Here is a 140,697-nt window from a genome sequence, read left to right on the forward strand (position 1 = left end):
TCTCTGGAGGTGGCTTCGGGAGGGGTTGGCAGCACTTGCAGCCAAAAACTTTGTCCTAACCTGGCTTTGGGAATTTATGAATTTATTTCCCTTGTCCTGAGCTGTGCTGACCAGCTGCTGTCCCTGCCACAGGGCTGGTGGAGCTCAGTGAAGGGAGGGAGGGTCCCATGAAAAGTGGAACAAGAATTTTGCTGGGATTTGGTTCCTGCAATCTCAGCTGAGCTCTCCACACTCCTCCTCTCTCATTGCTGGCCTCAGCTCACATCTGATCCCTGCTGAGTGTCAGAAATGCATGTCCAGCTAGGCAAAACCCCAGTGCTGGCTCCAAGAGGATGGCAAGGGGTGTGCAGAGGGCACCAACCCCAGGGCTGCCTGGCATGGCCAGGCCCCTGTGCAGCAGGGGAGGTGCTGCTGGCACCCCTGGGGACGGAGCTGCTGCTCCTGATCCCTGCCAGCAGCCTGGGATGTCAGAGCCAGCGTTTCCCTGGGCAGGCTGGGGCTCTCAGCAGAACAGAAGGGCCAAGCCCAGGGTGCCAGCACAGAGAGGGGTTTTCTCATTCCATGGTGTGGCAGTGGAATGGAGAGGATCCCCTGCAGACCTGGCTGGCTCCAAGCCCATGTGCCCTCCCAGCAAAGCCTGCTCCTGTGCTGGGTGTGGGAGCTGGCTGTTTGCTGCACAAACTGACTCCTGGGCTCTGTTTAGGGGTGATTTGCTCTCAGCAACACCCAGCGGTGCCAATGACTCCGGGGTGAGCTCCTTTCCTTCCCAGTCCTGCTCTCTGTTGGAAAAGCAGCCCTGGAGGTCCTGCAGCCAGCTGCCAGCAGGGACACTCACAGCGCAGTTCCAGCACAAAAGGAGCTGGAGCTGTGGTACTTCAGCAATGAGTGCCTCTGGCTACCTTTGGTCTGGACTCACAACAGGGAAGCCAATATTCTCTTTTTCTCATAATGATTTTCATGTCCCCATTTGGAGGTTGTGAGAAATCTGGGGAAGCATCAGCCCAGCGTGTGCTGATCCCACAGCCGTGTCCCAGCTTCAGAATCCTGCCTTTTTCAATTTTCCCTTGCTGCCTCTCCAGCCAGTGACTCAGTCCCTATTTCTATTCTCTTCCCACTTCTGTTCCTGCTCCTCCAAAGTTTTGGTCAGTGGCAGCAGCTTCTGCTGATGTCTTGTGGCCGCTGCTCTCGGAGTTATTATTGGAGATGCCTGTGCAATAACAGTGCTGCTCTGTGAGATGCTGCTGCAGCTCTGCAGAAAATATTTACAGAGCTGTGCTAAGCAGCTCTGTGCTGGAGTGACTGGCGTCTGCTCTGAGGCTGCCCAGACGCCACTCACTCCAGCAAAGAGCTGCTGCAACAGAACAAATTGCCCAGGGCAGCAGATCTTGGGCAGGGAGAAAAGCCAGCAGCCCAGTCTGTCTGTCTTTGTGTTTTCTAAGGGAGAAAAATTATCTTTTTACAAGCCTGCCCTAGTTGGCTCTGGCCAGCTCTTCCCAGAAAATGCCATCATAAATAGGAGAGCAAACTACTGCAGAAATGGACAGGTTGCCATTTAGGGCTGACCTTTCTCAGATCTGCTTTGGTGTCCTCCTCAACCTTCTTCTCCTCCAGCCCTGCTGTGTTTTTAGCTGCTGCTGCTAGCAGAGCACCACTGTTCACAACAAACCTCAGTTAAAACCCATTTTGGACATAAACATATACATTTATATATACTCCCTTTGCTTTCTGGACCAGCTCCAAATAGAATAATCCTTTTTTTAATCCTATCCCCCTGGGGAACTTCCAGTTTTGTGTTTGCAAATTGTATGGGTAAACATGGAGAGGGGTAGATTTATTTTTTTTAAGGACACTGGGCTTGGCATGTTACACAGTTTGTTGCTGGATCAGCGTGGTGGCAGCACACAGAGCTGTTTTTCTTACTCAAATAGTCCCTTTCCAGCTCAAAAATGACAATTCACCACAGCCAAGCCAACAAGAACGTCAAGGGCAGTTTCAGAACTGGGTGTTATCTGCCTGGAAAGGGCTCCAGAAAGGCAGACTGTCTCCACAAGCTGCTGAATAAGAGCTGATAGAAGGACAAACTGCTGGTGTTTGTTAGGGGGTGTGATTTCTGGATGTCCTCTGCTTGTAATTCCCTTCCCCTCCGAGCAGAGCAGCTGGTTCATGTGACAGAGCTGGGCTCCTGCAGCCAGGGCAGGACAGGAGGGGTTTGGGGGCTGCTGGTGCTTCCGAGGTGGGGAGGGAAGGATTGAGGCTGGGGCAGATGGGCCAAACTGCCAAAGAGCCCTGCAGGCAGGGGCTGCACTCAGCATGGGCCTCTCTGGCCCCCTCAGCAGCATTTTCAGAGGTGCTCAAGGTGACTTTTCCTCCCATCCCCTTCTTCATCTGACAGAACCCCAGAATGGTTTGTGTTGGAAGGGATCTTAAATCTTATCTTGTCTGGGCAGGGACACCTTCCCTTGTCCCAGGCTGCTCCCAGCCCCATCCAGCCTGGCCCTGGGCACTGCCAGGGATCCAGGGGCAGCCCTGCTGCTCTGGGCACCTGTGCCAGGGCCTGCCCACCCTCACAGGGAGGAACTTCCGCCTAATATCCAACCCAACACTTCTCTCCAGCAGTTTTAATCAGTTCCTCGCTGTCCTGTCACTCCAGGCCCTGGTGCAAAGTCCCTCTCCCTCTTTCCTGTGGGCTCCCTTCAGTCCTGGCAGGACCTGGCACTGTCCCCTCCTCGTGCTCCCACCCCTGTGGGACCCACTGCAGCTCCCAGGGCACCCCCAGGGGGGAAGAGCTCCTGGATGAAGCCCAGATGGGCTCAGCAATCGATGCCTTCACCCTCTCCTACCCTGGGCCTCCTTTTCTCAGCTCAGTGCAAAGGCCAGGGGGGATCCCAGTCAGTGGCAGCAGAGGGCACAGATGGCAGCCCTGTGCTCACAGGGCACCTTCCCCTGGCACTGCCAAGGGCAAGCCTGGGCACACTGAGGAGCCCCTGGCCCTTCTCTGCTCTGCTGGGCTGACTCTGCATTTTCTGAAGGCATCCAAGGCTGCCCAGAGAGGATTGCACTTCCCAGAGGGGATTTTCAGCACCTCTGGGAATGACAAGAGATGCTTCTCCTGCTTTGTGTTTCACCCTGTGACTGACCAAGAGCCACGGGGTGCCTCTGGCTCCTTCTGCCATGGGAAAAATGAAATGAATGTTTTATTCAGGAGAAAAGCCCCACTTTTCTGTCTGTGGAGGCTGGCATTGTGCTTGGATGGAGGCACTCTTCCTGTGCTACAGAACCGGAGACACCAATGCTTTCCTTGGACTGCAGCAGGGCTTTTCTGGGATGCCTCGAGTTTGTTTTCCTAAAAATGAAAGCAGCAGCACAGGGGATAATCCTGTACTCGTGGCACTGGCCTGACTTGTGGTTCAGTCCTTGTTTGTCATGAGCCAAAGCAGGGAACTGAACCCAGCACTCCCTATCTCAGATCAGGGCTCTCATCTCCAGTGCTAAAGTCAGACTCTGTCTCCCTCAGTAACTGCTTAATTAGTTTGTACAATTTGGCCCAGGGCCACCTAGAAGGGATTTAAAGAATCCACGTCCCTGCTCCAAGCAAGGGACGTTTCTTGGAATGGGCACCACCACGGATGGATGCCATCACCCACCCCGAGGACCTCTGGGGAGATGATTTTACCTCTGTGGCTTTGACTAGAAATCCAGGCTTGCTCCCAGAAAACCCTTCCAAGCAGCATTTCGTGGAAACTGGTACTTTGCTACCAAAAAGGAAAAAAAAAATTTCTGGTTTTGCCAAAGTGACATTTTCTGACCCAAGAAAACATTTTGTCAAAAAGCTTCCCAACCACTCTGCTGGGAATGTGCTCTTTGCCATCAGTCCCCAAGGCTGGAGCGCCGGGGTGTTGAAATGTTACTACAGCCCTGGAAACTGTGAGTCAGCTTGTCCCCACCCACAGCAGATACTCGTGGGAAGGGCCTTGGAAAGCCTGGAAATTCAGCAGCTCCTGCCTGGTGCAGCTCCCATTAACCCATCACATGGATCCCTGCTGAAACGCAGCCTTTGGCCAAGCCCTCATGGATTTTGCCTTTTTTTTCTCCCTCCTGATGGTGAGGAATTTTGGAGGATATTTAGTTTCAGTCCATCCCTAAGCAATTTGGCTGATTTGGTCCCAATGGATGATGGATGGATGGATGGATGGATGGATGGATGGATGGATGATGGATGGATGGATGGATGGATGGATGGATGGATGGATGGATGGATGGATGATGGATGGATGGATGGATGGATGGATGGATGGATGAGGGATGGATGGATGGATGGATGATGGATGGATGGATGGATGGATGGATGGATGGATGGATGGATGGATGATGGAGGGATGGATGGATGGACGGATGGATGGATGGATGATGGATGGATGGATGTGGGATGGATGGATGTGGGATGGGATGGATGGATGGATGGATGGATGGATGGATGGATGGATGATGGATGGATGATGGATAGGGGATGGATGGATGATGGATGAGGGATGGATGGATGGATGATGGATGGATGGATGGATGGATGGATGGATGATGGATGAGGGATGGATGGGTGGATGATGGATGGATGGATGGATGGATGGATGGATGGATGGATGGATGGATGGATGGATGTGGGATGGATGGATGGATGGATGGATGGATGGATGGATGATGGATGGATGGATGTGGGATGGATGGATGTGGGATGGATGGATGGATGGATGGATGGATGGATGGATGGATGGATGGATGGATGGATGGATGGATGATGGGTGTGGGATGGATGGATGGATGGATGGATGGATGGATGGATGGATGGATGAGGGGTGGATGGATGGATGGATGGATGGATGGATGATGGATGGATGGATGGATGGATGGATGGATGGATGGATGGATGGATGGAGAAACTTGGATCCCACTTGGAGGAAAGGTGCCACAGCAGAGCTGGCCCTGGGGCTGGGATGTCAGTGCACCCACCTGGGCATTCCCTGGCCTGACAGAGGCTCCTGCACTGATGTCCCCACACATCAGGACAGGGCTGAGGGTGATGCTCCAGAGCCAGGCTGGGAGAGCTGGGAATGCTCACCTGGAGAGGAGAAGGCTCCAGGGAAATCTTAGAGCCCCTTGCAGGGCCTGAAGGGGCTCCAGGAGAGCTGGAGAGGGACTGGGACAAGGGATGGAGGGACAGGACACAGGGAATGGCTCCCACTGCCAGAGGGCAGGGATGGATGGGAGATTGGGAATTGGGAATTGTTCCCTGTGAGGGTGGGCAGGCCCTGGCACAGGTGCCCAGAGCAGCTGGGGCTGCCCCTGGATCCCTGGCAGTGCCCAAGGCCAGGCTGGGCAGGGCTGGGAGCAGCCTGGGATTGCCATGGCAGGGATGACACTGGATGGGCTTTAATGTCCCTTCCAAACCAAACCATTGCAGGATTTTATGCCCCAGAAGAGTTGGGAAGGTGTGGTTACATCCCATGGGAAGGGTTTTGCCAAGGCTGCAGCTCCTCCAGGATGGGGGCACAGCCTGAGGTGCTGAGGTGAGATCACATCTCTGCACAGAGGGTTTCAAGATGCCAAGGAGCTCTGGGAGTGTGGAGTCCAGCAGCTGGGAAATTCTCCATGGAGGAAAAATTTTCAAACATAATTTTTTTTTATACTTTGGATTTATCAAAATGTCTCGTTCTGATTTTAGCTTTTTCCATTTTGAAGAGGGGCCAAGGTCCTATCACAGTGTGCTACCACGCAGGGTATAACATTTGCAAGAGCAAAATGAAAAGTCAGTTTGAACTGGAAAATCATGGCAATGTCATGAAAACAAAGGAAATGGGACATTCTGATGTTGTCAAAACCTTTTTTCTCTGGTTCCTTTCAAAATCAGCTTCCAGCAAAACCAGCAGGATTTTATGAGGCATTTTAGTTTTTGGCAGAGCCCCTGGCTCTGGCACAGCAGGTTTGTGGTGCTTTCTCTGCTCGGGCTCAGACACTCTGAGCCCCCATTCCTGGGGGAAAAGGGGGTGCAATGTGTCCCCCAGCCCTCCCCATCCCTTGGGGGGCCCCATCCGCCCCCCATTTTCAAGGCATTAAAATAACCTGCAAGTAGAGCTCCTACAACATCATTTAAGTGTCAATTCTTCATTTTGTGTTTTAACCCCTGCATTCTTCTTTTTGATCAGGAATGTATCGAATACTGAGGGTTTTTTTAAAGCAGAAATTGCTGATATTAATTTTCCTTACTGAACACCTGGGCTGCCACAGTCGGGGTTTGGGCTCTGCTGATGCTTTTGAGGGTGCTGGCAATGGCAGGGCTGGTCCCTGTCCCCCTTTTTCCCCCATCCCAGCTGCAGTTTGGCTTTGGGAAGAGGTTGGTGCCCTCCTGGCCACCCACGGTCCTCTTGGACCCAGGAGGATTTGGCTTTGTGTCATACCTGGGAGATCCATGTCAGATAACACTGGCAGGCTTTCAAAAGCTTCTCTCCAGCTTCCCTGCCAAGACCTATAGGATGTGTTCCAGAGCATCTCCCAGGAATGTTTGTTATTATGACAGGCAAAAAAAAAAAGAAAAGTGGTTTAAAAAAAAAGCCAGTGAAAGAGGACATTGCTGTTAATCACCAGCAATCCTTTAATAAGCACCATTACTATAAATTGTACGTGCATTGTGGGGGCACAATCGAGGGCTCTGTTGAGGCTGCCCACGTTGGGGCAGGAGCAGGAACAATGTGAACAATGTGCTGTTGTTGCTGCAGGGGCTGGGATGGATGGCATTCCGGGTGCAGTGGGGCTGCTCCTGCATACCTGGGCCCGTGGAGATGCTGGGCTGCTCCAGAGCCCATGAAAGCCCCATTGTTCTTGCTGCCATATTGCACACTCCGTGATTACAGAGCCTTGGATGAGTCCTGCTTGCAATAATAACCTATTCTTGGCTCTAGCACTGCTATATTTAACATTTATATATATTTAAATGCTGGTAATTGCACATTTGGGACATATTGTAATTTGGGTGACAGCTTGGAAGGACAGTGGTGGGAAGAAAAGCATCAGCTGCGTTTAGGGAGGAGAATCCTGGGGTCACACAGGGCAGGGTGATCCATGGGGATTTCAAACAAGGGTTGGAACCTCTCTGGAGCAGCCTCAGGATGGGCAGGGATCCCACCAGGGTTGGAGATCCATCCCTGGAGGTGTCCAAGGCCAGGCTGGAGCAGCCTGGAACAGTGGAAGGTGTCCTGCCATGGTAAGGGGTGAAGCCAAATGGGCTTTAAAGTCCCTTCCAACCCAAACCATGATTCCATGAGATCCAGGCAATGCCAGTTTCTACCTCCATGACTAAAGATGATTTTTTTTGTTTGTTTTTTTTACCTCTTTTGTGCCTTTTCACTGTAAAAAAAAGGCATTTCCCTCCCACAGTGGGGTGTTGGGTGACTTCAGCCCAAACCATGGTTCAGGTGTGAAATGTGGCTGCAGCATCAGGGGCAGCAAGTCCCCCACAGGTTTTGTGGGATTCTTTATATCCTTAACCAGGCAAGCTGCACATTTCCTAAACCCCACCCCAAAATGGCAGGGGAAAATGAGCTTTGCCCCTGGTCCCAGAGGTCAGAAGGGGGCAGAAGTGACCCCAAAATCAAAATACCTATTTACATTCTGTGTTTATGTTGGGGCAAACATTGGTGGCACACACCTGTGGATTTTACCTGGAGTATTTGATGCTGCACTGATTAGGTTTGCTGTAAAAAAAAAAAGGTAGTCTTCATCCAGTAGATAAAAATTGTGTTCTTGGGTGGATTAGGGCAGATTTGGGGAAATGTGGACAGAAATTTGGACAGAAGCCTTCAGGTATGGAAAAAGCCACCCAAAAGATTCCAAGAGAAAAACTACGAACATTCAGGTTGCCTAGGTTCTGTTGGTAGAAACAATTTCATTTATTTGGGTTTGGGTGTTTTTCCCTTAACTGATCAACTGCTGGGGGATTAATTGCCCAGATTAATTTTTGCTCATTAGCGAAGCCTTCAGGCTGGCCCCAAGCCTTTCCTGCAGCAGGTTCCCACCGATCCATGCAGGGTGGGGGAACTTCCCCGCATCCCTGGGATGGAGCGAGGATGGGCAAAGCCGTCCTGCTCCCAACCCGGGGCTCGCCTCCCGGTGCGTGCGGGAATGGCTGTTTTACAGGGATTTATTTATTCATTCTGTATTCGGGGAAGGGTTACTGGGATGGCTCCCATCCCCGGGGTGCCGCTCCCCACGGGCACTGTGCCGCCGTGGGGCGGGACACGCGGCCGCGGCTCCCCCCGCTCCCGGCGGCGCTGCTGGTGGCCCGGGCCGGTCCGCGTCCCCCCGTTCGTTCCCGTTCGTTCCCGGTTCGCTCCCAGCCCGCGGTGCCGCCGCGGTCCCGGGGCCGCCGTTCATTCACGGCCGCGCCGGGCTGGGAGCGGGGCGGGGCCCGCGCCGCGCGCCGGCCAATGGGAGGCGGTGCCACCGCGCGTCACGCGGCCGCGGGCCAATGGGAGCGCGCCGGGCCTGAACTTTTGCCACGGCGGACAAGTTGATACATCGCGGGGGTGTGTCCGGCGCGCGGCCCGCGGGGGGGCCGTTAACCCCCTCGCTGCCGTGACCCACTTTCACCGCGCCGCGCTCGTCCCCCCCCGCCCCGCGCCGCCGCTCCCCGCGGGGCGACCCCCCCCTCACCCCGGCCCGCGGCAGCGCGGGGCCGCGCGGGGCCGGCGGCGGGCGGGCGCGGGGCGGCGCGGGGCGCGGGGCGCTTTAAGCGGTCGGAAACCCGAGCCGGTGTTTGCGCAAGGGCCGGTGCCGCGCGGAGCCGCCGGAGTGTCTAGACTGGCACATGATGGGCGGCAGCCAATGGCGGCGCCGCTCGCGAGGGGCCCCGCGCGCGCGCCCCGGCCACACAAAAGCCGGCGAGGGGCGGGCGGGCGCGAGCGGGCGGCGGCGGCGGCCCCGGGAGCCGCGCACGGAGCGCGGGGACCCGCCGGACCGGGGCCGCGCCCTGCGATGCGGACAAGGGACGCGCTGACAACCGGCCTGCGCTGCGGGCTCTGCTGCTGCTGCTTCTTCGCCTTTCTGATTTAATTTTTTTTCCCTTCTTTTTTTTTTATAATTTTTTTACTTTTTTTTTTTTTAATACTATTTTTGGCTGAAGGGATCCGACGCCTCCGAGCGGCCCCCGGCGCCGGTTCCCCGCCGGGCGGCACCCCCGCGCCGGGCGCGCTTCCCCGCTCCTCCCCACCTTGTATGGTGGAGCGGCCGCGGGGCGCAGCCGAGCGCTGCCCCGGGCTCCCCCCGGCCCTCGCCCCCGCCGCTCCCCGCCCGGCCCCGCGTTGGCAGCCGATGTAGGGCACGGCGCGGCGCGCCCGAGCCCCAGCGCCGCCACGGGAGCGGCCCCCGCGGCGCCGTCTATGCCCGCGCCGCCCCGCCGCCCCCCCCATGGTGCGGCCCCGCCGCGGGCCGTCGGAGATCCGCTGGGCAGCAGCGCCGCGGGGAGTCCGGGCTGCTCCGGGGCTGCGATGAGATAGAGCCGGCGGCGGAGCGAGGAGCCCCGCGGAGGAGGGCGGGGGGCGGCGGAGAGCGACGCGACCCCCGGCCGCCCGCGGGTCGTATGTTCAGGTCCAAACGCTCAGGGCTGGTGCGGCGACTTTGGAGGAGCCGCGTCATTCCGGACAGGGACGGCGGAGATGGGAGCGCCAGGAGCGGCCACGACCTCGGAGCCACCGGCAGCTGCAAGATCGCGGAGAAAAGCCCCTCGGTGGAGCTCCGCGCGGTAGCGCGCAGCCTGCTGCTGCGGGAGCCGGAGGAGCGGCGCGGGGCGGCGGGCGAGGCGGCGGCGGCGCCGCGCGGGGACCCCATGGCGGAGCGGCGCGGGGCCCGGCTCCGCGCCCCCGGCTCCGCGCCGGAGAGCGACGGCCGGACCGTGACCTGCTGCCTCTTCTCGGAGCGGGAGCCGGGCGGCCCCCAACCTCCCCCCGCCGCCGCCCCCGGCCCCGACGGCGCGGCCGACGGCGGCTCCCCGGAGCGGCGGGGCCGGGAGGCGCGGGCGCGGCTGCTGCTGCTGGAGCAGGAGCTGAAGGCCGTCACCTACTCGCTGCTGAAGCGGCTGAAGGAGCGCTCGCTGGACAGCCTGCTGGAGGCGGTGGAGTCCCGCGGGGGGATGCCCGGCGGCTGCGTCCTGGTGGCCCGCACCGAGGTGCGTCTGGGGGGCCTGGCGGCGCCCCCGCACCTCCTCCTGGGCAAGCTGTTCCGCTGGCCCGACCTGCAGCACCCCGCCGAGCTGAAGCCCCTCTGCGAGTGCCAGAGCTTCGGCGTGGCCGACGGACCCACGGTCTGCTGCAACCCCTACCACTTCAGCCGCCTCTGTGGGCCAGGTGAGCAGCGGCGAGTTGGGTCCCCCCACCCCCGGTACAAACACGCACGGATTTGGGGGTTCGGGGTTTCTGACCCCTCGCTGGGTTTATCGGAGCCCTGGTGGGCAGCGCTGCCCCGGCCCCGCGGTGTTGCGGGGATGCCCGGGGGGACGCGCCCGCCCCGGGGTCCCCGCCGGGCATCCCCCCTCTCTGGGAACCAGCGCTTCCAGTTGTGCGTAAAAAGCCCTTTCCCTTTATTGGTTTTTTCCCCTTCCCGCGGAGTTTCCCCGCTCTCCGGGAGCCGGACGGGCGATAATCGGCGGCTCCATCCCGCTGGCGCCAGCCTGGCTCGCTCCTATCGGAGCCGGGCGGTCACCGCCGCCGGCTTAAAGCCGCAGGCGCATCGGGGGGGCCGCGGGGATGTCCCCGCCGCGGGGATCCCCGCACCCGCGGGGGCTCCTGCAAGTCTCGAGGATTTGTCTTTTTTTTTTTCTTTTTTTACCGTGGGCATAGATAAGCGTTTTCCAGGCGTGGGTTTGGGCTCGTTGAGGGTTTTTTGTTTTTTTCAGCAACGCTCGATCGTGTGTCCATGTCAGCAGGGAATGGTTAGATGGAGCAGAGACATGTTGGAGTTTGAGGTGCAGAAATGGAAATAATATTTAATAGGCTGTACAAAAACTGTAATGAGACTGGACTGCTGGATTCCCACTGCCAGAGGGCAGGGTTAGATGGGATATTGGGAAGGAATTGTTCCCTGGCAGGGTGGGCAGGCCCTGGCACAGGATGCCCAGAGAAGCTGGGGCTGCCCCTGGATCCCTGGCAGTGTCCCAGGCCAGGTTGGATGGGGCTTGGAGCAGCCTGGCACAGTGGAAGATGTCCCTGCCATGGCAGGGGTGGAACGAGATGATTTTTTATGTCCTTTCCAACCCAAACCATCCTATGATTCTGTGCTGACTGTCCCTTTTTTTGGCAAGAGCTTTGATTTTATTATTTCTGTTGCAATCTGGGCTCCTGCCTCGCTTTGCATCACTTCTTTCAAAGAAACTTCTCTTCTGGGCGTGCTTCTCCCGAAGGTCGCTAGAGGCTGGAGGCAGCTCTTTTGCTCCCGCTGGAGCTGAGCTGCGTTTTTAGGAACGGGGCATTTCTTGCAGAAACGGGAGAGGTTTCCCAGTGTCTGTCCTGCAGCCGGGGTGGTTTTCCCAGCGGTGAGCGGCTGCCAGCCCTGTGCTGGGAGTAGTAGAAAGCAGAGCTGTTATCGAGTGGCTCCTTATCACCTTGATAACGGGTGGCTGTGCCAGGACCCCACCCGCGCCGGCTGGGCGCTGGTAACCGGAGCCAGGAGAAGGCCTTGATGCCCTTTTTCCACAAGCGGCTCCCTGCAGGGATCATCCTGCTGCTGCTTCCCACCCATTGGGGTGTGAAAGTCCTGAGGGGCTTCCAACGAGTCCCTGGTGACAGCAGGATGGAGTGGCACCAACACAGCCGGGTCTGCCTGTTACCTCCACATGGGGACACCAGCACCTTTATTTTTCTGTATTTTGGGATTTATAAGCACCCTGCGAGAAGAGCACCCTGCTCCCTTGGGGGGAATGGGGAAGCTTTTGTGAGAAGCAGTGGATGACCCCAGAGCCGTCTCACGGGGGATGCTGAGGTGCTTTTTGGGGAGCACCACTCCGGGTGGGTGCTGAGGGCACTGCCGCGTTTCCCTGCTCTGGGGTCGCTTTGGTGCCACTCAGGGACTTCACAGAGCGATTTCTCACTGGAGCCGGTGCCTGCTCAATGCTGGTACAGCCCAGCTGGCTGCACGCTCAGTTTTGGCAAGTTACAGTTCAAGAAACATCACTGCCATACTATGGAAGGGGGAAAGAAACCCCTGTAATCAGGGCTTGGACCCTTCCAAGAACAGTGAGAGTGGTTGAATGACCTGGTCTAGCAAAGCACCTCTGAGGGCTTGCTGGGCTTGGAGCACATGGCTGCTCAGTGCTGCTGCATAAAGCCGAGCTCAGGAGCTTTGTGGGATGGATTCAGGGTGAGGGTGTCATGGTGGCCTCTGCTCCTGAGCCACTCTAGTGCCAAGGCCTTTTGGGATGGACTGAGGTTATGGGGTGGCTTGGTGGCCAACCAGCCGGCTCTGGTGCCAGCCCTGTGTGCCAGGAGGAGCCTCCTCACCACCCAATCCTTCTTTCCAGTGCTTGGGAAGTGTTTGGGGAGCTCTTGTCGAGCCCTGTGTGTTGGAGTCACCCATGGAAGGTTGTCTCCCAGTGCAGATGATGGAAGTGGGGTTCTTGGAGAGCAATTTGATGTTTTGTGTGACTCAATCTGTCAGTGTCCAGACACAGATATGGGGCAGAGGGGTGCAGCACTTTCAGTAGCAAAGCCCACTTTGAAAGTTCAAGGTGGGACTCCCATTGTTCAAAAATTAGGGAAACCTTGGTCTCCAGTTGCTTCCAAGTGTTTTGTTTTCCACTGGGTGTTTATAACCTTGGAAGAGTTCCTCCTACCCCAAAAGAGAAAGCGAGAGGGTTTGTTGATAAACCGAGCACAGCACTAACCTGAAGTTTTGTTTTTCCAGAGTCTCCACCACCTCCCTACTCTCGGCTGTCTCCTAATGATGAGCAAAAGCCACTGGGTACGTGTTTTGTGTTTTGTGTCTTTTGATCTCGGGGAACTCTTTCATGGTGCAGCCCCGGTGCTGGTTCTGAGACAGCCCTGCCTGGCACGCCAGGCAAAAGCCAACAAGTCGGGGTTTTATGGCTGCTCATTATTTCTGAGCAAGCATCAGCTGACAAGTTTTAAGAAGTAAATGGATGCCAGTTTATCCTACCAAATTACCGTGCAGACACATGCATATTTTCCAAAATAATATGAAGCTCTATTTTTAATGAAGGCGTAATGAAAGGTTACCAGACGTCATGTTTTGTCTGCGTGTGTAATCTGCGGGAGTGGGAGCTCCTGGTGCCATTTCCATAAAGGCCTGGCTGGGCTGCTCCATGCAGGAACCAGCTATTACCCTTCCTCTGCTCCTAACAAAGAGATGGAAACCCTTTGAAACTCGGCCCTGTGTCTTTTCTGAGCGGGGTGTCGCTTCTCCTGGGGAATTATGGAAGGTTTTCCAGGCAGAGTTGGTGAGAGCAGCTTTGGGGTGGCCAGGCTGGGTGCTGGGTTGGCAGCCCTGGATCCTGGTCCTGTGTGCTGCATGCTGGCCTGGAGATGTTTTGAGCTGCCATTGCTGCATCCTCACCATCCTCTCCAGCCCTGCTTCTTCATTATGCAATTAATTGGGAAGCAAAGACCTGGGAGCATGGGAGGGAAGGGAGGAATCCCACATCCCTCTTGGATTTCTTGCTGGGATCAGTGCAGCTGAGACCTTGGTCAGTGATTTCTTGGGGTTAATGCCCGGGGGAGCTGCTTTTGCTGCCATGGGGCAGGGACGGGGAGGAGACAGATGGGGTTTGGCAGGGCTAGGAGGGGACAGCCCCGGGGGAAGGCACTGCTGCCCCTGCCCTGCCAGCCTGGGAGCAGCTCAGCCGTGTGTGCACCCCGTGCCCGGCGCCTCCATCGCCACAGGGCTGTGACCTGAGCTGCCTGCAAGGCCAACTTGGCTGCTGGTGGCTTTTTTTCTTTTTTCTGTTAGGTGTGGAGGCAAAAAAAAAGGAGTTGTCCCTCCCTGCACTCCCCCTTCCAAGTTAATTCCTTTTAGAAACTGCTTGTGCTGCAGGGAGAGATGATAGTGAGCGACACGTGACTTTATTAAAACAACAGCCAGGGGTTGAAATTTGCTTCACTGGCTTGTTTGATTGGAAAAATAATAGTTAATCTGTGAGCAAACATTTGAGCACTTAATTAGAGGGGTGTAAGCAAGAGAGAATAACAAAGACTCTTAACTTGTTAAAACAAAGTTTCCTTCGCTTCAGCAAAGAGGAAGGAAGGAAGCAAGAATAAACAGCTTCAAGAATTTTAATGGTGATAATTAAGTATAGTAACTCTGACTTGTTTAGAGGCTTAATGTAACTTTATCCAGTAAGCACCAAGTTCCTACTTGTTTGATCAACCTAACTGGAGTTATTTTTGTGGTCGAGGCAATTCAAACTTTGCATTTGCGTGGTGGAGCTCCAAAGTTAATGGCTGCTCTCTGGCTCTGTGCAGAGTTTCTCTCCTGGGGAGGAGCTGGGAAGCCCAGCAGCCCCGGGTGCTCACGTAGCACTGGCAAACGCAGCAGGGCTAAAAGTGCTTTTCTTTCTTTGGTTTTCTCCCCCAGATCTATCAGATTCCACGTTGTCTTACACTGAAACAGAGGCTACAAACTCTCCCAACGTCACGCCCGGAGATTTCTCAGGTTGGTTGGCAGCTCTTGGTGCTTTCACCCCTCCATGGGGGCTGGTGGTGGGGCAGGAGGGGATGGGGGTCCTGGTCCTGCTCTGGGTTTGTGCTCTGGGTGTGCAGAGAAGGACAAAGAGCTTGAGTTGTTTTTCAAAGACATCCATGCTGTGCGCGTTGTGATAAGATGCTGTTTGTGGGGCGAGCAGGGATGTTTGGAGGTGGCCACAGGGCCACTCGTGTCCTGTGTGGAAGCCACCAGGATGGGTCCCGGGCTGTGGGGCTGGGTTGTGGGCCCTCCCCATTTCCATGGCAGGGCTGGGCTGTGGGCCCTCCCCATTTCCATGGCTGGGCTGTGGGCCCTCCCCATTTCCATGGCAGGGCTGGGCTGTGGGCCCTCCCCATTTCCATGGCTGGGCTGTGGGGCTGGGCCGTGGGCCCTCCCCATTTCCATGGCAGGGCTGTGGGGCAGGGCCGTGGGCCCTCCCCATTTCCATGGCAGGCATTGGGGCCCCTGCAGAGCTGCTGCTGTGGGGAGGTTCTGGTTCTCTGGTTCCTGCCGGGACCGTCGGGCTGGTGTTACCTGTTGGGCCCTGGCCCCAGGCTGCACTCCCTGCTTTCATGAGCAGGCTCCCAGCTACGGAGCCATTGAAGATCCCGAACAAAGCTTGGCTTAATTAGGTCCTGGTTTTTGCTCTGCCCCACCCTGCAACCTTTCATTCACTTAATGGGGCTCTGCAAGGCCTGGGGTGGTTTTCCCTGACAGCAGGGAGAGCTGGGGCTGTCCTTGGCTCAGCACATCTCTGTCCCTGCTGGGGGCTCGCTGTGTGACAGGAGAGGCCTGCCTGTAGGACCAGGCTGAATTCCTTTGCCTGGTTCATGGTCTGAGAGCTGAGATGAAGGCAGACTAACATGGATTTTGGTGGAGCCCCTTCTGCCTCTTCAGCAGCTGGGGTGGGGCTGGGGCACCTCGGGGGCTCCTGGCTGGATATCTGAGCACATGGATGGGATGTGCTGCTCCTTGGGGATGCTGTGGGTCAGGGAGGTGCTGCAGGGGACCTTTGGGGTCCTGGTCTCTTGGCTGTGGCATTTCTCTTCATTTTCTTTCCTTGCAAGAGTTCATGGTCAGTGTGGTGAGAAGTTTGGTGAGGCTTGGGCATTCCTGGAGATGTTCAGGCTGATCTCAGCTCCAAAGGGAGTTCAGACAGCACAGGGTCTGTGTCATGGCACAGTGGCTCATTTCCCTCTGGGGATTTTCCCTTCCCCTTGTCCTTTCAGGCGTCCCTGTGCTTGGGCCCACATTGCTGTGCTGCCAAGTGTCCAGAGCAGGGGAACAGTTGATAGCAGGACTGGGATCATTGAGCCTTGTGCTCTAATAAATGTGTGTTTGCAGTTCCTAACAAACATTCCTAGGGCTGGATGCACATCCCTAAAGCTCCCCGCGCCTGTGGCTTTTGTTGTAACTTGATAATTGGCATTAATTACAGCAGCCAGGTTGGAAAAGTGGGGTTCCTGAAGATGTAATGGTTTAGCTTCCCTCGTGGCTCAGTCTTTATGGGACATCTGGTGGCTTTGCTGGAGAGAAGAGAGATTTTAACTTTTCCTTGAACAATATAATGATAACATGTGACCGAGATTGTGCTGAAACCAGATCCCTCCTCTCCCCCTGTGCTGTTTCCAATGGTGTAACTTTTAATAAGAGTCTGGGGCTGGGTGATTTATTTTTCCCCAGTGCTCAGGATTGCTGAAAGAGGATAAGAGCCCTGCCGAAGTTAACCCATACATGTCATCACGGGGAAGTACAAGGGAAAAACCCACTTAGGCTGCAGTCTACCTGCCTCATTTCAGTTTGTTTTTTCTCCATTTCAACTCATTTAATAGCTCTGCTTGAAGTGTACGTCTGTGGGAGGGATACACAAAGCACGTGGTCCTCCCTGCCTCCTCTTGTGTACTCAGTGTGCATTTAGCTTGTCTTCCAAAAATAAGTACATTTTGGATCTAGCGTCAAGCCACTGCTGTTATTGGTCCAGCTTTGATCCTCAAAAAGGCTTTTCCTACTAAAGCCACAAAATTCAATTTTGTGTAAGAAAGAGAACCATTCTTCTCCTGTTTCTCCTTTACTTGATGAACTTCCAAACAGGAGGTTTTAGAGTGAAGGCAAAAGATGATCTCTGTCATGTGTGTTAATTTAAAAAAATAACAAACTCTCTTTTTGAAGTGGAGCCTTCCATGGCTAAAATATTACCCTTAAAAGGGGGAAACAGAGAAGTGTCAGGCTCAGTGTAAGGTTCAGAGGAGCAGTCAGTGCTGACTGAAGCACAGGCTGTGGGTGGGTGTGACCTGGATCCATGGATGATTCCCCAGAGCCCTCTTCATCTCCTCTTCAAACATTTGGGTCTTGGAGCAGAGTTGTTTGTGCAAGGGTCAGTGTCCAGCCACAGCTTCTCCTTTGGAATGGGGGTGCTGCTGTTCTCCCAGGAGGTGCAGTGGCCTGGGAAGGTCTGGGTTGGTGGCCAAAGGCACTTGGGGGTGTCTGAGCCTGAGCTCAGGCAGTGCCACACTCAGCACAGAGAGAGCTCCATGCTTTCCTCCTCAGGTTCATTCCTGCCTGGGCAGCAGGGCTGAGCACAACCTGCTGTTTGGGGTTGTGTTTGAAGCCCAGGTGGTTCCCTGGGCTGGGCTGAGCCTCTGTGTCCCCCTGGGAGCCAGCAGAGCCTTGGCCAGCCCTGGTGTCCCAGCAGGGCTGGGGAAATACCAGGGAAAGGGCAAAGCCCAGCAAGGCAGGAGCAAAGCTCAGCCTCGTGACTCATAATTGGTGGAACATTTGTAGTAATTTTTTTTCCCTTCCCCTCAGACTTGGCTCCTCCAGCACTTGCCAAGAAGCTGCTGCACCCGTTGGACTTGCCAGGCGTGGGGAGGGCTGAGCCTCTGCAGGGATGGGATGGGATGGAGCACTGCTGTGGGCTTTGGGATTCCTGCCTTCCTCTGAGTCCCACAGGGCTCTCCCTCACTGGCCCTGGGAAGGATTTTTTCTTGAATCCCATGGAATCGCCCCATTCCTGTTGGAAAAGCCCCACTATGAACATTGGGCAAAGTTCTTGTTAGTGCTGACTTTAAATAGGGGAGGGCAGGTGGGAGAGCTAAAGGTGACCTTGCATCTGTAGGTCTCTGCGCTGGCTTGACCATCCCCAGGGAAGATGCTGATTAATTTTTTCCAAAAATAGTTGTTTTGGGTGTTTTTAAACTTTGAAATCACTTCCTATGTGCTAAAACTCTCCAAGAGTTTCAGCTCTGGTGAGTCCGAGCTGAAAATGGGCATCCTAAAGAAGAAATGTTGCATTGGTGGTTTGTTGTAGGAGAGATGAATTCTGTCTGTGCTCCAAAGTGGCAGGAAGGTGTTTTCCACCTGGAAATGGAAACACAGTCATGAGTTTATTCCACCAGCTCTGCTGATGTCCAGAAGGTGCTGAGCTCCATGTGGACATGAGCTGTGCTTGGTGACTGATGGTGGTGGAGGAAAGCTGAGAATTATCAGAGAGAAAAAAACAGAGACTGAATGGGCAGGAGCTTATTTAAATTATTTCTAGTTTGATTGGTTTTTTTTCTTTTTAAAATGGGGCAGTTTTTGCAGGGCAGTGGTGGGGCTGGGGACATTGGATTATTGGATTTGGGGAGCAGGGTCCCTGTATCCCCAAAGGGAGGAAGAAGGCAGGAGCATCCATCCCAGCTGGTGACTCAGCCCTGCTGAGGTGATGCCACAGCTCCAGGCAAGAGCCAGAGGGTTTTTTCTGCTTCCAGCAATATTTAGGATGAACTTAAGGAAGCATATTTTAAAACCCACTGAATGGAGAAAGTGAACGTCTCCCTTCCTCTCCCCCCCAGAAATAACAGGCTGCAGGATTTATGCTAACAAGGAAATTTATGAAGATCCTGTGTGTTAGGAGTAGGAAAAAAAAAAAAAAAGGAGCCCATTAAATGTGTCAGACGGATGTGTGTGGCAACTGGGCAAACATTGCCCTTTCCGGGCTGGGGGAGAGGCTCTGGAATTACCTGTTCACAGAAAAAAGGGTATTTCTGTCACTAATGGGACAGCAGCTTCTTCTGGGGGAAATGTTGGGTTTTGAGGACAGACTCAGTGACAGCTCTGGGCTGGGGGCTGGGGCTGGCCCAGCACCACCCTGGAGCCTTTTCATCCCTTCTCCCCCCCTTCCTGCAGAAACAAATCCTTTTAGAAGGACACAACCTATCTGTGCATCCAGTTTAATCACAGACAGATGTTTGTTTGGGCCAGTTTGGGTTTTGGTTTCTTTTTTCCTTTCACAATTAACTGTAGGTTTGCTGGCTTGCCTTCCCCTGTGCAGTCTAGAACAATCAGGGTTTGGCTGCAGCCTCTCCTGGTCGGAGGAACGAGCCCATTGCCAAGAGCTACTTCTTTGATGCAAAAAAATACATCCTGGAGGTGCTTTGTCAGATGTTTTTATATTAAACAGCTTTCCTCCACAGTTTCACTTTGCCAACGGGAAATAAAGTGCATCTATTTTCCAGAGTGCTTCAGAGAGGAGTTCTCTGCTCGCTGTGGAGGCTTTTCCCACTTGGCCGGGGATGGCCGTGGGTGCTGGAGCCCCATGGGAGAGCCCCAGAGCCCAGCCTGCCCTCCCTGGGGCTTTGCTTGTGGGCTGGCACCAGAGGCAGCTTCTCCAGCCATGGGATGAATCATGGATTGTCCCTGAAGGGGAGCTCTGGGAGCTGCTCCCTGGGCTCTCAGGGCTGTCCCTTTCACAGGGGTGCCGGTGTGCTCCTTTAGTTTATATGTGTGTCTGGGGTGGTGATAAACCCCTGGAGCCAGAGGATTTATGGAGGGCAGGGGGTTTTCCACATCCATTTGTGCTTGCCAAGGTGGGGGGCTCAGGTGGCAGCTCCTGGAGCTCTGCCATTCCTCTGGAGCAGAAGGTGAAGGGATCGTTGACTCTGGGGCCAGCTGGGCTCCTCCTTGTGTCCAAATCCTGTTGAGAGCAGAGAGTATTCCACCTGGGAAAATCATGAACAAATGAAGTTGTTCAGGGCATTGAGCAAGCAGCAATTTAAGAAAAATTTTTTTAAGAGTTCGATGACTTGCCAGTGGAAAAGAATCACCCTAGATCAAGGCTGGAGGGAGATATTATCTGCATGTGGTTGTTTTTCTATTAAAACCCTGTGGGATAACTCAGGTTGGACCACCAAACCAAGAGCTGGAGCACTGAGCTGTGCTTTGGTGGCTTGTGGTGCCACCTGTACCCTGTGCATTGTGTGGGGAGGTGCCCGTGGCTCCATCCGTGCAGAGCAGGGAGCTCTGGCAGTGCCTGTGCAGCTCCAGAGCTGTTCCTAAAGCCAGTGAAGCTGTTTGTGTAAAATACCCCGTGGGTATTGGGCTTGGAGTGCAGGGCTCAGCCAGGCAGTGATGTGGGATGGGGAAATTCATTTCATACAGGCTGGAGGTGGGAAGGGGTGGTTTGTGCTCCAGGTCTCCTGAGGAGGGACACTGAGGTTCCTCTGAGGTTTTGCTCCTGTGCACAGGGAGCAGCAGCTGACAGGAGGGCAGGAGGTGGACAATGTCCCTTTGCTGCTAAACCCACCCAACAGCCTCCCTTTAGACACGAGGACAGTCAGAGCTGTCCCTAAAAACTCTGGGCAGCTGGAGCTGGGCCTGGTTCAGAAGAAGGAAGGGGAGAAGCCAAGCTGGCTGCCAGAGCCTGGGATCATCTGCCTGGAGAGGCACAGGCAGTACAGGGGTGGGAGAAGGTTGCTCTTACCAATATTGGTGAAACCCTGTGCCTGATGCAGAGATGAAAGCTGCCCTGCAGATGATGCCTCTGTATTTGTGTGTACACACAGCTCCAGAGCCCCAGAGGGGAATTTTCCATCAGGGATCCAGGCAGGATGATGCCCTGAAGGGAAAGTTCCATGGGCAGCGTGTGGGGAGCATGGTTCCCTTGAAGGCAGGACTCTGAAGTTCTCAGTATATTCTAGCAGAGAAGGAGAAAGTTGCTTTTTCTCCCTCGGTCACCTAGAACTGGGATGGATTTTCACAGCTAGCCTGGATGTTTTCAACCTAGAAGTTCTTGGAGAAAGTACAAGACCCAGATAAAATATGTTTTTGTCTGTGGTTCATTGAGTAGTTATGATGTTTGGCCTTGAATCACAGAATAATCACATCCCTCACTTTTCCAAGCACCTAGGCATCACTCTTTATAAAAAGAAACATCAGGAAGTAAGCAAGTTACTTAAAAGTAAATTAGTTTAATCTTTGTAGCCTAAATGTTACATTCTTGCACCCTATTAGGGGCTGGATACGACTTTCTAGGTAGTAAAAGTTCCTTTGATGTAGCTCTGGTTGTGTCCTTAAAGCAGCATGGATCCATGGATCCAGCTTTGTTTGAACTTTCCTTTTTCCCTGGGCTTGTGTTTTGCTTTTTAAAGGGATTTGCTGAATACTGGACACAGTGTATTTATGACCTTTGAAAACGGGGAATGTTTTGAAGGAGGAATTTTGGCTTCTTATAGGGGACCTGTAGAGAGAGGCTTGTGTTCACAGTCCCAGTAATAGATTTTTTTGTGGCACTTTGATGAGTGAGAGGTGTTTATAGGCTTGATTCATAACTGAGTTACCAAGGTTTTCCACGGAAATAACTTATTAAATGTGTGGCGCTCACCGGAGCCATTGAAGTCTGGAGATTTGCTCTTCATCAAAGGCACCTCCTTCCCCAGCTCCAAGGTCTAACTCAGCATTTTACCTCTGGAGGATGCTCAGACCCAGAAGGGCTGTGTGGTGTGGGAGCTCGAGCTGCTTTTAGTAAAAAAATAAAAAAAGGCAAACTGGAAGGAGGAGGAAAAAAAAAAACCTCAGGAAAAACATCCCCCCTGTCGCTGGGAGCTGCTGATGGTTAAACCTGGTTTTCTGGAACACTGCTTGTTTGTGTGGATTCTGCTTCTCTGCTCCACAGCTGAAAAGTCCATCCCTTCAGTGCTGCTGAGGGCTTTGAAGTGTCCCCAGCCCCTGAAGGCCAGGTTCAGTTTGCTGGCAAAGGAGACTCAGCTCTTTGTTCTTCCCCAGAGCCTGGGGCTGCCATTCCCAGCCCTGCCCCAGGCCCTGCTGCTGGCTGTGCTGCAGGGGGACATTGGCTCACTGAGTCCCTCCTGGGCTTGGGGTTTGTCCCAGCTCTTGCTCTGTCCCTGCTCTGTGCCTTTGGCTGGTTCATCAAATCCTGGTTTGGGCTGGGAGGGAGCTTAGAGCTCATCCTGCTCCCCCCTGCCATGGCAGGGACCCCTCCCACATCCAGGGGACTCCAAATCTCATCCAGCCTGGCCTGGGACACTGCCAGGGCTCCAGGGGCAGCCACAGCTGCCCGGGACACTGTGCCAGCTGCCCACCTTGTCAGATGTCCTTCTGCAGGGTCTGGGGATGCTCAGCACTGTTGGATTCCTGTTTGGGTGTGTTTTTTGTGAAAGAACAAAACCATTTCACATGGAAATGCCTGTCTTGGCTGACCTCTGGCAGGGCTGCTGATGCTGACTGGTAATGGCCTTTGCAGCTCCTGGGGCTGGAGCAGGGATCAGGCAGCTCTGGCATGGAAGTGCTGGGCTCTGCTGCTGTCCCAGAGAAGCTGCTCCTTCAGGGAAAAGCTGGTTCCTCATCCCAGGCTTTGGATGTGGGGAAAATATGTGGGGAAAAACCCACCAGCATCAGAGGATGTAAACAGAATTAAACCCAAAGCTCCTCTCCTGCCCCAGCACCTCCTTGATCAGCCCCACACCCCAGGTTTCCCCCTCTTTTTTTACTGTATTTTCCTAGTTTTACTCTTTAAATGGCAAAGAGTTGCCTCTGATGCCTAGGCCTGCAAACCCTCCCAAAATACAGCCTGTCCCTGGCTCCCCACAGGGAGCCAGGCATGCAGGGAGCAGGCTCAGCCTGGGATGCTGCTGCCTGCCCTCAGCATTTTGCCTTTCAGGTTATACAATCCCATGTCTGGAACCTGCCAAAGAGTCAAATCCCAGCAGTGGCAGGGAGAGGGATGTGTGGAGAGTTTGTTTTGCCCTTGACAGCAGTTCTGTGTTCTGGGGTCTCTGCTGAGGGTTCAAGGAGCCCGTGTGCTCCTGTCCTGCAGCGTCCCCACCCACTCCAAGGGCATTCCCAGAGCCAAAGCTGGACCAGAGCCATCCCTCCCTTCCCAGGGCAATTCATGGCAGTGCCCTGGTGCCACTTTTGCTGTCCCAGCTGGGCACTGCTGCTCTGCTGGCCCCACTGCAGCTTGGCCACCTCCCCTTCCTGCTCCTGTGTTTGGTTTATGGCTTTGGAGATGTTCCTCCTCCTGAGTGCTTGTGGCACAAGGATCAGGCTGCCCATTCCTCCAGGCTGGAGAAGCTGGAGCCTTCAGGAGCATCTCTGGGTGCCAGGGATGCTTGGGCAGGATTTCTCACAGTGGCTCCACGGAAGGGCGGGAGACACAACTGTGTTGGTTTTATCTGTGTATTCCATGAGCAGGAGCAGAACCTGCCAGCAGCAAGGCTATTTTTCAGCTCTTTCCATTTATTAAGCTCTCATTTGCTAAGATTTTTCCATGAGAGAAGCCAAAGAATGTTAAAGACTTGAAAAAAAAAAATAGTGCCAGCTGCTTTGTGCTTTCACAGAGTGATGCAAAGCTGTCAGTTTAATGAGGGAAGAGGCACCTCAGGAGCTGCAGCACCAGGTGCTGGGTGGTGAGAGCTGGGCAAGGCCCTGGCACAGGCTGCCCAGGGAAACTGGGGCTGCCCCATCCCTGGCAGTGTTGGAAGGGCTTGGAGCAGCCTGGTCTCGTGGAGGGTGGGATGGGATGGGATGAGCCCTCCCAACCCAGCCCAGCCCGTTCTGTTTCTCTGCTGAGATCCTCAGATTTACCCCACCTGTCTGCAGAGGCTCCTGCTGGGATGGACACACATCCCTTTGCTTCCCTTTGCTCTTTCTTTGCCCTCCTGGCTGCTCCAAGGCCTGGCCTGTGCAGTTCCTGAGCGTGGAGCTCACACAAGGCCCCGTTTGTGCGAGCCTGTGCTGGGAAAAGCCAAGTTTGTCCAGGGGGAAGAATGAGGCACTTGATTCACCCCCCCGTGTGAGGCTGTGGGGTCTGGGAGCATCCCTGTCCTCCACAGGGAAGGCAAACATGGGCTCTGCTGGCTGGGAACTCCCAGGGCTCTGCTTTCCCTCAGTCCTGAATAAATGTTGCTCCTTTGGAAGCAATGCTGCATCTTCCCCTCAGCTCTGTGGCAAACACAGGCATTGTGGCCTGATTTTTTGCCTGTTTATTTTTTATTTGTTGCTCTTTAAACCCTACAGTGAGAGCTGTAGGTGAAATGAACTATAGTTCAAAAAAGGTATCCAAGCTATAGGTTAAAAAAGTTATAGGTTTTTTCCAGTATTCTTCTTGAAATCCAGAGGAGCAGTGACACAGCCCAACAGGAGCTCTGAGCCTGGAAGTGTTTAAGGCCAGGCCTGATGGAGCTCTGAGCAGCCTGGTGTGGTGGGAGGTGTCCCTGCCCATGGAAGGGATGGAACAGGATGATCTTAAAGGTCTCTTCCAACCCAAACCATTCCGTGGTTCTGTGATCCAAAGCTTGGCCAAGTCTCACAGCAAACAGTCACTGGTGCTTACAAAAAGCTCAGGCTCCAAGGTTGGATCTGGTTGGGTTTGTCTGGTGCAGCAGCTCGGGGTGTGCAGCTGTGGAGAGAAGGGGCAGATGTGAAAATGGGCAGTTGAATGTCTCAGAGCCAGTCCTGCCCTGTAACTTGTGTGTCTGCAGCTGCCACTGGGGGCTCAGGCTGGTCACTGCAGCACTGAGCCCAGCAGGTTTGGATTGTGGCTGTTCTGGAGAGCTCTTGCTGCTGAGGTTTTGTGAAGCCCTGGGAGCAGTTCAGTGTTTCCATGGGGGCTGTGGGTGCTGCCTGGTGCAGAGCAGCCCTTGGGCAAGGCCAGGGCTCAGCTTCCCTCAAGCATCGTGGAGTTGCTTTCTGAGATCTGCAAAAAAACCCAACAAAACTTTATGAATCGACCAGGAAGCCAGTAAAAATTAGTAGTAACAAGCTGATTTCAATGGAAATGGGTTTGCTGCTCTGCTGGCTGCCAACCATTTATGAGACTGGCCGGGTGCCGGGTCCAGCGCCGCATCCCTCACCCTCCTGCTGCTGGAAATCATTTGTGACTCCAAAAAAACAAATAACACTATTGTGGAGCTCTTTTTATGGCTGGGGCCTGAGCTGGGTGGCAGCTCTGCAGTTTGCAACCCTGCCTGGGGGCTCCCTGCCCATCTCAGGTGGGTTCCTGTGGGTTTGCAGGGTGCAGGTGAGGACATGGGATGGAGTTGTATTCATGGGATGTTGGATCTGCTCCTGGATCTGATCCAGGGAAGAGCTGGGTCAGTGTGGCTGTGCCACTTCAGGGGTGTTGGATGCTGTTGGGTGTTGTGCCAGCTGAGGTTTGGGATGGATATTTGGGAAGGATTGTCCAGCCTGGCACAGCTGCTCAGGGCAGTTGTGGAGTCACCACACCTGGAGGGGTGTAAAAGCCGTGTGGCTGTGGCACATGGGGACAAGTGGAATGGTTGGAGCTGCTGATCTTAGAGGGCTTTCCAGCCTTACCCATTGTGGGACTGCTCCTGTCTCTGGTGGGGACATCCCAGCCCCCCAAGCCCCAGGGTGGTGTCCCAGGAGTCAGGATCTGGCTTGTGTGGAGGAGCAGACCCCAGAACGGGCCCATTTCTGCTTTGGCTCATCTTTAAATGCCACAGGGGCTCCCAGCATGGGAGTTCATCTGACTCTTCATTTGCACCAGGCCTGTGCAGTGCTTGCACAAAGGGATGAGTGTGACTGAGGGCACTTCCACCCCAGCAGAACAAGGAAACTCCCAGCAGAGTACAAACTGAGGTGAAGATCCTGTGAGTTCATGGAGCTGCTCTTCCCCCATTGCTGGGTCATTTGAATGGAAGGGAAATGTCAGCAGAATTATGTTTTTTTAAAAAAAAAGTCACTCACATTTCACAGGTTATAGACTAGGGGCACACTGGGCAGCTTCTTCATCACTGGAACAAGAAAATTGGAGTCCTTCTTTATTCCCCAGTAATTACAGGCACATATTTTGAAATCTCCGTGTCTTTTCCATGCTGAATCGCCAGTGCAGACCTTCAGAGCAGGATTGAATTCAGCTGTGCTTGAAAGGGTCGGTCATTTGAGACTTCCAACATTAAAAGATCTTTGCAAATTAGTTTTGCTCTTGCCATGCTGAATTTGTTTGTGTAGAAAACCTCAGTAGATTTGGTATGTGCCTGTCTTTGAAGGGCTGTGCTTCAAAGGCTGCAGCTCTGGGTGTTTTATGTGCTGAGCTCTGCAGTCCCCCGAGCTCTGCAGCCTCGCTGGGAAGTGTCAGCTCATGTTAAACCTGCAGGAAGGAAAAGCTGAGCCTGGCTTTTCAAAGCTTTCAAGGAAACTGGATGCCCAGGGCTTATTCCTGTAGGAAACGGGTGCTGGGGCTGCCTGTGCTGGTGTGTCAGTGCTGCAGCCCCAGGAATGGTTCTGTCCATGGCCCTTCCCTGTGGGCGAGGGAAAACCCCTGTGTGCTTGGAGAATTGGGGAGAGCTGGTCCCAGGAAATTCAGCTGAGATCTTGGCAGTGAGAACCAAACACAAGAGATTGGGTTGGACTAGAGCTGGTATTCAAACAAAGGTAAACAGTGAAAATAATATTGTGAAATCTCCTGATTCTTGGCTTCAAATCTGGTTGGTTGTTTTATTTTTTTTTTTTTCCCAAAGAAATTGAATTTCAGAAAGGAAAATGGGAGAGAACCTGTCTCACATCCTGGACTTGTGCATGTTTAGATCAGGTCTGTCACCAAACAGGTTTTGTTGGAGTGGGGCTGGAGCCCTTTCCCCTCCAGCCTGGTGTATCCATGCACATCCCAGCGGGCTGTATTGTGGACTGATCACTTTACAACACAAAAGAAAAAAAGCCCATAAAATGGAAGGGCTGAAGGGCTGTCCCACAGAGGGGCTGTCTGTGCCCAGACAAGCTGAGGAAGGTTTCTGTGGGTGCTTTGTCCCCTGTGGGAGCCTTGGGCTGCAGGAAGGAGCTGCCCTGGCTGGGTGCACCCAGCAGGACCAATGCAGGTTTAGCTGAGGACAAACCAGGCAGCACCAGGACATTGCTGGGAGCCAGCAGATAATCCAGCTCAGCCCCGGGCCGCATCGCTGGCACTGCTTTCCCTGCTCTTCCCCCTTTGCTCCCTCTCATTGAGATTTCGACACAATATTATTTTAATCCCCATCCTGTGGCCCCTCCTCCTCCTCGCCGTGCCCTTCCCTGCAGGCCCGGAGCTCTCAATGAGAAGCAGCTGCCTCCCAGAGCCCTCTCCCCTGGCACGGCTGGGCCGTGGCTGCCTGGCTCTCCCCCTGCTGCCTCTGTCCTCCCTCAGTGCTGGTGGTGCTCTGGGATCTGGGCTGGGTTTGGAGCCATCCCATCCTGGAGCATCCTGGGGTGGGCACAGGGAGCACCCAGGTCTGGGATGTGCCGTGGCACTGCCACCTCCAGCCATCACAGCACAGCCCTGCTTGGGTTAGAGGTTGTTAAATTTTGCCTTTATTTGTTTCTCTCTTGTTTCTGTGGGTCAGGCTGCCTCGGTGCACATCCCTGGGGCTGAGTTTTGGTGTGTATTGAGCACAGGAAGCATTCCCTGGGGTTTGGAGTGATGTTTTCCACTCTGTTCAAACCCCCAGGAAGGTTTTAGGGATTCAGGGGGTGCTGCCAAGGCAGGCAAGTGCCTGAAAGTGGTTCAGGCATTAACAGCTCACATGTGCCAGCTGCAGTAAGTACCAAGCTCCTCACATCCAGCCTTCAGTGGCCCAGGGCAGTGGTGAGGGTGGGCACAGGCTGGTTTAACAGGGAAGGAGCATTTCTGCAGTGCCTGGGTGAGTGCAGCCACCTGAGGGAAACAGCACAGGCCGATCTTGGAGCTTCTATTCCTTATTTCTCCTTTGAAGTTGTGCTTAATGCTTGTGCCATGTGAATGATCTGAAGCAGTGTGTAGGGTGTATGAGGAGCAGGCAGCCAAAGTGCTGTGTCTTTATCCTGGGTTAGTGGTGGCACAGGGGTGAGACCCTGGCTCCTGCTGTGAGTGGTGCAGTTGCACACACTGGAGGTTTGGTGGTCTCCAAACTACAAAGGCAGCAGGGAGTGTTGAATGCAGATGCACTCCCAGCCTGGGAGCATCAGCTTGGATACCTTGGATTCATTCCCTGAGCTGTGATGCAGCAGACTGTGATGCAGAAAGAAATTCTCACCAATTCAGCATTTCACAGCTTGCAGAGCAGAGTTTTTCTGACTAACTCAACCCAGCAGGTCCGTGAGAAAGGGGGGATGAGCAAACACTTCCCTACAGGTGCCAGAATTGCAGCGTGGCCCCGGCAGAGCTGTGGCCATGGCTGCCTTCCCCAGGTGCCCGCCAGGCTGGTGGCACTCCCAGAGCAGGAGCAGGGGGATCCAGGCTGGCTCTGTGCAGATGCAGCGGCTGCAGCGCTCCCAGAGCGGTGCCTCTCTGCTGGAGTGAGGGCCTGCGTGTTTATTTGAGGGAAGAGCAGCTCAGCCAAACATCCTGCTTTCAGACTCAGAAAGATGCCTGCAGCTCTGTTTGTGTGCAGCCTCCAAGCGCTGGGCTCTGGGCATGGATGGGATTTGCAGGGAGGGTTTAGGGACAGCCTCCCAGGTTTTGGGGTTTCTGCTGCAGGGATTTCCTCATCATGGCACTGGAGAGCTGCAGCACGCTTCCATCAGGATATCCAGTGTCAGGCAGGGAGCTGCATGTCCTGCAGGGCTCTGAAAATCCCCCTCCCCAAGTGAGGTGTTGGAGCCCTGAGTTTTGAGTCAAAATAAAAACCAGTGGGAAGTGCCAAGTTAGGGGGGGAGTCTTGGTTTTGGGTCAAAACCGCTGTGGTTTTGTTCCCCCCTTGTTTCAATCCCAAGCACAGCCCTGCCAGAAACTTGGCTCAGCCTCCCCAGCAGAATTAGGGATGTATTTATGTTTCGGGGTTTGTCAGGAAACCTGAAACCAGGTGAGTTTGGCCAAGGCCAGGCTCTGGCTGGGACAGGGCTGCGAGGAGGAGCGGGACAGGGATGTGCCTCAGGGAGGGCACAACCAGGACTTATTTTTGTAGACATTTCATAGCAACAGGGCTAAAATAGAGTTGTTGCTCTGCCTTCTCCATTGCATTGAAAGGAGACCCTTTTTCTGCTGAGCAGAGCCTCTGTGGTGGCTGGGATGGGGCTCTGGGTTGGTCCTTGAAGCTGCAGGAGAAGTTTGTGGCAGCTCTTAGTTTTAAGCATTGATTCTGAAATAATGGGCTCATGATCACAGCACTGTGCTTTTCCAGCCCCTGACATCCTTCAGTTATGTAGGTGTAGTTTAATGCCACCACTTATACATCAATTCTGTGTCTGCAGGTAGAACACACCAATGTATTTATTGTCACAATCCATTTCCAGCTCCATTTCCTATCCAGAGTCATCCAGGCAATGACACATTGCCCATAAGACTTGAATTCCCTTAGTGAGATGTTGCTTTTGCATGTGATTAAAGAGCTAATAATGTTTTGGACCATTTTGATGGTGTTTGGGTAGCAATTCTTGCACTTAATCTCAGAATAATACAGATGTCCATGGCTGAGATGGTTTTTTTAGATACTTAACTGCAGCCAACAGGGAGGAAGAGCCAGTTGAGGGGCACAATTCATCTTCTCTCTACAGAACAGGGTTAAAACAGGGCAAATAAGTTGTCATTCCCTGATGGGGAGTGCAGGTTGGAGGATCTGGGCTTGTTCACATGGATTTGGGGTGCTGTGATTTATCCTTGGATCAGATGAGCCAGCAGAGAGGATTTGGTGGTTGTGAGGCTCTGGAAAAGAAAAGAAAAATCACTATTTTTAAAAGAGGGAACTGTAGGATGTTGGCCACTGGAACAACCAGCAAAGTGCTCCGTGATTTCCCCCAGCACCGTCTCCGCTGCTCCGGGGCGGGTTGGGAGCGTGATGTCATGGGCAGAAAATAGCCCCTGTTGTTATCAGAGTAAAAGTTGAATTTCTTGTAATCTCTGCCTGGGCTGCCGGCCCTTGCAGCCCTCCCTCAGCAGGAACCTGTGAGCACACCCCCAGCCCCTTCCTGATTGTTTTTCCAGCCCCATTACACAACAGCGCGTTTGTTTGGATTTGCAAATTGGTCCCGAGCAGTGTCAATAGCTGGAGATACACACAGAGGGGAACGGACTTTATTTGGGTTTTAGGGCCTTGGGAGTGGAGGCAGCCAAGATAAATAGGGAGTTTTATCCTGGGCCGTGTCAGCCAAACAGCCCTGGAGCTCCTGAGGAGAAGTTCAGTGCAGAGCAGCAGGGATGGAACCATCAGGGATGGAGCCCGGGGCGCCGGGCAGGACCCGCGGCTCATCAACGTCCCCTTGAGCCTGGGCTGGTGTTTTTATTCCTTAATGATGGATTTACAAGGAAACAAGGACATCAGCAGCGTGCTGGGTGACTGAGCCCAGTTATCTTCTGGCTTTGGAAACCGCGTTTTGTTTGTCGAGCTCTGTCGTAGGAGAAATTCAGATTTTTGTTCCTGTGCTAGTGCTGTGTTGTCCTGCAGGAAAAACCTTGCCAGCATTTCCACTTTTAATTGGCTCGTGGCAGGTTTATCCCCATTTCTCCTGGATCTCTCTGCAGTTCCTCGAAGCTTTGTGGCAGAGCTGGGAGAGGCCAGGTCGGAGCTTCCTTGCATTGCTGGGCTGCAGCGTTGGGCTTGGTGGTTTCATGAGTTGTACCTTCTCAAAAAGCTCGAGGACTTCAGGTTTTCCTCTTCCTGGGGCTGTTTGAGGCACTGGTGGTGGTGCCTTGCTCCGTGTCCCCGTGGGCAATTCTAATTCCATCACTGACAGCACCCTGGAGCAGCCTGAGCGCAGCTAAAAAAGACAATTTGAACACCCAGGCCAATTTCTGTTGATTTTCAGCTGTCTAAGTACAACCACAGTGAAGTCAGTGGAGTTACTTTGAATTTCTGTTGAATATTTGGAGCAGAACCTGGCTGTGCCCATGTGCAGCATGGGAGGATTTATTTGTAAAACAAAAGAGGAAAATGTGACTGGGGTTGGAGATTAAGGCTCAGACTCCCCTGTTCTTCCTGACTTTTTACCATCCGGAAAGAACTTTCCCTTTGGAAGGCAGGTTGCCTCAAGTGGCCCTGGTGGCTTGCTGAGGGCACTGGGTTATGACAATAAATAAAAGCCAACAGCACTTCTAGAAATGTGAGGAATGTAAAAATGTTTAAATGATTTAGTACCAGAAAACTTTATTTAAACATTTAATCGCAGAACATGCTTTCATCTTTAAAACATCAGTGTTTGAACTCCCATCCAAGTTTTTTCCAGACTTTCTATGTACTTCATCATATACAACAGCAAGCTGTGCTTTGCAGAGAGAATAAACTTCCATTTCCCTGGTTCCGTTTGTTGCTGTTGCCTCAGACGCACCTAAATTACAGTAGAGAAGCTGTTCTGGGGAAAAATCCTAAACATGTTATTTCCTATGTTAAATAAGGTCTCTTTCTTTGAAGAATTGGAGCTGCTGGTGAGTGCTGTGTCCAAGCAAATCCCACAAAGCTGCAGTTTCCCTGTGGAAGCCAGCCTGGATACAGATGTGTCCGTCAGCACATGGGGGATTTTTCCCAGTGCAAGGGAATATTCACCTCTGGGAAGTTCATCTCCCCAAAAGCACCAGGAGAGAGGCTGCCTTGGGTGGGTGGCACTGGTGTGGGCTGGTGAGCGATGCAGCAGCGGGCTCTGACGAGTTGGCCTTGACCTCAAACCTTCCACAGGCAGCGAAAAAAAAATCATTTCATTCTTAAAACGGATGAGCATCAGTGGATTGTTTGTGAATTACATAATTCTGGAGTGTAAGAGCCGTGCTTTGAAGAGGAAAAACCTCAGGGCTCCCTGCACACCACCACCCAGCAGCCATCAATCCCCGATTGTTTTCAGGGGCAGCCAGGCTGGAGTCACCCGCAGCAATGACTCAGTGCACGTAAGCAGCTCCTTTTGGGGGGAGCCCAGGGGATCAGCTCAGTAATGATTTTCCTGGGATTGTGACCTCAGGGCCCCTTGGGTGCAGCATTAGCATTGGAAATGTCCCTGTTTGTGTTCCTGAGCGTGCACGGCCGGGCCCTGCCGTGCTCCGCTGGGGAGATTTATGCTTCCTAAGTACATTGTAAAAGTTTTATAAAGTAGCTTAAATATTTACACAATAAGCATTTAAGGAAACAGTTATGCCTCTAAAGGAGCTGCTGATCCTTTGGGTCCATCAGACCATGGACATGAGGGTTTTTTAACTGTCTGACCTCCAGGAATTGCTTTTTTTTTTTCCACCTAACTGGTTTTAAGCAGGCAAACAAATGGAAACTCATACACAGGAACCTATAAATAATGTTAATGACCTGGCTTGTATCCTCAAAAGCCAGGAAATTTAGGAACACGCCGGCGAGCTGGCCCTTTGCTCACTGAAGGGTGGAAGGCGTAGCTGGGAGGATTCCTCCCCAATCTCCCACCCAGCCCTGCCCTGTGGCAGTGGGAGCCATTCCCTGTGTGCTGTCCCTCCATCCTTGTCCCCAGTCCCTCTCCAGCTCTCCTGGAGCCCCTTCAGGCCCTGCAAGGGGCTCTGAGCTCTCCCTGATCCTTCCCCTCTCAGGGGAACATTCCCAGCTCTCCCAGCCTGGCTCCAGTGGAGCTCCAGCCCTGGAGCATCTCCATGGCCTCCTCTGGAATTGCTCCAGCAGCTCCAGGTCCTTCTTTGCCTTGCACTTCCCCCAGCACAACCACCTTGCTTCTGCTCCCAAATTTCCTCTTGCGAGGCTCCATCAATGCTGCATCTCCAGGGAGCTCTAAGGGGCCCGTGCAGCCCCTTTTGTTTCTGGCTCCATCCAGCACCAGGCTGTGACATTGCCTGGGATTCCCCCCACAGGAGCTGCCCCATCCCACTGCAGGGGTGGAATCCTGCACTGGTTTGGGTGGGAAGGGACCTGTGAGGATCATCCAGTCCAGCCCCCCTGGATGTGTTGAGGGAGGTGGGAGGGCCCAGAGCTGGAGCTTTGCTTGGTTTGCTCCACGCAGAGCATCCCAGACCCCTTGGGTGACCTTTCCCTCTCGTTTCAGGCCAGCAGGGAGTTGGGACCCCTTGGCTGGGTGGGTGCTGAGCCCCCTCCCCACAGCACCCACCTCCCCTTCCCCTGAGCTTCCTGAGCCTCTCGGGGCTGGGTTTTTCCTCCCGCTCGCACGGCAAACGGATGTTTAGATCCGAAAGGAAATGGGATTGCTGTTTGCTCGGCTCCTCCTGGAGCAAACAGCCCTTCAAAATAACTCCAGTGGTGTAAGTGCCAGGAAAAACAGCGAAGCCAAAACCTTGTAAGCAAATAATTGGCCTTTTTGTGAGAGGGCTCCTCTTCAGCTCCAAGTTTGCAGATCAGAGCTGCTCTTTTCACGTTTTGTTTTGAGGTTTTGCAATTCTTCTCAAAGCAAACAGATCCAGTATGTGCCAGATGGGTTTTACTGATCCCAGAGCGCTGCTTCCAGGTGATTCCCCTGGGACAGGCAGAGCTTTTGGGTGGGAAATTGGAGTTACTGGAGCTGAAATGTGGAGCCGGTGCTGGGTGTTGGCCTGGAGGAGGAGGCCCTGCACGGTGCCCTCAGGGTGTCCTGTCCCTGTCCCTGCTCCTGCAGGGATGGCTCCTGCAGGGCCTTGGCCGGGGCTGTGGGAAGAGCTCGGCTTCCCCACGCAGCCCAGCCCAGCCTGCCTGAGTCACCCCGGGCAGGGAAAGGCTCAGCAGCTTGGGAAAACCAGCTGGAAACTCCCTGCCTGCCCCAGGGCTCAGCTTTGCCCCACAGCTCAGAACGGGGCCAGGGCCACCCTAAAGCAGCAGCCCCAGAGGAGAGCCCAGGCAGCTCCCCAGGGTGAGCGCTTCAGGGGTTCCTTTGGGTTCCTGCCACTCCTGTGGCGCCCCAGAGGCTCGTGCAGGGGAGCAGGATGTGTTCAAACACTGCAAGTGATGAAGTGTCACCCAGACGGAGCTGTTTGACAGCTCTGCAGCCATCTCATGCCGGGTTTCAGCTGCTCAGCTTCCAGGGAAAGGGGAGGAAGGGGGGCTGCTCCTCCCTGGGCTGTCCCTGAGCCCTCTGGGCTCTGAGGGATTTACAGACACCAGCACCCACCAGCATCCAGGTGCTGCTGTGCTGGAAAACACTGAGGTTTTCAGGGGTGGTGGGTCTGACACAGAGGATGCAGAGGTGGCAGCGTGTCCTGCTCCCTCTTCATCTCCCTGTGGAAAAACTCATTTGAGTGACGACTGCAGACACTGAGGTGAGGTACAGGGGGAACAGGTACTTTTTTTAAACTTCATTTTATTTTTTCCTTTGGAAATGCAGCCTCTCACAGCCATGCTGTCACAGTTAAAATAAGGTTTAAATTACAGGGCTGGCTGTGGCTTTTTCCCTTTCTTTCAGAATTTTTGCCAACTTGCAATTTACTTAATGAAATCCTGCTATTTCGTTTAACGGGGATATTTTTTGCAGATGTTGATTTAACCCAGCTTTATAAAATATGTGAACTGTGCAGTTTCTTTCCTATTTTTAACAATTTAAAGATTCTAGTGCAGGACTTGACAGAGTTTATAACACCAATATCTGTTTGTACCATGTTGGAGTGGGGTTGGACCATGAGGCTTCCACATCATCCACAGCCCCATCAGAAACAGTGTGAAATGCTGCAATAATGGGCAAAAATTACCCAAAGTGGGAATTTGTGTGAGCTTGGTGAATGTATTTCTGGAAAAGTATCCTGGTTTTACACCCAGTTATTCTTCAGGGGTTTTGCAGGGGGATTCTCTACATCCATGTGGATTCTTTATATGTGTGATATATATGGAATGAGGAAAAAAAGGGGTCTGGTTCAGGCTGGTGACAAGCTGCCTTTTGAATGTGTAATGCCTGGTGTTTCCCCCAGTTTTCCTCACTTTATTTTTTAGAACGGATTTCCCCAGAGGCAGGAGAGGAATCTGCTGTTTCTCCTGCAGTGCTGAGCTGGGGGAGTGCAGTGTTGGACACATTATCCCTAAGGATGCCTTCACGTGCTCCCTTAATCTCCCTGGCCTTGATGTACAAAGAGCCCGACCTGCTCCCCTTCCTCTCCTTCCTTTCCCTCTCCATGGGAAGGTCATTTCTGTGATTTCTGTCATTTCTTTGCTGCTTCTTCTGCAGTTTCTGAGTTCAGCCTTTGCTTTCAGCCCCAAAACAGCCCGTGGAGGAGTTGCAGCCACGAGCTCTGTGCAGGATTGCACAGAGCAATCCTGAAAATGTTATTTTTTCAGCTTGAAAATGCAGTTCCACTGGCTGTGTCCTTGCTATAACTCACAGCACAGAGGGACAGGACACAGGGAATGGCTTCCCACTGCCAGAGGGCAGGGATGGATGGGATACTGGGGAGGAATTCTTCCCTGTCAGGGCGGGGAGGCCCTGGCACAGATTTTCCAGACAAGCTGGGGCTGCCCCTGGATCCCTGGAAGTGTCCAAAACCAGGCTGGACTGGGCTTGGAGCAACCTGGGATGGTGGAGGCTGTCCCTGTCATGGCAGGGAGTAGAATGGGATGAACTTAAAGCTCCCTTCCAACCCAAACCATTCTGTGATAACTCATTAATCCTTTTCTCCTAGAATATCCCAAGCAAAGCTGGAGTTGTCTGGGATTCATATTAGTGCAGCAGGACAGGATGTATTCCATGGAGTTCTCTGTGTATTTTGGCATTTTCCTATTTCCCCCCCCATCTTTTTTTTTAAGAAACTGTGGTTTGTAGAAATGAAAACAAGTCCTTCTTGGCCAGGGAGGGTAATTGGTGTGAGTCACCTCCAGTCTCCGTGGGCAAGTACAGGGTGAGGAATTTGGGAGATGACACTGGGACATGGGCACTTGCAGAGGTCTGGGCTGCAGTGATGCTCCTCAGTGGTGTGGGTTCATGCAAATACATTGATTTTCATCCCCCACCAGTTTTCTTGCTGTTTATCTGCACTTTAACAGGTTTTACAGCACCGTTCCAGGGAGTATAAAAAATGTGACAATGGGACTCAATGATTTTAGAGTTACAGCTGTGACAATTGTACAATTCTGAGCAAAGATTTGTTTGATCTTCAGGGATGGTCTTGTCCCAGGTTAGCAGAAATGGGTGCTCTGGGCATGCACGTCTCTGGGCTGCTGGTTTGTGGGTTTGGCAGGAGAAGGGCCCCTCCATGCACACAGATGGCACAGGGGCTGCAGATCCTCCTGGAGACGCCAGCCCAGCGTCCTCCCTGCTCCTCTGTGCATGTCAGGGACAGACCCTGGGGCCTAAATCCCGACTTGCTGAAGTCATTGTTTAGTCTTTGCTTGAAGTGGGACTCAGAGCCCGTGGGTGCTGGCCACGAGCAGTGGTGAGTGGACCAGCTGCCTGCTTGGAGCGGGGCTGGGGCGGCCCCAGCAGATGTTTACACACAATCCATGGAGCAGCTATCGGAAAATCTGGCCTGTGGGGGTGCCCACGCAGCCCTGGGCACGTTGTAGGAGGGCAGGAACCATCCCTGTGGTGGGATTCCTGCACCAGCCCCTTCTCATCCCTGCTCGCCCCAATCCCACCCCAGCCCTTTCAGTCCCTCCACCAGGCAGGAGCCCGAGACCTCCCCGTACAGGTTCAGCCTTTCAGCATGACCAGGTTGGCCAGCACACCAGAGGGATTTGTTTCCTTGCAGAGGCCAGGCTGGCACCCAAAATCCTTTAATTCCCTGTAAAACCCCAGCAAATCCTCCGCGAGCGAGGACTTGCAGGAGCCGTGGGCGTTGTGACACGGTGGCAGCCCTGCAGCCCTGGCTCCCTCTGAGGTGCCTGCGCAGACAGGGAGGCTGGGAGAGCTTTATCAGGAGCAGGATCTTGGCTTCTGGCCAGGCAGAGCAAAGCCTGAATTCCCATTCCTCTCACAGCCCCTGTCTGTGCTTCCCATGTATGTGAGGGCACTGGCACCAGGCTGGGGAAAAGGGCCTTTTTTTGGGGTTGCTGGGCATGAATTATCAGATGTGGGGAGGCTTCAGCTGGAGCCCTTTTGGAGAAGGACCCAGAGCCTCTCTGGGGTCTGGGATGAGCCCTCTGGCACAGGGCTGGGTTGAAAGGCAGAGTTCCCAAGCTGAGGTCTCGTGTCTGCCCAGCCCAGACTCTACACCCAGCTGGCCAAGGAGGAGCAAAGCAGCTCATTCCCAGTTTGTATGGAGAAAAGTGTTTGTTGGGTTGCTGTTTGTGCCCCGTCAGGGAGCCTCCTTGTCACAGGTTGTTTTTTCCAGGTCAGGGATGGTTTCCTAAAACTCTCAGTCCTTGATACTCCTGTGGAGCCAACACTCGGTCTGCCCTTGAAGGTGTCCCTGTGGCTGCTGAGAAATCAGGGTGGCCTTGGGTTTTTTCAGCCCATTTGCTGCTCCTCACATAAACCCTGGAAATCATTGTTCTCAGGAGTAAATCCCACAGAGGTGTGAGAGCAGGGAGAGGCTCTTGCTCCAAAGGGAATGGCTGGGGCTGGAGCAGTGCAGGCTCTCAAAATCCGTCTGGTGGTGGTGTTTTGTTTGGTATTGCTTTGGTTTTCCTCCCAGGGAGGCAGCTCCACTCATTTCTGGTTAGGACACTAAAAATCTGCTGCAGCCACAGCCTGCTCAGGGTCCTGTGTCCTGTCCAAGCTGCAAAGCCCAAAGTTCCCATTTCCCTGGTGTTTTGGGATGTAGATTTTCTGTGATCAGCTGGGACATCTGAAGGAGGCCTCATGAAAGGGAAGCTGAGCATTCCCCTCTGGAAATGGCGAGTTTGGGTTGTTCCTGGAGGGAGCTGAGCTGTAATTTGGGGTTGGGCTGTGCAAGGAGCTGGTGATGGCTGCCTGGCCTTTGCAGGACAGCCTTCCTCGTTTGGAGAGCTCAGTGCCCATGGATTATCCAACAACTGGACATAAAAAGCAGCCAGTGCTGGGTCAGTGGTCCTGCTGCTGCTGGGGACACCCTGATGTTCTTGGCAAGTGTGGGAAATGAGGAGGCTCAAGCAGCATCTCTGCAGCCTCTGCCTTCAAACCCAGCTCCAGCACTCAGAGCCCCTCCACCCTGGGAGAAACCCCTTCCTTGGGGGTCCTTGCCATCATTAGGATGGAGGATTAGTGCTGGTGTGAAGCAGCAGGGCTTGGTTTGGTGCAGCACAGCCTCTGCCCGTCCCCTGTGCTGAGGAGGTTCCCAGGCCGGGCTGCAGCGCCCAACGTGCTCAGTGCGAGCGGTGCGATGGAGGCGGGAGGAAGGGGTGTTATTCCTGTTTCTCTGCTGAGGGACCTACTAATTAGTTTCTGCTTTTAAAAGGCTTTGAAGCGCTCAGCCGAAACTTCTCTGGGAGCGAAAACTATGATTATTTATATTTATCCATTTGCCAGCGCCCCGGCCCCGCCGCGCTCCGGCCGCTGGGAGGATTATCCCGCTGCCCCGGGGGAGGCTGGCAGCACCCACAGCTGCTGTGCCAAGCCAGAACGGCTCCCAAAGGCAGGGAGAGCCCAGGAGATCCCACTGGGCCATCCCAGGCCGTGCCCATCCCACGGGATGTGGCTGGGATTGCAGCCCCCGGATTGATGAGCAGCGGGAGCGGTGTGGGGAGAGGAGCCTTGGACATCACAGCTGTGGCTGGAAGGGAATTCTGCCATCCCCTGATTTATGGGGTGATTTCTCCCAGATTCTCAGCGTTTTTCAGGCTCTGGGGGAGCAAAAAAAGGGACTGCACACATGGAGGGGTGGAGGGCCTAAAAATGTGCGAGTTCTCAAAGTGGGAAAAAAGGGGGGTTCCCCCTCATTTTTGTCCTGGCTTCCCTCACCCTGCTGCAGAGGGCACTTTTGGGAATGAACCTTCTCCCCTGTGAGTGGAGCTGGTGCCTTGCCAGGAGCAGGCAGAAGAAAAAACGAATCCCAACCAGACAACACTCGGAAGATTTTCATCAAACCTCCAGATTTTACAGAAAATCAAACAGTGGGGACCTTCCCTGGCCCAGCCTTTCCCCTGTGGTTTTCACCAGCTCGTTTTCCTCCCCATTTTCCAGCTGGTTGGGGCACAGGGGTGGATGCTCACGGAGATGCCAAGCACGACCCCAGGATTTTGCTGGGTTTGGGTTTATGCAGGGCTGGTTTCCAAGAGGGCCGAAGTGCCAGGCAGGCTGTGGCTGATGACAGCTCGGGGGCTCTCAGAAGTGGCAGCCAGCGTGGGCGGTGACGTTCGGGGCTCCTTTTGAAGCTCTGTTTACATTGTTGTGCTCCCTGGATGTGCCAGGTGTAACGCAGGTACCTGGAGCTGGAAAAGCCATGGATGTGCCTCAAAGCTCTGAGCAAGACAGGCTGAGGTTAATGGAGACTGTTGGACTCGAAAACATTTTAAAAATATCACCTAAATCTCTGAAAACTTTGGCCTTCAGAAGGAACACATAAAAATGTCAGGGAAAAATACCCGAGTTGGGTTTTTCCAGTTTTCACCCTTGGCTGAAAAGCCCTTTCTAAAACAGGGGAGCTGGGGAGAAAAACAGTGCTAAAATACCTTAAAATCATGTTCTGGACTGTGGATTTAATGGCCAGGGAAGGTCCATTAGAAGCAAACTCCTTGAGTTTAGCTTAAAAATAAGCTAACTGATGATGACTTCCAAATTTCCGGGCAGAACTAAACATGGCATGTGTTTTGCTTTGAAGGATATAAAAAAAAATTAGCATGAGCTGATGATTTTGCAGAGTGGTTTCTTTTATGCAGAGAAAATTGTTTTCATCCTCATTCTTGGCATTGGCTCCTTGTCCTGTGTTGCTTTTGTTTCTTGGGCTGCCATGGAAATGTCCCCCTTTCCCCCCAGGCCTCTCCACACACCTCTTGCACCGGCTCTGGTGCTCGTCAGACCCTTTTTTTTGAACTAATTTAATTAATTAACCCAGCGCAAGTGTTCCTCGGAGTTAATCATCTCCTGGGTTAACAAATTAGATCTGCTGGAGGAGGAGGCTGGGGAGCAGCAGAGCTCTGCTCCAAGGGAAGGCCTGGAGGAGGAGGATGGTGGACATGGTGGTGGGGAAGGCTCTTCTCAGCTGCCTTCCCATGGTTTTTTGGGATAAATGAGCTGAACTGGAGTCCATGGCTGCCCAACAGCCACATCCAGCACGAGGAATGTGCCTTGTGAGGGGGACCCTGCAGTGACACCAGCTTAATGACAACATCAAATCACATCCTTGTTTTGTGGTTGAGATGGGAGCAGGGCTGAATCCTGACATTCAGTAGAGCAAACCAGAAACCAACACCAATATCTGTTTGCACCATGTAGGAGTGGGGTTGGATGATGAGGTTCCACATCATCCACAGCCCCGTCAAAAACAGTGTGAAATGCTGTAATAATGGGCAAAAATTACCCAAAGTGGGAATTGGTGTGAGCTTTGTGAATGTATTTCTGGAAAAGCATCCAACCCTGGTTTTACACCCAGTTATTCTTCAGGGTTTTTGTGGGGGAAATCTCTAAATGCTGCAGTAATGGGCAAAAATTGCCCACCTGCCTTTTCCCCTCAGGAGCCCCTTGTCCTGGTTTAACAGCAGCTTCCCTGGAGGAACCAAGGAGCACTTAGGGAAGGGCCTGAAGTGTCCTGTCCTCACCAGGATTTTCACCTGGAGAAGCTCCTGCCCAGCCTGCTGTGTGTGTTCCCTGCTGGGGTTAGGATGTTGCCCTGAATACACACAGTGTGCCCAACACTGGGGTGCTGCCATGGTGGCACCGAGACAGGGTCCCAGCCCCTCCGAGGTGCCCTCAGGGTGCCCTCAGGGTGCCACTCACGGCTCCCCTGAGCACGGGCAGCCGGCAGGGGCTGGTGTGTGTCCCCTGAGGGGCCCCGTGCTGGGGACAGCTCCAGCCTCCCCAGCCCAAGGGGCCGTGCTGGGGTTGGTGCTGGTGCCAGGGGGGCTCTGGGGGGCACAGTGATGCATTCCAGCTGAAACTTGTAAGGCAGAGGTATTTTAATGTATTGGCTTAAAGAAAATGGTTGTGAGCTTTGCTGGGGCAGATTGACAATTAATTTTTTTTTCTTTTTTTCCTTTTTTTTCTTTCTTTTTTTTTTTTTTTTTTTTTTTTTTTTTTTTTTTTTTTCTTTGCAAGGCCATAAAAATTCCATTTCTGCTGTGGAAAGTTTTAACCCCTTCCTTACCCTGGTGCTTGTTTCCACGGATATTAATGGGGGATTATTTTAACTGATGGCTCCCCAGTGAACTGTTAATAGATTTGGGGGAAATGTGTGTGTTCTTTGTGCTGGGCTTTTTATCTGGACCATGTTCACAGTGACCTGTGTATGGCTGTAACCTTCCTGCTTCCCTGCTCCTGTGTGTTGGGCAGTGTAAATACAGATCTGTGCTGTGGCAGAGGAGAGGAAAAAGACTGAGCATGGACCTGATAGTCCAAAAGTGGAGTAAAAGTGCATGGAAAGGTGTTGAGGGAGGGTGTACCTGAGCTCCATGGCCAGTGGAGTGTGAGGCTGCCCTGTGACACAGGAGTACAGGAGGGAGGGACATGGAAATGGGGAGTGGGCTCTGTGGTGGGAGGACTTTTGAATATCCTGCTTCATTTCCAGGTTGCCCAGATGTGCATTAAGTCCCTGTCACATCTGGAGAGTGCAGTGATTTATTTTTCATGTGCGTGGTCTTCCCTATGGGCACCTCTTCAGTGTTTTGAGAAGCTCTTCCTTGCAGCCATGTATTGAGGGGCCATTTGACCTGCTGGGAGGAGGTTTGGTGGCTTTGGAAAAGCCAAGGAGTGAATCAGAGCAGTTTGTTTCATGTGCTTCGTGATCTGCCCATGTTTTCCATCCTGCTTTCAAGTGCAACATCAAGCAGTGGGACTGTGCAGTGTTTTGTTTTGGAAAAAAGCATCTTTCTTTTCTCTTTTAAAGCACTCCTTTGAACTTTACTGGCATAAAACGCTGTCAAATCACAAATAGTCTCAAACCTCAAGTTATTTTCTTTACCTCCACACTCTGCAGGGAGTGACAGCAGCAGTGCTGCTAACGCCGGGAGGATTTACAGTGTTTGCTCTCTGCATTTATTCCCAGAGCCAGATTCCTTTTGCCTGAGCCATGCAGGAGCCGTTTCCCTTTAAATCCTGGGCTGGATTCTCCTATCTTGTTCCTTTATCTCTAATTGTTTGAATTCACTTTGGGATGTGCAGGGAGGCATCGCTGGGATGCATGGAGGAGCGTGGTGGAGGAAGGAGTAAACACGAGGCAGAGTTTCAGCCCCTCCATCTGATGGATGAAGGTGGCTTTGATGGAGGAGATAGCCCTGACGCCAGCCCCTCTGGAGCTGCTACAAGTTGTAGCTGCCTACAATGATAGTTGTTAAAAACCCCTCCTGTACCACGGCGGGACTCAAATATTTTCCTTTCTTCAAAAAGAACGCTAACAAGCCCGCCTCTGTTCCAGCAGAAGTGGGAGGGGGGAAAAAACAGAACAAAAAGTGGATTTTCTTGTCTGTGCATAAAGGGCAGCATGGAAAAAAAGAGGAGGGAAAAGTGGAATATTTATTTAAAAGGCAGAGGAGGAGGAGGTGGTGTGCCGGCCGCCCCTGCTCTCTGCAGAGTGGTAGTGGCTAATAGCTGGAGGCGAAACTAATACTTGGCAGGGGATGAGACACAGCACAGGCCCCCCTGATTTGGGGGCTTGCTGAAGTGCTTGTTTTATGTCAGGGCTGCGGGATGAGTTCATCTTTGCAGGAATTGGTTGAGTGCACTGGGAGATAAAAGGAGGGAGAGGAGCCCACCGCAGCACGGGGAGCGCTGAGAGGGACCCTGCGGGCAGGGGCTGCTCAGATGAGCCCTGAGCTGGCCCCTGCCAGGGGTCACTTCCCTGTGGGCTGCTTTTTTTGGATTTTGAAGACTTTCCTCTCCCTTGGCCAGAAGAAGTGGGTTGAAAGGAAACTTCTCCTTTCTTGAGGCGCAGTTACCTGAAAGTCACATCACCACCTGCTTGAAGGAGCACAGGAGTTCTCCAGGAGGGCTGTGAGCTGGCAGAGCTGGCACTGCCAGGCAGGGGCTGTGGGATGACAGAGATGAGGAGCTCACTGGCAAGGGGCTGCATTCATGGGTAGATGGAGGGAAGTTCCTGCCTTCAGTTGCATGGAAATGCTTTTAATAAAGCTATTTCAAATGCATGTGAACATCACCCATGTTTTCATGGCTGCTTTTGCTTAGATATTTCCCAGTTCCTGGAAAGCAGAGATGGCACCAGGGCTGTTGGCACCTCCAGCAAAATATTTTTGTAGGATAGGCACTGTTTTCCTCCAGCTTTACTTTCCCCCCCTTGTATATTAATTTACACTAAACCATGAGAAACTGCTATTTAAATGTTTATTGCTGACTGTTCCCCTGATTAATGAAGCTGCTGGGGACACTGGAGGTTTGAAGTTGTCCCATCCTTAATCTGTAAGGGAAATGCAGGGGCTGAGCAGTAGTTTCTCAAAAATGTAATAACAAAACCAACATAGCTAATGGGCATGGAGGGCTTTGAGGAGGTTGGGAGGTTAAACAGATGCAGAGCTCAGTAATTGCTACCAGCCTCCAGCCCCGGCACATGAAAGGCTCTGAGCTGGTGTGTAGCCCCCAGATCACTTGAGTGGGACAGCAGCAAAGTTCAGTGTTTGGGGAGAGCTTTGGGAAAGCACTGGGAGCATCTGTAGGATGTCCCAGGGGAAGAATGACTGTGGAAACTGCATGCTGTGGAAGATGGGTGGGTCTCTTAGCACCCTGGTTTAGTGTCCCAGTTGATGACAGAGGGATGCACTGAGATGGTGTCCCCAGAAATGTGACCTGTGGTGGGTGAAGGGGAAAGGACTGAGATGGTTCCCCCAAAATGTGACCTGTGGTGGGAGAAGGGGCTGCTTCAGGCTGATGAGCACTGCCCACAGCAAAGGGCATCCTACTGCCTGCCCCGTCACCCCCTCCCCCACGGCCCTCCCCTTAAATTTGTATAGTTACAACTCCAGTTAAACTCCAACAAAGCCGCTTAATTCAAAGCTGGTTAATGGGGAGGGGAGCCCGCTCTCCTCCGGGGTAATTTGAGCCTGAAAAGAAGCGGGGCTGGAGGGCTGGGCCTGAAATCCGGTGTGTCAATGGGGGCTCTGGAGCAAAATAATGGCATCACCCCGCGGGCGAGTTAATGGGACATGATGGCACGGAGGCACCGGGGTCAGCAGGCCGCGGGCACGTGAGGGATTGTCAGGGAGCTTAATGCCGGCCACGGAGCACGGCCAGCCAGAGCACAGCTCCTGGCTGGAAATTCCACGGCGGTTTTCCCTTAACCGGTGCGGCAGGAGCAGGAATGATGTTCAGCAAGTGGTTAATTCGCCCTCTTTGGGGCTCCTTCTTTTCCTGTCTTCCTTCTGGAGACATCATAAATTCTGGAGGCATCATAGATTAAACAGATTTCTGGCAGCATGCGTCCCTCCCGTCTTCCCTGAGTGTAATTCCTAGAAAGAAGAGACGTCTCTCATTGTCTGGAGAGAGTTCCAGTGGGTTTTTAGAAGGACATGTATAGTTCATAGCAGCTACTCCCCCTTGGCATGAAACACTTCCTCAGATTTCATGTTCCCCGTGGGAACATCAGCGTGGCTGTCAGAGAATATTACACTGAGGAGACACCCAGCGGGTCACTCACCCAGGCACATCCTGGACATCCCAGGGGTCAGCTCGGCACAAGTTGGCCTTGGAAGGTGGGGTTGAAGGGGTGCTGGGGAGCCACCAGGCTCAGGATGCCGGGACACTGTTGGAACCAGATCCATTGGGAGGAATGCAAATATCCTGAGGACACACGGGCCCAGCTGTGGATGCAGGGTTGGCCATCAAATGGAGAGAGAGATGTGCTAAGCTCATGGGAGATGGTGGGCATCCTCTGAGATCTCCAGCCTGGGCTTGGGCCACCAGTCTTGGCGGCATTTGATGTAATTGGAGACAGGATTTGGGTTTGAAAGCACAAAAACTGTGGGTTAAACAGAACTTTTGAGGTGAACGCAAATTTTGGGTTAAATATAAGTTTTGGTTGAACACAAAGTTTGAAAAGGGTTGAACATGAAGTTTGTGCTGAACACAAGTTTTGGATTGAGCACACCATCTTTGGGTTGAACACAGATTTGGGAACAGTACGAAATTTGTGTTGAACATAAGTTTTGGGTTGAGCACGAACTTCGGGTTAAATACAAGTTTGGGTTGAGTATGGAGTTTGTGTTGAACACAAGTTTTAGCTTGAGCATGAACTTCGAGTTAAATTCCAGCTTTGGCTTGAACACAAGTTTTGAGTTGAGTGGGAAATTTGTGTTGAACACAAGTTTTGGGTTGAGCACCATCTTTGGGTTGAACAGCAGTTTTGGGAAGACCATAAAATTTGTGTTGAACACAAGTTTTGGGTCGAGCACCATCTTTGGGTTGAACATGAGATTTGTGTTGAACGTAAGGGCTGGGTTGAGCACAAGTTCAAGTTCTCACTGAGCAGAGCTGATGGGTGTGAGGAGCTGTTTCCCAGGCTCCACCCCTGTGGTTCCCCAGGTGATCCCAGCACTCCTGACTCCCTCTCTGTCCCCACAGACGCCAGCACGTCGCCCGATGCCGTGAAGAGGAGCCATTGGTGCAACGTGGCCTACTGGGAGCACCGGACGCGCGTGGGCCGCCTCTACACAGTGTACGAACAGTCTGTCAGTATCTTCTACGACCTACCTCAAGGAAACGGCTTCTGCCTCGGACAGCTAAACCTGGACAACAGGAGCGAGACTGTGAGAAGGACTCGAAGTAAAATCGGCTACGGGATTTTACTGAGCAAGGAACCGGACGGGGTGTGGGCCTACAACCGCAGCGAGCATCCCATCTTCGTCAACTCCCCGACACTGGACATCCCCAACTGCAGGACTCTGATCGTGCGCAAGGTGATGCCGGGCTACTCCATCAAGGTGTTTGACTACGAGAAGTCCTGCCTGCTGCAGCACACGGCCGAGCTGGATTATGCAGACGGGCCCTACGACCCCAACAGCGTCCGGATCAGCTTCGCCAAGGGCTGGGGGCCCTGTTATTCCAGACAGTTCATCACGTCGTGTCCGTGTTGGCTGGAGATCTTACTCAGCAACAACCGGTAACCCTCCGAGGAAAGGAAAACATCGACGGCGACAAAACACACACACACAAAAAGAAAAAAAAAAAAGACAAAAAAAAAAAGACACAGACTATCCCAAATATCATCTACCTAGATTTAATATAAAGTTTTATATATTATATGAAAATATATATTATACTTGTAATTATGGAGTCATTTTTACAATGTAATTATTTATGTATGGTGCAATGTGTATATGGACAAAAAACAGAAAATGCACTTTGGCTTATATAATTCTTTCAATACAGATTTTTAAAAAAAAAGAAAAAAAACAACAAAAATTATACAGCAAAAATAGGAGAAAGCCCTAATTTTGATGTATGGTTTTTTGAAATATTATTAATACCCAGACAAAAAGCTAATACCAGTCACTCATTGATAATAAAGTATTCGCATTATGGGGGGGGATTTGTCTTTTTTCTTCCCCCCCCAGCTGAAGTTGGCAGCAGTCAGGGGGGTTCCAGGGGGCAGCTGCTTTCTCCCATCTCAGCCAGGACCCTGGAAAAGCAGTAAATGAGTTGGAAGGCTGCAGCTGGCTCCAAGAGGAGGGTGAGTGAGGCCACTTGGAGAGCCAGGGAGCACTGGGAGGAGGTGAGAGGAAGATCTGTAGCTCTTCTCACCCAGGGCTGTCTGACCTCTCTGATAACACAGAATATGGTGAGGACGAGGGTGCACATCCATGCTGTGCAGATTAATCTTCATCAGTGCTAATCTGTAGGTCTTGAAGAAAAGCAGAATATTACACGGCCACAAAGCTGCCCAGCAGGACCAGTCTGGATCTCTGGCCTTACCCAGGGGTTGTCTGTGAGCCCTGCACATCCCAGATGTGTTTGATGGTTGAGAAACAAATGGAGGTTTTGGACAACTCATGGTTGGGTGGATCCTCCACTGGAGCATGGCCTTGATTTTGGGAATGTCTCCAGTGCCTCGGAGGAGCCATGAGCAGCTTTGTCCCGTAGATCTCCCAGTCTGTCATCCAGGCAATAAATGATCCAGGAGTGTTTGGGAAGAATAGATTTACTCTGAGGAGCAGCTGCAGCCAAAAAAATGTCCTGGTCAGATGTGCCTGTCTCAGCTGATTTACTCTGCCTGGAAATCCTGGATAAAATCAGCTCCTTTGCTCTGACTTGTGCTGGGCCTGGCAGGGGCAGGTTGGACACGGGCTTTGCTTGGTCAGGGAAGTTATTTATTGCCAGGGAGGAGCTCTGCCAAGTCCTGGAGTTGTGCTACAATTCCAGTGTGTGCCTTTGATTTCCATAAAATCCCAGCCTCTGGAGCCCAGTGACTGGGAAGCTTTCAAGGTTGCAGAGGATATTTTTGTCACCTTCATATTCACAGAGAAAAAGATTCAATGAGACCTTAAAGAGTTAAATATGGCCTAAATTTACCGCTCAGAAGCCTCCTGGTGCATGTCAGGGTCCTGCATTTTGGCAGCTCGCCCTGATGTTCCTGCCACAGCCACGAGTGAGGATGGGAAATGACAGAATTGTGGAATCCTGGAATGGTTTGGGGTGGAGGAGACCTGAAATGTCACCTTGTTGCACACCTTCCACCACCCCAGTGTGCTCCAAGCCCCATCCAGCCCGGCCCTGGACACTTCCAGGGATGGAGGAAGGTGGGGGCTGCATCCCACAGGGAAACACAGGAACCTGGGTGGATGCTGGAGAGATCTGAGCAGGGAATGTTGCAATGACATTCCCGCAGTCATTTTTCAAATTATAACCATATTTGATGTTTAATTGGGACCACATTGGTTGAATTCCTGCAGCATCAGTATTAATACTTGACATCATTAATTTTTGTTTGTGTTACAGCCATTCTTAGGGAACGGTGTCAAAACATGTCACTCTCATTTAAAGCAGCTTTCAAGAGCTTTGCAGGGGTTTTTTTATCCCTTTGGCTTAGGTTTGGTGGGTCCTGCCAAACCACCCACCTCCTTTGCTGTATCGCTTTCACACAGTCTATCAAGAGGCCATTTTTATGTTTTGGGGGCTTTTAAAAGAGATTTTTCTCAATACTGCCCTCTTTTACCTGGGGAGCACCAGCAAACATTGCTTTTTTTGTTTCCTTTTCTTTTCCCCAGCATTTCCCACACGACATTGACACCTTTGTTCCCTGTTCTCCTTGTGGAGCAGTGCCACCATTTTCCGCTTTCTACCCACTTAATCCATAATTTTGGACAAAACAGCACCAAGAACGGATTTGAGGGTTAACTCTGGCTTTCCCTTGTGCAATCCACTGATGGTGCTTAATTCTCTTTTTTTTCATTACTCATGCACTTCCCCAGGAATAAATCTGGAGTTTTATTTCAGTTGACAGCAGGGCTTTAAAGGGAATAAAAAAGGATTTTATGGTGAGGCAACAAAATATGACATCAAGTATCCTTTTCTGTGTCATTTTGCCCCTTTAATACCTTATAATCATTGAAACTTAGAACTCTTTACAGGAGCTTTAGGACTTCAAAGCTATAGAGCTCCACACTGGGCCCTCTCAGAGCTGAGCTGGAGCCTTCCCCGCAGTGGGGATGGACCTGGGGCTGGGAATGTCACCTGGGGTGGCCGTGGGCGGAGGGCACTGCCGTGGGGAAGGAGGAGTGAATTCCCTGCCAGGTTTGCAGGAGCAGCTGGGCACGGTTGGGGCTGATTAGGGAGCTGATGGGATCCGGCTGTGCAGCACCCACAGCTGCTGCCAATTGTCCCAGCCCTATAAAAGCAGGATGGCCACAGCACTGCTCTTTTCTGAGCTGCCTCCTGAGCTTCTCCACGTGAGATTTTACTCCTTCCTGCAGGAATTGTGCTCTCTCAGTACCTGAGGTAAGTGGAATGCTCCCTGTTGTCGGGTCTGTGTGGTGTTTAGAGTATTTTAAGGGTAGAAATTGAAGAGCTCCCTCACAGGCAGGTGCTGGCCTGTGGTTGGCCTGATCTGTGGGCTCTCTGTGGCTCCTTTTGGGCTGGCGCTGGCTCAGCTTTTGGGTCACCCTTGTGGTTACAAATCACCAGGAGCTTTTTTTTGGCAGTGCAGTGGGGAAATGAGGGGGTAGCAGTGCTGGAACACCCAGGGTTCACACTGAGCTCAGGGAGTTCTGTGCCTCTGCTGTTGTGGTGCCAAGGCCGAGAGTATGCAGCAGCCCTCGGGCCCGGGGCAGGGACCCCTCAGGGCCGGGGCAAGGATCCTTCAGAGCCCTCAGGGCCCGGGGCAGGGATCCCTCAGTGCCCTCAGGGCCCAGGGCAGGGATCCCTCAGAGCCCTCAGGGCCCGGGGCAGGGATCCCTCAGCAAACACAGCTCTGTCCTGGTGCTGAGGGCCCGGCTGGGCACTGACCCGGAGCCGCTCTGCTGTATGGGTGGGAGGGGATGGTTTCATTGCAGGCCAAGGCTGTTGGGTGGGTTTGTGACTGTCACCCCTCCCAGGCAGTGACTCCTCAGGTGGAGCTGCCCCAGGGCACGGCCTTGGCAGCTCTCTCCATGCTGCAGCACAGCCTGGGGTGGGTGGAATGGCTCACCTGGCTCCCCATGGGTCACCGGAGGGGTGGTGGGACAGGGAGATCTTCTGAGCTGGTGTTTGAGCAGTGAAACTCATGGACGGTTTTTCTGTGAGTGCCAAGGCTTGGCTGGAGGCATGAGTTGGGTTCTCCTGGTGTTGTGGGTGTACCCCAAGTGCACTCCAGTGGAAGTCCCGAATCAGTAATTCTCCTATTGGACCTGAGTCCTTGCAGGCTTTGGTGTGTGGGCTGTGTTTATTTGATAAGATCCTCTTAATTTAGCAATAATGGGGTTTAAGTCCGTGCACTGGGCTGGGGAGGAGCAGCCAGTTGCTGCTGGTGGGTCCCAGAGGCTGCTGCTCCCCCTGTGAGCAGACATTCATCATCCTAGTCCTAGACTTCATTGCTGCTATGACTGAGAAATGCTTTTCAGCAGCCAGAATGGAAAAGAAATTATTGCTAAATTCATCTACTCTCAGCTCTTCTTTTAAAGAGAGGCTGAGAGCCCTTTGTGGCACAGGTGTGGCCACAGTTTTATGGGGGCTGCCAGTCTTTGGGCCATAATCCTCCTTCTCAGGGCTTTATCTCCACAGTGGAAGGGCTTGTTCAATATATAATTCAGAGCTGGAATTCAAATTCAGGGCTCTGTGTGGGCTACCAAGGCACAGGACAAAAATCCCTGTTGGTGTAGAGAAGGGAGCTGAGGTTTGGTTTGGGGTGTGATGCTGCTTGGCTTCATGGCTGTGAGTGGTGGAAGGTCTCCAGCTCTTTGGGATGTGTATTAATGCTTCTAGCAGAGCTGCTCACACACCAGCCTGTGCTTCCCAAAGCCCTGGGTGCTCCAGGCTGGGGCTCTGCCTGCTCTGGGGTGGGATTGAGCTGGAGGAGGAGCTTTAACAGTGCCCAGGGCGGTGCTGCCTCAGAGGATGGAGGTGCTGGTGCCTCTCAGGGTGTGGGGTGTGCCTCAGGAGCCAGAGGGGGGTTCTGGGGTTTTCCTTGACAAACACCATGACAAAATAATCAGATGTCTCTCTCATCCATCCCAATGCCTTGAGAGAGCTGGTGAGGGCACAGGGCTGTGGGGAACTGGTGCTGGTGCAGGGCATGGCTTGGGGCTCCACTGTCTGCTGCTCCCTGACTGGTTTAAGCTCAGCTTTGGAGGAAATGGGAGCTGGGTGCTGCAGAGCTGTGCTGGGGAGGGGAGAGCCTGTACCTCCCCCCAGTGTGTCCTGAGCTCTTTGGGAGCGGGAGCTGTCTGCTGGGAGAACAGGATCTGCTCTTGTCCAGCAGGGACCACGACCTTCCTAGAAAGCAAAAATAAGGATTCCCCTCCATCTCCCCTCCCCTGGGGTGGGCTGGGGGCTCTGCAAGGGGGCCCATGGCATCACTGGCTGCTGGGTGACACCTGGGGCTGCTCCAGCACCCCAAAACTGCATCCAGGAGCCTGGCTGAGTGCAGAGCATCCCGAGCTATTTCCTGTGAATAACTCCTTTTGCTCCCCTCAAAGGCCTTATTTTCTGTCTGGGGCGTGATGAAGCATTACTTGCTGCTTTGTGGATAATCCTTCCTATATTCCTGATTTATGGATGTGCTGGTGTGATGCACAAAGTGGCATCTGTGCTCTGCACACTGTGGGAACAACCCAAAATTGCTCTGAAACTCAACTGGCTTACAATTATATTGGATTCTATTAAATTAAAACACATAGCACATATATTACACAATAAACCACAGCTATTTCATGGATCAAATTAAGTTTTATTTGGGCAAATTACAACCTTTCTTACAGTTGGGCCTTTGTGAAACCATTCCTTTTTAATAAAAACAGGCATTTTTGGCAAATGCTCTTAAAGTGTGCATTCCCAATAATTGCGTATACTGTTGCTATTCTTTCTGGGATATATGTGGCTAATTATCTTCTGCTTAGGATAGGTTTAAATGAGTGGGATCTTCCCTTTGCTCCTCCCCCACACCTCCCTTCTGCTGGAATTTCTTAGTGCTTTCCATTTTTATTAGCTTGGCTATGGAAGAGAGCAGAGGGGGAAAAAAAGCCTTCTCATTAAAAGCAGGAGTGCTTTTCCCGGAATTTCTTGGGGAAATGTGACTCTCCCAGCCTTCCTCCAGCCCTGCCACGGGGCTGAGGGGGACAAAGCTGCAAATGGGGCTCTGGGAGGGTGGTGGGATGTGCACCCCACTTGTGGGGGCTGGGGGAGAGGCAGAGCTTAGGAGAAAATAAAGGAGTTTGTTGAGGAGGGGCTTGGGGGGCTCCAGCTGCTGTGGAATTGCATTTGGGGGTTGGATTTTCAGGATGCAGCTCTGGTTGTGGCTTGGAGGCTGGGACATCTCTGGTGGCTCCTCACTGAAGCAGGGTTTGGTGCTGCTTCCCTGCAGGGACAGGAGGGGCTGTGGGGTGGCATTCAGACCCCAGGGAATGGCTTTGGCAGGGGCTCACCCCCACAGTTTTGGTTGAAAGCAAGTCAGTGGTTCAGGGATTGTGGGGATGGGCTGGCAGAGTGGCTCATTCCTGTGTTTCCTTAGGAAATTGTTAAAAATGATCCCCTCAGGTCCCCTCTGGGTTTGGGAAGTGCTGCTCCTCTGCTTTTCCTGCCTCTCACGTTCTGCTCACTGCCAGGCTTGGAGATCCCAAATTTCTCCCTGGGAATAATTTTTCCCACAGTATTTTCAGCCTGGAGAGGGAAGCAGAGGAAGTGTCCCAAGTGCTGCTTTCCTTGGGTGATGCCAGAGTGGTTTCCAGACCCCAGGGTGGAGATGAAGGGTGGGGCAGCCTCCAGGCTCCCCAATTCCTGAATCCAGCCACTGTCAGGTTTGTGTTTCCTGCCCCAGCAGCACCTGGGGATGTGGGAAGGGAGCTCAGCCCGGTGGGAAGGGGACATGGAGCAGTTGCTGTGGATGTCCAAAGCACATCACATAAAACTTCAAAGCGTTCTGTCAGCTTTCCAAGTCCTTCTGGGCACCATTGTCAGGAGATCAAGAAGGTTTATGAAGCCTCCCAAAGCACATCTGGATGCTGTTTATGGGATTGTGCTTGCTATGATCACATCTGTGGGAGGGGTTGGCACTGGGAGCTGCTCTGGGAATGCCAGGGCCATGGGCTGGTGGCATCTCCCTGTGCTGTGGTCAGGAGAAACCCCAGAGCTCAGGGTTTCCCTGCTGCTCCCAAAGTGCTGCCAGCAGTTTGCTCAGAGGCTGGTGCTTCCCAGCTCCTTCCCTGGCAGTGCTGGGAGCCTCAGCCTGGGTGACAAGCTGGTGGCCTTGTGCCAGGCGTGGTGGGACTGTCTGGGGGCTCCACTGTGCTGACAGAGAGTGGGCACCAACCTGTGCCACAGGGAAGAGGAAAGGAGATTGTTCTCTTCTATGAAACACTCACAGAAGTTTCTTTATTGATTAATTTTAATTGTTTTTTAATAATGAAGTGTCTCGTTTTCCATTGCCATGGAATGTGTGATAGTGGGGCAGGAGACAGTGGCTCCTGCTGGGACCCCCAGTGTCTCTGCACCCCAAGGTGGGGCAGGAACCAAATGAAGTGGCCACAAAACACTTTTGATGACCTGCCAGTGTGATTCAGTCACAGTGGCAGCAGGTCACAGCCTGGCTCTGTCCCCAGAGTGTGCCCTCCAGCCTGGCATCCCAGGGACAAGCACGGGCAGTGGGGGAGAACAGGGATGGGAGCAAAGGGAAGGGTCCCCAGGGCTTCCCTGACAGGTTTTGGAGGGAGAAGATTCTGCCTGGTCCCTGCTGGTCTTGTCCATCCCCATGCTCTGTCCTTGTCCATCCCTGATGGTCCCAGCACTGGGCGAGTCGGGTTGTGGGTGGCATTTGGGACACCAACCCCTCCAGGAAGGGAACTGAGTCACCGCCACCCCCGAGGCTGTGTGTGGAGCAGGGCTGGGCCTCCTCTTTGCCTGGCAGCAGGGATCTGTGTTCTCTTTGGGATGCAGGATTGAAACCACAGCCCACTGCTGGGGAAGCTCCGTGGTGGGCGTGAAGCGCCTTCTCCCGAAGGATGCCGGGGGGAAGGGTGAGAAGAGAACCCCCACACGTCTCTGGAAATTGCTTTCCTTCCTCTCCTCCTTCCAAAACAGTGTAATTAACAGAAATAAACTCCTCGGTGCTGTTAATTTGGAAGGCCTGTCAGGGTGCCAAGCTGGAGCTGTGCTGGGAACAGTTAATTATTACCCAAACGGGGTCTGAGCGGGGCTGAGAGCGTTGAGGAATTATGAAACTGGAACGAGGGAGGCCCATTCTTGGCAAACACTTCCGTGATTCAAATGCTGGGGAATTCAGCATGTTTTTCTCTTTCTTCTGAGGACTCTGAGCCAGCCCTTGGTGCAGCTCTCATGGTGGGGATGGATGGGACCATCAGCCCAGGGAAGCTGGTGCTGGAGCAGCTTCTGCAGCTCTTCTGTCACAGCAGCAGTTTAAAATAGCTTTGGCAAGTCCATGATTAACCCATTATTGGTTCTTGGAACTGCCCAAGGTGTGGATTTCTGGGTGTGAGGTTTGCTGCTGGATCTGAAGGTGCAGCTACATGAGGATGGTCACAGAGGCTGTTCTGCTTTTCTGAGCCTCCCGCAGGAAAGTCCCTGCTGAGTTGTGTTTCTGCTGCATGAGATCCCCTCTGCTTGGGGGCAAATCCTCCCCTCCTCCAGCTGGTTGTGTTGGCAGAGAAATCCCTGGTAGGATCCAAGCTCTGCTCTCCAGAAAGGCTGGAGGGAACGTCTGACATCGCCCTCCATCTGTGGCAGTGTGATGGCAGAACTTTCTTCCTCTCCCCTTCCCAGATTTATCAATCCCTGAAATTGGAGTTACGGCCCAGCTGGGGTTAAATGAGCGGGAGTTTTGCTGCTGCTGGGATCAGTAACCTGTGGGATTGCAGTGTGGCTGTAGGAACTCGGGCAGGAGCCTCCCAGTGCCTGAGGTGGCTTCATGTGAGGTGCCCTGATGGGAACTGAGCTCAGCTTTGCTTTTCCTTTAAAAAAAACCCTTGATAGCCTTGAATTCCTGCTTAGGAAACCTCTCACAAAAATGTGCACGAGCTGGGATCCAGCAAGATGAAAGGGGGTTTGTGGTGATTTTTGGAGTTAACCAACGTGGTTGGAGCTTTTCAGCCTGAAATTAGACAAGCTGAGATGAGATTTCCAGAAGGTTTTTGATAGCAGCTTAATGGTCATAAACTTTGGTTTATTAAATGTAAAAGAATTTTTTTAATGTGATGTTGTGAAATGTTTCCTCCAAGATAAGTAAGTGTGGTGTGTGGAGGGAGGGAGGGAGGGAGGTCAGAGCTGCTCCTTGAGTAAGACTTGGGCAATCCTTCCTGTCTCACCAGCCTACAGCCCCCCTCTGAGACCCCTCCTGTGCCTTTGGCTGCTCTGGTGCCACACACCTGAGAGGGGACACCAAGCCAAGGCTCGTGAGCCCCTGGGCATCACCTCTTGGAGCAGCAGCCCCTGAGTCAGGGGCAAATCAGAAAACAGCCCTGAATCCTCCATGTGGGCAGGAGAATGCCACAGATGGGCTTGGGAAGCTCAGCCTGCTTCATATGTGGCCATGAATGAGCTTCAGCAGCAACACTGGGCATTTTCTTTATGTATTTTACAAACACCTCTGGGGCTGTTGTTTGGAGAAGGGCTGGGAAATGCTCTGTGCACCCCCAGGATGAGTTGGCTTGGAAGGGACCTTGAGGGTTCTGTAGTTTCCATCCCTCCTTTAGACCTGCTTTTGGTATCAGGAGAAGGAAGGATTTGGGGCTGGGCTTTATTTAGGGCTCTGAGGCTTTGTGTGTACACAGGTTCAGTACAACAGCAGCCCTGTGGTGGGATGTGGGCTGGGGCTGAGCTTTGGGGTGTTACTGACCCTTTTCACTTGGCTGTGCAGCCTCACCTTGCCCATCCTGCCTGGGTGATGTCCCCAGGCACGGTGGGGGTGACACCACCACACTGGGAGCACCCTGAGCTCGCCCTGGGGCTGTGACCCCGCTGTCCCTGTGTGGCCCTGGCCCCACAGGGGACGTTTCCAAGGGCAGGTCCAAGGCCAGCATCCCCCCCAGGGCTCTCCCACTCCTCAGAGGTCACTCGTGCCGAAGCAGAAAAACAGTACAGCAAAGCAGAATTGCTGCTTGAGTTGCTTTTTTTCATTAAAAAAGGAGGCAGGGAGAAACATCAAAATCAACCCCCTGCCCCCACAAATCCTTCCCTTGTCTCGGAGTATTAAAAACATCCTGGAGCTGGGGCCATGCCTGTGTTCCTCGGCGCTGGAGGAGGATTTCTGCCAAGACACTGACCCCTTGTGGATTTTGCAAATGTCTTTGAATCTCTTTTCCTCTTCGAAAGGCTAGGGGGAAAAAAAAGACAAACAAAAAACCCCAAACCCTTTCAAACCTTTGCTTGGTCCTTTGCAAGGCAGAGCCATCAGAAGATTTATTCTTAAACGGAGGCTGCGGGGTGATTTATGGAATTACAGCTGAGCCGCATTGTGTGCTGGTTACAAATTGCACAGATATTCCATGGGACGTGAGCTCCAACGAGCACGGGATATATTACACTGCAGGGAAAAGGGGAGCTCAGAACCAGCTGGCCGACTGTAACAACTACAGCCACTTCTCTTTGAAGAGGAGATGATCTCCATCTGGCTTTAATACAAACCATGATGGACTGACACCGGCTCTCGGAATATCTTATACAAACGGGATCATTGCTGCTTGCTTTTTTCCAGAGCTGTCACACCGCTTCATTCTGGGTTTTATTCCTTTTTCCTCCCCCCTGCTCTGTTGTTGCTTCATGTTGGCCACTCCTTGTCGAGCTTTAGGAGCTGCTGGGGGTTGTTTCTCAGCAGAGGAAGGGTTTTCTCTGAGTGGGGAGGGCGATGCTGCGGTGCCATGTGTGGAACCACGGAGCTAAATTGGCTACCTAGAAATACAGCCCAGATGTGAACAGGGAAAAGGAAGCTGGAACACATTATCAGGAAGGATGTGTCTCCTTTGGAGTAAATCCCTCCCAAGGAGCCCCTCCTCGGGCTGTTGGTGGCTCCAGGAGCAGCCAGCTGTGAGCCCTGCTCTGGTGGGTGTGCTCTGGGGCTGCTGTGGGCTGGGGACACCCCTGGAACCTTCCGGGCAGCACCAAGTCCTGGCGAACCAGGCTCTGAGGGGCTCTCCAACATCTGCTGTAAAATCTTCATCTCTCCACAAAGGAATGTCCTGGCCAGGTTTGGTAGCCCATGAGTGGGAGGAATTGGTGAATGGATGAGATTCCTTTTAAGCACTTGTTGTCCTCCAGGATCAAAGGTTTCTGTGTGAGCAGTCTCATATTTTGGCTTGTTAGGAAGTCACGGTGGTTTTATTTAACTCCCTTGGCTGGATAATGGATCATTCAGCACTGATTTTGTTCCCTGGCCTGGTTGTGCTCTTAGGCTTGACTTCTGTTGTGGATATCTAATGGCAAGTCTGGGATTTTTGGTGTGAATTCGCTGTTATGAATGAATATTCCTGACACACCCAGTGCCAGGAAACAGCCCTTAAAATCCAACTTCAGCCTTCCCTGAGCTTTCCAGGCAGTGTCCACATTTCCCTGCCTCAGAGCTCCTGGGAAGCACCCATAAATACCCACTGGGGTGAGAAATCCTGAGTTTTGGTAGTTGATATTTGCATCCCCTGAGAGAGCTGCTGGTCCTGGGGTTTGGGATGGGGAGGGGGTTGTATCCTTCCCACTCCATCTCAGTCTCCTGCCATTGAAGGAGCTCTGCCTGGGGTGATGCAGCTTCCAAAGCTGAGCTCCTCAAATTTGAGATTAAATGGATAAAATGTGGGGAGCTGCAGGCTGCAGTTACATCTTTTATGGGCCAGTCTTTGGATGGTGAGGTCCTTATCCCTCCTGCCTGGTCCAATCCAGCATGCTCCCAGTGCTGGCTGCAGGCCAGGGAGCTCCAGCCTCCAGACATTCCAATTTTGGTCACCCTTTGAGGACGTTTTGGGCCAGAGGGTGTTGTGATGTCTGGCAGTTTGGTCCCTGGCACACCCCATGGTCTGGCCTGGGAAAAGTGCTGGGAGGACAGAGCAAAAACTCTGAATTTCTGCAACCCCAGGCAGTCCTGGCCGAGCCTCCCAGCTCTGGTGGGGTTACACAACTCCAACATGGCTTTCTCTGAGATACTAATTAGGGATGGACAAACCAGAGGGAAGAAAATAAGAAATCCCTTTGCACTCGTTGTGGGGTTAAACAAAGTTCAGCTGACTTTCTTCTTCCCCCTGTGTTATTTTTCCCTTCAGTGCAGGCTCTGCTCATCCAGGTTCCAGAAGCAGGATTGGGATGCAGGGCTGCCTGAGTGCTGCAGGATTTCCAGACAAGTCTAAATCCCTAAATCTGGGAGTCTGTGGCACTTAGAGCAATCCCGATATGCTCCTGGCCCTCCAAACAGGATAATTTGGTGTGCTGTGTATCCTGCAAAGTCTGGGTGTTGCTCTGGGTAGCAGATCTTTATCCCTCCTTTTTCAGGTGGGGCTGAGCTTGGTGCTGGAGGCAGCAGCCCTTGAGACCCCCATCCCAGCTTGGCTGGCTCCTCCTGCAGCCAGGCTGCTTTTGGTGCTGTTTGTTAATGGTTGGACTTGACCTTAGGGGCCTTTTCCAGCCTAAAGGATTCCATAATTCCATAAATCCTCCACTCAGAAATGCTCTCCGTGCTGCTGCTGGCCTCTCTCTGAATTTATCTCAATGAACACGAACCCGTGAGCTTTCTAAGCAAATCATGAGGAGCAGGGAGTGAATTTACACGGCCCGGTGGCCCTGGCTGGGCTCTGCTCCTCTCCTTGCATCAGGAGCCTCCTCCCGCAGACCTCCCTGCCTCGGTGGAAGCCACGCCACCACAATGGGCCTGTCTCTGGCTAATGAAGCTCTGCATCCCACTGCAGCATTCCTCTGGTGCATTAGGAAATAGTAATCATTCTTCTCTGGCACTGGCTTTGATAAGCAATTGCCTTTGGCCAAAAGCCGTGCCAAGATTTTGCTGCTTGTTATGGAGCTAAAGATGTGACATTGCAGCACTCGTAATTGGGATCATTTAACACCCCGTTAGCAGGGAGCTGGAGTGGCCCTGTCTCTTACCTAGGTTTGGGACAGTCTTTTAGGAATCCAGCCACCATTTGGGAGAATCATTTTTTAAATGGAAATATGGATGCATTATTCATTACATTAATTCATTTTCAAGTGTGGAGGAGAAGCTTTTTGGCAGCACAGAATGGGGGGAGCTGCTGTGATAGGAAATCTGGAGTGAGCCATGCCCCAGTTTGGTAAACTGGGAAACAATGGACTATGGTCCAAATCCTAAATCTGGTTTCAGGCAAGTCCCTTCCTTTTAAGGAGTTGTAAAATGAAGGTGATATTTAGAATTTCATGGTCTTGTAGGGTGGTGCCATTAGTGATCATTCCCCTGATTGATCATCACTCTTTGGGCTTGATGAGCAAGGAGGAAGTTGGGAGTTGTGTTCTGTAGGGCCTCCTGCAGTGCCCACAGCCCTGCCTTGCCCCTGCTGTGGTGGATCCCGGGATGTGGCTCCTGGAACATCCCACCCTTGGGAGGGTCCTGGGTCTTCCTCCCGTGGGTTCTGTCCCAGCCTGGAGCCTGTCAGAGAGCTCCTGTGCCCCTGGGGAGCCAGTGCCACCTGTGCCCCTGCCATGGGCAGCTCTGGAAGGAGCTGAGCTCATCCAGAGCAGCTCCAGCTCCTCCTGTCCTCCTCAGGAGCATCCCACCATGCCAGGAGCCCTCTGCAGCTCCTGTGAGCTTCAGGGCTGCTCTGCCTCCTCAGCTCCCCCCTGCTCAGGACCACGGGCTCTCCTGATCCACAGCCCAGCCAAGGTTTCCTCTCCCTGCTGTGGAAAACCTTTCCAGCAGCTCCCGAGGTCTCTGAGGGCTTCTCCTCTCCTCCAGGCTGCATTGCCTGTTGGTTTTGGAGGCTGTGTTCCCCTGGCAGCCTTCCAGGTGTATATTTAGAAAGGGAGATCATACCTTCCATCTCAGGAATAAACCAATGATGACTTAATTTAGAGCATGAAAATTAAAAACTCCCTCTCTGACTGAGGAGCATTCAGGCCCTGCAGCCTCCTCCTTGTCAGCTCTGCTTTCCCCTCTTGGCTGGGGGTTCCTCTTGCTCAGCTCTGGCCATCCTGGCCTTATCTGGGAGCAGGAATGTGTGGAAGGAGCCATGGGGACCAGGGTCTCCTCTGCTGGCACTGCTGCTGGTGTCCAGCTGCGTCACTGGGCATCAGTGCTGGAGCTGAATTCCATGGGGGACTCTTGGCCATTTTTAGGAGACAAATGGTTCTAAAAAAAATTACTTTTAAAATCTCTTTGGATCATTAATCCAACTTTACACTTCCTGGAGGCTTTTCTGGGGCACCTTCAGAGAGCTCTGTGGGTACATTGCAAACAAATGGGCTGGAAAGTTGGGTGTAGCCTCCATCCTGGCAGGGAAAACCCATTTCTGGTGTCTGCAGTTTGGTGCCTTGCTCACACAAAGGGCTGTGGCTCCTTTGGCAGTTTCTGCTCCTGTGGAATAGGAGAACTGTGGGCTGTGCTGGGCACAGGATCCCTGATTCAGCAGCTGGGGCAGTGGGAGTGTCCCTGCCATGGCAGGGAGTGCAAGGAGCTGATTCCTGAGGTGCTCTGCCCCCCAAACCAGGCTGTGATTCTGGGACTCTGGGCAAGCCTAGCACAGCTCCTTTGCACCCAGCTTTATTGGTAAATCTGGGATTAGCACCAACACTGGGCTCCTGAATCCCTTTCCTGCAGCTTGGGGCTCATCTCTTGTATTTAATAACAGCGTGGAGGGGTTGGAAATGGGTTAGAGATTGATAAAGCCCTGGAGACCTGCAGGACAAAAAATTCTGTGTGCTGCCAGGAGAAAGGCTTTCATTCTGCTCCTGGAAGCTCAGCTTTCCCCACTGCTGCTGATCAGACCACTTTTTTCACCTCCTCTATCAGCTGTGTTATCTGAAGGGTGCTCTGAGGGAGTGCAATGTTGAGAGGCCCCAGAGTTAATTGACATTAAGGACGGTGTAGTATTATTAGGTGTGCCTTAATGTAACAATCTCCATTTTGGTCTATTTACTCTGTACTACTGAGTAAATGTGGAGATAAAAGAAGGTGGAATTAGCGCTTCTCTTGCTTGCACTAAAGCCAAACTGCATTATTTTCTTTTCAGTGGGTTTAGGCCTAAAAGTAGCTCAGGTATGTGCAAGTTTAAACAAGAAGAACCAGGGCCCCATTAAAAATTACTCTCTCCTGGATAATATTCAACACAGGATTAATAGTAAAGAGGCTGATGTCATCCCAGAGTTCCCGTGACCCTTTGCACTTCTTAGCACGCTGCTGAAAGAAAACGTTCCTGCCACACAGGGCTTGTCCTGCTGGAAAATCTGATGCTGCCTTTTTCCCAAGAGCAGAGGGAGAGGTGTTCTGAGCAGTGCAAGAGAAATTAATTGGGAGTGAGGAACTTCACCTGAGCAACCACCTTCCCCTCAAAATCACCTGGCTGCTGCTGTGTCCATCCCATGTTCCCAGAGCATGGAGAAGGTTGGGAGCCCACCTGTGATGTTCCTGTGCAGGATTCTGCTCACTGCCCTCCTCCCTTGGCAGCTGCAGCAGATGCCAGGCAGGGATGGGCTCTGTCCCTGCTGGGACCCTGGAGCTGCCCCAGGCTCTGCTGGAACAGCTGGGGTTGGAGCTGGGCAGCTTCTCCAGGGATGCCAGGGCAGACAGCACCATGGAGCTGCTGCCAGTCCCACCAGGCTGGGGACAAAAGGGCTGTGCAGGAGTTTGGTGGCTTTAGATGGGATCAGTGGTCCCAGTGCTCTTCATGGAGAGCATACATTGCATTTTGAATTTGGTTTTACCTTCCTGCCTAGGCTGGGCTCTAAACCCCTGATTTGTTCTTCAAGGGCTTGGCTTGGAGAAGAAATGTTCTGCACTGCGCCAGGCTGGGCACTCCCAAACTGGGCTGGAAAAGGGCTGGATGAAAGCAGAGCAGCGTTCTGGGCTGTGGGGTTATGAGCAGGTCCCTTGATAAGGAACTGGGTGTGCTGTGAAATAATTAGGGACTCTCATCTCAGACTCATCACAAACATTAATTAGCAGATTTCATAAGATCAGTCACCTCCTTTTCCCCGTGCCTGTAGGGACAGGTAAATGTTCCAGCTCTGTCCTGGTGTGCAGCCTGTGGCACTGGAGGGGCAAAGTGCCCTTTTTCAGACCCACCCCTGCCAGGATGGAGGCTACACCCAACTTTCCAGCCCATTTGTTTGCAATGTACCCACAGAGCTCTCTGAAGGTGCCCCAGAAAAGCCTCCAGGAAGTGTAGGGTTGTATTAATGATCCAAAGAGATTTTAAAAAGATTTTTTTTAAGAATCATTTGTCTGCTAAAAGTGGCCAAGAGTCTCCCATGGAATTCAGCTCCAGCACTGATGGAGCTTTATCATGAGAAATAATCCACTGAGATGCTCTTGCACCTCCAGGGATGCTGAAGGTCCCCCTTGGAGCCAAGGTTTGTACTTGGAGGCCAGGAATGTCCTTGGTAACAATATCAATACAAACAAGACAATAACAATACCAAAAAAGATATTTCCCAGCATTCGAAAATATCAATTGTAAAATTGATAATACCAATTTGACAATATCATTTATTGTTATTGATACTATATATATTACTATATATAACAATATCATATATTGTTATTGATAGCAATAATATTTCCTAGCAATTGATAGCAACATCAATACAAAAAAAGATATTTCCCAGCATTTTTCTGCAGAAATCACCGTGAGAATCCATCTGCAAAGTCCCTGTGGAGCAAACAGCCTTGTGCTGCAAGGTGCATTATCTCAGCTGAACTTTGCTGCACCTGAGGTGGCCCTGCAGGGAGTTTAATCCGTTTAAATTTTCCCAAAAAAGCTCCTTTTGCACTTGTGATGTTTCACTATTTAAAGCACCACAAAGGCTCTTAGAGCAGCTGCTTGGGTGTGAATGGTTTTTTTAATAATGCTGAGGGAACTGCTAATGATTAATCAGCACCAAAGCCTCTGTCTTAACCTCATCAGGTGTGTGAGCAGCAAATATGTTAACCCTTGAGTGGCAGGAGTGCCTGAAGGTGTTTGATTGCAGACTGGGTATGGAATAAACAGGCAGGAGATTGATGTGGTTCAGGGCAGGGCTGGTGAAAAGCCCCGTGGTTATTGCCCATCACCCATCAGCTCTGCTTTGATGGAGCTCTGGGGTGTGGGCAGGAGAGCTGGGATCACACCTCCTGAGCTGTGGCAGTGCTGGGCTTGAAATCCTGATTTTTAATTATTTTTTTTCCTTTACAAACCTGTTTAGCTCAGTAGGTGAGCAGGGACAGCTTGGAAACTGGAAACTTTCTTACTTCTCACACTGAAACCAGCCAGAATAAATCTGGGGAGTTCTTGGCCTGTTTCACTTGTGGTCAGCACTGAAAAACCTTTTGGAAATGAACTTGAGGAAACCCTGCTGTCTTTGGGGAGGCTTGGATGAAGGCATGGAGAGCACGAGAGGGACTCTGGCACCAGGACAGTGCTCCTGTGCTGGGGGCACAGACATCCTGTGCTGAAGCACTGAGGGATGATGGAAGTGGCATTTGGGAAGTGTCTGATGTGGCTTCCCCTGACAGAGTGGGCTCAGCTCCCCCAGGTTCTGGGTCCTGAACGTTTCCTCCTGCTGAGCAGCCTCAGCCAGCAGCTTCAAAGGCTGCTCAGCCCAAACCAGAAACCTCAAGAAAGGATTCAGCCACGGGAAAACCCAGAGGCCACGTGCCGTGCATATGTCTGATAAACCACTCCCAAATTCGTTCCTATCAAGCTTCAAAAAAAAGGCATCTCATGGTTTGCATTTCCCTTTTCCTGTCAGAAAGCCAAAAATGCCATTTTCAGGCCACGCCTCCCTGTGCAAGTTGCAATAACTTATTTAAATCAGTTTAGGCTGATGTCATCAGTTGTCCTTCAGGGCCTGGAGGGATTTGAGGCTGGGATTGGATTTTGGGGAGATCAGAAGGGGAAGCAGTGAGGGTCTGATGCTTCCAAACATCTCCCTGTGGAGGGGCAGAGCAAAGCCTGGCTGGGGGATGTGCAGAGGAGGGGCTGGGCCGCCTTTTTGGTGGGAAAAGCTTTTCTGTGCAGTGACAGGCAGTGCAGGAAACCTGGTGGGAAGCTCTGGTGATGGATCCAACACTCACATTGAGACCAGAAGCCTCTGAGATAAAACAGGAACGTGTTCTGCCAGTTGCCATTAGCACTCAGCCAGTGACTGTGCAGATGGTTTGAATTCTTGCTGATCAGATGGGGAGGGTGAGATGGGAGCCCTGGCTGGAGCTGTGCTGCAGAGCCTGGAGCTGGTGGGATTCCTCACAGATGTTGGTCACCAGCCTTTGGGGATGCTGGGGGGGAAAATAATCTCAATTTCAAGAAGCTGGTGCTTTTCCCTTTGGGAGAGGGACATTCCTGGGCTCTGGGATCAGGAGCTTTGCTGGGGCTCTGCCCATCATCAGGAGAAGCCTGGCTGATGAAGGTCATGGAGTTACCTGCAGCTCTTACCTCCCAAAAGATGGGAGTGAAGAGAAGAGGGGATGGATGCAGCAGGAAAAGCTTCCCTGTGCTGCCCTCAGGGAGGGAGAGCCCTGGGAATGGGGCAGCAGCTCCTGCTGCCTCACATGAACCCCAGGGATGGAGAACTGGGAATGGAGGGATCTGCAGCTGGCAGTAGAGGAGCTGTTTCCAGGGATATCCTGGCCTGTTTGCTCCCAAACCTCTGGCAGCTGTGGATTTCCATGAGGAAGTGTCACTTCACTTCAGCTGCAGGGCTGCTCTGGGGCAGATTTGCTGGGCAGGGTTTTATTGCATCTGTCAGAATCATTGGCAGAGAGCTTTGTCCCGTGGAAGGGTGAAAGATGTGGGTGAAGCACAGGGCATGCCTGCAGTTGGGATTTTGGGGTTTGATCTGGCACCCTGAGCAGGGGAGAGGCTTTGGAGGCACCCCAGAAGTGTGGGGAGCTCTGGGTGAGCCTCGGGGTCACAGGGTGGTTTTGGGGTGGTTGCACAGAGCAACTTCTTCCAAAGATGGGGAAAGGAGGAGGGAAATTCTGGCACTCAGTTTGGCAGGTGGGAGGAATGTCAAATGTGGGTGTGTGAGTGGATTCCTAGAGGCATTTTGGGGTTTGTGGGGTGATGCTGAGGCTTGGGGTGGGAGAGCTGCCTGTGTGGCCAATGCTGAGGAATGGGAAGGGCCCATCTGGACCAGTTTGGACTGGGCCACCTGCTGCTGTCAGGCTGGGAGAGACTTCTTGTCCCGCTTGTCCAGCACTGGAGTGTCCCTGGGGCAGGCTAATGGATTTAAATATCAGAACTGTTAGGTCCTGGCTACCCCCTGTATTTCCTGCAGGATTTGTCCCATGGAATCTTCACAGCCCAGTGAGGTGCTGGTGGTAAATGGGCAGGTGGCTGGAGCTTTACCTTTACTTTTTTGTTTAAAAAATACAGCCCCAAAAGGATGCTCTGTCAGTCCCTTCCATGCCCTTGAGGGAAGGTGCCTGACCCTGTGGGGTTTTGGCTCCTAAAAGAGCAAAGATTTGACTCCAAGAGCACCCTCTTAAAAATATTATTGCCTGATCTTCAGGCAACTTCTTATCTCATACTTTGCCTTGATCTAGGAGGGAAATCCTTTGTCTGTGTGTCACTGAGCACAATCAGTTCCAGTGTTCTGAGCACCAGACACGCTCTGGTTCCAGCCTTTGGCCCTGAGACCTGAGATTTGCCTGTGTTTACAAGCCCAGTAATTGCTGTCCTGAACCTGTTATCAACACAGATACATGCAAGGGAAATTGCAAGGTTATGGTTGAAGCTTGCAGGGTTTTAGACTAACAAATATTTTAGCCTGAAGATATATTCAGCTTGATTTTGCTTTTAAGTGGCTCTGGGTAACATGAGAAGTTGCCTGTCAAATTTGATGGGGTCAGTAAAATTCAAGCATGTTGGACTGTAATTAACATTTGAAAAGAATTTGCTTAGGAATTAGCTGTTGGCAGTGCAGAGCAGCTCCTTGGGTGGAAGCAGAGCTGCCCATCAGGGTCCACCCTGTCCTGGGCAGTGCAGGGAGGGAAATCCAGCCAGTTACTGCAGGATTGCTCATGGGATGCTGCCTGCATCAACCACCAGTGATTCCATTCAGGAATGTCATCATCATCCCAGCACTGGCTGAGGGGGAAAGGCAATTCTGCCCTGGTGGGGTGGGAGAAATTTATAACTGAAAGTGTTCAAAGAAGCTGAATTGTTCCATTTATCAAAGCTTTGGCAGTTTGGCTCAATTTGCCAAATCCTCCCCTAATAAATAACTCGACAGGCTTTGTCAGGGAACAATGGTGTTACTTAACCGTGCTCTGTAATTAAGGCTGAAATTTACTGATAGACACCTAGAGGATATTTCTGGTCGGTGTGGATTAGACCTGCAGGGATAGGAGCTGCTTTGGGGAGCAGAGATGACTTCTGAGAGCTCAAGGTGCCATCCCTAAAATGTTAAACCAAGCTGTGCCTCAGAGCTATTTTTGTACTTGCAATAAGTCACTTTGTGCTTGGTGTATGGGGTTGGGAGGGGGTTTTAAATATGCTCTAAAATCCAAACATCAATGAGGACTTACATGTAGAGCCGAGTAGTGGTGGATGGGCAGCATTTCTGTTAATTAGACTCATTAATGTGCCAGCAGCTGTTAATGCTGGGGACAGATGATGATATTGAAGAGCATCTGTTTTGTTTTCTTCTTTGTGGGAGTTGGTGGGGCTTGGAACAACCTGGGCTTATGGAAGGTGTCCCTGCCCCTGGCAGAGGTTGGAATGAGAAGAGTTTTAAGGTCCCTTCCAACCCAATTGATTCTTCCCTTCTGAATATTTTCAAAAAATTCAGTGTAGGAAAAAAAAGAAAAAAACCAACAAACTGTATGGAGTGTTTTCCATTTAAATAGGGATTTATGGGCTTTTCCCCCAAATTCCCTTTCTGGTTTTTGGAAAGAGTGTTGTGCCCTCTCTCTGTGCTTGCCTGAGCCCTGCAGGGTCCTGAGGCTCTGAGCAGAGCTGCCTGGCACATTTGCTGTGCTCACAACCAGAGCAGCTGGTGCAGCCCCAAAGCAGTGTCTGGGCACCTCTTAGCTCTGCCAGACATCAGCCTGGATAGGGAAAACCCTTATGGGATTTATTCCCTAACCAGGGCTCTGTGGGGCCAGAACAAATCTGAAACGCTTGCAGGGGTTGTGCGGTTCCTTTGCCACCAGGGCTGTCAGAGCTTTACAGACACAACGTTGCTCATTGCACCCATGCCAGGTGGGCACTGCAGCTCCTCTGCCAGCACCAGCTGTGGGCAGTGTGATGCTCTTTTTTAACCAGAATCCTAAAATTCTTCTTCCCTGAGGGTCTGTGTGTCACCTCCTGCCCTTTCTGGTGGCACTGGCTGTGTGTGGGTGCCAAGCCTTTTGTGAAGGACTCTTCCAGCTCCTGGAGGATGAGATATACCAAATATATCTGTCCTGTTTTATCTGATGGAGGAGATTTATCTCTTGTACCTTGTCTGCTGAGGCCACCCCGTGTGTGTGAACGTGCTCTGGGTGGGGATGAGGATGAGCTGGCCCTGAGCAGGCTCTGGGAAGGGAATTTGGGTTGTGCTGCTGTGCAGAGGCTGCTGAGCCCTGCTCTGGTGCAGTGTGCCTGCCCTGCAGAGCTGATTTCCACTGCTGACACTCAGCCCCACGTGGCTGAGGCCATCTTTAGGGTATCCTTGGAACATTTTCTTGGGCAAACAGGCTTTGCTTCTTCACCAGCTCGGAGCTATTTGGGCTTTCTGATGTTATCTCCGAGTTAGTTTACCTTCCTTATCGCCTCGGGGGTTTGGCAGGGAGGGATTTCTGTGTCTGGCTGCTGTCTTGCAAGGCTGATGTTGGGAAAGCCCACCTTGGATTTACAGCTATGCTCTCCCATGGTAAAATGGCAAAAAGTCTCCATCTCCTCAAGGACTTGGGTTGGATTTATCAGAGTGGCACTGACAAAGCAAACAGAGGGTTTGGCTGAAGAGGACATGGGAGAAGGCCTGGGAGTGAAAGGTCCTTCAGGGTGGAGGTCAAGGATAAGCCAGGCTGGACATGTGGGAGTTGTGCACAATAGACACCCATTTGGAAACTTAATCCTTTAATTTCCCCTCATCAAGCAGGTCAAAATAATGTAATAAAAGCTTTCTCATGGAGATGCAAGCTGTAATTCAGGGCAGCCTTTTTTCATTTTGCATTTCCCCCTGTCTCCTGTTCCAGAAGCAGCAGCAGCGCTTGAGAGCAGAAATGAGAGGCCCTGGCAGGACTACAAAGGGCTCCGGAGGAGCAGGTACGCCGGGGATGAGGTAAGTGCTGTCGTTTGGGTGAAATAGGTGTGGAAAGTGCACTCTGCACACGTTAGGCTTCAAAGCCAGCAATAATTACTGCGTTTGAGACTGTATCAGCACCCGGGGCTGCCGTTCAAGTCGGGCAGGAATTCTTTGTGCAGGGCTTTTGTTCTGCAGACATCCAAGCTCCCCGTGGTTCACCCCGGGAACCCAGGGAAGTGTCGTGGCTTTGAGCTGGGCTTGTGTGGAGCCCCGGCTTTGATGAATTCATCGGGTGCTCTGTGAATATGACTGGGCTGTAATTGCTTTTAATGGCAAAACCATGAAAGGAGAAAATAAGTGCTGGGGTGGGTGGCAGCAAGAAGGATCTTGCAGGCTCCTGGCAGGGCTCTGCTCTCTGGACTTGCTGCTCTTGGTCTCATCTCGTGTCCTTCTGCCTCTGTGGGCCCTGCAAGGGCTTGGAGTTGAACTGGTGATGTGGGGCTGGTGTCTCCCAGATGATGTGTGCTCTATTCCATCAGTGTGTGCTAAATACAGGGTCATTTGGGGAGTAGAGCCAAAAAATATCTTCCAAGAGGGTTTTATGGTGGATCTCCATGGAGGAGATCAGTGATGTGCTTCTTTTACAGAAGAAATGGTTGAAATTTAAGTTTATCACTGGCTTGTTAGTGACCCATGACAAGGAAAAAGGTTGATATGCTGAGTAGGAGCTACCCAGCTCCACCACCCCTGTGACTGCTCCAAAGTAACTGAACCCTGATGTTCCTGAGCAATCCCCTCTGGAATCACCATCCCCATGAGCAGCAGGGTGGGCTGCAGCATTCTCCCAGCAGCTCCTGTCCCCTCTCCCGGGGGGATTCCCAGATGGTTCAGATGTCACACTGCTGTCACCCTTGCTCTAACTGACCCACGACTGCTTGGTGCCACCCCGGAGCCGCAGCCTGGCTGTCACCCATGGGGAGAATGTCCCTTTTTGCAAACTGTGGGCTCGTTTTCCCTGCTGTGGGGGCCGGAGCACACAAAAGCGGCGCCAGGGGCAGTTTTATCTCAGAGCAGAGCAGGGAACAGATCTAATCTCTCCGCAGAGGCCTCCCCGGAGCTCCTCTCCCCAAAGAGCCCTTGTGCTGGAACAATAAATGCCAGGGACACGCCGCCAGCCCGCGGCTGGGATTCCATTCAGACCCGTGGGCATTTCTTTCCCAGGCACGGCGGGGTCTCGGCTCCCTCATGGCCGCTGCCCACGCGGGGCCTGGCGGGGCCGTGCCGTGGCGGCAACAACCGGGCTGCTGGCACGGGCTCTGGGCCGTGGGCACGGCCAGGCTGTGGGCACGGCCTGCTCAGGCCCGCCGCGGTGTCCGGCCCGTGACAAAGCGCCACTATGGCCGGGGACGGGCGGAATGCGGCCCCGGGGCGGCCTGGCACCAGGGGCTCCTGGAAAGGCCGGGCAGAGCCCACACAGCGTGGCTTGTCCGGCACACAATGAGGGATGTGTTGTGGTGGCATGAATGGGCTGAGCCAGGGATGGCAAATGTTTACTCTGGGCTCCCACAGCACGGGCAGAGGAGGGCCAAGGCCTCCGCTCCTCCTCCAGGCAGTGAGGGCTGCTCTGGGAGCTTGGGCATCCAGCTTGGAGAACCTGGGCCTTTTGTGCCACCTTTGGGGCCTTTCGTGCCACCTTTGTGACCTCAACCAGGTGTCACACAAAGCCAGCAGGAATAGGATCCTGGAATGGTATGGTTTGGTTTGGGAGGGACCTTAATCATCCAGTTCCAGCCCCTTGCTATGGACCAGTGACAGATGTCATTTTAGTTGGTGCTTTGAGGGTCCTGTTATCCTGCTCAAACCCTCTCTCAGGCTTCACTTAAGCAGTGCAGCCATCCATCATTAATGCCATTGTGCATCCTAATGCCTTTCAACGTTCCCAGGGTCCCCATTCCCAGTGGTGAGATTGGAGAGGCGTCCATGCAGTTTCCATGTTGTTCATGGTCCAAGCTGCTCCTGTGACCCTGTGGATGGAGGATGTGGTGAAATCCCTGCTCTGAGATGGATCAGAGTGGTGCAGAGACATCATTAACATTCTCTAACGTGTTCCTGGGGCAAGTCAGGCAGTTTCAGGTGAGGCCAGGTGCCAATGCCACCAGCTTGGTGGCCCTTGTGCCAGCTGCCCAGAGCGAGGGGGTTTGCAGCCCCCAGACTGTGACTTGTACATTGTATCTGCTCCCCCTGCCAATGCTAAATCCCATTTATTACAGAGAACTTCACAGGCTTTTAATGAACCTTCCTGAGCTTAATTTACAACTTGGGGAAAGATAGACAAGGTGACAAAGTGAACTGAAATATGAAATTACTTTAATTGCAGAGGAGGACAGTTTATAGGCTTCAGAATCCAAGTCATTTATTTTAATGATCTCCTCTGCCCTCAACACATAATTACCATTCCCATTCCGAGCTGGTTTCAGGAGAGGTATGCAGGGAAAGCTGGTTGGACCTGTTCAGGCAGCAGAACTTTTGGCAACTCATAATCTGAGACGAAAAACGAATTAAAAGCAAAATATATTGTCATGTCAGAAACACTTTTCATTTAAGACATGCTGGGTTTTGCCTCGTTTCCTGGAGACAGCTGTGGTCCATCTGAAAGCAGCAATCCGAGGCACACGGCACTGGTTGAGTGCCTTTCCAACCCTACATGGTAAAACACTTGGAAAATCCCCAGGAGTCAACATGGGGGCCAAGGGGTAACGCAGCCTTTGGGGAGGAGATGGAAATGTTTCATTTCCCTGCTGCTCCTTGCATTGGTGGGTTGGGTGTTAGGGTGGTAATAAAAAAATATGGACTTTGAGAAATGGATGCTGCTTTTCCCCCATGGATATCTGATTTTGGCTGGTCCTACTCTAAACCAGCTGGAGGTTTTCAACCCCTGTGGAAAGAGGGGCTGTCTGTGAGCAGCTCCAAGCTGTTTTCATGGAGTTCAGGTCCCTCAGTGTGAAAATCAGGATGTTGCTGGAGCCTCTTGTGGCTGTTTGGGCACATGGACATTTTGGTACATCCTGACTTTTCTGATGTGGTGCTTTGGGGGGTGATTTGGAGGAGGTTGTGTTGTAATTGCCCAGCTTGGCTTAGCTCTGCCTCTGCTTCTCCAGTGTCCAGGAGCTCTCCAGCTGAGCTTGGCCTGGCTTCCTCGGAGTTAAAACTCTGATGTCCCTCAGAAACCTGAGCACCAGGCCCAGCTTCTCCTCTGGCAAGGGTGGGAAAGTGGGAGGAAATTGGGTGTAACCTGAGGAAGCTGGAAAGCAAAGATGAGCCCAGGCTGGTGGGACTCGTGCCAAGGAGTGGGTTCTGAGCCAGGCTGATGCACCTTCCTGCAGGGAAAGGAGGTGAAAATATATTTTTCTTACAGGGATCATTAAGTTCCTTGGATTGGACAGTTGTGGTACAGTGTTTCTTGATTTTCAGATTTTTTTTTTTTTTACCACAAGGATGGGTTGTGGACCAAGTGATCATGGAGTTGTTAAAGTCTGTTAGCTCTCTCTATGTAAAGTGGTCATGAATATGAGGCAAAATGGGACAAAATCCAAAGGCACGTGGACTCCCCATCCACCTGCTGGAATAGGCTGGCTGGGATTTCATGTGGCCCTGGCTGAAGTCATGCAGCACCAGAATATGGGGTTTTAGGGGGTCTGTGGGACTTGAGGCCATAAATCCCCTGCAGGGGTCAGTGAACTGTGTGTGCCCTGGGGCACAGCAACTTGTCCCAGTGCTGGTGAGTGTCTGGAGTGGAAACCCAAAGATTTCCAAGCTAATGTTTCCCAAAGTTGGCATTTTGGCATCTTTGAGTTTGGCTTGTTATCTAAAAGATTGGCTGCTGGGGCAGCTCTGCGCTCGTGGCTACTGCTGGTCTGGCCTTCAAGGCTTAGCAACAAGAAATAGTAAATTAATTTTCCTGAGTAGCTCTGCCTCCTTGGCCAGATCAGTCCCCAGAATGAAGTGCTCCTGGCCTGAAGGAGAAGTGTGACATTCCTCCCCAAAACAAAATATCACAGGTCCTTCATGTGCTCACCCCAGCACAGCCACTCTGGCCCTGCTCCAAAGTATTTGCTTTTAAACCACACTTTAAAAAAAGCTCTATCAAAAAGAATGTGAAGGATGCAGAGTTTAGGTCTTAAAATTGGGAAATAGTACAATAAAGCTGCTTTTGTTAACTTCTTTCAATCTCCTTGTGCAATAACCCACAGCCTGCTTGCTTCTCTCTGCTGCTGCTGGCCACCAGTGGGAGAAGTGATGGAAGGAAGAGCCCATTTGGCCTTTTCCTGCAGTTTGTCATGCTTGGCAGGGTGGTGGAGCTGGGCTGGGGAGGGGGATGCTGCTGTTGGTGTAGCCATGGGGATGGGGTGACGTGCTGAGGGGAGCTTGGCTGGGTGTGGGAAGTGCTCAGGGCGGCAGATGGTGTCTCCTGGCTGGTGTGCATCTCCCCTGGGACAGCTGGAGGCTTCAAAGCACCCGGGAGGATTTTGGGGAGTGAGTTTGGGCTGGGTGATGCCCAGCCTGAGCTCAGCCACCAGCACGAAGGGACTCGGGCCTGGCCTGCCCTTGGCCACTCTCCTGGGCTTCCTTTGCTAATTCCTGCTCCTGGGAGGCCTCACAAACTCTGCCCAGGGTTGCTCATTCTGGGTATGCAGGTGCCCAAATCCCATCAGCAATGTCCCTTTTCCCCCTCTGGCCGTGCAGCCAGTCCTTGGTGCTCCCAGGGCTGCCTCTCCTGGGGCTGTTGTGAGTGAGCAAAACATCTCAGACTGGCTCCTGCCTCCCTTCCACCAGCCCCTGCTTTTTAGGGAAAACAGCTTCTGTTTGTTTTGATGTTCAGAGGTTGAGGAGGTGTTGTACTTTCTTTCTTTTTTTTTTTTTTACCTGAAGTTTTCAGACAATTCAGACTTAGGAAGTGGGAATCAAATTTCTTTCTTAATCCTGTGGTTTTTTTTTTTTTTTAAATGAGGGTGTGTGAACTACAAGAAGGATCTTGTTCAGCCCCTCACTTGCTGATTTAGGTCCAAGCCAACAGAGCCAGGCTTGGAACTTTGATGCTGCTGGGGAAAAAGCAGGGAGAAGTGGAGGGAAGGTTGTGGGATTGGTGCTGCTGCTCAGCAAACAGAAAGAGGAAAAGGAGAGCGATTTCTCATTCTGCTTCCTAACTCCAAACACAACCCAAACTTTTTATAAACTTTCTGCTCAGGTTTCAGGAAACTGCAAATGAAACTGCATTCCTCTGTGTGTTGGTCTTTTTTTTTTTTTTTTCCTTTTGCCCTCTTTCTTTTTGAGATGTAATAAAACATCATCACCTACAAGGCTGTGGCCTTTAAAAGTATTCTCCGGAGGGCAGGTGAGGAGTGGAGGCAGATTGACTGACAGCTGGAATAAAGCCTCTCTATTATCTCTGGGATTATAATTTCCCTCTATTCTGGGTGTTGGAGCAACAAGAGTTTGGTTGTCTCTGTTCTCACTGGCTTCTCCTGTGCTGTGGAGTCCATCCCCCATCAGCTGAGGATACTGAACTTCTCATCACCTAGAAAATAATGGTTTTTTCCAAAACTTGAAGGCCTTGAGTGTAACTAGTGAGAAAAAGACAAGCTGTTAGAAACAAGAATATAAAAATGACAGGAGTGGGGACAGAGCAGCCACTGCAGGATGTGGCTGCAGGGGGTCTGTCTGTCCTTCACCAACTCCTTTAACTCTTTAAACTGCTTTTGAGGGCCAAAGCTTGCAAATCTCTGATCCAGCAGCTGTTCTGGAGCTGCAGCTCCCAGGCTTGTCTGGAGGGAGCAAAGAATGGGGAAATGGCAGAGCTGGGGTAAAATTAGTGGGGATAATCTTTAAAGACAGAGGCAGGAACTGTGTCTGGGGCTGTTTTAAGCAATTTAAGGGATGGGCAGTGGGATGCTGGAGCTGATGTGGTGGGACAAGGTCTCTCCTGCAGTCCCAAGGCAGGAGAAGGAACAGGGGATGGAGGCAGGGACAGGACTGCATTGGGGTGGGTGGGGTGGTGTGTAACCTGCTTGCTGCAAAGCCAGGGCCTGCCTTTTGGGGTGGTTCCTGCAGTTTTCCCTGTGTCCCTGTCAGGACTCTCTGGGAGGAGGGGTGGGCACAGCCCTTTCTTCAGTGCATTCCTGCTCCTTGGCACATACCACCCATGGGCCAGCAAATTCCTGCTGTGGAGGGTTCTGAGAAGCCAAATTGTTCTTCATTAAATAATCTGTGAGAAGTTTACAGTACATATGTGTACAAATGACCTTGAGATGTGGTGTAGGCTCAGCCTGTCATGCCTCACACCTCCTGGGACTCATGGTGCTGACCCATGACCAAGGGCAGACCCCACTGGGGTGTCCTTATGGACACTCAATGGATTGCCACCCCAATAACACAATCCTGGCATCTCCTTCCTGTCTGGAAATGGGCACAGTGCTCTGGAGAGGACCCAGAGAGTCCATGCAGGCCCTGTGTGATGGGGAGCAGCCCTAAAGGCAGCCAGTGCCCAGCACCAGGCCCCCCAAATTGCTCAGCAGGGGCCATCAGGACACTTGGTTAATTAGAGAAGCCCCATTACTGGCAGACAAGGGGTATATTTATTTTTAAAGCCTGTCTGACACTGAGAACAGGTCTCTGGCCAGAGATCTGAGGGCCTGGCTATGTAATTGAGTTGAAGGAGGAATTCAGGTTTTTTCAAACCAAAGGCCCATGTCCCATGTCCCCCTGCCAAGGGATGGCCACAGGCAGGGAGCTGGGAGGGGTTGAGAGTTGTTATTTACACAAAGTTTCCGCCTCCTTCCTTCCTTCCTACCAACTCCCCGTGACCCAGACCTGCCTGCTGAGGAAAACTGCTCCCCAGCCTTGCCAATTCTGGGATAAATAGGTCATCCAAAATATGCAACAGCCAGTTCCAAATCTTCCAGCAGTCAGAAAGACCTCAGAAGTCTTTGGATGCATAAAGCCTGTGCTAATTGTGTTATTTCCAACGTGGATTTTGGGGCTCTGGAAGTAGGGTCTTCCACAGCAGTCCAAGGGCAGGGATTTGGCAGAGGAAGCCAAAGACCATTTCCAGCTTTATTTCACCCATTTGCTCACTCAGGCCTTGACCATGGTGGTGGCAGCTGTGTTCTGCCTCCTCCCAAACGTGGGGTTTTATCCCTCCCTGGGGATGGGGGCTGTAATCTTTCAATTAAAGCAGAGCAGGGCCCAGCCAAGGATGTCTTCATTGAAACCTCAGTGATGCCTTTAACCCCAGGAAGTGCAGCTGCCAAACTTTGCTGGGTGATTGAGGATGATATAGGAGGGTTTCCTTGAGGAAACTCTCCAGCATCCTGCACTGACAGATTTATGGGGTTTGCTCTGACCACGCAAGGCACCTCTGAAACAAGGGGGGAGGAAATGTGCCATGGAGCTGTCAGACCCTGCCTGCCCGTGTTCACACATCCATGCTTTCGCTCCCCTCCCAGCTCCATTTTGCTAAAATGCTGAAATACTTGTGGTTTTCCAAGATTCTTTTTTTTTCCTCATGTAAATTTTCTTCTAAATGCTAACAAGCTGCTTTTCTTGCTCCTGAAGTGGTGGTGCCATTTGAATCTGCAGTTGGTGTGAGCCTTGGGCAGGGTGGATCAGGGCTCTTCACTTGCTCCAGCTTAATTTCAAATTGAGCCATTGTTGTGAAGAGCTAAAATCATACTTTGAGTTGCTTTTTGTCTGGTATCACAAATGTGTATCCTGTAGTGTGTGAGTCTGAGCCAAATCAAAGGGAAATTATACCTGAGGTATTCAGTATTACCTAAGGTAGTCAATATTGCTTTATAGTCTTTATTTTCTTCTCTGTCTCAATCAAATTTCTGCTCTCAGTGAATGTCCAACCTGTTTGCAAGGCTGTCTGAGCTCCTGCAGGTCTCTTGGGGTGATAAATAAGATTTATCACAGATCAAACCCAGTGCCAGGGTTAGAATTGTGGAAAAGGTTTAAAAGCTTTCCCAGTTCCTCTGCAAGTCCTTCATCCCATGGCACGAGGATATGTCAGGGAGGGTTTTGTGGGATTTTAGGAAAAGATTCTTCCCTCAGAGGGTGCTGGGCACTGGAAGGGCTCCCCAGGGAATGGTGACATTCCCGAGGCTGCCAGAGTTCCAGGAGCGTTTGGACAGTGCTCCCAGGGATGCCCAGGGTGGGATTTTGGGGTGTGTGTGCAGGGCCAGGAGCTGGGTGATGATCCATCCCTGTGGGTCCCTTCCAGCCCAGGATAACCCGTGCCTGGTGTCCCTGTGCCACAGTGACATCATTGCAGGACCCTTCAGCTGGGCAGGAGCTGGCACCGTGTGTCCCTCGGGGAATCGCTTCCTGCAGGACCAGAGCGCAGCCTGGGAGCGCTCTGGCCATTTTGTAGGATCTATAGGGTATTTTACAGAAGCCGCTCTCTCCCCTGGAGCCCCGCTGTCACAGGCTGCTGTGTGGCAGCGGCAGCCGGTGCTGTCACCGCACCGGGGTAGTGAAAGGTGGGAAATGAAGGGAAATAAAGGAAGCGAATGTCGTTAGCGAGCGGCGAGTCACAGCCCAACAACTTCCTGCCATTGTCCCTCCTGCTCCCCGCGCATCCCGCGCCTGGCCCGGGGCCAGCGCGGCCGCCAGGTGCTGCCCTGCTGCCCATGGCTCCATCCCTCCATCCATCCATCCATTCGTCCGTCCGTCCGTTCATCCATCCATCCATCCCTCCATCCGTCCATTCATCCATCCATCCATCCATCCATCCATCCATCCATCCATCCATCCATCCATCCATCCCTCCATCCATCCGTTCATTCATCCATCCATCCACCCACACACCCATCCATCCCCAACCCTGGCAGCCATCGGGTGACCCCCGCCTGAGGGAATTGCTGCCCCTGCGAATCCCGGTTCCTTAAAAAACCCTGACTCGGGGCAACTTGAACAAATGTCTTGGTACTTGGTGGCAAACAGAGAAATAGAAACCAAACTGCTGCTGGAGGAGCCACAGCAGGATAGAGAGTTTTGTAAAAGGGATGAAAAGTTGTCAACCTCTCCCTTTCCTTTAATTCTAATATTAAAATTATTATTTCATAATTTTACATATTAACTATAATAATATGATATAATTATAACATAATAATTTATTGTAATAATTATAATTAAATTACAATTATAATTTCGTTATTAAATTACTACAAATTAATTAATATATAAATATTGATTTATCTATTCATATTAATTAAATTATATTTAATTAATACTAAAATTATATTTAATTACTATTATATATTAATAGTAACTAATATATTAATTTTAATTAATTTTAGTATTTTTTAAAGGGCTTAACTTTGTGAAATGACAACAGCTTGAGAACATGCACATCTATAAAAATTTCTCCTTTTTATTCTCCGAGCTGTGCTCATTTCCCAACTGCTGTTTGGGAGAAGTGGTTTGGTGAGGAATAGGTTTAAAGCTCTCTTTGGTGCTGTTTCCCCAGTGCAGCCACCCGTGTAAGATAAATAGTGGCTGATCTCTTGTTAGTGAAGTGCACGCTCTCCTTCACGCCTGACTGCAATGGCAATGCAGAATCCTCTGCCATCTGCTTCCAGCGAGGAGCTGGGGCAAGCACGGAGCCCCGGGCTCTCCCAGCCAGCCCAAAGCACTGCTGGTGCAGCTCACTGGCCACTGCTGGGCAGGGGGAAGGTTCCCAGCACAAAATGGGGTTTTTGGGAAGCTTATCATAAATTCTAATGCTGCAGAGAGGAGGTTTCTCCCCGAAAATGCCCACAGAGTGTTGTGTGTCCAAGAGCCCTTCAGCCTTTTAAAAGCTGCAGCCACAAGGGACAAGCTGCATCTAAACAGAGCAGCCAAGCCCTGTTTCCTTCAGGAATGATCCCTCTGTGAAAACAAAGGGATGCTCCTTCCCTGGGATGCAGCACTGCCCCTGCTCCAGGTGAATTGTTCAGCTGTGACAAACCCCCCAAACTCTGCATTTGGACATTTCCAGCCACAGAGTGCAATTGTCACACGCTGCAGTGTTTATTTAAAGAGGGGAGAGCGCTGTGGCACTCAGATTTTGTGCCAGTTTCCAGGGCAAAGCTCTCTGCAGGCAGCTGGTGCTCAGGAGGTGCTGGCAGCAAAAGCATCACCTCCCACAGGCTGAGGACCCCGAGCATCCTGCTCTGACTTATCCCAGGAAAACAGTGCAAACAAAGTTAATTGCGTGAAAAGCAAAGGCATCAGGCAGGCAGCTGCTGGGCACCAGGTCTGTGCTGAACTGCTCAGGGGAAAAGGTTTTCCCTGGAGCACAGGTTCCCTGGATGTGGGGTTTGGAGTGACACAGAGATTTTCTTTCTGTGCAGAACTGGGTACCACTGCTCCAATCCTGCTGTTCCAATCCTGCTGCTCCCCTTGAACCCAGCTCTTCCTCTCTTTATTGCAGCAGTCCTGATTTTCTCCTTGTGAATGTGCCTTTTGCTTTCACATGCCATGTGCCATAAATATTTTTTAATTGTTTCTTATCTGTCTGGGATCTGGGTTTGTGGGAGGGAGGCGATGCTGGTGATAGGGCCTGGCCACATGGGAGAGCTCAGCTCTGCTCCAGATTCCCTGGATAACCCTGGCTGAATGTGGCAGAGAAGGATTTATCCCCTGGATTCTGGGGAGGGGATGAGCTGCAGCACCCCCAGCTTGTGGCCCTGGGCTTGTCCTCTGCTTGTTGTCCCTCAGCTGCTCCTCAGGAGGTTTTTGGATAATGTGAGGGTTGGTTTTCACCCACTGACGCCTGGAAAAGTGTGAGAATGCAGATCCTGCTTAGAGAGTGGAAAACTTGTTGTTCTGAGTGATTTCAGGGAAAAGCATTAAATGTGAGTGCTGGAGTGACTCTGAACCCAGACACCAACCTATCCTTCCTCAAATCCCTTTTTCTCTTTGCAGTTGATAAAACAGGCACTGCTTGGAGACAAGTGATGCTGCAGCACAAGTGGCTGCAGAATTAGTTTTAGGGCTTTTGTGAAAGTTTTCAAGTTTTCATTTGTTTTCATTCTGCTGGGGCACCCTGGGATCTTTTTTTTCCTGGTTTTTTTCAGCTTTGGCTGTACTAAATATTCACTCAGCCCAATGCAAAGTTTAAAGCTGTGGCTCCCATATGTCAGGGCAAGTGCATCACCCCCCACCAGCCAGGCAGGACATGTCAGGGTGCTCCTAAAAAGTTCATCCCAACACTGAAAAAATCCATAACAAGGTTTCAAAGAGCACAAGAGTCTTTAAAAACCAAAGAACCCAATAAACAGCAACTATTCTCTCTTCCTTGCACGGAGTAAGGATGTGTGAAACCCACAGGATCTGGGAAAAACAGCTTCACCAGGAAACCTGCACCCTAAAAAATAAATCCCTCTGCAGCCTTTGGCTTTAGGCTGTCCCTCCTGCAGGAACTTGCAGCAGAGCTGTAGCAGCACAAATACATCCAATCTTTGGGAAAGGTGCTTAAATCAGGCAGTTATTGGGCTGAGCAGAGCTCAGTCACGTCTGCATGAACTGGCAGGGAGGATGCTGTAAAGCAGGGAAATTCTGTGAGGTAAAGCAGGGAAGATGAGATGAGCCAAGGGCCCTGACCTTAAATTTTACAAGCAAGTTCTTGTTTGCAAAGAGCAGGGCTGGGAGATGGGAGGGAAGCAGGATTCCTGCTCTCGTGTGGAGTCAGGGAAAAGATGGAAATGTCCTGGGTTGGTGCTCGCTCAGCTGTAGCCTTTCCCTTTGGGCTGTAGCAGAACTGTGTGAGAAGAGCTCATAAAGGAGGCATTTTTAAAATAATATTGAGCATGAAGAGGCAGAGGCTGGTGCTGGGACACATGCAGAGCTGCTCCAGGGCTGAGATAAAGCAGTGACAGCAGCTGACCCCGACCTCCCCGGATTATCTGATGTTCTCAGCATTTATAAGCAAGGAAGAGGCAGTGGCCGTCAGACCGGCTGGCTCCGCTCGCAGCCCCAGCCCAGATGGGAGGCGAGACTGCCCTCGCAGCAGCCCAGTCCTGGGGACAGCCAGATGAGCCCCTCCACCCCTCTTTTCCCCAAAAAGCCCTGGACAAATTGCTGGCCAGGGCGTCAGGGCAGCGTTTCCCAGCGGGTCACTGCGGCTGGGACCGTCCTGCACACAGAAGTCACCGGGGGCTGTCTCGTCTTGCAGATGTCCCCAGGGTGGCTCTGAATGAGCTGCATCTTTTCATCAGTGCAGCAGAACTCTGGCTAGCACCAGGCAGCCTTTTGCTTTTCATTTCTAGCTGAAAAAAAAAGCTTCATCTGTCACAGAATGGAGCCACAGCAAAGCCACTGGGTTGGAGATGGTGTCTGTGCCCCAGCAGTGCAGCTGCCACTGAGCTCTCCTGCCCAGGCAGGGGAGGCACCTCCTGCCTTGGTTTTTGGTGGCCCAGCAGCAGGCAGCTCCCACGCCCCTGTCTGGAACACTGAGCCTGTTTATTTAAGTTCAAATCAAATGTTAAAATAATTCTGTGCAAGTGTTAAGCGAGGGTGATTGGAGTTTGCATGACTCCACATCCAAGCTATGATTTCTTTAGGGCAGAGGAGTTATTTTCATTAACTCTTCAGTGCTGGCTCTCTCTGGCAGGAGGAAAGGTTGGATTAGCTGGATGTTGATGTACAGACTTGCAGCCCTTCTGAAGCTGTTTTAAATCAAAGAGGGGTAGGTAAATGTTTGGCTGCGTTTCCTGTGCGGGCCCTGCTGTCCACAGCCTGGGAAGTAGCAGGATCCAAAGGGCAGCTGTTAAACAAAGTGAAAACAGACAGGGGCTGGGGCTGCCCCATCTGCTGCCCAGGGCCAGGCAGGGAATCCTCCATCCCTCCCACCCCCAGCAGCTGCTGGGACAGGCCTTTGGCAAAGCAGGGACAGAGCTGAGGCCTTTGGGGAGGGGGCTGTGGCTGGGGGAGTGCCAGGGTGTGCAGTGGGATGGGCTGGTACCCACAGGGGTGTGGGCAGGTTACCAGGGGAACCAGGGTGCTGCAGCTGGGATGAAGTGATAAACAAGGTGATGTGTTTGGGATGCTCTGGTACCCAGAGGGAAGCAGTAGGGATGCAGTGATAAACCCGAGTGATGCCATTTGGGATGCTGTGGTACCCAGGGTGATGATGCAGCAGGGATGCAGTGATAAACCCGAGTGATGCCATTTGGGATGCTGTGCTTGGGATGCTCTGGTACCCAGGGTGATGTGTTTGGGATGCAGTGATAAACCTGAGTGATGCCATTTGGGATGCTGTGGTACCCAGGGTGATGCAGTGATAAACCCAGTGATGCCATTTGGGATGTGGTGGTACCCAGAGTGATCCACTTGGAATATTTTCCTACCACCACCTCGCACTCCCCCAAGCAAACCTCTGCAGGTTAAAGGGTTTTCCCTTCCCTTTCCTCTCTCCTCTTTATCTTCTGCTCAAGTCCTATAGAGTCTCTGTTTACCCATCCAGATAACAGGTTTGGCTGCTCTGATATTGTCTGGATAGGAATCACTGCAGGATGTTACAGGGAAGGGGAGCAGGGTGATGCTGCAGTGTATTTACAGTGGCCATGGAGCTCAGGAATTTGTTCTGTCCATGATTTAAGTGAGATGTGCAGGAATTGCCTCCTGCCCTCCCCTGCAGGAGTGGGTGGCACAGGCTGGGTCTGGGGGCACACTCTGCATCCCCCCTGCTGCCTTTGGTGAGGAGAGGCTGACAAAATGCAATAGGGTTCCTTGGAGCTGCTCAATTGTCTTCCTCTGGATTTTTTTTTTTCTGCCAGGGCAAACTTTTTTCCAGGACTTGGCAAAGCAACTAATTTCTCAGACAGGCACTCCTGAATTAGCACATCTGTTTAATAAATGGCCACAGTGTCTCAATGATGGCATCTTAAGGCCAAAGATGTTCCTTCAGTTGCCCTGGATTTTTCTCCCCTCCAGCCCATTTTCCTGGGAGCTGGTGTGAAGGGACAGAGGGGATTTGTGAGAGCTGAACCCTTTTTCATCAGCTTTGGGCTTTAAGGGCTGTTTGTGGCAGGGTGTTTGCGCACAGGGGTTTCTTCCACGAGGAAAACTCGGTGTGTTTTTGCAAAGAGAGTCTCTGATTCCCAGAGTCGGTGAGATGGGGAGGCAGTGCTGCTGCTGGGATAAATCCCATTTCCGTCTCCAGGTCACGGGTTAGGCGGGAGTGGCACGTGGAAAAGCAGCCCGGCTTTGTGAGCGTTTCTCGCTCTTTCACAATCCCAGCAAAGCGAATTTAATGCAGTTTCAGTTTGGGCACAACAAAGCGGAGCTGCAGATCAGAAACACATGTTGTGAGTGCTGCAGGCACCGAGTGAAACCTGATCTGCCGAGGTTTCCCTTAAATCTGCACTTTCTCATTTGGCTCTCATATTAAAGCTGTATTTCAGAGCTGTCCAACCCTCTCGAAAGATGATGAATAACAATAAAAACATTCACTGGAGGACTGTCATCATTTCCAAAGGAAGTGTAATAAATACTTTACGACAGGGCTTTTTTTTTTTTTCCTATGTACAGCCATAAACCAGTTTTAAGTTACAACTTATTAAGCCTCTAAACAATTAGAGCTCGGCTGTGGGGAGGGTGCTGGGGTTTGGGGGATCTGGAGGGGATAACTTGGCTTTCATGTGCCTCAGTTTCCCCTGGTGCTGGTAGAGCTGTGGGTGTCGATGTTCTCTGAGGTGTCAGGGTGTAGGTCAGGCTCTCATGGCACAGATCAGTGATGAACCAACATCTCCCAGGCTTGCTTCTTGTGCAGAAGGGAGTTGTCCTTTCCCTGTGTGTGTCCCACCTTATTTTGGTTAGAAAACAGGCAACACTTTTCTGGCAGTGCTGTGTTAACGGTTGGACTCGACCATCTTGGAGATCTTTTCCAGCCTTGATGGTTCCACGTTTGGCAGCTTCAATTAAGGCAATAATAACCCCAGCCCTGTGCTGCTCCCAGCCCCGGTGGTGCTCCCAGCCCTCGCCTCCATCCCAGGGGAAGCCCTGGCCCCACAGCTGGGTTGGGTGCAAAGCCCCTTTTCCCTCCCCAGCAGGGAAACTCTGAGAGGAGCTGGGTTAGGAGCTCCCAACCCAGTCAGGAGAGCTTCACCCCCCCTTTGTTGTGCCTTTTCCTTTGCTCTTGGCTTTGCTGAAGGAGAATGAGAATGAAAGGGGCTCCTGGGCTGGGATGGTGCCTTTGCAGCATCTCCCTGCTCTGGCTCCAGCAGGGATCTGCTGGAAAAGCTGGGTGTGAGCTTCCCCCAGCTCAGCCCTTGCTCTGGAAATTCTGAGGAAGCTCTGCTCAGACCTGGGATGTGTCTGGCTGGGATTGAGTATTGAAGTTCAGCATATATTGAAGTTCACCATATATTGAAGTTGGAGGGGAGACGACCCACCTTGCGTTGGTCAGCATCGACTCCACTTTATTGATCAATCAGGCACCTTTTATAACAGTGTTAATTCACTTCATGCATATTGCAAAATCTGAGCTCACAATAGGCCAGAGATAACACACCAACTCCTCCTTATGTTTCCAATACCAAGATTTGGGTTCTCAAAATTATTCTTGCTTTCCCAAAACAGCCAAAGATAGAACATCCACTTGTTATGAGAAAGCTGCCTGAGAACTCTGATGTGCAAGGCTCTCAAGGCCTTCATGTTTGTCACTTTTACCTGTAGTTAAAAATAACCTGAGAACCTCTGCTGTTCACAGAAACAGGCTGTGAGAATCTGCTCCTCACAGCTGCTTTCTAAGCCATCTCTGAAAAAATCTCCAACAATTGAGGATGGGATTTGGGATCAGGGGCAGCAGCAAAACATTTAAATTGTGATCTCCCTGATACCCTTGTGTTGCTGGGGGGTTCCACGGTGGTTTTAGCTCTTCCCAATGGCTGCTGTGCACAGCTGGTGTCAGAGCAGATCCCAGCCTGCCTTTCCTGCATCCCAAACGCAGGGATGGGAGCAGTGCAGGCTGCAGTCCTGCCCCAGCTGCTTTCCCCAGGGTTTGTGCAGCCCAGGCAGAGACTGCAGCAGGGAAATGTCACAGCAAATTGGTTCCAAATGCAAAGCTGCACAAACTGCTGCTCTGCTCCTCGTGCTCCAGCCCCAGCCCTGGGATCTGCAGGGGGATCCGTGGGCAGTGCTGAGATCCAGCACCAACCCTCTGGTAATCACTGCCACAGTTTACTGATAAATCCAGTTCAGAGCCCAGAAATTCACTTGTGACTCCAAGAAATGTGTTTCCAATGAATGCTTTGCCCTGCTTGCTAACAGAATTCCAGGTTTCTGACGCTGTGTCATTTCCAATCCCCTGCTCTCTGATTTCCCTCCTCCCCTGCATTTGCTGTCTGTGCAATTTCCTTGCTGTGAAAATGTTGCTGGAGAGGCAGGTGAGGCAAGAGCCACCCCGGGAGCTCTGGGTGTTTATTCAGCATTCAGGGGCTGTTTCAGATCATCCCAGACTGATGTGGTGGGAAGGGACCCTAAAGCCCCTCCAGTGCCACCCCTGCCATGGCAGGGACACCTTCCCCTGTCCCAGGCTGCTCCCAGCCCAATGTCCAGCCTGGCCTTGGGCACTGCCAGGGATGCAGGGGCAGCCCCAGCTGCTCTGGGCACCTGTGCCAGGGCTGCCCACCCTCACAGGGCAGAATTCCACACCTGGCAGGAGGTGCTGAAAGTTTTCCACACAGAGGCACCAAAAGGAACCAGTGCAGCTTGAGAACCATTTGTTTGGTTTTCTCCTTTAAAGCTTTTCCAGGCAGACTTTGGTTTGGATTGCTGCTCCCCCTCTTTTTTCCTTTTTTTCCCCACTTGCAATTAATGCCATAAACATCTCTCACAGAGCACTGGATGGTATTGGCAGGAGGGTTATTAAAAAAAATAAAAAATATTTTAAAAATAATGTTAAAAAACAAAACAAACCCCAAACCCAGCTGTAACCTGGAACACATTTGATCTGAGCTATTTTATATTAAAGAGCATTTGCACTTTGAACATGGAAGGATTTCTAGTTGGGGATCCAGAATATCTGTGAATGTTGTTCCTCAGGTGCATGAAATCAATATTTCTGTTGCTTTCCAAAGCTTGCAGAGCCCTCAAAGCTCTGCTGGGCTGTGGAGGTGCCTCAGAGTGACCCCAAAGCAGAACCAGAGCATCACCCAGAGCCCTCCAGCCAGGTTTGCTCAGGGCTCCTTTGCTCTGCAATCAAACATCAGGAAGTGCAAAAACCCTTCACAAAAATGTTGATTTACATCATGCACCAGAGTTACTGGGTGCATTTTCTCTGAGCCATATCCAGAGGGACTCTGAGCTCCTGATGGACTTTGTTTTGCCTTGTTTTAGTGATGCAAATGGAGCCAAGAGCAGATTTCCCAGGAATTCCTTACTCAGTGTTTGTTTACTGCGCTCAAATGAGGCAATTCTGTGCTGCTGGAGATGTTATGCATAAGTAATTGATGGATATGTATGCATGGAGGCTGCTTTTAAATGCAAGGACCAGGAATTCAGCTTGAAGCCATCCCAGAGAGCGTTTGGGGGGTCCTCAGCCAAGCCCTGCTCTCCTGGGGCCAGGTCTGGGTCCTGCAGCCCCCGGGGCTCAGAGGGAGCCCCAACACCCAAAATGCACATTTTCCCTCATTCCTGTAAGGCAAAACTGGCAGAGAGAAATATCTGGGTTCTGACCGTGTTTATAGGGACAGAGAAAGGGAAAAAGTCCAAAACACAGCCAATCAAATCCTACTTTTTTCCCCAATAAACTGTTTCAAAAAAGTTTCACATCCATTATATCAGCCACACTTGGATGTGTCTTTCAGCTGCTCTCAGGTATTTGGAAGCAGCATCATCCCCTGTCTGCATTTCCCGACAAACTCTGAATTTTGTGGAAGCTCAGGGGCAGTGCACTGCCTGGAAGTGAGCAAGGACTGGTTGAAAAGATGAAATGAACTTGTGAAGTTAATTTAAAATTTAGTTTAGGGTTATCTGTATTTTTGGGAAGAGTCAGTGCTGGGCTGGGTGGGACTGAGCACGGGAGCAGATGAGCACCTGGCTGATGTTGGGAAAGCTCAGACACCAGCTTTGGAATGAATTCTCCACTTGGAAATTCAGTCTCTGGTAAACCCCGATCCCCAGAAGGTCTCTGGGAGCTGAGTGAGGGGGAATTCGCTTGGAAATCCATTGTGATAGCGAAGGACTGTGATTGCCCGTCTCCCTTGGGGAGAGACAAGGCATTTCAGAGCCAGGGCAGTTCTGCTCCCCTTTGTGCCAGGTTCTGACCCAGGTGTGACACTCAGGGGTCTCACCCGAGCCCCAGATCCAATTCATGCGTGTGAAATCCGGGATTTGTAGAATTAATAGGGAAAAAACCCAAACCAAAACAACCAGCTCGCTACTCGCCTGTTAATTTGGTTTTTTGCGCGGTTTAAATTAACTTTAGAAGGGTTTTGCAATCTGTGCCCGGGGTTTCCTGGCTGGCGGTGGGATAGCGATGTGGAGGTGCTGGGGCAGAGCCGGGCAGCACCAGCTGTGCTCGGAGCCTCCATCCCCGGCTGAGCAGGGATTTCTCCCTTTTCCCGTGGCTGCATCCCAGAGCAGGGCTGTGGGCTCGGCGGGATAGGGAGGAAATTAAACATTTCTCAATGGCCTGTGCCATCTAGTGGCAAAGCAGGGCTGGAGCCGGGGCTGGGAATGGGCGCTGGGAGAATTCCTGGATTGCTGGGAGAGCCCTGGGCTGTTGGGGAAGTTCTGGGTTGCTGGGAGAGTTCTGGGGTGCTGGGAGAGTTCTGGAGTGCTGGGATCAGCCTGATTTGTTGGGAAAGTTCTGGGTTGCTGGGAGAGTTCTGGAATTGCTGGAAGAGTTCTGGGTTGTTGGGAAAGTTCTGGAGTGCTGGGATCAGCCTGATTTGTTGGGAAAGTTCTGGGTTGCTGGGGATGGGGCTGGGGAGCCCTTTGGGGCTGTGGGTGCTGCTCTGGGGTCTCCTCTGCACAAGCTTGACTCCAGGTGCTGGTGCAGGAATTTGGGCCTTGCACCATTCCCTGTGGCTGGGTTGTGTCTCTGAAGAGAAGGGCTGGGGCCAGCTCATGCTGGTGGCTGCCTGCTCCCCATCCTCCCCATTCTCCCCATCCTCGTGTGTCCTTGCACCCCTCAGATCTGCTCTGGACCCGTGCTGAGATAGGGAAGTGAAAAGGATTTAAAGTTTAAATTTTTACTCTATATCACAAGGCAGAATTTATATCTAAGTGCCCTGCACAGCCACAGGGATCTCTCCAGCTGGAGTTCCTGGGTGCAGCCCAGCCTGGGCTCGTTTTTGGGCAGCACATGAGCACCTGAGCTGTGTGGCCAGCCAGGGGCTGCCCTTGAACCTGAAACACGAGGCTAAAACAGGTTGCTGAGTCTAAAACCCAAAAAAGAACCTGAAACAAACCATCCCATTAAGCTGGGTATTTACCCTGCTATTTCCAACCTAATGCTCTCTGCTATTTACCGAGCCTAAACCACAATATTTTACCAAGTGCTCCAGAATCCAAGATGCATTTTTGCAACTTCAAGTCAGTGGAAACTTTGCAGTTTATTTTTCCCTTTGGAAAGTAACCAATTCCTATTTTTATCCTGCTAAAAGCCCACAGCGTCACCCTTCAGGCTCCTGCAAGCAAACATTTGTTCCCCCCCTTTGCACCAAAACTGCCAGGCTTCCCCCAAAATCAAACAGTGAATTGCTACTTTGTGACCCCAGTGCACTGCTCTGAAATAGAAATGGAAAATACCGTGGCAGGAACACAGGGATCTGTCAGTAAAGAAAACCAGGCAAACTATTAAAGCACATTTAATCTGGGCTTGCTGGATATGAACTGATCTTTCTTAGAGGGCTGCATGAAAGAGGCTGGATTATCCCAGGTCTGAGTGCTCCCATTGTTTTGCTCCCTTCCTCCGGAGCATCCGGCCTGGCTGCTCTTGGAGACAGGATGCTGGACCAGGGGGACAGAGCCTTTCATCTCCCACAGCGCTTTTGGTGCTCCCATGAACGGGCCCAGTCTGTAAAACACAGTGCAAAAACATTTTTATAGGAACTGGTTTGTGTCCCCTGTCCTCAAAGGATTCCTTCAAGCCCATCAGCAATTTTCCTTCAAAGGCTTTTTCCTGCTTTAAACCCCCTGGCTGCCCCAGGGAACATCCCCTGCCCTTGCTCAGCTTTCTGGGCTTTGAAAGCAAAGTTTGCACCTTGCTGAGGCTGAACTGTCCCAAAATAGGACTTCAGGTGAGCTAAAACCAGACCTGCTGGTGGTGGCTGAGCCATGACCTTGTTCTCTGGCCAAAATGAAGCTCCTGGTCCTGCTGGGGATGTTGAGGCAGGATCCCATCAATGGAGGGGATTGTTGTCCAAATAGCAGGAACATGGTGTAAAAGTGAATTAAATTTATTGGGAAAAGAGATTTTAGGCTGGAATCATGCTGTGATCAGAGTCCCAGGTGATGGAGCTGAGAGCAGCCCAGCATCCAGCCCTGCAAGCACTAATTAGCAATGATGAGTGGATCCAGGCCATCATTTCTGTGTGTGTCAGAATCAGCCTGCCCTGCCTGTGCCCACTGGGGTGTTGGTGATGTGCCTGCCCCAAATCCTCTGTGGCTGCAGGGAAATGTCCCAGCTCAGCCTCTCTGCCTTCAGCTTCTCACTCTGTGCAGCAGAGGTGAGAGTTTGCTTCAGCAGCACACACAAACCTCAGCCATTGCTTTTCCCAAAGCATGGGAGAAGCACCAATCCCATGGATTTTGGCACATCCCAATCCCATGGCCACTCAGCTCAGGTCCCACTGGCCCACAGCTCGTGTGCAAGTGGGAGAAAAATATGAGGGTTTTCCTTCAAGCCCTTTATCCCAAGGAAATGGAGAATTTGTGGCCACACACACTGGTAGAGCCTTCCCTGGTGATTCCTGAGCCTCCAGCGTCCCGTGTTTCAGGCTACAGCCCAGGAATTCTGTGCTTTCATCCAGCTGCACTCAGCAGCCTGCAGCTTTGTGCCCTAGCACGTCCCTCCTGCAGAGCAAACACTTAAAAACCCTTCTGTGGCTGAACCGGGAGGTTCTGCTGCCTTGTGTTGAGTTTGGGGCCCTTTGCTGATCCCTGGTGGAGCACATGGAGGGTAACAGCCAGGATCAGGCAGTGTGGGGTTTCAGGGGCTGATGGGGACTCAATCCCACATTTATTCCTGCAGAGCTGAGGATCAGCTCACAGCACAAGCCCTTCCAGCCTTGTGGAAACACAAGAACCTGACAAACTCGAAAGCCAAGCTGGGTAACAGCAGGAAGGCATCAGCCAACATCCAAATTCCCATTTTCTGTCACCTCAGGATGGCAGGTGAGGGGTGGGAGCTGCTCCATCCCCACAGAGCTCCCAGCACGTGGCTCCAGGTGAGCTGGAAGAGCCTCCCCCCAGCCTGGGGGGTCTTTGAGCCTGGCTGGGGGATGGCAGGGCTGGGATTGCTCCAGGCCTGCAGGCAAGGGGAGGAAGGAGCAGGGAGTTCCTTTGTGCCAGCTCTGGGTCACAGGGGATGTTGGGGCAGTGCAGCTGCGAGCCAGGGCTGTGTCCAGAGCAGGGTCTGGGGGCTCAAAGCCTGGGGGAGCCCTTTAAGCCAGGATCAAACCAAGAGGGTTTTGCTTTTGGACCCTTCCAGTCAAACCATTGAGCAAAGGGTCTCCAGCTCTCCTGGAAATGATCCCCGGGCTCAGGGAGCAGGAGCCAAGCACTTTAAATGCTTTAATTGACATAGGTTGAAGGAAAAGCAGCTCTGAGCCTGTTGAGTCACCATCAGGAGGAGCTTTGGTACCTCCTTGTGCTGCCCATGGTTTGTCCTGGGTGAAACTGAGCTGGTGTGGGTTTTACTGGGCAGTTCTGGGTTTTACTGGGCAGCTCTGGGGCTCTGGATCATGGGGGTCACAGGGGGCTGTGTGTGAGCAGCAGGACTGGGAGCTCCCTGTGCTTCTGGGTAAGGAAGGAAATTCCTGTAAACCTCAGCAAAGCCCCTGGTGTTCCTGTTTGATGGTTCCTGAGTGGGTTTTGTGGTGGCGCTCACTCAAATCTTGGCTTGGTGACCCTGTCCAGAGAAGCTGAGGCTGTCCCTGGATCCCTGGAATGTCCAAGGCCAGGTTGGAGCAGCCTGGGACAGGGCAAGGTGTCCCTGCCTTTGGAATGGGACGGGCTTTAAGGTCCCAAACCATTCTAGGATCCCATGACTCTGTGTCCTTGGAGGTCTTTTCCAACTTTAATGATCCAGTGATTGGGGTGTTTCCCTCTCTGGGTGTATTTCCATGGGAATTGTGACTTTCTTTGGGCAGTGGTGGCTGGGAGGACCCTGGTGGGACATGCCCAGGGTTTTGTCACCGTGGCTGCTGGCAGAGCCACCCCACCTCAAACTTCCCCCCAGGATGTGATCCCCAACACCCTGGGGCTGAGCGAGAGATCCTGCAGGAGGGGAAGTGAATGCCTCAGTGTGATTGTTATCTTCGCTTCCTGGGCTGCTGATAAGGTCTCTCCAGGGCATATAGAATTTGAGCCTGTGGTTTCTGGAGCTATAAATGTAACACCAGTGTGTTTTCATTAAGTCTGAGGACAAATACGTGCAGTGAAACCTTATCTCGCGCATTACCCTAATGGCCTCGCTGATCCCAGGGCTGCAGGTTTGGAGGGGTGCACGAAGGGTGACCCAGGTTTGTGCAGCTCAGATGCCTCGTGCCAGGTGTGTGTCACAGCCCCGGAGCAGTGACAGTGTCCAGTGCCACTTTAGCACCAAGCACGAGCAGACCTGGTGCCTTGTGCAGGTCAGGCACTGCCCAGCCCAGTTCTGTCAGGGGTTCATTTTTGACCCCACAGTCCATGCAGGGTTATTCATTTCATTATTTGTGTGGAAATGGTGCCCCCAGCCCTGACCCCTTGGTAGAATGCAGAGCAAAATTCTCATCCCTCTTCAGAGAGCAGGGCCATCTCCAAGCAGCCCCATCCAGCCCAGCCTTGAACATTTCCAGGGCTGGAAAACTCTCTGAACACCCCATGGCAGGGTTTGGCCACCTTCACTGTACAAATCTGCCTCTGGAGCAGTCCCAGGTATCAGAGAGTCACTAAAATACTTTATTGTAATTTTAGAAGAAAATTATTGTTTTAATCTGGGTCTCTTATTAGGAAATAGGGGGTAAAATCCTTAGGCCATAAGTGTTTATTTTCCCCCTTTTTAAACCAGTGCTGCATATTAAATAAATCACATAATTAGTGAATTATTTAAGGAAGATATTCTTAAACTTAGGGCAAGAAGGGGACGTTTAATTTCCCTGAGTGGGAGCATGTGATGGACCTTCTGATGTGAGAGGTTCCCATCCCAGCTGGGAGTTTGGTCCATGCTGAGGAAGGAATGGATGTGGGGAAAGCATTTGACCCCGTCTGAGAGAGGGGTGGATGCAGGGGTGCTGCTGCATTCCAGGGGATGCTCCAGCTCCTCAAACTCAGCCATTCCCAGCTGGCAAATCCACCCTGAAGTTTCTCCCCATCCCATTTTGGTTCAGATATAAAGGTCTCTGGATTTTGAGCTGGGCTTTATCCAAAGCCCAGGCTCTGAGGTGCAGGGATGGCTGGAGCACAGAGATGGTTTGAACGTCACAGCAGCAGGGATGGATCCCAGCTCCCAGCCCTCACCACGGTGCTTTGGAGCTGAAATGTTCATTTTCCACTCCTTGCTCTGGATTCTTGGGTCCTGCTCCCCCCTGAGAGCTGGCAGAGCTTCCCATGGCTCCAGCTCCCTCGGGAGCCCCCAGCACACAGAGATTCCAGCCAGGGCCAGCTGTCCCTGCTGCTCTGACAGGGGGAAGGAACACGAGGGAATAGCACTGGGGAAGGCTCCACTTCATTCTGCTCCAACCAGAAAGTTTGTTCACCCAGAAGCCCTTTTGGGGGAGCTACTTATTTTCTAATCTTGTGGTAATAGTGGAATGACACACAAGTCTGGGGATAATGAAAACTGATTTCCTCATGCACCGAGCATAAAAGGAAGCAGGGAAGGGTTTCAGCGACAAGGCAGGAAAAGAGTTTATTTTAAATAAAGATTACAAAAATAACCTACTGTCAAAGATGATGTGAAAACCATTAAATAGCAATTTAATGTAATTATAATCATGGGTGAGCTAAGGGCTATCTCACACAATTCCAATCAATCTTGCTGCCTGGATGTGCTATCCCAGCCCTCACTCCTGACTCCAGCCCTGCCTGCCTGCTGCAGAAATGCTCTGCCTGGAATTCCCTGCCAGCAGAGCCATGGACAGCCAGTGATGCCCTCCAAGGCTGAGGGAGCAAAACCCTTTGTGCTCTGCTTCCCCAGCCCTGAGCGCCCTTTGGGAGCCCCTGCAATTGACACCAGAGAGTGGCACCAAACGAGGGCAGATGGCACTGCCAGGCTGGGCTGTGCTGAAATTTTGTGGCTGTGGTGGGTCCTTGTTTACTAAATTGGCATTCCAAGGAAATTCACTGAATGCATTCCAAGGAATGGCACCAGTCAGCCAGGCCAGGCCCACAAAGTGCTGCTGCTCCAAGGAGTAATGTTTGAGAGAGAAAATGAGGCCAAAAGTGCTTCCAGCAGAGGGAAAAGCCAGCCCTTGTCCAGTGTGGCACCCAAAAAGGCCCTGGAGGAACCCCCAAGCTGGGAATGGAGGGTCTGTGCTGGCGTGGGGGGCACAGGGATGTGACACCCCAGGTCTTGCTGCAGCATTTTGGTGTGGAACAAAGGCTGCTCTGCCAGCTGGGAGCAAAGAACCCCAACAATTACTATACCTAATCTCAGTAATCAAATGTAGAGCTGGTTCAAAGGATTGTGTGAGCTGGGGAGGTTAATCAGAGTCATTAATAGGGTTTGGCAGCAGTTTGGGTGGGGCAGGACCTGCACAGCCGTGGTGGGGAGCTGCTGGGAGCACCCCATCCCATGATTTGTGTCTCAGCAGGGATGAGAGGCTCAGCTCTGGCTGCTGCCAACAGCTTTGGGAGTGCTGGGCAGGGCTTGGGTGCCTCTGGTTCCCAGGAAAATCCATCTCTGCACCTTCTCCTTCAACTGGAGAAGCAAAGAGAGGCAGTGCTGCACCAGAAGGGGTGGTGGGTGTCTCTCCATGTCAGGTGGGTGTTTCTGAGTTGGGCTTGATGATCTTAAAGGTTTCTCCAACCTCAAGGGTTCTCTGAGTCTGTGGGAAGTGCAAAGCTTTGCTCAAGGAGCTCTGACAGCTTCTCCTGAGCCAAGGAATTCTTCTCAACCCTCCACGCTGGTACTTTCCAGCTCCAGCTCAGCCACAATGTTCTCTGGATCACAAGAAAAGCCTCTTGAAAAGGAGAAATGAGCAACAGGACCAAGGGGGAGATGGCCAGAACCCCTTTGAGCAGCCTCAGGGAGCTCATTTCATCCCTGAGCAAAGGGGAGCTGGGGATTAGCTTTGTGTCACAGACTGTTCTGAGGGGGGAAATGGACTAATTAATTGGATTTTCGTTTGGAGAGGGGGCGGTGGTTTCAGAGCCTGATTCCTGCCAGCACATTAATTTCTGCTGGAAATGTGGCTGCAGTTTATCCTGATCATATTCAACTCCAGGCAATGAAAATTCTTCTTGCTATTTGTCTTGGCTTCCCTTGCTGGTACAGCGTCTGCAGAAATCTGTCATGCATGAAATGCTCCCCTCTCTTTCTGACAAGTTATTCCTTCTGCTGGCTAATTTTTCATTAAGAAAAATGCCAGGAACACCAGATACCCCGTCAGGCCTCTGTGAGGGCTGTGCACCCAGATTAAAGGCTGAGGAGTGTGGCTCTGCTGGCATTGCTTTGGATCCATTCTTTTAATGGACTTGTTATTTAAAAAAAATTTAAAATCCTCCCGACCCCTTGGTGCACTCCTCAGCCCCGACAGCTGGAATTTTGCCTCAGTCAAACCCAGAGAAGGGGTGAAATGTGTGATTTGTACAAGGCAAAGCTGCTGGCCAGGCCGAGCTGTCACAGCCCGTGCTCAGCCAAACTCTGCCTCTGGCTGCTGCTGGTGGGACTGGGGCACAAAACTGAGGTTCCAGCCAAAACAAGGGCTTGTGCATTAGGCAGCCTAGAAAAAGTGCATTGATTGCAAATAATTCGCTGCTGAGGAGTGTCCTGCTGAAAGGGAGCACAAGGGAGTGGAGCAGGGCACTGGTGCCTCAAACACCAGCAGGAGAGAAGCTCAGGAGGTTCAGGTGGCTCTGAAGCCTCCATGGGGACATCCCCCAAATCCCTGCAAGGGCTGTGGGGTCTGAGGACCCAGTGAGGCCATGGCAGTGATTCAGGGATGTGAGGCCTGGAAAAGCTGCAGTGAGAAAGATGTGAGGTTTGGGTGGATAAATGGGGATTTTAACAGTGCCCAGCATTACAGCCTGCTGGGGAAATGCATTGGGTGGTGGGGCCTGGAGCAGCAGGGCAGGTCCAGCCCTGGGGTGAGCTGGAAAATGCTCTCAGGAACAGGATGGGATCCCTGGGGTGGCCTGTGCATGGCCAGCAGCTGGATTAGATGATCCTTGTGGGTTTCTTCACGAAGTTCTATGAATCTATGACATCTTATAATTCTAAAGGTGGTATTTGGGGTATTTTCATCATCCTCCTTACCCCTGCCACCTTCTGCTGTGCATTGTCAGCATCCTGAGGCACAGGGGAAGCTTTATAAAGGCATTAAATGGGGTTTTAGCACAGAAGTGGGCAGTTAAACAGAGCAGGGTCTGCCAGACAGATCGAGGCTCCTCCAACAAAGCAGCAGTGGGCGAGCAAATCGGTGTTTTGGTACCCAAAATAACAATTTCTGCACGTGCCTTCGAGCACGGAGCAAACTCGGGGGTGCAGCTGCAGAGAGGCTCCCGGAGCAGGGCTGGGCTTGGCACCGAGTCATTTCCATGGTAATTAATGGTGCCTGTGCAGAGGAGGCTCCCCGGGGACCCCCCTGTCCCAGCACATTCCTGGGGAGCCCTGGGACAGCAGGGAAGGAAGCGGAGCCCCCAAATAACTTCATTTCCTCACGGGCCTTCCCCGACAGATGGGAGAAAATTGCCATAAAAAACCCGAATCCCAAGGCAGGAAAATATAATGAGCTATGGGCAAGGGGAAAAATAAATGCTGAGGGATATTTATGCAGCATGGGGAGCAGGCAGATCAAATCAGAAATTCCAATTAAGCCCATAATTTATTTCAACGGAAATAATAAAATTAGAGATGGGCCCAAGCGGCGAATTTCCGATTGGGATGCCCATCCAAGCAGCCTTTTTGGGATGTTCCGTGTTGAGCAATCTCCATCCTGTGGTGATGGCCAGCACGGACCTGCACCAGTGGCAGGGCCTCCAAAATTCCTGCTGGAACCCACCTGGGGGAAGTAGCAGCAGTCACAGGGCATCATAAATGGGAGACAGTGGGAGAAAAACTCAAAACTCAAAAAGGAAGCCACAAGAGGGACGGATTCATTGAGAAATAGCATTTACACCCTGTCCACATGGGAATTAAAAGCAGGAATTAGCCCTGGGAATGGCCAGGAGGAAGAAGGGGCAGCTCCCTTTGGCTTGGTTTGGCTCTTGATGTGAGGAATTCAAAGCCTGGCAAAAGCTGCTGGGGATTTATGGAAGGAAGCGTTTTTAACCCCATTTCAGCAGGATTCCATATTGCAATTTCTTCTTATTAAAAAACTCTCCGTAGTTGCCCTGAGGTTGCTCCAGGCCTCTGTAACTGTGTGAGCAGTGTCCTGGGAGGGTCTGGTGTCGCCCACCCTGCCCGTGGCTGGATGTGATGGGACCAACAACCCCATCCCTGCTGGTGCTGCTGGCATGGCAGCCTCAGGGAATGCAGGGGAAAACCTCACTTTTTCCTGGGAATGACCCAAAAGAGCATTGTGTTGGTGACTCCCCGCAGCTCATCATCATCATCCTCACCAGCAAGGAGGGATCTGTGGTTTCTCTCTGCCTGGCTCTGTGTTGTGATGCTCTCTGGGATCCTCATCCCATGGCCATGAACTCCATGCGTGGAGCACCTGGGATAGAAGGAGCCACCCAGGGTCCCTGAAGCACCTCCAGCAGCACCCTCAGCTCCTGTGCAGGTCTCCCCAGCCCCTGGGGGCTGTCCCTGCTGCTCACAGCTCCCCAGGACCCCTCTGTCAGCATTCCACCCATCCCTCAGCACCACTGAGTCACCTTTTCCACCCCTCTTATTTCACCCCCATTTCAGCCAGGACATTTTGCAGCCCGGGCTTGTCGTGATTAGAAATGTGAGTTTGCAGTGTTCCTCCCTCCCTCTGCCCCGTTCAAACCCTCCATTTACAAAAAGTATTTTAAACACAGAGATCAAAATTACACACCGGCTTAAATGTGTCATTTTTTGGCACGGCCACCTCAATTCTCAGCCAAGACTTGCAACTGACTTCTGGTCCTCTATTTTATTGATTTCTTTCTTTTTTTCTTTTTTTTTTTGGTTTTTTTTTTTCTTTCCCCAAGTCCAAATAGCCACTTAACAAAAATAGATTTAACCCCTAAGCAGCTGCTCCATCTTCTTCCTTGGGGGTTGTGCTAGCCCAGAGAATTTCCCAATATTTTCCCATAGTGGTACTCATTGAAGTTTCTCAGCTTCTCCAAGTTGTCTCAGATCCCTCAGTTTGGAGTGAAAGCAGCTCCACGCGAGGTGTCCTGGCTTTTCCCAGTTGCAAATGTGGGTTTCTTAAATAGAAAGGTGTGACTCTTCAGGAAATAGGGGCTAATTTATAATCGTGCATCTCATTTCTAAGGAGCTCTGACTTTCTCGAGTGTTGTAGCCTTTAGTGCATCGTGTAATTAAAGGGGGGATCGTGGCTGCAAATGCAAGAGCCAGGAGGAGCCTGGTCTGACCCCACAGGAACCTCAAGGTTCCTCAAGGAACACACCCAGAGGGTCTCAGTCCCAGATCCAAGCCCTGCCCCTCAGCAGCAGCTGCCAGGCTCGGGGGGATGGAGCTGTGCCCTGGATCCAGGGGAACACCTCACTCCTCCATCCCTGAATCCAGGGGAACATTGGATCCAGGGGAACATCCCCATCCTCCATCCCTGGATCCAGGGGAACATCCCCATCCTCCATCCCTGGATCCAGGGGAACATCCCCATCCTCCATCCCTGGATCCAGGGGAACACTCCCACTCCTCCATCCCTGGATCCAGGAGAACATCCCCATCCTCCATCCCTGGATCCAGGGGAACACTCCCACTCCTCCATCCCTGGATCCAGGAGAACATCCCCATCCTCCATCCCTGGATCCAGGGGAACATCCCCATCCTCCATCCCTGGATCCAGGAGAACACCCCATTCCTCCATCCCTGGATCCAGGGGAACACCCCACTCCTCCATCCCCAGCACTCCCATTCCTGGATCCAGGAGAACACTCCCACTCCTCCAGCCCTGGGTCCAGGGGAACATTCCCACTCCTCCATCCCCAGCACCTCCCAGACCAGGGCAGGGCTTCCTCCCTGCCCTCATTTCCACCAAATGTGGCCACATGGTTCAAACAACCTCATGTTTGTGCAGGTAATGATGATCTAGGCTCATTTATGCAAGATTATCCTTTTATCACATTTCCAGACTCATTTATGAGGCTCATGTTTTCCCCCCAAGGGCATCATCAAGTGAGTTAAGTTGTACTATTTGCCTCCCGCAGTGAACTGGCAGGAGCCTACTTCATTGACTGATGAGGGCTGCTGCCTTTGCCAAATAGGGGCTGTGTGATGGATATTTTACTTGTGAATATTAGAGCTGGAAATTAGCATGTTTATTGAGGTAGAATGTGTTTGTTTACATTCTGCTACCCATGGTATTACCTTTTATGACCTGAGTTATTTAGCTGAGGAGAAGCAGAAGCGCTCCCTATCTGGGGGGGGCAGAGAGGGGGGATAAAAAAAATAGATTAATGAGGTACTAGATATCAAATTATGCTTTAAGTGAGTGACAGAGAGGCCTTGCTGGGAGCTGCCCCGTTCCTGTCACCTGGCTGGAGAACTGAGGGTGGGAGGGAGAGCCTTGGCTCAGGTTCTCTTGGATTTGCCTATGGAGAAAGAGGCTGTGCAGGAGGAAACCTCCCAGGGCCTCTTGGTCAGCCCTTGGTGGGGATGGGGTGGGAAGGGCTCAGGGTCTCAATCCTCACCTGCAGCACCTCCCATTCCAGGCTGCTTCCCCATCCCACTGCCCTGATCCCATGGGCAGAGCCTGACCAGCACATTTCAGGGCAGGGATGCTTTCCCCAGCCAGGGAAACCCAGGAGATCTTACTGAAAATTACCCTCTTTGTGTCAAATCTCCCCAAAATGTCATTCCTTCCCTACTTCAAGTGGATTCATTGTGTGGATTGCAGAGTTGCTGTCCCAGCCCACAGTCTGGAGGGTCTGGAAAATGACACATTGCCAGCTGTACAGAAGGGAAGCTGTGAAGTGCTCACACATCAAGTGCTTGGGAATGCAGAAATATTCACACATTCAGAAATGCCTGCCTGGAGCAGGGAATCTGCCTGGGCTGGCTGGGGCACTGGGCACCCTGCTCCTGGGTTTGTGGGGTTCCAGCCTGTCCTGAGCCCGTGTCGGGATTTCATTTGCTTTGCAAAGGTGCCTGCCAAGCTCTCTGGCTTGGTGCAGCCTGCAGACAAAACGTGGTTTATATCAAGTCAAAGAAATGCTCTCTTTTGTCTTTCAGCAAAATTCAGCTCTAATTTGTGTGGCCTTTAAAGATCCTTTGTCACATGTGTGCAGAAGAGAAAGGAATTAATGTTGTGTCAGACAGAGAGCAAGAAGGAGGTGTCAGAGAAGGGCAGAGCTCCTCCTGTGCCCCTCATGAGCCGTGAGGGGCAAACAGGGACTGGGGAATCCTCCAAAGTCCCAGCAGCCCTTCCCTGCTCCATGCAATGAGAGCTCCCACCCATGGCTGCCTATTGGAATATGAATCCCAATATAACCAGTTAGATTGTGCCTGGGTCAGTGTGACCCTCGCTGCTGAGCCAAACCCCACATGCACAGCGGGGAGGGCTGCCAGGTGACACTGGCAGTGCCACCAGCCCTGAGAGCAGTGGCAGCCCCTGCCCACCCTGCTGTGCCCCCCGTGTGTCCTCAGTGCCACGTGGCTCTCCGGGGTGACACGGAGACAAACACAACCTCGCTCTCACAATAACAGGCAATAAAAATTATGATTGCCAATATCTGGGAGGCACTTGTGAGTCGTGAGATGGAGAGAATTAACAGCTTGAAAAATTGTTGTCCCTGGCAGAAAGCAGAGCTGTAAATGTTGGGATTATTTCCCCCGTGCCATGGCTGCCAGTCAGCAGGGGATGTGCAAGTGGGATGTGCTGTGGCTCCCACCAGGAATCATTTCCCCTCTCCCTCTTCCTCATGGGTGCTGGAGCTGTTGGAGTGTTTAATATGTGGCAAATGTAGCTGTGCACAGGTCTGTGGGTGTGTAAATCAGCTGTCACTGGTCAGGTCCAGTGGCATCCCCAGGCCGCTTGTGTGTGACACCAGCCACAAAGTCATTCCTTCCCACCTGCAGGGCCAAAACTTGGTTTATCCTGAGTCTGTGCCTCTTCCTGCTCCCCTAAAGAGCTCTCAGTGTTCCTTTGTCCATGTTCTTCCTCTCCTCATCCTGCTCTTGGCCTTCAAACTCCCATGATGTCATAAATTCTTGGGGCTAATTGTGCGTTCTGCAGGAAATATTCAAAGGCAACACTTTGCCCAATGGGCTAAAATACATTTGCATGAAGTGCTCATTGAGCAATTATGAATAACCTACAAGTTTTAAAAACAGCCTCTTTGTGGCTAATTTGAATGTTTGCTGCAAAGTGCAGCATTTGCTGAATTAATGAGTCATTACAGATATTTCACTGAGCTCTGGTGGCACTGCCTGCTGCTGCAGGAAGGGCTTTTTATTCATCCACTGCACCTGTACCATTCCAGCGACATGCAATGCTTAATTTCTGCAAATTACTCCTACTAGAGCAATATGAAATACAACTAACTTGGGGGAAGGAGAGGTATGCTTTAATTAAATCATCTTGCAATTAGTCCTTGAGTGATGAGGTGAAGGTGGTTTATCTCCCTGCAGTGGCACCAAACCACTGAGGAGATGCACTCAGAGGGAATTCCAGAGTTTACAGCGGCCTCAGGAGAGCTGGAGAGGGACTGGGACAAGGGATGGAGGGACAGGACACAGGGAATGGCTCCCAGTGCCACAGGGCAGGGATGGATGGGAGATTGGGAAGGAATTCCTCCCTGTGAGGGTGGGGAAAGCTGGGCTGGAATTCCCAGAGCAGCTGTGGCTGCCCCTGCATCCCTGGCAGTGCCCAAGGCCGGGCTGGATGGGGCTTGGAGCAGCTGGGATAGGGGAAGGTGTCCCTGCCATGGCAGGGCTGGGGCTGGATGAACTTCAGGGCCCTTTCCAACCCCAGCATTCCGTGATTTTATGATTTCATAATCAGATGAGTTGTTCAACAATCGGACATTTCCTAAAAGCCTCTGAACAGCTCTTTGCTGCTGGCTTGGGACCACCCATATTTACAGCATTCAGTCTGACTCCATGAAGATTTATATTTCCTGAAATGCACTGGGCCCTGATTCTATAGAATAACACACAGAGAAACTAAAATATGCCATCAGACAGATGTTCTGTGATGAGGAGGATGCACAATATTGAGTGTAGATACTGGATTTGGTTCTTTGGGATGTTCTCAGCTGTGGGACTCTGGTTCTGCTCCTCTTTTGCACCTTTGGGGATTTTTTTTGTACTCAGGGAGATGTCAGCCCCTCACACCAGTGTCATGGTCCCCTTTGTCCCTTCCATGGTGACACAGAAGTCAGAGATCCACCCCAAACCTCTCCTAGGTGGGACAGAGATTTCCCCACTCGTTTCCCTTGGGATTTTCTGCTGCAGGAGGAGATGGATGGCTGAGTGCTTCCAAAGGCACAACTCCCCCGGCAGCATTTAGCAGGATGTAAAGTTTTCCTCGTGATTTATTGTCCCCAGTGCTTTAGACAGACAAAATATGCTGGCAGTCTGTCCTGGCTGACACTGCAAACCTTGTCTGGAGCGCAGAGCCCTCCACAGAGAGGAACATCTCTTGTTTGCAGACATCCAGGAGCCCCTTGGGAAGTCTCTGGGAATTCCTCTGTTGGCAGATTCTGTCCCAAATTGAAGAGCAAATGTTAAACAAAGAACACGTGCAGGACAAATCTGTCCTTCGATCACTGCTGTCTAGGTATAAAAAATAAATTTGTTTTTTAAAAAGCCCCTAAGTGCAGTTTAGCAGCAGAATTTGGGATGAAATAGTCAAAGGGAAGGAAATTCGGCAGCAATTCCTCCCTTTCCTCTCAGCCACCTGAACATTGCAAGAAGCAGTGGGATGGAACACAGGGGCAGTTTCATGCCAAATGTGATTTCTTGAAGTTCAGGAAACTGTGTTTATAATAATAGAACTTCAGGTTCTGATAAGCAGCAGGTTCACAAACACAGAGCCACACAGGATGCAGACAGCACAAAGCCTGAATTTAGATTTTGGGCTTGTCTTAGGTTGCTTAACAGCCTTAGTGTTACTTAAATGTAGGTGTTTAGTGTGTGGGTGCATGCTCCTGTGTGTGTGTGTGTTTCTGTGTGTGTGCATTAATAGCAATTTGTGATAGATGCCTCTGGGGCCCACACATTCAATAAGGAAAAAAGGAGTTTTTATGGGAGATAACATAACTGTTTGCAATTTGGCTATTCATTGTATCTTTGGCATTTTATGTACTGCATTAGCTGAGGCAATTTCATGCATATGGATATAATGCATTAAGTAGGAGCATTTAAATATAGTGAAACTAATTTTATGATGATTAGTTGAAGGAAAACATTGCATTGGTATCATCTATACAGGAGCCAATTTGCATGAAAATGCCCAAAGTTGCTATGCCAACATTTTCTGTGTTGCCGGTCGGGGTCGTCTCTGTGTCAAGACTTTGTATTAAAAATCGGTCTCCAGTGCCCGTGTCTTTTAATTCATTGCAAGCTGTAGGCCATTTGCTCACAAAGCGCTTGCAGTAAAACAAATGAATAGCTAAAATACTCATTTGCATGATTCCCATTTGAAAACGATTCCCCTGAAATTAAGGAAGCGTGTGACTCGGTTGTGAAGATGGATGGGCAGATGAGCCGTGCAATTAATATTTTTCGGCGCTCTCTTTTAAAGCCCTCCTAAGACTCCGAGCAGCACATGCTGCCTCCCAGACAAATTGGGTCCCGCAACAGTTCCAGGGCTGCCATGGCAGCAGCTTGTTCCCACTCTCTCCCCTTTATTGTCTCACTTACATTATGCAGTAATTAAAACTATTTACCATTCCTACTTATCTGCCATCTGCTGCCATGCAAGTTTCCTCTCCTTTATAAAGCCATCTTCCAGGAGAGGAGCGGAGTCAAGGGCGGCCGGGGGGAGGGAGGAGATGCTCCTGCTTTCATTAATAGGTAGCGGACCAGGACGGGGTTGAGTGTTGTAAACAACCGGGTACTCGCACGGAGAGTGTGGTTTGCTGGCATTTACATCCGGCCGCCGTGGCGGGAGGAGTTTTGTCCTGGCGCAAACGGGGGCGGAGGGGAGCGGGCAGGGCAGGTGTGCCAGGGGATGCTCCTCTGCTTTCACACCTGGATAGGAGCGGGCAGGGCAGGTGTGCCAGGGATGCTCCTCTGCTTTCACACCAGGATAGGAGCGGGCAGGGCAGGTGTGCCAGGGATGCTCCTCTGCTTTCACACCAGGATGGGAGCGGGCAGGGCAGGTGTGCCAGGGGATGCTCCTCTGCTTTCACACCTGGAGAAAAGCGGGCAGGGCAGGTGTGCCAGGGGATGCTCCTCTGCTTTCACACCTGGAGGGGAGCGGGCAGGGCAGGTGTGCCAGGGGATGCTCCTCTGCTTTCACACCTGGAGAAAAGCGGGCAGGGCAGGTGTGCCAGGGATGCTCCTCTGCTTTCACACCTGGAGGGGAGCGGGCAGGGCAGGTGTGCCAGGGATGCTCCTCTGCTTTCACACCTGGAGAAAAGCGGGCAGGGCAGGTGTGCCAGGGGATGCTCCTCTGCTTTCACACCAGAATAGGAGCGGGCAGGGCAGGTGTGCCAGGGGATGCTCCTCTGCTTTCACACCAGGATAGGAGCGGGCAGGGCAGGTGTGCCAGGGGATGCTCCTCTGCTTTCACACCAGGATAGGAGCGGGCAGGGCAGGTGTGCCAGGGATGCTCCTCTGCTTTCACACCTGGAGGGGAGCGGGCAGGGCAGGTGTGCCAGGGGATGCTGCTCTGCTTTCACACCTGGAGAAAAGCGGGCAGGGCAGGTGTGCCAGGGGATGCTCCTCTGCTTTCACACCAGGATAGGAGCGGGCAGGGCAGGTGTGCCAGGGATGCTCCTCTGCTTTCACACCAGGATAGGAGCGGGCAGGGCAGGTGTGCCAGGGATGCTCCTCTGCTTTCACACCAGGATAGGAGCGGGCAGGGCAGGTGTGCCAGGGATGCTCCTCTGCTTTCACACCTGGATAGGAGCGGGCAGGGCAGGTGTGCCAGGGATGCTCCTCTGCTTTCACACCTGGATAGGAGCGGGCAGGGCAGGTGTGCCAGGGATGCTCCTCTGCTTTCACACCTGGATAGGAGCGGGCAGGGCAGGTGTGCCAGGGATGCTCCTCTGCTTTCACACCTGGAGAAAAGCGGGCAGGGCAGGTGTGCCAGGGATGCTCCTCTGCTTTCACACCAGGATAGGAGCGGGCAGGGCAGGTGTGCCAGGGGATGCTCCTCTGCTTTCACACCTGGGCGCTGCTGACGGCTCACTGACCCCTCAGACAGAGCGGGAGGCATGAATGAAGAGTTTGGGGTTGGTTTGGGTTTGAATGGACTCTGCTCTCGTGAATGGGAGGGAGCTGGCACTGCCGGGTGCAATCCTGCCGGGGATGATCGCAGCCAGGCAGGAGCAGCGCTCGGGGTCAGTGTATCGGAGAAATGCGATGGAAATGCCCAGAGATCTGCAGGGCTCAGGGAAAATGCCGAGCTCGGGGCCCGAAGTGCTCAAATCCCCGCTGGGGTGGGGACAGGAGCGATGACAGCCAGGTGAACGCAGCCTGGCCGGTCCTGCGGGCAGATTTAGGGAGGGCAGGGCGGCCCTGCAGGGCTCGTTCCCAGCCGAATGGGCCAATAAAGCAGCTCCCGGGGTGCTGCCGCTAATAAAAAGTGAAGAAGCCGGCAATTACTGCCGCCCTCGTCGCGTAACTCATGCTCCAGATTATTTACAGTGACTCTAAAATTTAAAAAAATCCAGTTGGCTTAATTGGCTTTTTCTGCCGTGGGGATGGCAGCGAGGGAGGGCGGCACAAAAGCCAGGGACCAGCACGTCTGGAGCTCTGGGTCTGGTCGGGGTAGTCGGGAACAGTTCTCAAAAACACCGAACTTTGCTAAAAAATGCTAAAAAGCACTTTTCAGTTGTACATTCTCCTTTCTTCCAGCTCTGGCAGGCTGAGTTACAGCTCACAAAGCCAGCCATGGCACACAGGACTCTGGCTGAGTTGGGTTTTTTCTTAGAAAGCCGTGGCAGTTCCACGAGTTTTCCATCGTTCGACTGCAATTGATTTTCTCAGTGCTCTTTTTTTAATATATAAACACTCAGGTCTGGATTTCAACTCTTTTTCGTGGCAGTCCCTGTTTTTGCCACCATCTCTTGGTCTGGGGAAAACATCAAGGGAAAGGAGGAGGAGAAAACGTTTAGTTCTGGGTTTGGGTTCTTAACCATCGGGGCTGTTGGTTTGAAGCATCATCCAAGAAACTCTGGCAGAAATAGTCCCAAATCTACAGAAATATGCAACAGGGAGAAATTGCTGCACTGGTGTTACAAACAATGCTGGCAAACGCTGCCGGGCTGCTGGGGCGGCTCGCTCAGTGCTCCAGAGATCCCTCCTGCCCGCAGATCTTTGGGGATTTCGGGGTTAGGTGAGAACCAGCACCCGCCTTTTCAGCACTTGGTGGGCATTTCTCAAAAGCTGGATGCTCGAAGGACAGTCATTTCCCAAGCCATTGAATTCCTTTGTTACCGGGTAAATCCTTTTCATTCCTTGCCGAGTACAGCAGAGGGGGCACCGGATTATTTACAGACACCCGGCTGAAACCCAAAATCACGGGGCTCCTTCTGGTGCCACCCTGGGCTGTCCCCCTGGGACACCGGGAGCACCTCGGGCACATCCCAGTTCACCCAGCACGATGGGACCACCCTGCTCTCCCCATTGCTCCTGAACCTCATCCAGATACAGCTGAGATCCACAGCAGGATGGAATTTGGCCCCACCACAGTGTAATTTGCTTTTTGTTTGGTGTTGGTGAGGTTGGGTTGCTAAAGGTTGAGTGAAACCTCTGGAAATCTTAAATATCCCCATCACTGAAAGTTGAAAAACTGGCTGAGTTTTCTTTATGCCATCCAGCATCCCCATCCCTTTCACTAAATGATTTTGCATCACAACCCTGCAAAAAAAAAAAAATTACCATAGAGATCCCATTTAAGGCAAGGAGGAAAAAATAATGTAAAAGGAAATATTTTAGGTAGGAGTTGAACAGCAAATGCTTTTTGGTCTCTGTGGGGAGTAATGATCCACAACAAGGACACAATTCTATATGCATGTAATATTATCACATGCTTCAAAAAGCTTTTAAATCACATAAATGCAGTTATGGACCATTGTACAAAATAAACATTCCACTTGTGTTTAGGCTGTTTTTAGTTCTTTGATCTAAAGTGATGCTTGCAGATTTTATTGCTTTGTAAATTAAAGCAGCTTTGATTTGATTGAACTAAATTAATAAGGCTTCTGCCTTGTTGCAAGATAACAACTACAGTATATTTTGGCTGCACTGCACGTAAGGAAACTGCAGTCTGTAACAATTCCACTGAAGCTTTGTGGAGGATTTCAATACCTATTTTAATTAAAACAAAAGCCACTAATGTGTTCCTTAAAGAGAAAAAAACCTTAGAAGTCCTTTTAAATCTATTTTAATATGTCTTAAGGACTAGAAGATAAATGGCAGGAGAGCTGGGCTCTGACAAGGGACTTTTTCTCTGCCTTTTGAATTTGCTTCTTGCACGTCTGAGGCAGGGCTCCTTTAGGATGATAAATCATGGAATCCTGGAATGGTTTGGGTTGGGAGGGGCCTTAAAGCCCATCCCATCCCAGCCCTGGCGTGGCAGGGACAGCTCCCACTGTGCCAGGGGGCTCCAGGCCCCGATGTCCCGCCTGGCCTGGGACACTCCAGCAGGGATCTGTGGGCTCTGACCATGCAGGGAAGGCCCTCAGCCCACTTTAACCAATGTGCTGTGACATTTTCCAGCTAATTTCTCCTCTGTGGGGCTTTTCAGCACAGTCACCATCTTTAAGTTACCCTGAAGAGGCTCCTGTAGCTCACAGGAAGGGTTGGGATGTGGACATTCCTGGTTCAAACCATCTGATCATTTTAAGGAAGATTTTCGGGGTTTTATTCCCTTGGGAAGTTTGAAACCAGAACTGCTTCTTGCTCAATTTCATTTCCAAAAAAAAAAAGTCTTAAACAAAAGCTGCTCTTTGAAATCTCTAACAATAAAAAAAAAAGGCAGTGCCAAAAAGCCAGAGCTGCCACATCCTGACCACAGGGGCACTGTGGGAGGAGTGGAAGAACAATTCCCAGCAGGAAAAAACTGGGAGCAAAAGGACTCCATTGGTGGGCATCCCCATGTGCCCCATCCCTGCAAGTGCCCAAGGCCAGGTTGGACACTGGGGCTTGGAGCAACCTGGGATAGTGGAAGGTGTCTTTAATATCCTTTCCAACTAAACCTTTCTGGAATTCTGGGATCTGCTGGGGTTCCCAGACACAACTGCAGCTGGCAGGGCTCAAGCCTCAGCTCTCCCTGCACATTTTCAGGAATCTGGGATGGAAACAGCCAAAGGAAGTGCAAAAACTCCCTCAAAATCTCTGTGGCCCCATTCCTGCAGCCCCTGGTTCAATACTGCCACATAAAGGACAGTGTTTGCTCAGGGGCTCCATCCACTTTATCCCAGAAACTCAGACCCATCCAATCTCCCCTCCTTCACCACGTGGGTGGATCTGCCCCGTACAGCAGTGCTGGGATGCTCCCCAGTGTTTTTCTAACTGGTTTGGAAGGACGGATTTGCTGGCCCAACCTTTGCATGGGCAGGGGAGCCCTGCTCCTGATGCTGAGCCCCAGTCTCTGCTGTGAGGGGATGAAAAACCTGCCTCAGGCTCATCTCCCCCAGCAGCAGCCCCAGCTCCCCATCCTTCCCTTCCTTCTTACTCTTTTCATAAATAATTTTAATATAGTCCAGAGTGGCTCAAAACAGGAAACTCTGCTGTTTTAGTTTGGTCTGGAGTCAATTTTCCTAATCCCTGCGGTGGAGTTGCTAAGTTACCCTATCCCAGGGCCCTCGCTGCTGTTTTCATGTGGAAAAAAAAAATAATAATCATAAAAAAAAATCAGTTCTTCCCTAAAGCGTGGAGTTTGGGAAAGCTGCGGCTCGTTCTGTGCCAAGGGCTGGGCACAAGGAGCCTTTGCAGAGCTGCCCTCTGAAATCCCCTTTGAAACCCAGCCCTGGAAAAGCCCAGCCCTGGGCGGCTCGGGCGGGGTCAGGAGGGTCAGACAGAGATGAAATGAAAGACAAACAGCGGCCGTGGAAAGCTTTCCCTGCCATCTCCTCGGGCCTAATGAGCCCTGGCTGCGCGCCTGGACCCAGGCCAAACATTCATTTACCACAAATCTTCTGTAAATGATTACATTACCTTACATTAGTTTCTGTAGTACCCCCAACTGTTCCTTCCAAAGCAAGTTAAGCAGAAGGAAAGCTGCCACTTCCCTGTAATTATTCTCCCTTGGCCACTGGGCCACGCTCATGAGGAGGTGTGGGACAGAGGGAGACAATTCTGCCTTCCTGCAGTGGCCTCTTGGGCACTGCTGCCTTGGGTGAGGGAACAGAGGTTCCCAGGGTGGGATGGAGAGGGAACAGAGGTTCCCATGGTGGGATGGAGAGGGTGCAGGGCAGGGATGCTGCTGGAGGTGCAGAGCCTCCCCAAAACTGCAGCTGGGAACAGGAGCAGGTGATAATCATGGAATGGTTTGGGTGGGAAGGGACCTTAAAGCTCACCTCATTCCAAGCCCTGCCAAGAGCAGGGACACCTTGCCCTAGAGCAGGATGCTCAGAGTTGCTTTAGACCATTGGTGATGGGTTGTCCTTTTGCTCCTGGGGCCTCCTTGGCTGCTGGAGGTCCCTGGGGCTGCAGTTTGGCCCTCAGCAGTGTGACCAGGCTCACAGGGAGGGAGGCCATGGCATCCCTGCTGCGCTCCAGGCAGGGCAAAAGCCTCAGAGAACTCCTTGGCTTGTGAGCTCCAAGTGTGGTGTCATCCCAAATCTGGAAATTTTAGAGAAACCTCATCTCTCCCTAAGCAATTCCTCTTTTCTCCCACTCCACCTCCTCCTTTCCCTACAGCAAGACCACTTGGCACAGCCCCTCCTCTCTCTGCAGCGATTCCCCAGCTCCCTCCTCTGCTGGACTGCTTTGTCCAAGCTGTGTTTGCCTCCTGGGCCCCTCTCTCCAGCCCAGCCATGTGCCTGTGAGTGATGAAAGAGCAACTGGGCCCTTCAGCCGGGTGCAAACTCACGCTCTGCTGGTGTGAACTACTTTTCCTTGATGGGATTGACAACCACACGGTGATTTCTCCCCTCTCCACTCCTCCTCACATGACAGATTCCTGTGGCTTGCAGTACAGGGCCAGTTTATTTATTTTCTCCCAGCCCTACATGTGCAGCCCATGTTGCAGAGAGGCAGAGTGATCCCTATCCTGACAGTTTTCCATCTCCCCAAGGCACAGGAAATAGCATTGCTTCGCCTGCCAGGGCTGCAGTTACACTGGAGGCTGGGGCTGGGGCTGGTTTGGTGCTCAAAAAACCCTTGGGAAGATGCTTTGAGATGAGCAGCAAACTAAAAATAATTCCTGGGAGTAAATTCTTTCTTAAATTAAGCCAGGGAGCACCGGAGCTCTCTGTTATTCCCAGGTGTGCTCCCCTCCCTGTGTCCTCCCTCCCTTCTTCCAGCCTTTTCCCCAGGCCTTCTGTAATCTGCCATTTGTTATTGATTTTATTTAAGCTGCAGCAGTTTGTTATTATTATTAATTCCAGGCACATTTTTAACAGCACTAATAGGCTGGAAGAGAGAAGTGCTCTCATTTGCACACCCCTTCTCTCTGGAGGTGATTTAAGCCCATCCATCTCCCCAGCACAGAAAAAAATGGGAAAGGGAGATAAAGGCTGTTAATGGCGAGTTTAAAGTGCTGAGGTGGGAGTGTGAGGGGCGGGAGGTGACACCAGGAGGTGTTTAATTATCGTCCTGTGCCATCACAGGTGATGAGGGAATGGAGCTTCTGCTGCCTTATGGGAACCCAGGAAGGCAGTGCTGATCCTGCAGTTCCTCCCCATTAGACAGACAGCCCAAACAGCCAAGTATTGGCTTAAAATGTTGTAATTTGGCCACATGTTGGCAGCTTGCTCTGGAGCTTGTCCTTGTGCTGAAATCCAGAGGTTCATCTGAGGGAGCAGGGATGGAGGGAGCAGCTGCTGCTCCTCGGTACATCCGTGCTCCTGCAGCTGATGTTTGCTGCTCACACCATGGGAGGATTTCCCAGCAAGGGAAAGTGCCTTTATTAAGGTGAATTTTGGAGTAAATAACTCCTGGATTATGCTTGGCAAGCGCTGCCTTGCATGGAGACACTGGGCACCCTCAGAGTTCGAGGCTGCCCTTGGAAAACCTGTGGGACTCTTTGTTGGCATCTCCCCCTTCACCTCCTGGAGTGGAGGAGCCTTTTCCAGGATTGAGGGAAGGTCACTGCTGTCCTGTGAGGCCTGGTGTGGGCAGGAGCTGCTCCCGGTGCCATCGATGCCAGGGATGCTATCACGCCATCGATGCCATCACTGACAGGGATGCCATCACGCCATCGATGCCATCACTGCCATTGATGCCATCATTGCCATCAATGCCATCATTCCATTGATGCCATCACTCCAATGATGCCATGAATGCCATCACTCCATCAATGCCACCACTCCATCGATGCCATCACCCCATTGATGCCATCACTGCCATTGATGCCATCACTCCATCAATGCCACCACTCCATCAATGCCATCACCCCATTGATGCTGTCACTGCCATTGATGCCATCACTCCATCGATGCCATCACCCCATTGATGCCATCACTCCATCAATGCCATCACCCCATCGATGCCATCACTGCCATTGATGCCATCACTCCATCAGTGCCATCACTGCCATTGATGCCATCATTGCCATCAATGCCATCACTCCATCGATGCCATCACTCCATCAATGCCACCACTCCATCAATGCCATCACTCCATCGATGCCATCACCCCATCGATGCCATCACTCCATCAATGCCACCACTCCATCAATGCCATCACCCCATCGATGCCATCACCCCATTGATGCCATCACTCCATTGATGCCATCACTCCATCGATGCCATCACCCCATTGATGTCATCACTCCATCAATGCCATCACCCCATTGATGCCATCACCCCATCGATGCCATCACCCCATCGATGCCATCATTCCATCACCTCCATGCACGCGGCTCTGCTGTCCCTCTGGGCCTGCAGGAGATGAAAGCAATCAGAATAACAGTGGGACACGAGCTGTGTGCAGGAAAATCCCAATTCTGAGGCATCACAAAGGGGCCCTGGCTTGATCCGAAGTTGCTGCTTGCAGGAAGTTTGCCTTTTGTTTGATCTATTTTGCGCATCCCTATTAAATAACTAATTATTTAACATCTTTTAAAGCTTTGCTATATATTACAGCAGGCAGGACACAAATGGCTGCTTTTAATAATATAAAAGCCCATTAGCTTCATTTACTGTTAATGTTAAAATAAACATGAGGCAATTTAGATATACTATTCCAATTTCACGGAAACTTTGATGTTTTTCTTCTCCACTCACATAATTAAGGGAAAAAACTACTAATGATATTAAGTTTGTACAGTGTTAATGACAGAAACAAGCTGCAGTAGAAATTGCAGCCATTAATATGGAAAAATAAAATATTTAACACAGGAGATAAATGAAAGCAATTTTAATAAAGTAAAATGAAGAAAATTAATTTTAGAAACTTTCAGCATTCTTAAAACGCTCTCGGTTTGTGACACGTTTTGTGTGGTTTTCTGGTCGAGATTATTTATGATTATTTTTAACACCTACCTGTTTTCTTTTTTTCTCTTCCCATTGTTTTCTCTGAAGGTTGAATTCTGCCCTGATTTACACCCCATGACCTGGCAGCAGCTAAAGGTGAGCTCATCTCTAGGAGATGCTTTATCACAACCTTTTTTTTTTTGGGAACCAGGAGCCCTTCAGGCATTTCAAACCCCCAAATGCCATCTGGGGATGCAGGGTGGTGCTGCCTCATGGGATGGGGCTCATCCAAGTGGCACCAGCATGGCTACACAGCACTCCAAGAGGATGTGTGGCAGGGTTTGTGGCTCTGGAGGGTTGGGGTTGGGAACAAGGTGGTGCTGTGGGAGTTGAAGGCTGAGCCTCAGGGGCACAGAGAGCAGCTACAGGGGCTGTGCTCCAGCAGGATCTGGGCTGAGACCACCACAGCGTGGAAATCTGAGCCCTGGGAGCAACCTGGAGCTTGGCCAGAAACCAAAGGGGTTCTGTGGTCAGGGCAGGAATAACCTGGGTGCAGCAGCCAACAGCAGCCTGTGCTCCCCCTCCCATGGGCTCTGCTGCCACGGAGACCAGAGCAGAGAGGAACATCCCTCTGCTCTCCATCACTCCTGCTTCCCACAGGAGAGGGGCGGGGAGGGCTCAGCCCCAAGCAGGGAAGCTCTTGCTTCACGGCTCAGCCACCCAGGCCCCACCATCCTGCTCATTTTGGAGCCCCTAAAGTGAATCCATTCCCAAGAACAGTCCATTCCCACATTTCCAAACTTTGGAGGGAGGGCAATTGGCACCCACGTGCATTTCAGCCTCTCTTCCACACCATCAGCTCCATCACTAACGTGTGGCAGCCTTTGCCAGCAACCCATCTTTAGCAACAGCTCGGTGATTTTTTTTTTATTCTGATGCATTTATTTACAGGAAATGATTAATTAAGGAATTCTTTTCATTGCCATTAATAGTTTTGCAGACAACCCGACGAGATAATCATCACACGCTGGCAATCACTTGCCATCAATTATCCCCACGCTGCTGCTGTCAGTGGATCACAGCCCCTACCTGGTGGGAGTCACTGCTGGTGCCACCGAGGCATTTTCCAGAAATGCAGTGTGGGGAGGATGGGAAACAGCTTCCAGACAGGCTCTGAGATTGATATGCACGCCAAAGGGAAATGCATTAAACTATTTAACTGCCTGGAAATCCAGCATAATGAACATCCAAAGGTATCTTATTACTAGTGCACTGTAGCTTGCCTTTATTTATTTGTTAGCATTTAAATTTTGTTCCAATTAGTTCTTGTGCTGGGAACACTCCTGCTGCAGGGGTGGGTCCTGCTGAAGACCCTCAAATCTGTGTTTCTGCTCAGGTGGGAGTGGGAAGGGAGAGGGATGAGGGATGGCAGACAGGGAACAGCCAGGTCAGGGATGGTGGCAGCACTGTCAGGGACCTGGCCTTGTGGAATTTGGGTGGCCCTGGATGAGCTCTCCTGTCCTTCCCCAGGCCACCATTTCCCCACTCAGGGCCCATCACCAGGGGCTTGTCACCACCTCCACTCCCTGTTCCCACATCACAAAATCCTGAAATGGTTTGGGTTGGAAAGGACTTTAAAATCATCTCACCCCACCCCTGCCATGGACAGAGCCACTTTCCACTGTCCCAGGCTGCTCCAAGCCCTGTCCAAGCTGGCCTTGGACACTTCCAGGGATCCAGGGGCAGCTCCAGCTGCTCCTGCCAGGGCTGCCCACCCTCCCAGGGAAGGATTTCTTCCCAAAATCTAATCAAAACCTATCCTCTGGCAATGTTAACCTGCCCCTTGTCCTGTCACTCCAGTTCCCAATGAATTTTCCCTCTCCAGCTTCCCTGTAGCCGTTTCAGATCCTGGAAGGGGCTGTGAGGTCTCCACAAAACCTTCCCTTCTCCAGGCTGAGCAGCCCCAGCTGTCCCAGCCTGTCTCCATAAGGAGGTGCTCCAGTGCCCTGATCCACCCCATGGCCTCCTCTGGAATTGCTGCTCCGACATTTCCATGTCCATCTTTTGTTGGCAGCCCCAGAAGTCAGCGCTGTTTTGCTGGTGCTTCCCAGCCTGCCTGTTGGATGTTTTAGGACAAACCCCAAACCCTTCCTCCCAGGGCTGTGTGTGTGTCCCCAGTGAGGTGTGGGGAGCACTGGGCAGCTGTGGTGGCCTCCTGCTCTCCCTGGGAAGAGCCAGGCACCCAGTGAGCAGAGATTTTGGGAAACTGGACCAACGTGCTCAGCAATGCCTGAGCCTCTCAAACATGCCAGAAGGACATTAAATGGAATGTATTCAGTGCTAAGAATTATGGTATCTTTAGAACCTAAAGTGTATAATTAAATTATAACATCTGAGATTGGAATTGCTTTCTCACTTGTAGGGGGAAAAAAATAAGACATTTTAATAACATGTCATAAGTTTTACAGTTATTGGATTTTCAAATTGTTTACAAAAGCAATATTGTTCAATTGCATTGTTGTTTTGTTGGGTTTTTTTTCTTAAGTCTTTTGATAAAAAGAATAAACTAACAATAATGTTCCCAGGAGGTAGAACAAAATTGCATTTCACTTTTGTTATTTGTTTAATTATCCATTTAGCCAGTCAGTATATAAAACTCATTTTCAGCAGATTCCTCCTCAAAGTCTCTGGCTCCAGCTGTAACTGCAAAGAGCTTTCAACTTTTATTTAACATTAATAACCCAAGGAAATCCTGGTGTTCAGGTACTGCAGCACCTTGCCTGCCATTCCAGGGACATGGGTAGGAGAGAACATCAGGCTGGTAATTCCCAGTTTTTAGGACTGGAGGGGAACACTGGCTCACAGTGTCATGTTTATTTTCAATAGGAAACCACAGGGGAGTCCTAAAAATCCACAGTCCCTGGTGGTTTTGCATTCTAAGCCTGCTGGGATTCTTTTCCTGGCTGTTCCTCCCTGTTTGTAGGAGGAGACCTTGGGCCAGGAGAGGATTCTCCAGGCCATGACCTGGCTGAGGTTCACATTTGAAAGGTGATTTGTGTTGGGACAGGACCTGACCCCATGGCAGGTTTGGCTGGTTGTGTCTTGGTTTCGAGGAGATTTAATTAATTCATTTAATCAGTAGCTTTCTGTCTCCATCAAAACGTCTGTACTTCTACAAACCCATCAGTCCCAGCAGCCTTTAAACCCATGATTTGCTTGGCAAGGAGAAGTTGGGCATGGCTGGAATCCCACCAAAGTACTCAGTGGCTCATCTGTGTAGATGCTCAGGTTGAAGCTGTTCCTGTTCATGGCACAGGGTGGAACCAGATGACCTTGAAAGGTCCCTTTGAACCCAAACCACCCTGTGATTTTGTGATTTAAGATTCTATGATTTATGATTCTGTGATTTTCATTACTCTGTTTCCATGATTAGCAAGCACTGCACAGTATGTCCATCAGTGTTTTCTCTCTTTCAGCATCTCCTTCCAGAGGCTGATTCCTGCCGTGTTTGAAGCACAATTGCTGATATTCAGGATCATCTTCCAGCCCCTCCCGATAGCTGGGAGCTGTTTCAGGCAGCAGCAGGATCCCACCCATTCCTGGGAGCTCCGCAGGATACCCCAGTGATAAAACCTTGGTTTTTGGGATTTACGGGCACATAACCCCCCAGAGCAGCACCTGAGCTGGAGACTGTGGGAAAACAAAACCAAAGAGGTGTAAAATGGAGCCACTTTCTTTCCCAGCCTGCATTCCTGGGATGAGGCAAAAGAAGGAGCTGCTCCATCCCTGTGGATGAGCTGCTCCTGCTGCCAGCACATATCGGCTGTTAAATGCTTACCCAGCACCGGGAGGGGGTTATTAGGAGCAGTGAATTCCTTTGATAAGTTCCCAGGTCATAAAGATGTTTGACTCCTCATTTGCACGTTCCTCTCGGAATCGATCAAAGCGGAAAAGCTGGAGGGTAAAAATCGATAAGAGAGAAGGGTCTGTGGGAAGACGTATGGATAGAGCTGGGCAGGGGCAGGGCAATCAGTTATTGTGCTAATTGATGGCAGAATGAGAACTCAGAATTGATCAGAGGCTGCCCGAGCTGATACAACTCAGTGGCTCCAGAATCCTGCTCTGGAGATCTCTCAGAGGGATGCTCGGATCAGCTGCACCGTTCCCAACCTGCTCAGCTGCAGGGGTTTATTGACAGGGAAAAGCAAAATGAGCCTGGCTCTGGGTTAGATCCCCCAAAAAGCAGGACTCTGCTGATCAGGGCTCCTGCTATTCCAGCAGATTTCCACTGCTATGTGGATCCAGGGGCTGTTGGTGTATCCATGAATCACCCACCCTCTCCTCCACTGAGGGTTTAGAGCAACCTCTGCCTCCCTCCAGAGCACCACAGGACATCAAGGATAAATAATTCACCCTCCTGACACTCTTGTGGGCTGGAGTCTGTCCAGAGGAGAGAGGAGACTGAGGCACAGGCACAGTGAAGAGCTGGTTGCTCCTGAACCTCACTGCGAGAGGAGATCAGAGAGCAGGAGATCAGCTGTGCACCAAGGCTGTTCCCAGTTTTTGCAGAGTGTTCCCAGCACTGCTGCTGTGGGATGAGACAGGAATCCTCCTGCCTCAGGCTGCCCTGGAAGGCACAGGTTTGACATTCCCAGTGAGTATTTCTGGGTGAAACAGAGCTCGAACACTAGAGGGAAGCCTACAGACCCCTCTTCTTGGAAGGTATGCAATCAGATAAACCAGATCCAATCCACCTGCTTGTGCCCTCCAGGTGGGAATTCCTGTTTTCCATGGGGCAAACTATGCTCCAATTCTCCTCCCTGCAGTTCCTTGAAACAAATCATACTTTGGGGATAATTTCTGGAAGATCTGCCCTGAAGCTGGATGGGAGGAAGGTCAAAGCCACCTCCATTGCAAAGCTGCAGCAGTGACCCCACAAAGGGAACATCAGTCCCAGATGGCTTCCAGCACTGGGAATTCTGAAGACCAGGTAAGAAAAAAGAGTTTAAACAAGGATCAGCCCTGGGGCAGTGGGGTGGCAGGTGACCAGGCAGGGTTCTTCCAGTCCTGTGCCTCTTCCTTGGCCACAAGGAGCTGCCCAGAAAGGGGCTCTGCTGGTGCCCAGGTACCTTGGGCTTTTCGCTGCCCTGCAGCCAAGAAAAGGAAAGGAAAAACAAATTTCTTGGTAACAGCTGTGTTTCCTTAACAAACAACTGTTCCCTTAAAACATCCAGGATGACGAGTTGACAGTAATGAAGTAACATCTGTCCAATCAGTGCACTTTTTGGCAGCTCTGGAGCCTCTGAGTGAACGTTCCCTAATGTTCACCAGACACTCGCAGCACCTGCTCTGCACCCCCAGCCTCTTAGGCTGCCTCCAAATGCAGAACAGATGTGAGGGCTGAGATAAAAAGCTTCCCCAAACAATCTATCAGTCTAATAGCATTGATCAGATAAAACTATCCTGGAACATCACTGGCTTTGCTTCGGGCACCTTCCACCTTTCCTGGGCATCAACCCTGCTGTTAACCCTTGCAGGGTACTGGGAGGGAGGGTTGGGGCTCTCAGGACCCAGCAGGGCCCACAGTCCTGTTGTGGGCTACTGTTATTATTGTTGTTGTTGTTGTTTTGTTATAGATGATGGTGATTATTAAGTACATGGTGGGATTTTTGGGGTGCTCTGTGCAGAGCCAGGAGTTTGTCTCAGTGATTCTTGTGGGTCTCTATCCAACTCAGGATAATCTATGATGCTGTTGATGGGAATGCAGCATAGGATATGAATTCCTGCAAGGCTCTGCTGGGAGCAATAGTGGGACAAAAAGACCATCCATGGATTAAGGAAGGTGTTTTCCATGGGGGCATGGGGATGCTGTTGGCATTGCATATGGCACTGGGGACACCCGGCATATCCAGAGCAGCTTGTTTGTGGCAAATGAGCAGGGAAGGGCAGCTTGGGCAACTGTGAAATTAATCTTTTGAGGGGCAGCTTGTCCTGGCTGTGGAATTCCCCTTCTGAGGAGCCATTTGTTCTGTCTGACCCAGGGCAGGGATAGCAGGGCTGGAAGGATGGGCTCTGTGGATCTGGAAGGAGACCAGGAGAGGTTGATGTCTCTGCATCACCCCCAGCTCCCTGCTGCTATAGAGAATTATGAAATCACACAATGGTTTGAGTTTAAGTCTCCTTGGAGCTCATCTCATCCCAAGCATGGGCAAGTGGCACTTCAGGACTGTTTATTTTCTCCCAGATTAGCTCAGGCCCAGCTGCAGCTCGGGGGTCAGCAGCTCTGGCACTGGAAGGTGCTGCCATCACTGGTTTTTGCTGTTCATTTCTCAGCAGCCTCTCTCATCCCCTTGGCTCGGTGCGCTGAGAGGGTCCCTGGGCTGCCCTCCCTCACAGGGACACATTTCTGGGCCTGTGCAGTGACAACACGAGCAGCCACTCTCCTTCCCCTGGCTTTGGCTTGGCAGGCCTTGCCGCGCAGCCGGGAGGGGTGGGGGCGCCTGGGAAAGTGGGGAGCAGCAGATCTGGCCTTTGAGTTAGGGGGGAAAGAAGGAAAAAGCAGCGCCGGCAGGGCCGGGAGCGGGGCCGAGCTGAGCCCGGCTGCGCTGCGGGTCCGCGGCCACGGGAGGGCGCGCGGAGCCCGGGAACGGCACAGGAGGGCCGGGCCTTGAGGGGGCGGCTGAGGGCTGTGAGGGAACGGCTTGAGAGCGGGCTGGGGCTGTGAGGGAACGGCCGAGAGCGGGCTCGGGCCAGGCTTCCACAGGGTCCTGAGGCGTTGGCTTTGCCCTCTCTGTTGCTGCGTTTGCAGCAGTTAAACCGTCAAAGTTACGTTGGAGGGAGCCTAAAGCCCATCCAGTGCCACCCCCTGCCATGGCCAGGGCCATCTTCCACCATCCCAGGGCGCCCCAATGTCCAGCCTGGCCTTGGCACTGCCAGGGATCCAGGGGCAGCCCCAGCTGCTCTGGGAATTCCAGCCCAGCCCCTGCCCGCTCTCCCTGTCAGGAAATCCTTCCCAATATCCATCTAAATCTCTCCCAGTGGGAACCTATTCCCTGTGTGCTGGGGAGGGATCTCTTTGGGACAAGGCATTCTCTCCATCCCTTGTCCCAAATCCCTCTCCAGCTCTCCTGGAGCCCCTTTAGGCACTGGAAGAGGCTCTAAAGGTTCCCTTGAAACTTCTCGGTTTGCTCCTCTCTTCCTGCTCACAGGTACCAAACGTAAGTTATTTAAACCTGGGCCACTTGCACAAACAAAACAAATTCATTTATAAGAAGCCAGAGCATTAATGGGTACATCTGTCTTTTAAAACTCATGGAAGTTCACTGTTCTACTTCAGCTCAGAGCACACACATGGACATACTGTGGTATCTTTTGAGCTGGAAGGAAATTTGATACCAAAGTTAAATAATCCTGCCTGAGCTTCTGGGACAGGGATTGTGCTCACAGGCTGGCAGCAGAGCATGGCAGGCCCTGCCATGATTCCAGCTATTATGGGACAAAACCGTGGATTTGTTGTCCCATTAACACAAAGCCAAGATGAGTTAGCAGAGGTAGAAGGTGAAAGGTTTGCCTGCAGGCTCGCCTGGAGTCAGAGGGGTCTCAGCTCATTTTGTATGAAGTGCAGCCAACCATAGCCTCAGCATCAAGGCTCAGGGCCATTGAGTTTATGTACATTGATTTCACACCTTCACTCATTTGCCTTTCCTCTCCCCAGTCCTTTCCTGCAGATAAATTTAAGGCCCAGCAGAGAAGGAACATCCTTAGCTGGAAAAATCAACTGTGGCAAATTCGCGATAAAAGTCAATCTTCCGTGCACCTTTGTTTTACTGGGTGTTGCAAGAGATTAGACATGTATTTCATCCAGCTGGATTTTCACCCTGGGCACGTTGAGTTTTCCACAGGATGGATCAAACAGGAGGGAGGTTGCTGTGCTTTGCTCTCCTGAAGCCCAGTCCCAGCAGCAGCACTCCAGATCCCCGGAAATACTGACCCTTAGACGAGGATGCTGGGCAGGGATTTCTGTGGGGTTTTTTGGGCTGGAATTGGAACAATTTTAGTTTTAGGAAAACCAATTGGCTGTGCAGGCACATTTCTCTGAAGTGGGGGATATTGGTCCAATGTTGCAGCAATGAGGGGAGAACCTCACCCCCCATTTTTAGTTTCTGGAGCTGTGGCCCCTTTTCTTTCTAGTTTGGTTGATCTAGGTGTCCCTGGGGTTCTCCACAGCAAACATTCCCAGCTCCTTTACTCTTTCTTCCTGCCTTATGCTGCAACCTGAAACAAGTAATTGCCTTTAGCCCAGGAAAAAATAGACTCTGTATTGTTTCCTGCATCCTCTCCAGTCCCCATTCTCTTTCCCCACTCTAGCACAGTTATTCAGTTTATAAATTTGGCAAATGCATGTCAGGGCACTTCAGACATCAACCCTGAGCTGGTTTTATTGGCAGCAGTGAGATCCTGGGCACGTTTGCAAGAAGCATCTCTGAGCTGTGGGTCCAAAAGTGGGAACTGCTGGTATGAGCTGGACTCATCCTTAGGGAAGAGCCTTCCCTATCCCTCGAGGGACCCAGTTCTCCTGCAGGAGAGCCACAGCCCTTGGCTTTGCCAAGTGTTTATCCCACTGGAGCAGCGCAGCCCCAGCTGCGAGGCATGAGCTGGATCAGGCATCTCCTTCCAGGCTTTGTTTGGACGAAGCAGTGCTGCTCCCAGCTGCAGTGTTTGATCTTTTCCAGAGCTGAGGAGATAAGAGCAGGGTCCTCAGGGAGCTGGGAAACCCTCCCTGCTCTGCAGAGAGAGGGAACGCTCTGTGCAGCACTGGGACCCTCAGGGGAGGGAGTGCTTTTCTTACAGTGCCATAAATCACAGCTCCAAGGCTGCTCTGTCAGAAGGGAGAAGCAGGGAAGGGGCAGTGGAGCAGTTTTTAACCCTGGATCACCTGGAGGGCTGGGATGTGCCCTGGTGTGGCAGAGTTGCCCTGTGTGTGCCAGTGTGGGAGCTGCGCTGCTCTGCCCCACTCCTTCATTTGTAATTGGCAATTACGAGCAGAGCAGGTCAAGGAAAATGTCTACAAAGTCATCACACCTTCCTCTAGAATAAATCTTCTCTCTTTCTAAGTAGAATGGGAGAAGAAAGAGGAGGAAGAGGTGACTTAGGAGAGAAAGGATATTCTGGAGTAAGGAATGCCCAGGTTGGCACCACTGTGAGCCCCCCAGAGAATTGTGGTGGAGCATCCTCCTCATTCACAACCACCAGCATTGGGGGTGACTGTAGGGAAACAGTGACCAAAACTCCTCATGGCCTTTGCTATGTGCATCCCACAAAAATGTGCTTTCATCCCAGAATAACGGGGAAGAAAGTCTGTGGTTTCATCCCTGGCGTCTACAAAAGGGATAAAACCCCCCTTATCTCTCATAACCATAAATGGCTGCTTTTCTTAGGGATTTGGGAGCAGGGTGACCTGGCATGGGGTGATTCATGCAGCCAGGGCAGCAGGAATTCCTCCTGAAAGGTGTCCTTCCCTCAATCTGCTTTTTGCCGTGTGAGTAACAGGGAACCTCAGCTCTCTGTTATTAATATGCCATCAGACCATATGTTCTCAGCCTCAGCCCATATGTATTTTTGAAAAGAACCACCTGTGAGTAATTCTGCCTCCTCAGAGGAGTGAGTAAAATCTGCTTCGGTGTGTGTGTGCTGTGTAGGGAAGGAGGACTCCAGGATTTTAGGGAATTTGTAGGAATTTCGCTGTTTTGGGCCTGCCCTGCTGCAGCTCGGGAGTTACCTGGTCCCTGTGCCATCAGCTGTGCCACCTCGCCGCGGCACAAAGCAGCCCTGAGGAGAGGCTGTTGTTGTTTTCAGGGCATGGACGGTGGTTCTGCTGTCTCAGGGTATTTGAACAGCTGCCCCGCGCGGTGCAGGCGGAGCCGGGATCGCAGCGCTGCCGGTGACTCACCCCGCTGCCAGGGACAAAGCACAGAGCCAGCGGGGATGCCAACGGTGAGAGGCTGCCCTGCTCCTGCTCGGGGCGCTGCCAGGGCTCAGTTACCCCAGACAGGCACAGCTGTGTGCCTGACCTGGCCACAGGCTCCTTTTTATTTACCTCTGTTTTTAAGGGATTTCAGATGGACCGAGGCCCTTTGCAGAGCTCTTAGAGCCTCTCACCCACTGCAGCCCTAAGGGATACCCCAAAGACAGTTGTGACTCTCCCATTTTCTGAGGGTTAAATCCCTGTCTGAGCTGCTGGGGATGGCTGCACTCCCAGCTGAGAGGCAGAAGGACAGAGCCACTGAGAGGGGCAGCTGCCCTTTGGAAAGAAACTTCACCTTTTTGGTTTCAGGGAAGCCAAGGCGCTATTGCAGCAGCAACCACGGGCCAGTGAAAGTCTGGAAGTAGCTATTGTTTGCAGATGCAGGAGAAAATGTTTGCTAAACACGTAATGAATCAGTGTTTTAAGGGATTGAAACCACATGCCTGTGTGGCTGATGTGTGGATTTCTTCATGGTAAAATGTTAATGAGAAACTCTTGGGCAAGCCAGTTCCAGTAAGCCATATAGCCCAAGCCTGTGTGATGCTGGGAATGCAGGAGAGAGGAGCAGAATTTTTTTTAAAATGCTGTGAATACAACAGAGGAGTTGTTTCCCATCCCTTTCATGCCCTGCCCGTGCTCTCCTCACTCCCCTGGCACACACGTGGCAAAGCCCAGGACAATTCCTGTCCCTTGCAGGAGGGAAGAGTGCGCATGTGGAAAGCCAGCACCTTGGTTCACTCCCCTCCGTCTGAGCAGCCTGGCTGCAACTCACAGAGGCTTTTTTCCCTTGCAGACGGAAAATATTCCTCAGTGGAGCCCCAGGATTTGAGTGACACAACAACAATATTCCCTCCAAGCGTGTGGGGCAGCCAGGTGAGAGAGGCTTTGCTGGCACCGCCGGGGATGCGCTGACGCCGGCTCCTGGCCCCGGCCAGAGGCTTCGAAGCACACGATGCTTTCCAAGTGGGATTGCACCTGGAGATTTGCACCTTCTCCAGCCTGGAAGGAGCAGCCAGAATGGCAGTGCCTTGCTGAGGCTGTGCTACAGCCAGTGCCCAGGTATTTTCCACCACAGTTTGATTTTGAGGGGTTAAAATTGCCCAGGAGTTACACCCCAGATTTTATCAGATTCAGATTTGGGTTTAGGAGGAAATCCAAGCTTTTGGGCAAGGTGTTGGATTTCAATGCTCACTGCATCCAGTCAGTGGAGCCATTCAGAAACATCAGCTCCCCGTGGCTTGGCAGAGAGCAGATCTGCTCCCAGCACACAGTCCCAGTTCGAGGGACAGGGAGGTCACTGGTGCTGCAGGGACAGCAGCATCACCAGCAGGCACCGAGCTCCCAGCCACCCACCAAATGCCAGTTTGGGCAGGAGTAATGCAAATTGCTGCTTCCCTGGGTCATCCAGGGCACTCAGCAAAATCATAAAATGGTTAAAATTTGGAAAAGACCTCCAAGGTCATGAAGTCCAACCAAGTCCTTCAGCATGCGTTTAACACCAAGTTTACTCAAGATTCAGTTTAGCACAATTGCTCATTTTAATGCCTCAATTGGCTCAGGCACCAGATACAGTTGCTGTATGTGCCATCCCTTTTAGCCTGCTTTCCTCTCTATCATTTGGGCAGCAAATGCTTGCTCAACCCCACTCTGCTCCAGCTGCAAAGCTTCACTCCTGCTTTTTAGAGAAATTAGGAAGTTGTATGTTGTGCAAACAAAGTGTGCCATGTGTGGCCTGAGAGTTTCATTCATTCATTTGTTTAGGAGAAAGAAAGGGAAAAGCAAAAGGGCCCAGTGCAACTAAGAAAACAGAAATTGGGAAATAAAATTTTAGTGACGATCATTTCAGGCCCGCTGGGGTTATGCATCATGGGTCTGGAAGGGAAATGGGCTTATCAGATCCTTTGCCTTTTGTACAGATAAAGAAAATATTTCCTTACAGAAGTACACCATAAAATCTGGCACCAAAAGTCTGTCTTGGCTCGGTGGCAAGAGTACAGTGTGGGGGTTTGGTCCATAAATGTGGTGAAAATCCATATTCCCAAGCAGAGAAGCTGTGCAAGGCAAAGTTTGCAGAGCAGACCTGACCTTTGTTTATGAATCACTTAAATCATACATTTAATGTAATGCAGAAGGATTAACCCACTACAGATTTTTGAAAGTAAGCTTTAGAACGATCACTCTCATACATTGTGGGGTTTTTTAGAGCAATGCCTCAATTTAATCTATGTGGAAGCTATTGTTTAAGCTGTTAAATTCCATAGGATTTCTCATGGGATTGAGGATGAGTGAGAGGTAGACAGACAGCTGATGACCAACACTGACTATTCCAGCTGCTGTTTTCTCTCCAGGGCCTCTCTTTAGTAGGGGCAATCTTAAATGTCACGCCTCGACCAAGGAACAGAGATACTTCCAGGTGCCCTTTCCTGGTGATCTCATGTCTGCACCAGGGAGACCTTAATTACAAATGCTAGGAACAGCAAGGGGGGTGCATCCCACCACCCCTGCAGCCCCCCTGCAGCAGGGCCCTGCTCTCTCCCTCCCCAGCCTGTTTACTGCAGCCTCCAGCACCAGCGGTCGGAGCAAAGGGAGGAGCGGGGTTTTGGCTTTAGGGCTCAGCACCAAAAATAAAACTCTGCTGAAAGCCAGGCAGAGCTGGGAACCTTGAGAGAGGCTCCCGCCCAAGCAGCCAGACGGGCTTCCTCGGGTGGAAAATTAGAGATGGGCACTGAGCAGCCGTGGGCGGAGGGCGCTGCTGGAGGACTCACAGGAACCAAGGCTGCCCTGACACAGACACAGCTGGGGCTCCAGTAACCAGTGCCCCACTCTGGGGTAAGCACCACAGGGCTGGGGGGCTGGCCAAGCCCAGGGGGGAGCCCTGGAGGCAGCAGGGAGAGCCGTGTGGGTGCTTATGGAGCTGGGCGCTGCTGGGCAGCCCCTGGCACAGGTGCCCAGAGCAGCTGGGGCTGCCCCTGGATCCCTGGCAGTGCCCAAGGCCAGGCTGGATGGGGCTGGGAGCACCTGGGACAGTGGAAGGTGTCCCTGCCATGGCAGGGAGTGGAAAAGGATGGGCTTTAAGGTCCCTCCAGCCCAAACTATTCTGGGATGATCTCCCACAGCCTCAGGCAGTGCAGTACATACCCTACCTAGGGCCAACCTCTCTCCTTCAAATACACTACTGATATTCACCCATATTGTTTTGATTTTGGCATCTGGCCTCTGCCACCTCTGCTTGGAAATGGTGCCACAAGACCATTTTGTGTCAGCAGCTTACCAGGTGACACCAGGTGTGTGTCTCTGCTCAGATGTGTCCCCAGGCCTCTGCCCCTCCATCTGTCTCCTCTGATGGACCAAGAAATAGACACAGCTTTTGTAAGCCCACAGAGTGACTCTCCAAATTCATATTTGCAGAAAGACATTAATGTTCACATGTGGTGTCAGAACAAGATAAGTGTCTGTGCAATTAAGAAACAGCTGTTGCTGGCAGCTTGCCCCAACCAGTCTCAACAAGGAGCAAGACAGGTAGCCTGGTTTTATCAGACTCTGGGATCCCTTTCCAACCACTCCTGTGTGTTCCCAGCAAGACAATATATCAGCCTGTAGGAATGGCCCCTTGGTTTGGGGCCAAAACACAAGATTAGGTTGTTCTGAGGCAGCGTGCGCTGTGGCGAGGACAGCGTGTTTCCCCAAACAACACCTGGCAGCAGGGATTCAAAACAATGCTGAAATCAGGCCAATCTAAAGATTTGCTGGAGCTGCTAGTGATGCAAAACGAGGACAGGTGTGGCCATATTTCCAAAATTGCCCACGGCCAGTGTTTCAGGAACTTGGCAGCACCTGGCTGGGACAGATTTTCTAAGGAGGTCAGCACCCAAGATGTGGAGCCAGCGTGAAAACCCATCCCAGAATATCTAGCAGAGAAATACATCCCTTGAGGGTGGCACAAATGTTTCCCCACTGCACCAGGAGCAAGGAGACCTCAGACCCTTCTGCAGCCCCTGGACACAGCCTGGCAGTGCTAGAGACCTCTCCTACTCCCAGCCAGAGGTGAGTGAGCAATCTCTTTGAGTTGTCTTTGACTCAGTTTGTGGTTTGACAGCAATTCCTGTCATTTCTTGAAAAATACCTGTACAACTCCTTTTCTTTTTCTCTCCTTACCTTTTCTCTTTTCTTTCACTCTTGATTTTTTTCTGCACTTGGCTTTAATTTCCAAAGGGTTATTTTTGTTGTGGTGTGGAGCCTTCCCAGATGATGCTGGGAGCTGCACAGACACCTCTGTCTGTCCTGCTGTGCCTACCCAGGGCTCGGGCAGGGTGGCAGCTCCTCTGAGCCAGAGCAGGATACTCTGAATGAAGAGATGCCTCCAAACCACCTCTGTCCAGCCTTGGGAGAGGTGGGAGTTGGATCCCAGCTCTTGCCATGGTTCAAATTGGACTCAACCAAACCCAGACACCCATAAATTCTGGGAAAGTCTGGTTCTGAACTCTGTGGCTTGGACTCTTCTTTAATTGCAGGTCACTGCTAAAGCTGGTTGGAAAATGTTAAATACGTTCTCTGCAAAAATGGTTGTGCCGTTAAAATTTTTTCACAGATTTTTGTTCCTTGATTCTTGTAACTTTTTATTGAGAGCTCACATACATTTGGCTGTCAGTTTTTCCACTGAGCTTCCGTTTTTCCAACAGAGGAACAGATTAAGTGACAGAAAATCAAAACCCTCCTCATGTGCATTTTTGTCCGAAAACTTGGAAAATTCCAACCAAAACAAAGAAGAACTTTAGCCAAGAGCCATTTTTGTCAACAGAGTGCTCTGTGAGAAGCCAAATTGAAACCAGCCCTGGGCACAAAGCTAAACCGGCTGCATCCACAAAGTGCTGTGGGAAGGAGTTATCCCAGCGCTCGCTGCTCGCTCATCCTGTGCCCAGGGTGCTGTCCTTGCTGAGAAACCCCAGGGTGCAGCTGGAGGGGCTGCAGGAGCCCCAGGAGGGGTTGAACCCTGTGGCTGTGGCACCTGGGGACATGGCTCAGTGTTGGGGGAACTGGATGGGCTTGGAGGCTTTTCCAAGCTCAGGGATCCCGTGATTCTGCTGTGTTCCCTGCCAGCTCCTCCCAGCCTGTGCCCCTGGCTGCTGTCTCCACTCCTTCCCTGTCTTTAGGGCTGGGGAAAGTGCAAGTGGTGCATGGGCAGGACAGTGATCCAAAGGGACAGGGATGGATGTTCCTGGGAAGTGAAGGGTGTGCAAGGAGAATTTCTGCAGCGTCTCAGTGGAAAAAAAAAAAAGAATTAATAAAAGAAAGCCAAGTGTCTTAAGCAATGGTGCTTCCTGCAGAGCCAAACAACAGTGAGGACAACCACCTTTGGGAATTGGTGATGCAGAAGAGCTCTTCTACAAGAGGAGGAAGCAAGGAAGTGGGAGGAAGCAAGTCAGCAAGACAGGCCAATGCTGCTGAGCAGCCTGGCCCATTGAAGTCTGCATTTTATTATTAGAATCATTATTATTTGTATTGTGGCAGCATCAAGTGGCCCCAACTGGAAGAGAGGCTCATTGTACAAGGCACTAAACAAACATGGAATAACAGACACTCCCTTCCCCGTGGGATTTGCTGGCACAGAAGACACACAGAGGACCACAGCGGACAGGAAATTGTCATTTTATGGCATTTCTTGTGAGTGTAACAGCACCTCTGTGCTAAGGACACTCTCCCACTACCCTTATTCCCATGGAGGGCCTGATCCAAAACCTAGTGGAGTCAGTGGAAGCGTGGACACAACTCAAACCAACATTTATTTGTGCTCCCTTCCTGCCTGTCTGTCCCCACAGCTCCTTGATATGCAACAGTTCTGGTTTCCAGGCAGCCCTGGCTGGATACAGATGCAGCCTTGAGACGGGAGGGACATGTTCACACTCCTCCTGGAGCTGGCAAAGCTAATTTTAGGTTTGTCAGCCTTGGTTAAGTCCTTTTAAAGGCTGACCCAGGAGGGAAAAGCCAACTGTGCAGCTGTGCAGAGGCCATGCACAAGGACCACGAGTCTCTGATTTCCCTGGCCTTCAGCTTTATGAACTGGGGATTACTGCAGCAGCCTTGGAAGGGAAACTTGAGATACATCCAAGGTTGACAGATCTCCCTGGATTAAGGTCACTTGCTTTAAAAATCCATTTTTTTCCACATATGTAAGTGGCTGGGACTTACTGTGTGCATCTCCAAGGAAAGTGGCACGGGGAAGCATATTCTGCAGGGACTCCAATTCTGAAAGACAGTCCTTGTGCTGCCAGATGTGTGATAAAGAATAGCTCCAATTTACTCCATTTTTCATGCTTTTATTTTAGTCAGCTGACTGGGACCAGAAGTCCAGGCCTGGCAGATGATGAGCACTTTGAAATCCATTTGGAACAATGGGGGCTGCAGAGGGAGCAGCTCCACACCAGTGGGTGGTGCTTAAGGGAGGCATCATTCCCTGCTTCCAAAAGCTTACAGTGGCTCACAGCAGCAGATTCCTTGCCTGCCCATAATCTGGCTGCTCTTGGACTCACACAGATGATTGGATATTCCCAATGCTCCTGCTGAGCCTGACAAAAAGTCTCTGCGCAACCCAGCTGAAAAATGTCAAATCTAGTGCTCCAACACGGCTCCCTGTGCAATGAGTGGGAGTTTTGCCATTTGCCACGGGCAGGATCAAGGCTCTTGATGATGCTACTCAGATCTCAAGGAGGAGAAATGAAATGTGCTGTGTGAACTCCAACCGGTGTCACTGCCGAGCGAGGAGCCATGTGTGGAACATGTCCAGGGGTCCATTGCCCACTGGTGTCCCCAGAAGGGGTGACACGAGAGCAGGCAAGCACAGCAGCTTGTGCCCAGGTTTGTGGCAGCTCTGAGAACAGGAAACTCTCTAGACAATTGTTCAGAGAGGTGTAGGCAGGGCACCATTTGCAGGCAGAGACTGAAAAGCAAGAAATCTTTTCCATCCCAAAGTGACCCCAACCCTTTTTGTTGTCTGCAAGGCATCTTACCTTGTCTCTGATCTCAACAATGCTTCTTTTTCAGAGAAGGGATTCTTTTGGCTCTTAAGCATCAAAATCAAGCACTCAGCAGCCAAGTTCTCAAAAGTGTAAGTGCTACTGAGAAGGAAGGATGCTCCCTGAGCCCCAACGTTCCCATGCCCCTGTGTTACAGTGTTTTTCTCTGCTCTGGCTCTGCAGAGTTTTCCTCCTGGGCTCCTGTCTCTTTCCATGTACCAGCTTGCTCAGTGAACCATTATTCACCCTTTTGCTGTTCCTGGTTGTGCAATGTGAGCCCCTGTGCCTCACTCACTGCTCCCTATTCAAATCCTGCTCCCAACACAGAATTATTCATTTCCTTGGGAGCGCTGTTCTGGCACTGATGACAGGCAGTAGCAAATTTTATTCTTCACATTCCCCTGTGAGGTGTGGGGGGTGGCATTTGCTTGGGTTCTAGATGACATTTGAGGCAGAGAGAAATCATGTTGAAGGGTCCTCACCAGCTCTGGTTTGGACACAATGTGTGAGCAGTCATGGTCCCTTGCAGTGCTGCAGCTTCTTACAGGCCCCCTGTCTTCAGATCCCCCCAGGAACCTGGTGAATGCAGAATGCATTTTAGTGATGATCTGGGAATCTTTTATCCAAGTGACTTGCCTAATTCTGCTCAAAAATTCTGTGGCAGAGGCAAGGATTTGACTGACACTTTTTCCAGGTTGGTTTTCAGCTGCCTTAACCGGTTCTCTTTCTGATTTCCTCCTTAATTGCCTACATGCTTCCCATCTCCTGCAGCAAATGGAGCAGGAGCAATCAGGTTATAGCTGCCATCACCTTGCAGCCTTTATTCACCCCTGAATAAGGTCTTGCCTGCATGCTGATAGAAAGTGAGGAGACAAGGACATGGCAATAAAATTGGTGATAAATGTTTTTGTGGGGCCACAATAAATTGACAGACAGGTCATCAGGTCTGTGTCTTCTCTGGTTCCTTCCAGAATGGTTTCATTTGAATTAATCTAAACCAGAAGAGTAAATAAAACCTCAAGGCAAACCAGACCATGGCAGGCCTTTGACATGAAATTTTCTGCTCAAGTGATGAAAGTTTGGCAAAGATTTCAGCAAGTCTTGGCATCAGGGCAGAGCTGCAGCACCAACCCTGAGAGCCACGTTTGACTGCTGGAGTGACCTCATAGCGTTTTGCAACCAAAGAAAGTGAGATGAGACAGTGATATTAAAGGTATTAAATCATTAAAGATTGCAGGAGTGGTAATCTGAGGTTCAAAGGCTGGTGGAGATGCTGGAGATAGGGCTGAGCAATGCATCCATCAGCTGGGACACTGCTGTGCCTGGGGCTCTTGGCCTCTACAGCACAAGATTCCCCAAGAGAAAGCTGGGCTGAGGCTCTGCAGCTCTCCTTTCATTTCTTATGATGGATTTCTGGGTGTGGAAGTAGTTTAGAACTAAAATGGAAACCCTCCCATGCAGCTTTTAAAAATAAACAGGCCTTAAAGGGAAAGCTCTGCTTGGGCAGAAGTGGGGCTGGCCTGACTCAGGGACTCGTGGTGTGCTCACTGAAGTGAGGGGTAGGAAAGGAAAGTGGAACAAGTTCTGCCTTGCAAAAGGCAATGGGAGTCAGGGAAGAGGGTGTGTTTGACATGGGGGATGGAGTCATGGCAAGGGAACATTCCAGTAAAGAAGGAAACACTGCTCAAGAGATGCTGGTGATGTGCCTTGGCTGTGTGCTCCTGCATAAACCAGAGAAAAGTTGGGACACAAAACTGGGATGTGATCAGCAGGGAAGGGTTCTCCAGCTTCAGGATTCATCAGTGTGGGTCCAAACCTAAAGCAATGGCTCTGTTTCCAGTGAAAAGTACTAATCACAGAAATCCTTTATCCTGCAGATCCCAAAAAATGGAATAACCCCTTCAAGGCTCCCCTCTGGATGGGAAAACACTGCTTGGTTCAGCTTTGCATCAGCACAACTCTTCCCCCAGCACATCCTTTGGGACAGGTAGGAATAATTATCCATCAGTTCCTTTTAATTGTTGGGCAATAGGGAAATTTTCACCACTGGATATATATATATTGCTCTTAAACTTTTCCTCTAAAAAGTCTCCTGTTTAGAGAACAGAGTAACAGCCATCCCTTAATATAATATATTTAAACATCATGATAAAAGTCCTCTCTGGGGAATTTGACAATACACTATTCCACCAACATTGTAATGGATGGTTTTCTTCTTTTAAATGCCTTGCCATTAAAGTTTAATGAGCAATACTTACTTTCATTCTAAACTTATTTTTCTCCTTGACAGATTGCATACTTAGTTTGGATTTGTTAACATTGCTGGTCATAAAAATGTCTGCTTCAAATAAACTGATAGATACTGTCCTTAGGAAATTGGGCTTTGATGCCTTATTTGATTTCCATGGCAAAGTAAGTTCATATTTCTTTTTTGGAAAAAGTGAGGTACTGTACAGAGAAAGCTGAGAACCTCATGCCCCTTTTTATTTGCCTGAAATTTCAGTTTACATCAATTTCAGTTTTTATCAATTTTTTCTATTTATATCAAATTTCAGTTTACATTATTTCTGTGTAGCTCAGAAAAGTTCTAACTCACACTGGACTTTTTAACATGAGGGGGCATTTGTGGAATTTTCAATGGAGCTTTGACTTTCTCTCTTCTAATCCTTTAAGAATATGTACCAAGAATAACCAGAAATGAAATTGCAACAAAAGCTCATGTCTTTACATCAGGGTTATTTATGGCATCACACATCTTAACCAACAGTCTGGTTAATGTCCTTCACAGTGTTTCCAGTCCTCGTGGTTTTACTTTCAATCTCACAATATTACTATTTCTCCTTATTCTGCAGTTTCCTTCCAAAAATTTATTCTTGCCATCGATTTGGGAAGGGAAGGCTCACCTTATGAATTCTCATGCTTTAAGACAAGTAGACATTTATTTTGAACCTTAAACCAAAAGAAACTGCAAAGAAGGAGGGATGAGCCTGACATGATTTTTCTTACATTCAATTTGTCCTTCCTCTGACATATTCAGACTCTCTCGGAAGAGTCTCTGTGATCGTGACAAGCCTTGTGCTTCAGGAACAAACAGGGAGGAAAATCTCCTTGACCCCCAGAGTGCCTGATGGCTGAGAGTGTTGTTAAGAGTTACAGCAGAGAAACAAAGCCAGTGATTCAAAGGCTTGCAAGAAATATTCACGGGGGGGCAAAAATGCTGACCAAGGACGTTCAGAATTTCTTTACCATCATTTCCTTCCAACAGCTGCTGTTGTTGCCCTCTGCTCCAGAGCTGAGCTGCAGCACCTACCAAGGAGTCTTTTCCCAGCTCAGACAAGGGCAACGGGCAATTGAGATTTGAAGACTGGCAAAGAAAGAAGCAGCCCACAAATAGCCGGTAGAAAGCCCTACAACAGCGCAGCAAACATTTCCTAATTTACTGCAATGCCAGAAGATGAGTCACCCCAGTGTTCCTGTTGCATAATCTTCCCCAAAGCTCAGGAGAGTGAAACCAGAGAAGCAAAGGTCTCGCTGGGCTTTCAGTGACATTTATGTTTAGACTGAACTTTCAGTTAGGAAAGTGTGAGTTTTTCTCTGATGACAAAGGAGGGGGAACCGATAGAGTAAGGTGTTCTTTCGGAAATGATAAACTCCTGGGTGTACAGATTGTCATCTCCCTAAGCCCCCAGCCGGAGCACGGGCTCCTCTGCCCTTCCTGACTCCCAGACAGGTCTCCCCATGACCTGTTCAGCCTTGCCTGGTCCCCGGGGAGCACAGCTGGGCCCTGAGAGCTGTAAAACCCCTCCAGACAAAGCACGGCCATCCCTCAAGGCTGGCTTAGCTCACGGAAGGATCGTGGGGCTCCCCAGACCTTTCGGTGGCTGCAGGAGGGCTGGAAACTCCTGACACGTGTTTGCCGTGCCTCAGCATCGTGCCGGGGTGGATGCAACCCTTCCAAAGCAGCAGGATCCCCTGGCACGCAGGGAGCCCCGGGCACACACGGCTGTATCCCACCTGCGAGAGGGGAGTCGGGGCAGGCAGCGAGGCCACTGCTGCACAGCCCCTGAGAGGTGGTACTTATGTACTGCTCTCTATTTCAGCGGCTAATCCACTTTTTATTCTTTAAAATCAAAGAATCAAGTCAGGTGAATTAGGGAATGCTGCTCATCTTCAGAGGAATGTCAGGCTGAGGGCTGCATTCCTGCTGGGCTGTGTTATCCTGGGTTAGTGCCTGGTGCCAGGCATTTTTCTGTGCTGATTTGGTGAAGGTTGTTTCAGAGGAGCCGGAGTGAGCAGCACAGGACTCCTCCACACCTCAGCAACTTTCTGCTCTCTGTTCCACCAGAGTGAACCAGGTTAGTTCCTCCTTCTGGGCACCATTACTACAGGCAATGTAATTTCTTCCTCTCTCTGATGAGAGTAGAAGAATTTCCTTTATTCAGAGAAAAAAAAAAAAAAAAAAAAGCGCCGAGTATTCTGAGGGTAGTTTTGTTTTTCTCAGCATTTCTGTGGGATTTCCAGGGCTGTTTCATGTCCCCCTCCCTCCAGCTGATGACCTAAATGAGCTGCCGATTGCCAAAAGCATTTGTGGAGTACTTGTGTGGAAGAAATGCCCTTTTGGGAAGGGAAGGGAGCTCCTGAGCACAGCCTGGGCTCTGCAGGCCCTGGTTCAGGCAGAGCCATCTCCTCCCTGCAGCAGGGAATTTCTCCTGCTGGCTCCTGCCCCGTGCTCTGCCCTCTCACCAGGTCTGGCTGCACCCTCTGCACCCAAGCATGGATCAAACAATCCACGGGCTCGGCCTCGAGGAGCAGAGAGGGAGATCCCCAGGTGCTCAACAACAGCTGCTGGAGAGAGGCACGGGTAATCCCGAAACTAAAGAGGCTTTAGGGTTTGAGAACAAGAGGACACAGCGAGGGCAAGCTCAGTGCCACGGGGAGCACTGGGAGCCAAGCTCAGTGACATGAAGGTTCCTCACGTTTTTCAGCAGAGACCACAAAGCCAAGAGGCAGCTGCCTGTGGCTGAGAGAGGCTGCCTGACTCACCAGCGTGCCACCATGGCATGGGAGAGTGCAGGGAAGCACAGCTCCATCCCTCCCAGCCAGGAGCAGGAGCCCTGCCAGAAAGGGGAACAAAAACTCATCAACTCAACCACAGCTGTGGTAGGGAAAGGAAGATGGGGTTTCACAGCCTCTCTGCTCGCACATGAGGGCTGCACAGCACAGGGAGGGAGGGTAACCCCACACTGCTCCCAGCCTCACACCATTCCCCAGTGGAGCTGAAGGCTTGTGGTTTTGGGTAAGGATGGGATGGAGCAGGCAAAGGCATCGAGGCGTGGCTGCCTCCTACATCCCTAAAGCCATTACATTAAATGGAGTCATCCATGAGCAGAAAACACAAACTGGGGCAATTGTGGAGGTACAAGTTCAGCTGACAGCCTGAACAGACAGAGCAAGGGCCTGTGGTGGTGCAGATGATGCTGAGATCCCTCTGACTGCTCTGTCAGCAGCACGATACACCAAAAGGGAAATCATGAGTATACATGGATTTAGAATCTACCTGAGAGACCATGATTCCTACCATAAATGATTCCTGTCATGCTCTGTGCACTGAAAGTTCCATCTAAAGAGAGCAGCTCTCCAAAAGCAGGATTGTGCACAGCTCCCTCAGAGGTACACAGTGGCTTGGAAATGATGGGGGTACCGACCCAAGAGGAAACTTTCTCAATCCTAGATATTCTGCATGAAAATACTTGTGGAATTTTGGCAGGGGAGGAGGGAAGTGCCTTCAGAGTTGCTGAAGGACTGATCATTTTCAGTGCTAAGCTTGAAGCAGGTGTTTGTGGCCAAGTTATGAAACGGTTTCTGATGGATGGTGGCACCACCTTAACTGCAGCAACAATGGCAGGGGCTGCTGAGGCTCTGTGCTCAAAGCAGCTGGGCTGCAGAAATGGGAAACAGCCTCTTGTTTGTTCCTCATTCTGAAGCAGGGAGGGCATATGTGCCTCCTGTGGCACAGCCCCTTCCTCTTGTATCCTCTAATCTGTGATCTTCAATATCCTGTTTTAACTGGAAGTTAAGGCTTTAGCTTCATAAGGCTGCCTGCAAACTGGGAGGATGAAACTGAAGCAGGGCATGGATGCACGTCAACTTCAAAGTCCTGCAAAACAAACACGTGTTCAAGTATTCACTCAAATCCATTCTGTATCAAGGAAAAAAGTATAAAGATGATTCAGTGTTTTGATCAGCAAAGGCAGATTTAAGCATACACTTAATTAATTCAGAAATTTTGTGCCCAAGGGCTGCTCCAAAAGTGTTACAAGATGTTCCTTTTTACAGAAGATCTTTTAGAGAATTCTCTTTGCAGAGTCTCATGTTATTCTATCTTAATTCATTACAGGCTAGACTTTGCCACTTCCATTAATGCAAAACCATCCCTTCATGTCAAACTGAAAATAGCTAAAAGCAAAACCCTACTTTAACCCTTAAAACAAGCAGAGTGCTGAAGGTACTGTTACAGAGAGCAGGCTGTGCCTGTGCTCTGTTTGATCTGTGCTAACTGGGGCTGTTCAGGCCTGGGACATGCCTTGTTCACTGGAAATCAAATTGCACCCTGTCATAACAGTCTATTAACAGCCCTGAATTTCTGCAGAGCTTCACCTCTTTGTAGAAGATAACATTTCTCTTTCCTCCCAAGGATAAAATAGCTTCCTTTCTTGCAGCCCTGCATATAATGGTGCTATTGCTTGACAGGGATGTCAACTTCCCTTGACTATTAAGGAGAGGGGAAATGTCTTTGTTACACATTTCTGTTCTCCTTTCATCCTCTTCAGAGAGGCCCCCAGCTCAATCTAAACAAAATAAAACCAGGGTATCAGTTAAAAACAAAACCATTTTGAAAACTCTTTGATCTCCCTGGCTTCCTGTTAAATACACAATCGACTGTTTCTCCACATCCTTGACCACTACAGATCTGATTTTCTCTGCAGTTTATATTGACTTTGGCACCACACAAAATTAACATATCATTGGCTATAAAATCTCTTAAAGGCAAAGAAATCCAACCCCTCCTCAGCTTCACCTTTGCCTCTCTGTGTTGTCTGCTTTTCAATCTTGCCACCCACCCTTCTGTTTGTGTACAGGGAGCCTGGGGTTGGAGCCTGTCTGTTGTCAGACTCCTGCTTGTGACTCTGTCTGTCCTTCAGCCCTGTCCCCAGGCCAGCACAGACTGGTAGCTCTGGACAAACCCAGCATCTCCTTTGCTCTCAATCTGCACATCTTTTTCCCCCTTGGAAGTTCCTCCTGCCCTGCTCCACCAGCACTGTACCAGGGACTCTGTTGGCTTTGGTGTCTTTTTCCACTCCTGCCCTTGCCTTGCTCCGTCCTGTGGATGGGGAGGAGCTCTGGGTACCCTCCCCACGTCCCACCACCCTCCCTGCTGGGCCTGCCTGCCCCCATCCTTCCCTTCCTGTGCTGCTGGGTTAACACTCACTCCATGATCTTGGAGAGCTTTTCTTAATGGTTCTGTGATCCTGTGCAGCTCAGCTGCATCTCAGCCCTGCCCTTCTCCCTTTGCAGAATTTCAGCTTTTCCACTCTATTCATAAGGAATTTCTTCTCTCTCAAAGGGCTTTGTGCCTTCATCCTCACCCCATTGTCATTTGAACAATCCACTGCCTTTTTTTCTCTTTTTTTTTCCCTTTGGGAGGGTGACAGTGGGTGGATGGGAATGGGACAGTTTGCTGTCAGTCTTCTGCTCCTTGAATGTATCTCAACTGTCCAGTGTTCATCAATTTTGGTGCATTAATGACTCAGACAACATTTACTAATGATTTAGGCTGAGGAGGGAGTTCTATCTGATAGAGATGAATAGATTGTAAGGTATTTAGGTCTCACTGTACTTGTGCAAAGCACTGCACATAATCTGTGGAGTTCTACAAGTAGCAACAGGAAGTTTAATCCTCTGTACTGGCAAACTGGTGACTTGGTCTCTTCCAGCATTAATGATACTGAAGAAATACAAAACGTTGTAGCTTTCAGGACTAACTGCTCCATTAAGTGTAGCATTTTGAGCAAGAGAAATGTTTGCACACAGTGGAAAGTCACATAATGCTGCTCCATGCACAGATCAGATAAATTGTTCTGTAGCTTTAGTGACAGCAGAGACAAAAGGCTCTGTCTCCCTCATTGCAGCACCAACATCTGGGTGGCTGCCTCCACATTTCTGCCCTGACTTGAGGCCTCTCCACATCCCAAAAGCAGGGAGGGAACATTGTTTCTCATTCCTCAGGTAGCCCCAAAATGGGCCAGGGCCTGAAGGGGCTGGCAGGGTGGGATGGATCTGAGTTTTGCCATGACAGCACAGAAGTGGGGACTGAGTTTGCACACACTGCAGGGAGATTTGCTGTCACAATAATGGATCTCATGGGGCTTTGGGTGGCTGATCAGAGAAGTATTTCACAGCTTGCCCCATTTCCCTTCTTGCTTCAGAGGTGTTTTATAAAATAAAACTAATACTTTATAAAATGAAAACAATAATTCATCAAATTAAGGGCCCAGAATATCCAAATTGCTCTGTAGAAGAGTCCCTCAGGTTACCAAGTACCAACTCAAAGCAGAGCAAAGACTGAACTCTCATTTCCCATAAATCCACTGAAATCCTGCCCTGCACTGCAGCAGCTTTGGGATCATCCTGCCTGGCAGAGCTCTCCATACCTCAGTAGCAATGGTCTTTTTCAGGATTCTCCTTCCATCAAAGCCCCAATTGATGATGAAGAAATTACATTGATTTTGGGTGTTCTTCCCTGCTGACAGCCTCCTCCCCCCTCCTCCCCAGCCCCCTTTCTACAGCCACCATGGAGATCTGGAGGATTCAGACCCAGGAGATCCTCAGGTCACAGCTCAGGAGTCTTTGAGGAAAACACAATTCTCAGAACTGGCAGAAGACCTACAAACAAGCTGACTCATTTCAGACATGCCTCAATCTCCACCTCAGCAAGCCTGGTTAAGTTCTTAGGAAACAACCCAGAAAGCAATGCAAACCCCAAACCAGAAACCAGAGTTGCAGACAACCATCTTTGCAAATTTAGTTTCTAACCTGGCTTCCTTTCTTTCAGGCATGGAGCAGCTCTTTGGGAAGCTCTGTGAACCCCTTGGTTTGTCATGGCTGCTCCTGGGCAGTGATGGCACAGGCAGCTTCCCTAAAAGAAAGGTCAGCCACGAGGTCACTCCCTGTGGACCAGAGCTCAGGTATGGACCTGTCCATTAACCTTTATCTAGCAGCACATTCCACATCCTGTAAGTGGGCAGCATAGTGAAATTTCTGCCTAAAGTGATCATTGTTAATATTTTCTGTATTGTTATAAAAATATCCTTACTTTCAGGAATTTGCCTACAAAGTTCTGGGCTTACACCACGAAATTATGCAATATTGCAAGGGATACTGAAATATATACATATTTTGAAATGTGAATGTGTATGATAAAGCAAGGAATCGATGGATATTTAATAACTGACATACAGCATTCTGGTTTTTTCAACCCAAGGACCTTCCAACTCTCCAACAGCCAGGGAAGCTGTGGCTGCCCCACCCCTGGAAGTGTCCAAGGCTGGGTTGGAAAGGGCTTGGAGCAACCTGGGATAGTGGAATGGGATGAGCTTTAAGGTCCCATTCTGGGATTCTTTACAAACCCTGATTTCCTGCCTGTGATGGGTTTTGTATCAGCCCCCCCAGAATAAAGAAGCCAGATCTCTTTTCCCAGCTCCCTCATTGCACTGGAGGCACAAATTACATTTTACCTTCTGCAAGCTGGGGAGTTGCAACCAGCTCTGGTGCCTTTGGGGTAGGCGGGGAAAGAAGTGTGGCTGATTCTAAATAAAAGTTACTGTCAGATCAACCTTGATAGCAGATAATGGCAGTGATCACATGGGAATAAAGACTCAGGCTCTGGTTTAATCATCACTCCCTATCAGCTGCACCGATGCAGTTCTGCATGACTAAGTCAAATAAATGTTAGGTAACTGAAATTATCTCCTTGCTTTGTACTCCCCCCACCAGTACCCACAGTTTGTTTCGGGGACTTTGAAATAGGGAAATCTGTAAAGGACATCTGTGAGTGCTGATAACAAACAGGACAGGGTTTTTGTGAAGAGGTAGCTGAAGTTAAGCTATGAAAGAGAATTCCAGAGGCAAGAAATAGTCCTAAGGTCATAAAAATCACGTGTGCCTTTGAAAATTTCTATCAAGGCTGTACCCAGCTGCCTAAATTGGCTTCCATTCACTTCACAGGGTCTCTCTAAGTGCTGGAGCACGTGATCTTCAATTCTACTCCCAAAAACTTGGGAGGGGAAAGACCACCAATATTGAAAAAATGACTTTGACACATTACAGAAAGCCCTGTAACTAGTGGTGTGACATTTTCATTTTACAAGATCCCCAAAATCTCATATTGAAACCAATAGGAAGCCTCATGCAGGCAGTCCTGAGGTTTGGCTTGAAATCTTGATCCAGATCCAAGTTATGCTGGTTAGTTTATCCTAAAAGAAAGGATAAATGTGTAGGATCCCAATGTGTTCCAATAAAGCAGCATCCTTAATTTGTTCAGTATCTCAGGTAAATTAAAAATGAATAATTAATTGGACTTTCTCCACAGCTCTGGTTTCTTTTGCAATGCCCCTACCCCTCAGGAGCTGACTGCAAGCTCACACAGGTGATGTTCCTTAAATCCTTAACTCCCAGAAGGACAGAATTGCATCAGAACCTCCACTTTCATCTCACCTCAGCTCACCTCATCTCATCTCTTACCTGGGCCAAGACAAGCTAGGAAACATGACCCCTTTGACACCCAGCAAAAGCTGAAGGAAGGAAACAACATTATTATTATTATTTTAATTTATTTGCTAAATTTCAGACCCATTTGAACAGGTTTCACTCAGGAGTTTTCAGTGTTTGAGTTGGTAATTCTGCCTTTAGCCCCCACAGCAAGCACTACTCTGTGTATTTGAACTGAATTTGATTTAAGTTTAGTTTTAATTTAGGGCAGCCTGCCCAGATTTCTTTCCCCTCTGCTGACAAACTTGGCAATGCTTTTACAGGGCCCAGAGAGCGTTTCAGCCTCTCTTGCAAAGAGCCTTCACACAAAGCACTTTATTTGCCCCAGAACAAATAAACAAGGAGTAAACATCCCTCCTCTTACACACACAGAACATTTCCTTGTCATTCTCTTCCCATTTGTGCCATTTCTACTGCCCAAGTGGGACTTGAGCTTTATGAAAATGTTATGAAAAGGCAAAGCTGCATTTTTGCAATAGTAAGGACTCAAAAAAATAAACTCAAGGTTTTTTGTATGTTTGCATGCACAGCTTGTGGACTCTCTCCAGTTCAGCTGTGTTTGAGGATCCCAACAGTGAAGGGACTGTGCTCTGTTCAAAATGCAGTGAAACCCCAGGAGGGGAGAGCAGGCAGATTGGGGTGGTTTGATTTCCCCGTTTTTTACCTTGAAGAATGCACTTTCTTGAGTTACACATTAAACTGTCAGGAGGCAAAATCAACACTTGGGATTCTACAGGGAGCTGGAAACATTGCTCCACACAGCATGGCCATGCAGAGCTTCTCCCACAGATCTTCAAGTTGTTTCCTTATCTAACCAAGATATGTATAAATATTAACATATTATTCATGGGCAAATAATTCCATGCCACTCCTTGCTGCTGCCTTAGAGTATTCTTGGTTGAAATGAAAATGACAGTCCCTTTGTGAGGCCTTCAATGCATTTTAGGTTAAAAGAATTGAAGAAAAAAAGAAAAGAGAGAAAGGGTAACTTAATTAAGTAAACCTCAAAAATGAAGAAGTGGCCTTTAACTGTTGGTTTTAATGTAGGGGAGCCACCACCACATAAAAACTACTGACTAAACTCTATAGTACTAGCAATTAGTCAAGTCCCACTTGACTTGGGTGAGGTAGGGCTGGGATCCAAAGGATTCCCTCCCTGCTGTGTGCATGGATGGATCTTGTGAGCAGCCTCAAGCTCAGCCCAGGTTGTGCACAAGTCTTGGCCCAAACAAAGTCAGGCCCAGAGTTTGAACCTGAGCAGGATCTCCCTGCAGTGCTGGGAGGTCAGTTTGGCCAGGCTGTTTCTGTTTCCCAAAACTGGTGGGACTGACCTCTTCATTACAGGTGAATTTTTTCATTAAAATGTTCCTTGAGAATATCCCTTGTGCACAAGGAAAAGTGTGTTCCTCCAGAAGAGGATTCTTCTTGCAGAGGGCCAGGCATGCCAGCAGTTGTGGACAAGAAGCCACTGCAAGTGGAACATTGAAAACAGGAGCTTATTCATAAAAATAATGTATTTATATTTACTCCTTTAAAGCCTTTGCTCAGGAGCTTTTTTAAAGTTCAGCTGGATAGAAAATGCCCATTTCAAAACCAAAGCAAAGACTTTAACAGATGTGCCCTGGCGAAGAAAAAGGGTGCAGACACAGCAAGGAATTGAGAAAGGACAGACAGTCATATATGGACACGGGAAAGGAATCTCAAATAAAT

The 140,697-nt window shown here is 51.2% G+C and overlaps 1 protein-coding gene and 2 long non-coding RNA genes across 3 annotated transcripts in view; all 3 read left to right on the plus strand.

The window, feature by feature from the left end:
• Positions 1-9,158: 9,158 nt before the first annotated feature.
• SMAD6 (SMAD family member 6) lies at positions 9,159-46,376 on the plus strand. Its single transcript, XM_064722332.1, has 4 exons — positions 9,159-10,388; positions 12,940-12,996; positions 14,626-14,703; positions 45,418-46,376. Exons 1-4 carry the CDS (start codon positions 9,626-9,628, stop codon positions 45,957-45,959), a joined length of 1,440 nt encoding a protein of 479 aa, XP_064578402.1. The 5' UTR covers positions 9,159-9,625; the 3' UTR covers positions 45,960-46,376.
• Positions 46,377-48,544: 2,168 nt separating this feature from the next.
• LOC135452346 (uncharacterized) lies at positions 48,545-115,815 on the plus strand. Its single transcript, XR_010441592.1, has 5 exons — positions 48,545-48,789; positions 67,814-67,899; positions 111,235-111,282; positions 112,119-112,379; positions 114,603-115,815. It is a non-coding gene; the product is annotated as an uncharacterized LOC135452346 (long non-coding RNA).
• Positions 115,816-137,304: 21,489 nt separating this feature from the next.
• The window catches only part of LOC135452347 (uncharacterized), a 7,014-nt gene continuing 3,621 nt past the window's right edge, over positions 137,305-140,697 (plus strand). Inside the window, exon 1 of the long non-coding RNA XR_010441593.1 lies at positions 137,305-137,405. This is a non-coding gene — a long non-coding RNA (uncharacterized LOC135452347). The remainder of the gene's footprint in view (positions 137,406-140,697) is intronic.

Source organism: Zonotrichia leucophrys, chromosome 10, assembly GCF_028769735.1.
Source record: "Zonotrichia leucophrys gambelii isolate GWCS_2022_RI chromosome 10, RI_Zleu_2.0, whole genome shotgun sequence".
Taxonomy (NCBI): domain Eukaryota; kingdom Metazoa; phylum Chordata; class Aves; order Passeriformes; family Passerellidae; genus Zonotrichia; species Zonotrichia leucophrys.

Excerpts from the sequence above, each read along its gene's own strand:
- SMAD6 (XM_064722332.1), top strand. The coding sequence starts at position 9,626 with ATGTTCAGGTCCAAACGCTCAGGGCTGGTGCGGCGACTTTGGAGGAGC. Across the intron at positions 10,389-12,939 it reads CAGCCGCCTCTGTGGGCCAG|AGTCTCCACCACCTCCCTAC; the intron begins GTGAGCAGCGGC and ends TTGTTTTTCCAG. Across the intron at positions 14,704-45,417 it reads CACGCCCGGAGATTTCTCAG|ACGCCAGCACGTCGCCCGAT; the intron begins GTTGGTTGGCAG and ends CTGTCCCCACAG.